Genomic DNA, 144,179 nt, shown 5'->3' on the forward strand with positions numbered 1-144,179 from the left:
TTGGGCCAGGCTGGGCAAATGTGTAGCCAGCATATGCTGCTGGTGCTTCTTTATATCAGGGAAGTTTAAATATTGGAAGCAAATATTTGCAAATGAGTATTGGGCCAGGTTTGACACAAGCAGGGCTGCCTTAGCCTAGATTCTCCCCCACCCCACTAAGATGATGAGCTCTGGTTCTATGATTTTCAAGAGTTACCACGTCAAATGTTGAGCTGGTCTGAAGTTACTTCTGGTCCTTTAGCGGGCCATTATGATGTTTGGACTAATCTGCTTAAGCCAAATTTTTGTCCAACCTGGCCCAATAAGTTCTAGAGTTGGTCATGACCAAGTGGGTGGCTGCTTTACCATTGGCAATGATCGTCAAATTTTGGGGGCTGGAAATTATTGGAAGGCTGGTTGTGAAGTGAAAGACCAGGTCCTTCCAGCCTCCAACCTAAGTCAAAAGAGTCACCTTCTTTCCTGATCTTCTAATCCATCTGGCCAGAAGTTGGTGAAAGAATGCAAACAGTGCACACACACATTAGAGGGTTCTTGAAGCAATTATTTGCCAATTAACATTAGGCTAACCTGTGTATCCAGCCTATGCTGCTGGTGCTTCATTGCGGGAAACATATTTACAAATGACTGGCCAGGCTGCATACGAGAGTAGCAACAGCTTTAAGTGCGTGGGATGAATCCGAAAGAGAGCGAAACGGCATTAAATTACCCATTGTGATGATAGACGGGGGTGGGGGCAATACCTCCTATATTCTTACAAAGGAACTGAAGAGTATAAGGGATAATGACCCGTTGAAGATAGACTTGAAAGTCTGGGCGGGGGGGACGATGATGTTATGTATATACATTACATCACTCGGTCAGTGCGTCTTAACGCATGGGCCCATCCGGGCACCTCTCAAAAATGAGATCCTGTTGAAATTTTCTAGAATTTACCAAGTAGGGCCTCAGAAAACCACTTGGCCCGGAGGGCCCTATATGATGCTCTTGAGACGGCCCTGCTGTCGGCTCCACCTTTGACGCTGGAGGTGGGAACAAAAAAATGCTCCCCCCCCCTTCCTGTGTCTGCCGCGAGTAACCGAATTTCGGCCAATTTTCGAAGAGGCTCGCCATTGCACGGAGTGATCGGACTTTGGCCGTAACGGATATTATAATCGATAAAGAAATATATATATTTTTTTCAGAAATGAGACTTCGCAGATTAAAAAAAAAAACGAAATTTTCATCAAAATGTCGAAAAATTATGAAACTGAAGCTGCCACCTTTAGAACGGCACTTATGGTTATGATATATATTACAAGGGTGGAAAGACCACGACATCGAAAGCAAACAAATCGAAAATTTTGGAAATGGCTCATAGTTGTTTACAAAATAGCACAACATAGTGAACTGTTGAAGTGTAAACAAGGCCGCATAAATCTCTATTGCCTGTAACATCCCAAGGTGAATTCAATGTATTCTTTTAATCGGTCCATTTTCGCTGACTCGTTCAATTTTAGCCAAATTATTGCATAAATTCTTTCTGTTATAAGATATTATCGATATACAGTGAAACCTCGCCACAGCGATACTCTATATATATAAAAAATGATAAATCCCTCTACAACGATATTTTTGAAAAGCTTTAAGCAATTGCCTATAGTCTAATGTTAAACTTTTCTCGATGCAATGATATCCCTTACTAAAATAGTACGATATTTTATTTAGGATATTTCGAAACCGCTATAACGATATTTTTTTTTTGCGCTCAAAATCACCTTCAATATACAGTAACGACAGTTCATAATCACGGGAAAAGTTGTCGTTGTAACGTACTTCTCGTTATAAAAGCGAATGTTTTTGTAATATTAGCTCTTTGACAATCACCAGCAAATCACTCGTTGTGTCGAGATTCCCGTTATAACGAACTTTTACTGTATTTCGGTATTTTTCGCAACGTGCCGCGATAGTGTTAATGAAGTTGCTGTGAAGCTACTTTCTGTGTAGCACATTGTTTTTTCAGTAAACTACGTTATGAGGTGAAACAACTAAATTGAATTTTATTCATCGAGTAATCAAAACTGAAAAAATTTGAATTAATTACCGTTTAGTTAAAGTGCACATAATTAATGCTTGTCATTTGACCTCATTGGTTATGAAATGATATCAGATATGTTTTAAAAACAATATTTTTTCAACATTTAATTATAAATATCTCACCAAGATGTGCAATATTTAATTTTCCAATAAAGCACATATTAAAACAAATTATTTCTCAACTAGCTATAATACCCGGCGCTGCCCGCATTTTCTTCAATGAGGCTTTTTGGATCATGCGATATCTCCCTCTTTTTTTCAGGGACATGTAAACCCTATCTAAGTTAACCAATATGGCGACTCATGAAAAAAAAAACAAATTATGATTATATTTTTGTTAATTGCATTTTTAATTGGGTTGCTATATATTTTTTGGAAATATATGACATCCATATTTTTATGGGCATCTTTTTCTCAGCCACCTCGGTAGGCATTTTGCCTGTTGTGGTGTTGTATTTGTATAAATCTAGATTTAATGAAACGTAGAAATGAATATATATTTTTCCTTTTTTAAGGGTTTAAGTATTTTGATCCCCCCCCCCCCCTCCTTTTGAACTTCAAGTTATCCATCTGCCTGTTTCAGCTTTCAAAAGTCCTTAATTAAAGCTGTGGAATTTCTTCGATGTACTTTATCCTAAACTATATGAATTTATGCTGTTGAATATTAAAAGACACAATACGGAGACATTAATTTGTAAATAAAAAGTTGAAATCAATGTTATTGCATGAATATTCATCTCAAAAGTAGGTCTGGCTAATTACTTCATATTTAATCTCCTGGGCTTCGTATATCTCTAAGCGAACTCAGTATTTCAAAAACTGTTAATTCAATAAAATTTTAAAATTATTGATGTGGCAGAAAACCCCACCAAATTTGTGCAGTAAAATCGGCAATTTTAACACTGATTTTTATGAGGATCATCCTTTTCCTGACCCTCAAAGCGATGCTGATGATGATTATGGCATCTATTCAAAAAGTCTCATTAGTGGGAGGATTAAAAATGTGGCAAACCATTATAAAGGCATAAACTATTATACATATACTAACAGCATTAGAAAAGTGACAAACCGTTGTAAAGGCATATACACGTCTGAAGCGCATTGCTAGGGAACCACGGTAACCAAAGTAAACGTTCAGAAAGTGATTGTTGAGGCCCAAAAACCATTGTTGCCCGACAGTTTTTTGCCCATTTGGGGCATTTGCCTTGCTCTGACAAAATTTTAAAATAGCCTATTGTTCAAGATGGGTCCCATTTGGTATATATGCAAAATTTGGTGACAATCGATCTAAAATTGTAGATTTGTATAGAGAACACACACACAGAAAATCAATTTTATATATATATAGATTACAGCTCAAAATGTTAATCCGAGTATAAAAAATATACAATTTAAAGTATAATTAATACACGGTGGGCAGAAAGTCTGTAGAAACTTTAAAAATGAATAAAAACCAGAAAAATAACCAAAATAAAAAACGGTTTGCAGGGTTAGCATCGCTAGGTCATAGGAATTTTTTTTAAGAGGAAAAAAAATCACTTAAAAACAGCTGATAGGTGGCGCTGGTATGAGCAAATGATGAATACGAAAGGAAAACTGGTTTCTTCCACTTAGAAAAAGCATTGTCCGCAGTTTTTTCCAATTGGGAAAAACTCTTCAAAAGACTGATGCAGTTATTAATGTGCATACATAATTAAATTAGTGAAATTAAATTTAATTAATGTTATAAAAAATATTCATTTTCGTTATATTTAAACAAATTCTAACTTGTATGACAAATTATTGAAGGAAAACTAGTTTCTTCTGGCCAGTTTTTTCTGCTTCGGAAGAAACTGCTCTACCCTGCTGTCTTGTATATAATACAATAGTGAGGGGAAAAAAATCTCTCTGGGTTTGGTCAAAAAAAGTCTCTGAGTTTAATAAAAACATGATTGCAGGATTTAAATTATAATGGTTAGTATGTAGAAAATTAATTAAAATAGAAATATGAAGTATATGTATTACCTGAGAGTCCCATATGTAATCTTGAGAACAAATTGCAATTGATATACAGTAGAGTCTCGAAAATCTCAGCCCAGAAAGTTCGAATTTCCGGATAATCAGAGGCAGGGCCGTAACTAGGCAGGTGCACCCATACGGGGCCTACTTGGAAGGGGCCTAAATTCAAATTCTTGCACAAGAGTGGCTAGCTACGGCCCGATCAGAGGCACTGAAGATTTTGGAAGCCTCTTCCTTTTTTTTGTCCTCCAAGAACCCGACTTTGTTATTCCCCCCCCCCCCCCCCAGGAATGCTATGTAGTTTAGGTGTATTGTACAGTAAGAACAGTGAAGTTTGAAAGGGACTAGGCAGCCCCCAGCTCTATAATGGGTATAATTGCTGTGATAAAATATTAGACTCTCCCTTGAAGGGACATAGACCATTTCAACTTTCAGGAGGGCACTGAGAAAGAGGAGCAAGTTTGACCATTTTCTTCATAATGGTGAACAGTGGCATCATTTGGAAGGCAGTTGAAAGCTGTCAGCATCATTCACCATCAATCCCTCCCCCCCAACTCTTCTCAATCACTCTCTCATCTAAGCATCCTTTTCACATTCTTCACTTTTTTTAAACACGTCATAGTGAAAATTCTCATCTACATCTTATTCAAGTATAAAATGCTAATTAAATGCTAATACAGTAAGTATGCTAGAACTGCTTTTGCTTGTCTTTTTTTCTCAAGTAAAACAAACATTTAAAGCATTTTTTATTGATTTTCGGGTAATTAAAGTTTTTTTTGGTAATTCCTAGGTGGCCTCTGTCCCATCCACGTCGGATTATCGAGAAAGTACTTTATTGGAAGAATGGTATGTATGATACGACATACAGTAGAGCCTTGATAATCAGAGGTGGATGGGACGGAGGCCACACACACACACACACCTCGGATTATCAAAAAACTTGAATTATCCGAAAAACAATGAAAAATGCTTCCCAAAAAAGTTGAAATGGGATCTACGTTCATTCAAAAGAGCCTAATATTTTATTACACCAATTATACTCATTATAGGGAGAGGGGGGGATTGCCTAGTCTCTTTCAAACTGCAATAACTGTATGATAGGGTACATACTATGGGGGGGGGGGGACAGAAAAGAGGGTCTCTTCTCACGCACAAAAAAGAAGAAAATTTGAAAATTTTCCATGTCTCAAATCATCTGGAAGCTTGAACTTTCAGGGCTCTATTTTATAACCAAAAATCTCCAAAATGTGTGTGCGTGTGCTAATGGACTCAATAAATTCAAATGCTGTTGTGAAGCCTATTATAACTTCCAAAGGTGGTGTTGTTACCTTCAGATGACAACCAATAGCAAAAAATTAAGTAGCAACCCAGAAGCTGAAGAGATAATAACGATAATAATAGTAGCTGGCAGGGAAAAAAATGCCAATGGAAGAAAATGGCCAACCAGGAAGAAAAGTGCGAACAGGCTAGAAAGGGAATAAGGGAGGGAGGAAGGAAAAGAGAGAAATAAGGGATCATATTATAGCTGTTTCGAAACGAATCTTCCACTATCAATATCAGTAGCAATTGCTCATCAAATGAGGGAAAGTTAAAAGTTCCCACATGCAAAGCCCAATTTTGTCATGGGAGGGAGGAGCCTGGGCTGTGGAAGCATTTGAAACACAGGGCTATCTTGAAAGCATCATGGGACCCAGGCCCATAGCCAGAAATTTTGTTCGGAGGGAGACCAAAGTGTTAAAACAATAGATTTGGACATTTTTCCCCTTTTTTCGGTCGTTTTCTCACATTTTGGAGGCAGACCCCCCAATACCGAATTGATGGAGCCCTCATGCAAAGTAATTTTTCTGAGGTTTTAATCCGGCTAGAAATATTTGTCCACAGACCTACATGAAAATTTCACCCAGATCTAATTTTTATGAGACCGCTAGGTCGTGTGTGGGTGGGCCCATGCATTTAGATGACATTGCAGGAGCAGGGCCGACTTGAGGGGATTCATTGCAGAGCAGAAATAATAGTCCCCCCCCCCCCTGCAAGTGGGGGTCAAAGATTAGTCAGTGAGTTATATTTTATACAAAGGTTTTAACAATTAGCTGATGTGAAGGTAAATTCAGGAAAAAAAATTTAACTTCCTCTATGGGGAATCAAACCAGCATCCTCTTGTATGCTGGATTGGATGAGTGCACTAGACCACTACACTACAGAAACAACGAACTCCTTTCCTCAGAGCTTATATGCACTGAATAGGACAGACAGACCCAACTCAGCCAGCTCATATATAATGACATTTTCGCCACTAGATAGCAACTTATCTGAAGATTATATCTCTGCTATTCATACAAAAGTTTTAACAGATGGCTGATGCAGAGGTGAATTCAGGGGTAAAAATTGTCTGCTTCTACGGGGAATAGAACCCATTCAGTGCATACGTTATTGGCAAAGCCCGAAGAGTGGCCATTTTGCGAATCTGTCAATATTTTTGGCTGATTTGCAGAAATGATTCAGGCTTGGTCATTTTGTGAAGTAGTAGCTACATTGGAATAGCTCCATGTGACAACAGAAAAATAGAGAAATATAAGAGGAAAACAATTTACACTCATTGCCATAAAAATTTGCGCACCAAGAAAGTTGTCAGAATGGAACAAAATTTTATATATGTAATTACATAATTTAAGCAAAAGAATCATTTGTTACAGGAAAAACTACAAATGAATGGAGGTTCTGTACCCTGTGCGCCACTTCCAGCTTGAATATACGATGCGATATGGGTGGGCATCGAGACAAGCATGTCCCGATGGTGTCCTGCGTCATCTCATTCCACAATTGCTGTAAGCGCCACTAGTTCGATCGAATTCCTATGTTGCCCAACTTGCCATCCCAAGTGATCCCAGATGTGTCACGAACGTACCGGTGGGCTGTCATACTGTGGATGAATATTGGAGGTGACTGGGTGTCTTATGCGATGGCATCCCATACCATCACACCAGTTGTGTGAGTGGTATGTCGCTGTATAGTGAAGGCAGGGTTGAGGCGTTTTATATGCCAAGGAGAACAAAGTTCAATGCCCTCTGGTGGCATTACACATTGTGCAGTCACACTGTGCATCTAATCATATTCATGCCAAGTTTTGTTACCATCCGATAATTACTACTTGGTGCTCAAATTTTTATGGCAATGAGTGTATATAATAATATAGACAGTTTTTGTAGAATTTTGAAGGGGGAAAAAAGATTACTGCACATGATGATTGTTATATGATGGAGTGCCATAGCTAACATGGACATAATTATCACAAAAAAATACACCAAATGGCAATTTGTAGGCTTAGTTTTTTTTATTTTTTAGATTCTGATTTACATATATTTATCGTGTTTCAGACAAAAAGTTTCTCACAAAATGAAAAATTATCATTTTAAATGTTTCTGAATGTCATTTCTTTGTATTTTTATAGAAGCAAGAAGAGTGAACAATTTGATATGTTGTGAATATGACATTTAAAGTGCAGATTGTATGAAAATGAGACATTTGTTTGAGTTAGCAGTCTTTTCCGTTTGCTGTAAACTCTCAGGTACTTTTTTGTTTTTTTTTATGTATTTAAAATTTTACAACCTAATGCTATGAGAAGAGTTGAGTAAAATGTTATCAGTACAGTGATACTTCAACTAACAAAGATAATTAGTTCTGGAATCATGTTCGTTAGCCAAAAGGGGATTTTTTTATAGATTTTTATTAGAAATGGTTTAATTTGTATTCCAGGTACTGCCCAAAAATTAAAGGTACATTTTTTTTAAACACCTAGGAGTGCTATAAAAAAGGATAAAACTGACCAATAGCTTCAAAATTGAATAAATGAGAATTTACAGAAAGAGGAGAGATACTCAGATCTTTTTATTTTACACTAATGTACCCAACCAACACCAGCCTTAAAAGACTAAAGCTTTTATAATTAACATTTTTAACTAGACTGGGTTGACACAACTCAGTCTAGTTCATAGGTGTCCCCATCCATTTGTGGTTTTGATCAGCTCATTTCTGTGTCTGATACATGCAGAATGTCCAGACTATTTACTTTGATGCAGAGAGCTTTGCACTGAAAGAACGCATGCTCTGACAATATAGGCTCATTTTTTTCAATGCATTTTATTATTTGCTGAATGGCTCAAAAGCTTTCAGAACGAGAATCGGAGGTACATCTGGCAAAAGATTCTAAAGTTGATTTAAGTTAATCAGGCTCACACATGTGACAATTATTCTTTCTCTCTGATGATGATGATTGGCACGAAAATTCAGCTCACAATGCAGCTGTTTTATATTAGTGCATGCATCCATCTAAACCGAAATGTTCACTAGCGGAAGCAGAAACATCATGAAAAAAATCTTCATAAGCTGAGGCAATTTCTTCATATTATTCATACCCAATAATTATTTTAATTAGTTATGAAGTGAAACACAAAAAAGAAGAAACAAAAATTTTACACGATACTCAGCACATACACAGTACACAACCTACTCTCAGCGAGTACAAATACCGACTGGTGACGAACAAACCGATTTGGTGAACTATATTTTTCGGTCGCCAAGGTTGGCGAGATATCGTAATGCAACAATATATACTTTTTATGCTTGAATAAATGAATAATAAATAAGATTATAAAAATATGTATCGTCACGAGTTTGCATTTAAGACTTCTACCCCCAAACACAACTTGTCCCCATGCATAATAAATATTCTTCCTAACTTAAAAATTAGGTTTAGCATTATTTATTAAATTTAGGTTATGTTTTGACATAATTATATTTCTCCTACTAACAAAATGCAACATCTTTTAACGACACAATCAAAATTCAACTGTTTTTTTTATGAAGTTATAGAGTGTAACCCATTATTGTTTCTGATGCTCAGTGATTTTTGTTAAATATATTTTTTCAGTTGCACAGTTGAAGTTGTCCATTATTCCATCTGTGAGAAATATTTTTGTCAAAGAGAACGAAGACCTTAATTTAACTTGCAAAGTTTCCTATGTGGGGCCAAAAAGCGACAGGTAACTGTTACATTCATTTCCTTGTGTATTTCTAGTGAAACTCTGCCCAAAGTTCATGTAATATTTGAGTATAGATAAAATTCAAAATACTGTGATCTCACATATGCATTGATGCAAAGGAACAAGGAAAAATATTTATAAGTGGAAATGAGGATAAAATGCACATTGAAATTATTATACAGCATGTCCTGTAAGTGCATTTATCTCATCAAGCATCGGTCGTAGGGGGTATGATTCCAATTTAAAAAATGCCCAAAAGGCGTTAAAAAATTACCCTGTACCATAAGTGAGAGTGAAAATACAGTGTGTCACAAAATAAAAAAATCTAAATTTTTAAAACTCAAATTTTTAAATGCCCCCCCCCCCCTTCCCCCTCTCTAACTTCCAATTAGAAAGTATTTGCTCTTGTTTCTGCTGAGGCCAAAAAAAAATTCAATGTTTCTAAGTGTAATATTCGTTGAGATATTTGAATTCAAAAAACAGAGAAGGGGGGGATAGCGTAAATGAGGGAAATGACGTATTTTCCATTAGTTTATGCTATTCTTTCATAACTTTTCTCCGATTTTTGAATTCAAATGTCTTAGTGAATATTGCACTCAGAAACATGGATTTTTAATTGGCCTTCAGAGATGCATGTCAACAACTTTCCAATTGGAAGTTAGGAGACCGTATAAAAATTTAGATTTTTTATTTCATGATGCACTGTTTTCCCTCTCAAAACTGGTACAGGGTAATTTTTGAACACCCCATGTCATACCTCTATGATGAGCAGTTGATGAGATTAAAGCTGCATTAGCGTTTACAGGACACTCTGTATAAAAGTACCAAACTAAAACATAAGCATTGGCTTTATTCTTGAAATGTAAGAAAGTAGCATTTCTTTATGGAAATCTACATGCCCTGTGATTGAAATATTACTTTGTTGCATTTTAATTTTTTAAAGTAACTTTTTGAAATGGAAGACTGCTTAAATGATTGGAAGCAAATCGCATTGGTTTCTAGTTCTATGAAATCACGAAAATAGTGTTCCTGAGTCTTTTGCAAAGGCTGTGGGAATTTTTTTTAAGTTATCTTCCACATCGATTACTTCATCTGTCATTGTGCATTTTCTTCAGTGTAGTTTTCGTAACTCAGTTATCATCAAACTTTCAATCTCTCATTTACCCATTCTAGCAAAACTAAACAAGCTGAAATGACTAGGTAAACTTGGCATGCAGTCTCTCATAAACACAAAAATGTGTCACTTTTCTAAAACACTTTCTAGGCTGTAACTTCTTATCCCTATCACGATTATCTCATGCAGCGGTATGGTTTATTGGTACCAATAAGCCTCATAAGACAGAGTGACAATAGTTACCAGAATCTCACCTTCAGTTGTACAGAGTGCAAAGGAATTGCCAAAAAAAAAAAAATTCTAAAGATCTGATGTCAGGCATAAACAGCGATAAAAGGAAGAGAATAAGCCACCTTCTTTAGCAAAAATATAGTTAACCATAATAGCTTTTTCACTCAAAATTGTTTTACTCTTTGTAAAAGCCTTTTTTTAGAAGAAAAATAAAATAAAATTTTCTGACTCCTAACTGAGAGATGCATCACAAAATGAGTTGCATAAATGAAATAAGTCCTATAAATGAATAATAAATATCATTATTCTCTCCTATATCTTCTGCTGGGAGTAGAAAATTGTCTAATAACTGAGCAAAACGTATTAATGAGAGGTTGTATAAGTTAGAGATTACTGTTGTCTGATCAAGGCATTGATAATATTGTCAAAATTGAACATTCGTTCTTAACCACTTACAAAGTTTTGGCAAGAAATTTGGATTATCTCTATTTAACAAATCTGTAATAAATATTTTAACCTTGGGGTGACATGATACTATAAGGGGCATGCAAGGGTTTACCATTGAAAGAAAAAAAGTGAAAATTCACATTTAATTAAAATATTTGCGACACTTGAAAGATTTTTTTAAATAAAATTATTATTTTAATAAAATTATTATTTTAATAAAATTATTATTTTAATAAAATTATTATTTTAAATAAATATGTTTTTCATTTAGCATTTTGAGCGTATAAATTTCTTATGCATGTTTAATTTGTTTGTAATTTATCTTGAGAATAAAGTTATGTTTTTCACTCCCTTAGTTTTGAAATATCATGGAATCTTCCTATAAAGCATGGCAATATTGGTAACCGTGTTAATTCCGTTAAAAGACACAATGAATTATCTATTACTATCCGTAAATTACAAGAAGAAGACAAGGGGCGTTATGTATGCGAAGTCAAAGACAGTGATACTCATTGGCGGGAAAAAATTGATGTGTTTGTGAATACAGGTAAGATAATTTTTTTTTTTGGTCATTGATTTTGATTTGAATTGCATTCTAATTTATTGTTACTTTTTGAATGTACACATTTTTAATAATTTGTTGTGTATTAGGAATTATTCCTTCTTAAAATCTTTTTTTACTAGAACGAAGTAACTACAATATATGGAGGTGTGAGTGAAACACCTATACACTCAGGACCATACAAACACTCACTCAAAATACATGTTCCGGCATGTACAGTTGAGTAGCAGTAGCCAAATGCCTTCATAATGATACTCAAGGGACCAGCGAAATTTATTGTTATAAAGGAATTATTGTGTTAGATGGAATATACTTGTATTAACACAATATTAAATTGTTTCTGGACTAGAGAGTAATATTGCTATGTAGACTATTATCATTATGTAAGATTTTCACTGTATTTGACTAATAATGTCTTTCCTTTAACCCTTGTTTTATTATTAATTCCAGATATGTTAGCTTCAATTTATTCAGTATGGTATATTAAAAAACTGTCAAGTCTTGTTATCAAAGTTGAATAAGCTGATATAGAAATATACAATTCTGATGCATTATGTGTGTTCTGAATAATTTCCAACAATTTTATTTATTGCTTCGTTAATTATTTTCCAGGTAATGAAAAATGCGCTCGTCCATTTTTTGACTGTGGCGATGCATTGTGCATCCCTAATTATTATGTCTGTGATGGTTTTGAAGACTGCCATGGGGGAGTTGATGAATCCTTCCAACACTGTGGTGAGTGTTTCATCATAAAAGTTGTCAATTATAATCCCCTCCCATAATGTAATCTCTCGCGATTTTCAGTTCATGTTCATTTTTTTCAAGATGAAGAAATAGGTGAGAATTAACTTGAAGTTTAATTTATAATCATGTGATCATGCTTCTGTTTGTATTTCCTTTTATGAGTTTCAATCCACTTGAATTTATTTCACTTCAACATTTGTCTTGAAGTTGTTTAATTTTTTTCCACAATTCAATGTTTTTGTGTTCATTGTATGCTAAATATTATGAGATCATATTTCTTTACCTATATTTGTATGCAGCACTTGCATTTTTTTAAACAATTATATTATAGACTTGCATCACCAACATTATTTTTTGTTTAGGAAACCACATTCTCTCTCTCTCTCTCAGAGGAATTAGCACATAACATTGAAATATCAATATTATCATTAATTAATTAAATGTCATCTGTCTGGAAGTGGTTGTTATTATTTAGCAACCATTTTTTTACAAATATTCGTTTTTAGAATTCTCAGAAAATTGCAATTGTGCAAAAGTTTAATATTTTCCTGAAAAAGTTATACTGATGTGGCGTAAATATGGTAATGAAAAAATTTTTGCCTGTTTTTTTTAAAACTGCTCCACTTACCCTGTGTGATCATTTGTGCGGCAGATGTGGCACTTGTTGAACATTTTTTCCTTTTGTTCTTTTTTTGACTGATCACAACCTACCTAAAAAAATATGATACATAGAAGTTTTATATTTCGAGGCAAAGGTATCTAAAAAATAAAAGTTAAAAAAAAATTTACCACATTTTTTTCATTTGCCACTAAGAAATCAATAATTATTGATGTATGTTATTTTTGATAAAAAATTAGAACAAATGTGCCCTCTACTTGAAAAAATTGGCTGATGCCACTGCACGGTCCAATTTTTTTTTTTATTCATATTTTTTGCTCTTAATACTTGTGAGCAAAGGCATTTGTAGGTCAAAAGATAGTTATATTTTATAAATCAGAAATGTCTGTGGTACTTCTCAACAAAAGAGTGCTTATAATTCATTTCTTTTTAATCACACATGTAATTTTTATAGGTATAGATGCATGTGAAGGAAAATTCCAATGTGATGGTCGCTGCATACCAAAACATTGTTGCGAACGCACCACTGATATAAATTGTTCTATCAATTATTTTATGCCTTGTTGTCAACGTCACGTGAATGCTATTATTCCTGTTGATATTTGTAAGTTTGTCTTCATAGAACTATTATTATTATTATTTTAAGCATATTGCTTTGTCTAAGGAATTATTGTTTGCACTACTGACTTACCTATACAGTCAAACCTCATTAAAACAAAATTAAAGAAACACTGAAAATATTCTGTATTAACCAAATTTTGAAAAATTGTATCAACTGAAAAAACAAATTTCATCATGTCCAACATGAAAAATATTTAAAAAATTCATACTTAGTCCGTCCGAGTATTAACGAAGTCCTGATGTATGTTTGATGTCACAGTTATGCATGTTTTGTGTTTGAAAAATGTTGCCATCTTATCTTCCATATTAGAATTAAAAATGGCAGATTCCTGAATTTTCATGCTTTTTTTAAGTATTGTATTAAAGGGTCTGCTTGCACTATGTAGAGAGACAGATACAGTGATACTGGTACGACTGTTGTGATGTTGTATTTACTCAGGTTGTGCACAAATTTAGAAGAATGATATTTTTGATTTCACGTACTTAATTTATTCCAATTAATAATATTTATATTTACACAAGACACTTTGTACAAATTGCATTCAAGAATTGAAATCATCCCGATTTCATTCATTCATATTTCAAACTTGCTGTGAGGGCGCTCTTTTCATAATGGGTACAGGCAGTGCTTACGACAAGAAAAAGGTTGAATACCTCTGAGAGTTAGGGAGAGCCGAACCATACTTGTTTTTCCGTAGCGAAAGCTTGGGTCTATGTCTTTTTGTGTGTCTGGTCTTGGTGATCTTGATGACTGCCACACTGGGAAGCAAGGGGCTGGCTGTAATTTTCATAGAGTTTCTCTAGTTTTCCCCCATACTTTGCAATGCATTTTCATTGTGCTTACAATTGTCAAGCTATGGCTGGGTTCACACTGGACCAATACAATACGATCTATGATTTTGACATGTATTGGTAAAGAACCTGAAATTTAGGTTTTAAACCAATCTGTGTCAATGTCACAGTTGTATCGCTTATCATATTGGTCCAGTGTGAACCCTGCTTGAGACTATTTTTTCTAAAATAGCCATAATTGATGTATGCATCAGATGTAATTTATAGGAATCATTGGATGTTGTTTTAACACAGTTTTTTGGTTTGGCAGTGAAAATGGATGGGTCGGATGCATCTGCACAGTACAAATATCACAATATAGGTTTTTACCAGTCAACTGTATATACTATGATAAGCTGTGCAGTAGCATTCATCTTTATGTCCACTATCATGTTAATTGCTGTTTGCCGTATCCGTATGAGAAACTCTTGGTATACAAGGTCTTCCACATCAGTCCAAAGACACAGGTTTTGGCAGCTTTTTCCGCTTGACAGCAGAAGAGTAAGTATACATTGAATGGTTTTTTTTTCTGTGAGATGAAGAATATTTTTTCTCTACAGTCAAACCTCACTTTCTCAAAACTCTATGTCTTGAAGAAAAAAAAATCGTACATTTAACTGTTCAAAATCAATTCATTTTCACCTCTCTGTATTGAAGTATTTTTTGAAAAAAACTATTTTTTTGAAGGCAAAGTGACAATAATGGAAAAAAACGGAATTCCTGTTTCTCTCTAACAATTCTGGCTTTTTTCCCAGAGGTGAAAGAAACTGATAAGAAAGGATATTTGTGATGGTATTACAACCGATTTTGATGATAGATCTTGTCAATCATAGGTGAACAATGTGATTGATGGGTGGGGTTCAGTTAAAAAGTATAGTGGCGTAGGTGAATTGTCAGGGATTGGATTATCGCCCCTCCCCCAATTCAAAGACCCTGTATCTGCTTATGCTTATAGCACAGCTGTGTAAAACCAAGATATTGAAGTTAACAATGAACAAAATGAATGGGTTGGGTCACGGACAGAGCCCAAGGATCGCAATGCGACAGCGATAGATCAGATGTAGTGGTTCACTCGAAATCCAATGATTCTCAAAATAGTGTTAAAGAAAGATGTAATTTCAGATCATTGGGGGGAACATAACCATCACTTAAAAACAATTGAATGTCAAAATTTCAGTTTAAAAATTTTGTGGAAATGGACACTTCACGACAAATTTGTGACATTTTGACTGATATCTCGGGTAACAGAAGAGATGATTAAGAGGAATTAAGAAAAAAATTAAATATATTAAAGGAAGGCTAAACATGCTGTAAAAACACTATCATTTTCTGAAGCAAATTGAAAGATAGAGTCTGAATTATTTGCAGCGCTAGTGAGCAATTGCGTTTTTTGCTTACTGTAAGGACTCAAAGAGTAAAAAATAACATAAAAACGCAAATTACTTGGACGAGCCGGGTTATCTAGAGTTTACTATACTTTTTTTTAATCAGACTTATTAGTAGATGAGTTCTATTTTCCAACACAAGACAAACATTATTTTAAAATCAACTAAACCTTTCTGTCTTTTTTTTACAAATATGTAAATATATGTCTAAAACATATAAACTAGGGCAGGTTTGATTTATCGTGGTGATTAATTGATCAGTTGTTAATCAAAGTTGAAATTCTTAGTTGAGTTAACCAACTCAATCCATCTGATTAAAATTTGCATAAAAAGTTTAACTCAACTTCATTTGTTTAACGAAACCGACATATAGTTGATTAAATTGTGTATCTATATACAGTGTAACATTTTAGATTAGGGACCTTATTTAAAAATATTTGAATAGATATCTTGATCGCATTTTTTGGCATGGTGAATTACAAGTCGATTCAGCAAAAAATGGTGATGATTTCAGTTTCAAATTAAGTCTGGTGGGAGTTTCAGAAGACAAGACCTAAATTTATTGTCTCCACTATGAACTGTAGCTTTTTGTACCCTTGAAAGAATCGGCTTCTCTCCTCACATGTGCCGTTTGGGAGGAGTTTCTATGAAAACAAGCAATAGTATGATCGCAAATAGTTTCAAATCAGTGACTGATTTAAAATAACTGATTTTTTAAAAAAACGATAAGATCCAAGTGAAGAAATTCTAGGTTTTGACAAAATAAGTTTAGCATATTAAATAGCTTCAAGCAGGTTGCCTTAATTTCTTAATCTATCCCTATATTTGTTTACATCTGCCAAACGTGTGTGTGTGAAACAAGTAAAATTTATTTTTATGGCATCAATTAATATTATATAGTTATGAAAAATATTTTATTAACCAGTTAAAAGATTTTATCGATTTCAAACCCTAGTATATTATAAACACATGTCTAATAATTTAAATCTGTATAAAACACAATACTTAATTAAATGCATTTCTCTTGAATTTCATAATCTAATTGCATTAAATTTCATTTCATTTATATCATTCACTGGCTTACAATAAACTTTTTTTTTCATTTCTCTTCAAATTCCTTGTTTCATTATTTTTATCTTCTGATTTTATTTTCAAGTAGCAGTAAAATCAGCCATCGGAATTAAAATAAATTAAACGTTTCATTTTAACTACAAGGCAGGGGCTGGCAACTCCAAACTTGAATGCAAACTACTTTATGATGTGTATATATATATATATATATATATGTGTGTGTGTGTGTGTCTTTTTATATATTGTCACAACATTTACTCAAAAATTTCTTTGTGTTTCTCTCTTTTATGAGATTATAACACTTTTTCAGTGCATTTGCAAATATCATGAAAATTTATGTTTTTATATTGTGTATTATAAGCATTTCAAAGAAAAAATTTCAGAAAACATTACACTCACAATCTACTGGTTGATCACTGCTTTAAGTGATTAATTAAGCATTAGCTGGAAAACACTGTACTATCAATTAGTAAAGGCCTTTGAAAATACTAATTCTTATTCTTATTAAAGTCACACTGATATTTTAGTGGGCTGCAAAATGACTCTGCCCAGTCCAGTACTTGTATTTTTGAACACTCACTGCCATTGGAAATTCATTGAAGTGATCAAATTTATACATATTTCAAAGATTGATGCTACATGTTTTTCTCCCTTCAGACTAATTCTTCAGATCTGGATAGCAGAGCTGCTGCTGCTTCTTCAGGACATAATTTGCCTGAGCATTGGTGCCAAAGTAATGTCATCGATCCTTTAGAGAATTATGTTCTTCTCGCTTTCGACAACAGCACTGGCTATCAAGTAGCAGAATATGGTCCCAAACCTCCACCCTATACAGAAACAAATATTGGCATTCCACCACCACCGTATTCCAGCATGATCGATGTCACTGCCAATGATGCCAGTGACTCGCAGGGCACTGTGAGCTGTGAGCCAAACGAGGTACCGCCTCCCATTAATGCAGAGGAAACTGAACAAGTACCCCAACAATGACTCTTGAGTTATACATAATATAGTTTTGATTGAAATGTGTGTGACTGTGCCTTAAGTGCCTGCGAAGTGTAGGCAGTGACTCATGATTGACGAGAGAAGATATTGTTTCTTTTTCCCCACCTATTAGTTGTGTGGGATATTGTTTGTTGTAATTTAATTGTTAACCATGGCATTCATATGGTGACAGCTGTTCTGAAAACATCAAATGATTGGTTATTAGTCTTTTTGAGTGGAAAATTGATGTTACTGTATTTACTAAAGTCTTACAGGCATCCCCTATTATTTTCCTGCTAAAATGTGTATTTGTTTCTAGTATCCAGATAAACAAATTTCATTTTGAAGGAAAATATTCATGTAAAATTTAAGTAAATACAGTATTTTGTTCATGTGTGAGGTTAACGTGTTTTTCTCTATCAAATTTTCTTTTATTGCATTTGTTATGTTTTTGTGAGGGAGGATCAAAATCTCTTTCAAATGTCTTTTTTTGTATGTGTATATATATATATTTTTTTTAGAATCAAACAATTTTCAGTTGATTGAAATAATGATTTTTTTAAAATAAGTGACTCAAAATTATTTTTAAATTCAATTATAAAGCATTGAGATAGTTTCCTTGTCCTAGGTAATTTGGGTTTTTGCTAGTCTAACGTTATTACAATTCTTAAAAGTGAGTCATTTTGTTTTACATGAGATAGTTCCAAATGTTCACTTGAATTATACAGTAGAGGCCCAATAATCCGAGGTGACTAAGAATGTTCATGGTTTTTTTTTCTTCTGCTGATAGAATGATTCTCAAAGTTTTTGCTGGAATTAGCCAGCTGCGGTGGGTCGATCTATTGGGGCATTGCACAAATTAGTGCGATTCTGGGAATTTTTCTCTTCCCAGCCACTTTGGATTACTCCACTTTGTGTCAGATGGGGATATGTTTGTTTGTAGAAATTTCAATTTTTTTTTATGTGCAAGAGAAACTATAGTGATGAAATCTTTGTGGTTTTGCCGGATTCTGAACTGGTTTCATCTTAAATTCTGTTACATATCTTGATGTATTGATTCTAGGATGAGTAGGTCAGGGTTTTTGGTAATCTTATTATGTAATTGGTTGTGGTCCGAAAAACTTGAGTTGCCAGGGCTCTACTGTTGTTCTATTTTATCAGATCATCTTTCTCAAGTAAGTGATTGAGGACTTTGAGTTGCATTTGGTCACCTCTGTGTGTCTCAAATATGTATGAATTTTTAAAATTTATGTAATTTTTTTTTTCTATCAATGGAAAGGGGTAACCAAAAAGTAACTGAAATCACATTTTCAAGGGATTGAATTCAACTTTATAACTGCATACATTAAATTTACTTTCACTGCATTCATATTATGGAATTAATTTTCACTGGAAAGCCTTCTTTGTCCTAGGGAACAGGAAAAAAAAAATCATTCAGATGTAGCGAGTAGGTGAATTGGAGACAGGCAATGTCTCATTCCAAAACATTTGATAAAATCAGTTATCAGGTACTCCATGTCAAATTATTTGTTTAAAAAATTTTGTAGTCGTTTTTGATTATTGTTAAATATTCTGCTGAAATTTTCCAAATGTTTTCCTAATTGTCAAAAGAGAGCCAGATCATGCAAGATCTTCCACTCATGTTTCGCCATTTTCAAAATGGGAAAAAAACCCATGCATAAGCTTGGGATTTACTCAAAGCACCATCTTTCAAGAGTTTTCTAAAGCATATCAATGTTTATTAACAGAGGATGCCACTTGAGAATTAGTGGCAGGAAACCTCTCCCTTACAATACCTTGTGGCACTATTTATAACTGAAACATGCTTGTGCAACATTGCCATTCTGATTATTTTTTTGAGTATCCCTACATTATAATGAAGTGCCTTCATGATGTATTAACTTTTTATATTAGAAATGAATTTTAAATCAAATATTTTATTAATTGTATGACTATATATTTTTCTAATAAAAAAGAAATACAGTAATTAAAAAAAATCAAGCTCGTGACTTTGCTGTATCTGATAAAAATAAGCTTTTTCTAGTCATGTAAGTATTAGTTAATAGTGATGAAAAAGCTCATCAAGTTATTAGCGATGTGTGAGTATTAGATCATTTAGAGCACTGTTTCATTATTATGGTATGTTACTGTGTTTTTTTAATCGTCTTGATATGATTGTATATCTGAAAAGGGATGTTTGCTTTTTTTTAAACTAATATTCTTGTTGGCGTCTATACATCTCTTAACTCAGAATAAACCAATAATCCCAATAACAAGTACATAGCAAGCTGCCATGAGAATTATGTGAGACAACCAGAGATTTCTTGTCATTTTTTTGATCGTCAGGAACAAAAAGGTTGTTCTGCACCTTAAGTACAATTAGTCCTCAAAGCAATCTCCATTGGGAACCCTGCACCCGAATGCAGATCCAGGATGATGTGATGGGAGGGGCGAATTGTGTAAGTTTGTTTGATTATACAGTATTTTACAGAAAAGATAAATTTTCCCATTTTATTCTGCCCTTGGGGGTGACAGTCATTCCCATCCTCTCCTCTGGATTCGCACCTGGGCAAAATTAGACATCTTCAGATATGAAAAGTGGAGGCATCCATCTGCGAATGAAGCAGGTATCTTTAACTGCAAATGAAGCAGAGGCAGGTATCTTAAGCTGCAAATATGAAGCAGAGGCAGACATCTTCAGCTTCAAATGGAACAGAGACAGACATCTGCAGCCTTGAACAGAGTGTAAGCAGCCATCTTCAGCTGCGAATGAGTTTAGGCAGGTATCTTCAGCTGTAAATGAAGCCAAGGCAGGAGAAACTAATCTTTATGACTGTTAGGATGCATGTGGCACCACCTGTAACCAAGGATTCTATTTACTTAACTGTAACATACATCTCGTACATTCCTCTTGCTAAATTTCTACAACTAATCATCGGATCAGACCAAGAATTCCATAAAACTTGACTGGGAAACACTGTCAGTTCCACTATACTCCCAGACGTTGTGCCAATAGATTGTCATCATTTCTCTTCCCTTGGACAACCATGGTCAGTCGTGGAAAATAGTTTGCAAATGACTGCTGCCTGGCAGTTAAGTAGTGGAGCTAGTTTCTGACTGCACAGGTCTGGGTTCAAATCCTGGTTCAGGCATGGATTTTTACTAACAAATTCCCTGGACAGATCGCAAAGATCTCTTGGGAATAGGTGATGATCACGTTATTATTAAAAAATAAATAAAGAACTCAGGCACCTACAGACATCTTTGAGTCTAAGATCCCCGCTTTTTACTGCTAGGATATTGTGTAGTTGGAGGCATTTTTTGGTAAAAGGTGCTGGATGCAGATGAAAATTACTTTTAAGACGAACAGTATGTGACATTTGCCGTAATACTTGTCTGTTCCTGATGAAAAATGTCAAGAACTTTTTTGGATTACCCTGTAGTCAAACTAAAGTAAGGAGAGTGGAGCACACACAAAACAGAGTTGGCGGATCAAACCGGTAGGGCATTATTTCCGAGTCTACCTGAAAACACTGTAAATTACTTTAAAAACCATGTAAATTTTCAATTATTGACCATAATTTATGAGGATCAGCATCGATAGTCCAAAAATAGGTAAATTTGACCCTGAATTTAATGTGGGGGGGGGGGGGATAAGGAAAAACAAATAAGAGTGGGAAACCCTGCTGGTTTTCATCATATCAACAGTCACTGTAATGATAAGGCAGATTCAGATATCCAGATAATAATTTAAAATTTGTGCTTTGATTATGATTTTTTTTAATGATTTTTTCAATGAAATGAGTAAATCCAGTTATATAATATTTAGTTCTATTTTTCGAGCATGCAAAGTATTGATTTGGGTATGTATTATTTTAAGTCACATGCCCGACAGGGTATGTTAATTTTTAGAGATTTGTCCAGCCCTGATGTAGCTCTTGATATGCTGTTTCAAAATAAGTGATTGAAAACCCTCTTTTTGAAAACATCAATATTTATTATTCTCACGTAGGAACATCTTATCCTCAAATCACTTGGGGACACATTAAAAAGACACTCTGTTGAAATATTGTTGTTGCCATTTCTGTTAGTCTACGCTAGTGATGAGCAAACTGGCCCGCTTAGAAGATCCATCTGGCCTGCTGGGGATTTAAAAATAATAATATGGAAATTTTTAATCTGAGTGTTGTTTTTTTTAAAATAATCATTTGAGGGGTGTTCCATTTTTTCCATATGTAAAATATAGCTGTGAGAATTTAAATATAAATTGATTTGAAAACTTCTGCATGTATGCAAAAGATTGAACACGCAATAACAAATAAACATGAAGTTATTAAAATATAGTTATTTATTTTATTTATTTACATTGGCAAATGCAGTGGGGAGGTGTAGAGGTTATAAATACCACCAACCCAGCTTAGATTATAGATATTTTACAGGAAAATCTGTACCCCTTCCCAGAGAAAATCCTACGTATGTCTATGCTTGTATATCTTTCACAAAAAGGGTGAAGGATAAATCATCGTGTCCCATTTGCCATGAAACTGGGAACCTTCAAATTATGAAACACAACTCACCACTTCACTTCTAAGCATAAAAAATCAATGTCAAATGTTAGAATTTGTCTGGCCTGCCAAATTTTTTATTTTTATTTTTTTGGCCTGCTCGTAAAAAGTTTGCCCATCACTGGTCTCTCTACACAATGAGAAAAAAAGAATAGATGTAAATATCTTTGATTTCTGTATTGTTAGTATTTTTGTTTGCATATTAAATCAATTGTTTGCCAGTATTTGCAATTGTTAGTAATAAAATGTGTTATGAAAATCCAGTTTTTTTTCCTTCTCATTAGTAGTTATAAGTTTTACACACATTCACAAAATAATGAGATCTATACAGGGTACACAGGTAACAAGGCGTATAGTATTTTACTGAGGAATTGTTGATCCTAGAGGAATACTTCTAATTTTAAAAAAATATCCAAATAACGTGTAGTACTTGGATAAGTCATTCGTGTTGCATGGGGTTGTGTAGTTATTAAAATTAAAATATTAACTTTTTATACAGTTCATGTGTGCCCCAAAATCATATTAGAAAGTTATTACCGTCTCTCTGATGCCAAAAGAAAAAGCAAAAAAGCCCATTTCTGATTGCAATATTGCTTTCGAATGTCTCAGCAAATACTGCAATTAGAAACGTGGAGTTTTTTTTTGGCGTCGAGAGAGACAAGGCAATAACTTTTCATTTGATTTTAAACCACACAGGGACTGTATAAAAAGTTGACATTTTTATTTTTATAACTACACAACCCCATGCAACATGAATGACGCATCCGAGTGCTACACGTTATTTGGATTAGAAGTATGCCTCTAGGATCAATTATTCGCCAGTAAAATACCATATTTAGCTGCGAATGAAGCCGAGGCAGAAGAAACTAACCAGCTCTGTTACCTATGCCAACACCATCTATAGCAGAAGGCCACCGCGCGAAGCTCGTGACGTTTCTGAAGGTGGTCATCTCACCTATAGCCATCGGATATACTACAAAAAAGGATAAAGATGGCGCATACGTTGGCCTGCTATAAGCTATAGGTGAGATGACCTTCAGTGATGTCACGAGCTTCGTGCGCATTCCTTCTGCTATAGATGGTATCCCTGGAGGGACAGAGCCTGGGTCGTGACTGGTCTGTCAGAGCACCCCAGCTCCAACGCCGTTGTACAAAAGTAATGTCTGAGAGGGATAGGTCATGTTGTTTTACAGGCCTGTCATTTTTATTTACTCCAAAGCGGAAAAAAAAAAAAAATACTCTCTCAAAATATTTCTCTGTCATTAACCTCGAGTCTAATTACATCATCACGGAGGGGAAAAAATAATGCGCAGAGATGATGTCAATGGAGTTCCAATAATCATCTAATAGTCATTATAGTACTTTTCAAGATTATTTGTACGTTTTGATCAACAGATTCTATATAAAAAAATTCTTTTTTTTAATTTTATTTTCCCTGTTTACACAAGACGATACCAAAATATGTTTTCTACGTTTTTTACAGAACGAAATTCTGACGATCCTCTTCGAGGGGCTTTTTTTGGGTCACTTGACCTGATCTCACTTCTTTCATCAAAGAAAAAATAAAATTCCATGATAGTTTACTTATATTGCATTTGTATTTTACAAATCTATTTATATTAAGGAAAGGAAATATATCAACATTTTTAAACTCAGTCGATCCCACTTAAATGGGCCCACTATAAAAGTTTTGTAAAAGCTCTTTGATAGAACTTGAAATATACAACCAATAAGCCTGTTGGTTACATTCGCTCGAATGCAACCTATAGGCTACGTTTATTGGCTGCATTTTTCAAGTTTTATAAAATAACTTTTATATTGTAATCCCAGCCTTAGGACGTTTTCCCAGCATAGCACGACTTATTTTCGTGGTCCAAAGCCCAACTCCAGCTAATTCTCATAAAGATTTCCCGTTTGACGCGTTTTTCCCGCTTACAACGTTTTTCATGACGGTTTTTTGAAAACGCCACAAGTGGTATCCACTACATAATTATGCAGTTTGACTCACATAATCCGTTAAATGCAATGTAGGACCTTGCTTTATAAGAAAGGAGGTTTAGTAGGCCCAAACATTTTTTGCCTTATTCCCCTTTGTCACTTAATAAAAATTATTGACGATTAGTATTCAATCACGAGGAATTCAGGCATCCAATGATTCCAAAATCAATAAAAATTCAGAATTTATGAAAGGATACTTTCAATTTCAGAAATTTGAAAATTTTCATCCCATTTTTAGTTGATATATAAACTGAAGAGCCAAAAAAACTGGTATAGGCATGCGTATGCAAATAAAGGAGATATGGAACCAATCAGAGTACGGCGCTGCGGTCGGCAACGCCTATATAACACAACAAGTGTCTGGCATAGTTGTTAGATCGGTTACTGCTGCTACAATGGCAGGTTATCGAGATTTAAGGGAGTTTGAACGTGGTGTTATAGTCGGCGCACGAGAGATGGGACATAGCATCTCCGAGGTAGATGAATTAGTAGCGATGAAATTTGGATTTTTACGTACGACCATTTCACGAGTGTACCGTGAATATCGGGAATCCGGTAAAAAATTAAATCTACGACATCGCTGCGGCCGGAAAAAAGATCATGCAAGAACGGGACCAACGACGACTGACGAGAATCATTAAACGTGACAGACGTGCAACCCTTCCGCAAATTGCTGCAGATTTCAATGCTGGGCCATCAACAAGTGTCAGCGTGCGAACTATTCAGCGAAACATCATCGATATGGGCTTTCGGAGTCGAAGGCCCACTCGTGTACCCTTGATGACTGCACAACACAAAGCTTTACGCCTCGCCTGGGCCCGACAACACCGACATTGGACTGTTGAGGACTGGAAACACGTTGCCTGGTCTGACCAATTGCTTCGAGCTGATGGACGTGTACGGGTATGTAGACAACCTCACGAATCCATATGGACCCTACATGTCAACAGGGGACTGTTCAAGCTGGTGGAGGCTCTGTGATGGTATGGGGCATGTGCAGTTGGCGTGAAATGGGACCCCTGATACGTCTAGATACGACTGTGACAGGTGACAGGTACGTAAGCATCCTGTCTGATCACCTGCACCCATTCATGACCATTGTGCATTCCGACGGACTTGGACAATTTCAGCAGAACAATGCGACACCCCACACGTCCAGAATTACTACAAAGTGGCCCCAGGAACACTCTTCTGACTTTAGACACTTCCGCTGGCCACCAAAATCCCCAGACATGAACATTATTGAACATATCTGGAATGCCTTGCAACGTGCTGTTCAGAAGAGATCTCCACCCCCTCTTACTCCTCTTAATATATATATATATGTATAAAATTTCGCGGAAAATAAAGACGTCAGTAAGCCCGCATCTGAACCCGAAAGATAAATCTTTGGGGGCGTTCATATCAGTAAGATTTGCAGCTGCTGAGGTCGAGTGGTCATTGTGACGGATTCGCATCACGAGAGGACCCGGGTTCGAACCCCACCGGTGACACAGTTGCGGTTGGCTGAAGTTGGTTTTCTGTGATTTCGAATGCGGCTGATCTCCCAGTTTTAAAAAGACTTGCCGCAGAAAGCAACAGACCTACAACGGTACAGATAATCAATCATTACACTTCACACACAATTTGAAGTACAGATCGCAGCACTAAAAAAATTACTATAGGGCTACTATTCCGCTCTTCCCCCCCCCCCCTTTTCAAGTTTCCGGAATTATTTTTCCTTTCTTTTTCCCCCCACTTTAAAACATATAACTATATGAGCGTTTTGTGGTCTTATTTTCCCCCATTTTGACCAATAGACGTCAAACCAATAGACGTTTTTTTTCCTGTCTTTGCGTTTTATATAGCTGTTCTGTTTTAGAGTTGGGGAAAACATATTGTTGTGGCAAAGAGGTTTTATTGGTCAGAATAGTAGCGTTATTTGTTATGAAAATTAGAAGTGACGTCACTAAGGGTGCGTGCGCAAGCGTCCTTCTTTCTCAGTTTTCGAAACTCGTAACCCTACACTACTAGATACCCGCACTCAACTGTTAGATACACACACTCTTACACTTTCGGCACAGCTCAATCGGTAATAAATAGCCCATGGCCATAAATCGGAATTGTGGTTGGTTTGAAAGAAAGTGTGAGAACTAGAGTAATAGGTCGAGTAAATGACAACAGAAAGTAATAGGGCGCGGTAGCTTAGGTCGATAAGATACTCGCATTAAGTACCAAAGGATGTTTAGGGGTGTCGCGAGTTTGATATACCCGGTTCATTCTTGGCAGAAACTTTCTTGACACGGGCACAACAGATACGGCGACATGACCACAGAAAAAGATTGCTACCGCAGGGAGTCCCACACCGAGGGGTTAGCGCACCAACCTCTCGGTGAGTATAAAAGATACCGTTAGGAATCTGCCCTAAATTTTAGGCCCCGGTCTAATTGGCCCTCGTGTGCAGAAAATGACCGTGGTGCGACTTTAATGATCGGAAATATGATTTTTTCGATCAGCGGTTCTCAACCGGTGCCCCAAAGCAGGGCCGGAACTAGAGGGGAGGGGAGGACAACTGTCCCGGGTGGAAAAATTTAGTAGGCGGAAGTTTTTAGGTGGGAACACCGTTATAAAATTATCGCGGATTTTAAAGTTGGGGAGCGGCAAAAATCCTAGTTACGGCCCTGCCCCAAAGGCTTCGCGGTCACTCAAGGAAAATAAAATCAGTAAATTTGATGAAAAAAAATACAGGGTCTTATAGGGCTCCCCTTATAGAAATGATGTACTAAAATGGGCTTTGAGAGTCTATAAAGGTTGGGAACCTCTGCTCTATATACTGTATATATAGACTCTAGAGCAGTGTTTCCCAAAGTGGGCAATTTCGCTCCCTGGTGGGCGATGGAAGTTAAGGATTTAACATAGGATCCTATGGGTTTCGTTGAGTTGGGGGGCGATGAGTAAAAAAAATTTCTGAAGAAGGGGGCGATGGAACGAAAAGTTTTGGAAACTATGCTCTAGAGCAGCGGTTCTCAACCGGTGCTCCCCGGAGCCCTTGGGGCTCCTTGTGCACTTTTCAGGGGCTCCGCGGCCGCTCTGGGAAAATAAAAGAAAACATTAAAATTTAAAAAAATAATTATAAATATTTTTAAATATTAAAAATAAATCAGTAACGTTAATGAATAATTAAAAATGGGCCTACGGGGCTCCGTCATAGAATTTTTTTACTAAAAAGGGTTCCGCGAGTCAAAAAAGGTTGAGAACCGCTGCTCTTGAGCATAGTCTCTCAAACTTTTTGTTCCATCGCCCATTTCATCAGAAATTTTTTCCTCTCATCGCCCCCCAACTCAAGTAAACCCATAAGATCCCATGTTAAATCAGTAGGTTCTATCGCCCCCTTGGAGCATTCCATCGCCCACCAGGGGGCGATATTGCCCACTTTGGGAAACACTGCTCTAGAGCTTCAAATTGCTATCGAGGATGTTTGGCATTCCTGGCAGTCGGGATGTTTTTAAAAACTCTATTTCTGTGACCGGAAACACATTTCTTTCAAATGATATAGCGCGAAGGAAATATTATTTATATTAAATTTTTTTGATTATTACATGAATTCTACTTGGAATTTTTAGTGTTATGCTTAACCTTTTGAGACAGATTGAAATGTACAATTTTTTAGTTTGAATTATTATAATCATCGAAATATTACATTTTTCAAGTAAATTATAGACATGGTATCGAATCACCTCTAATTAGCAAGAATGTTAAACATTCACTTGCTACTAATTTTTCTTCATATTTGTAGAAGAAATGTGTGAAGAAATAAAGCTTTTGTATTAGTGACTATACACTTACAGAATCCAACAAAACCACCCATAAAACCAGGGCCGTCTTAGGGCATGGACCCACTCGGGCCTCGCCTACATTTTGCAACGAGTTCCCTAAGGATGGGGTTTTTCGCAGGTCCCCGGCTAGATTTTTCACAGACCCCTTCTCTATATTAAATGTATAGTGTGAAAAACAAAAAATAATGAAAACCCTATCAGGCCCCGGGTTGCAGCTGTGTCAGTCCCACTCTGGTGAGGGGTCATGCCCGGGGGCCTCATGTCCATAAGTGACCCCACCTTATGATATTTTATATAGTACAATTAATTTTGAAAATAAGTAGGAAATATGTAGGCTGTTTATTTCCAGATAAGTATGGGACTACCATAGCATCACTTTGCCTGGTGGGGGACCATGATGTTGAGACGGTCCTGATAGAACTCGGACTAGCGGGAAGATCAATAAATTCTAGGCCAGTAGTCTGGAGGCCAATTTTCTTTGCAAAATTTTCGTTCAGTATAAATTCACTGAAAAAATCATTTCAATATGTATAAAGGATCTTGCTTCTAGATGAGAGTTGAAAACTATGGGTAAGACAGGGGAGCCACGGTTCCCCAAAATATGGTTCAAAGGGGGCCACGAGCAAAAAAAGGTTAAGAAACACTGCACTAGACTACGGAGGTAACGAGCATCTTAATCTTCCCTTGGAGCTATTGTGCACTGAACGGGAAGTTATGAGTGCACGAGCTCCAAGGAAAGATTAAGGTATTCGTTGCCTCTGTAGTCTAGTGGTCTAGGGTGTTTACCCGGAAAGTGGAAGGACGTGGGTTCGATTCCCCGACGGGGCTGTTGAATTTTCTCTCTTTCTAAACTATATCTTTGCACAGCCAGCTGTTAAAAACCTTTGTATGGATAGCGGAGAGTGACGTCATCCACGGAGAAAGTCCCTTGGCCGCATTTTGTTGTCGAACCGTTGATCCTAGAGGTATAGGTATACTTCTGATTAGAAAAAGTTCCTAAATAACGTGTAGAACTTAGATAAGTCATTCATACTAAAGGGGTTATATAGTTATTAAAATAAAAAAATTAGCTTTTTTTACGAACAGCCCGTCTTCAGAAACCCAATCAAAAAGCTGTCCGTTGTGCCTCTGAGGCGAAAAAATAATCCATGTTTTTAAATACGGTATTCATTGAGATATTTGAATTCAAAATCAGAGAAAAGTTGGGGAGAAAAACAGCGTAAAGTAACGGACACGAGCTTATTATGCTGTTTTTATGGTAACTTTTCTCAGATTTTTCGAATTCAAATATCTCTGCGGACATTGCCACTTAGAAAGTGAACTATTTTTTTTTCTTTTAGGAGAGACACTGTGGTGGTCGAGTGTTTATAGTGACAGACTCGCGGCGCGAGGATCCAGGTTCGAACCCCACAGTCGGCTGAAGTTGGTTTTCTGTGGTTCCCAACTTCAAGGCGCAAATGCGAGCCGACCTCTCCGTTAAAAAGTCTTGCCACAGAGAGCAACAGTCCTACAACGATAAATCATTCAATCATAACACTTCACTCATAGTTAGAAATACCGGTGGCAGATGGCAGCACTACACATAACAAGCATTACAGAGAAACAAAAAAAACTTCACGTCAGGTTTCATTACACGTACACGCACATTCCCGCATGGGTTCCGATTCGTTGGGGGTTCCGCGGGGGGTGGGGGGGGGTGCGTGTGTGGTGTAGCAGTAGTAGGTAGGGCCTCCAAAAAATGGCTCGGGGATCCATGATGTTCTTAAGTCAGCCACCTCGTTGGGCAATTTGCCTGTTGTGGCGATGTATTTGTAATTGACAGGGCAACAACTTTCTTATTGGGTTTTTGAGAACAGAGTGCTCATATAAAAAGTTAATTTTTATATTTTAATAATTACACGTACCCTTGCAATATGAATGGCGTATCTGAGGTCTACACGTTATTTGGATACTTTAATAACGGATACTTTACCCGTTATACTTATGGATACTTTAATTGGAAGTATACCTGTAGGATCAACGGTTCGCTAGTAAAATGCGGCCAATGGACTTTCCTTACTATGTTGTATATAGGTAGTAAACCAGTTTACACTACCATGCAGTAGGTTAAGTTCATTGTCCAGTTCATAGTCACCGACTCATCGCTTCGCTCATTATGTCTAATTGACTGAATTATTTCTTCCTCCATCACAAACCGAACATTGACATTCAGAGACACGAAATCTTCGAAAGTAATCTCATAAATTACCGAAGTTGTTTTTTTAACCTTATCCATGCTGATTTCATTTTTAAGGAGGGTGCGTAGCCCAGTTCGAAAAGATGCTTTCCTAAAAGGATGTTCAGATGAGGTGTCGCAAGTTCGATATACCCGGTTCATCCTTGTCAGAAACTTTCCTGACGCGGAGGTACACTAGAAACGTCGACATGACCACAGAAAAAGATTGTTAACAATCAGAAGAAGGATTTCTTCTTCTATTCCGGTAATTTCTTTCAGCACATCCCAACAATTTGCGTCGGTTTTCTCCGGCTTGCCTGCTTCCCGCTAGAAATATTTTTTTGGTAGTCCATTTTCCTCGTTTCTTCCTTTTCGAATTCGAAAAGAAAGCAGCGATTTAAGGTATTGGGATTTCACAACATAATGCGGGTGGGATCCAAAGAAAGACGATGGTCGCAATCGCCACTCCCAAGAACCGGATAATATGGAGAAAATTTGTCTCCTCTGTGAAATACGGGACGATTCTACGAACCTATCCAATTAGTCTGCCACCCCCTCCGCCTCGTTACATCGTTCTAGATTCGTGCTTTGGATAACGCCTTGATGAATGGATACCGTCGAGACCGAAAGCACGATAACCACTAAACCCATTATGCAAAATAAAAACACACTGAAATTGCTTGATCAAATTTATTTACAATGTATTCAATTAAAAAATTAATATTTTTGATTTCCATTGAAAAATAATTATCTTTTTAAGTTGATAAGATATTTGAGATAAATTAAAATCAATCATGACTAATCATTTTCTTGTGTTATAGTCCGCAGAAACATATGTTAAATTACAAGTTAAAACTTAAAAGCAAGTAGCTAAATGACCTGCCCTTAGGGCGTACATAAGTCTGAAGGTCGTTAGTACGAGAAATTACCCCCATGGGAAAAACAAGTTAAACATAGTAAATTTCAAATTACAAAACAAAAATCTATGCATTAGAGCAGTGTTTCGCAACTTTTTTGATGACACGGACCCCCCCCCCCCCCTGTTGGGGCAGAAGGTCAATTTCGACACCAACCTCCCATAAAATGCAAAATTAATTTTTTTATATAATTTGCATATCATAAAAATTGAATAAACTACAATTTCACGGTACAAAACGTGCCATTGCAATGGTAGTAAATGAAAATGATACCGCGGACCTCTTAAAAAGCACTCACGGACCACCAGCGGTCCACAGACCACAGGTTGGGAAACACTGCATTACAGGGCCATTTCAAATATACCGTGTGTAGTATCCATGACTACTAAACCATGCATGCACCTCGTCCACATTCCTCCATGGACTAACTCTGTCCACTTCTAACGAATTATTTGCATGTTGGAATGGTGTTGTGAACTTAGCGTGAAGTTTGTTACTGTGTAACGCTTCTTATGTGTAGTACTGCCATCTGCCATAAATTTTTCCAACTATGAGTGAAGTGCAGTGATTGAATAATTATATTGTTGTAAGCTTTGCTCTCTGTGGCGAGACTTTCAAAGAGGAGATCGGCTCGTATACGCGCCTCGAAGTATCCACTACTACTACTACTAAACCATACATGCACCTCGCCCATATTCCTCTGCGGAACTTCTAACGAATTGGTACATGTTGGAACGTGCGTGTTTGTGTTTTGAACCTGATGTGAAACTTGTTTTTGTGTAATGCTTGTTGTACTGCTGCCATCTGCCTCCTATTTTTCGAACTATGAGTGAAGTGTAATGATTGAAGATTTTATTGTTGTAAGCCTGTTGCTCTCTGCGACAAGACTTTTTAACGGGGAGATCGGCTTGCATTCGCACCTCGAAGTTGGGAATCACAGGAAACCAACTTCAGCCGACCACCACAGTGGTGACGGTGGGGGTTGAACCCGGGCCCTCGCGATGAGAGTCCGTCACTATGACCACCCGACCACCACAGCGGCAGTATCCGTGCAGGCGCGGATATTGACAGGAAGGAACCCTGGTCAAAGCCGGAATTACGGGCCCCTTGTGATTATAGGGTGAAAGATGTTTATTGGCCAGTGATTATATGTGTTTTTCGCTTTGGCGGACCTCCACATTCTGGAGCTGGGAACCAAGACGGAGATCTTCGACAGGCTCCAGGCCAAGATTCTTCATGACCCCACGACTGGTCATTCTATTTCTTATGGGGGGGGGGGGGGCGAAAAATACATCACTTGTCATTACGGCAATTAGTCGAATCCGCATCATCCGAATCATCGCATACAGCGAATGCCAACCGTTTATGTGAAATTTCGCGCGATTCCCTCATCCCTAAATTTTCCGCAAGACATTTGACTGATACCATTTATTTTCAACAACAATTTGATTTCCGAAAGACTTTCTCAAATCCTTAGATTTTGGTGATTCGACTTGACGGCATCTTTTATCAGCTCGTTGCGCCTGTTTTTTTTTAATTTCAGGAAGAGTCTGAAGAAGAGAGACTTTGCGTGTGCAGCAGAGCATCGATTATCCGAATATCGATCAACCGAAACATCGGTTAACCTAAAGCGTTCCAGTCGGCCAATTCAAATTTGCGCGCTACGTAGAAGTTTCCCTAGCGGCCGCTAGTGCTTTTAGTGAAGCAAAATTTTGGACTTCTTTTCCTAAACTGCAAGTCTATTTTAAAGGCCATTTTGAACTTGTCAAACTTGGCTGGTCAGTTCTCTGTGTTATTTGTAAGGCATGTGATACAAAATATAGTTTTATGTTTAATATCACTGTTTTATATTACTCCTACGACATTGGTACAATTTCTTTCTGAATGATCGGTTATCCGAACACCCCCAGTCCCCAATTGTCGGATAATCGATGCTCTATTGTAGTAGGCCAGTATTTGTTAACTTTTTTAGCCCATGACCCCCCCCCCCCCCTTTGGATCATATTTTTTCTCGTGCCCTCCCCCTTCCATGTCTTACCCAGGAATCCATCCGCATCTAGGAGAGAAGTCTTTACTTACTAAATTGAATTTAGTTAAAACTATTTTTTTTTTATGATAACAAAAATTTTACACTCCATTCTTCCCAAGAGTCGAATTGTATGGAAAAAATATGTCTGTGTAAAGTACAGGATGATTCAATAAACCTACTATACACAATGAATCGCTCCTCCCCACACATCATCATAGATCCGGGCTTACCCTGGGATTATGTTTGCGTGTGTTAGTGAAGATTCTCATGCATGGCAGTCTCACCATCATGGTTCCCTGGGAAAAGTGATGTTCTGTGGGGCCCCATGCTTATTTAAAAGCAATAGCTTACACATTTACATACTAATACCCGAATATCATCATGTATAGGCTCCCTATAAACATGAGCAGGGCCGCAAACACGGGAGGGCAGGGGGCCTGCTGCACCTGGCGCTGGACCAGGAAGGGTGCTGGTACAACTATTTTCCCAATTGAAATTACGATGAAGAGGGCGCCAAAATATATATTGCCCGCGAACGACAGAGTGTTTTCGTTTCTGGTTGAGGCCCTGGGCACGAGTTACAATGAGCATTCGTCTTCCTGTTTCGATTTGATGGGCCAATACACACTACGATTTGGTCTTGTTATACCTTATTTAGCTCATTGATGAGCAGTTGCGTATTATCGCTCGAACGTTACACAATATAAATAAAGATTGAGAAGTAAAAAAAAAACAACCCCAACCATTAATGACCCCACTCCCAGTGAGTAACTCCACTGAGATGAAAACAGGAGTTCGTTGTTCGAAGAATTTCCTCGAATAACTTGAGGATGATGTTTAAGAAAAATAAATAAGTAAAAACTGTCTAATCGCACATGTCATTTTATGTGTATTAAAAAATCACCGTGAGTATGTACGATCGAGGGGAGGTAGTGTATTAGAGAAGGAGGAGGAGGAGAGGAAGAAAATTCATATTTAATGGTGAGGAAATTAGTCGTTTTCGTCATTTTTCCTATAGTCATTCACCTTCATGTTTCATTGCCAAGGTTATAAAGCTATCCAAACGAGCGATTTTAGACAAAAGCTTATATCCAACGACTTTTTTTGTACGGAAGAAGACAACAAATATCCTCCTGCGTCGTAAAGGTAAGAGAAAATAATATTCCTCACAACCTCTGTAGTTATAGTTTTCTGCATGTGTTTCTATAGCCATGATTTTCGACATCAGACTTGACGTTTTCATGCAAAAGAAAAGAATACACAAACCTTCTAAATAAGATCGTCTTGGGCATTTAATCGGCTTCGAAATGGTTCAGAATTTTGTATTCATTCATTAACCTTCTGTTAAATCAAAATTTTTTTGTCTTTTCCTGGCTGATAACGTGGCAATTTTCAAAATGAAAATACGTTGCGTTGCATGCCTGCATCTATTTATTGACCAAGAAGTTACTAGCAACTGGATGAATCACATGAATGCGATGAATTCGTTGGTATTGATATTATGGGGGTCATGAAAATGCTAAAATGCGTAACCAAAAAAACTACTACTGCACCTCGTAAACATTCCTTTACGGAATTTCTAAGAAATTGGTACATGCCGGAACGTATTGTGCGTGTATATTCGTGGCCCTAACGTATTTATATTCTCAGAGTTATTCTTGTTTCGTGTCATACCGGTACTGCTATCTGTTTTCTGTATTTTGAAGTGAAAATGACAGGTGCAAAGGTTTTAACAACTGGGGGTTGAACGACTTTGACCGAGGGGGTTCCACATCCGACACCATGATTATTTATGTCGAAAACAGAGAAGCACTCATCTCTAAATTTCGACATGCAGGTTGGTGGCATTCTACTTTTTTCAAACCGAAAAATCGATATTCATTTTAAACAAGGTAGCTCATGTAATAAGAATACATGTATCTCAAATCTGGCTCCGTGTAATCATATGGACATACAGGAAGTTGCGCGTCCTTCCATATCTACAAGAAGTCTGCCTGTTGCATGCAAAGCTGAACCATCCTATCTTGATACCATCACGTGTTTACCCATTCAGAATAGTCAATACTATCCCCGCAATAGACAATTGGCATGTTTTCCATCCCAATAATGAAACTCCTCTTGAAGTCTACCGGTGCGTGGACTGACTCCTTGAATGTCTATCCGACCTGTGTGGCCCCACGGTTTGCCAAATCAAGAGTAAGAAAAAAAATAATAATTGCAGAAAAGTAAGAGAAAAAATATTTTGTCTTTAAAAAATTCAAACTATGAATGTAATTGGATGGAATAATTTGCTAACGAAACAGTAACTTTTAATGCATTCACGTTGCTGGGAAAACAACCAGATAGAGAAAATGAATATGTATCGATTTATGAAGATATGGAGCGCAGGGTAAAATTTTAACGACTAAATTGCTCGTATTTTTCACCACATTACTTAAATCGAAGGCAAATCCGAGGTTCCCCGGATCATTTTACTGATGCGGCCCACGACGCAGCTGACCATTCGAACCGTGAGAAGTTTGTCACCCCTGCTCTAAGGAAATATGTTCGTTGCTTCTTCAGCGTAGTGGTTGGTCTAGCACACTCGCCTGGATCACGAGGAGATGTTGGCTCGATTCGTGGAGGCTGTTGAACTTTCTTTCCTGAATTTATCTGCGCATCAGCCAGTTGCAGAAACCCTTGAAAACCTTTGAACAGCAAAGAGTGACATCACACACACACGTCTTCAGATAAAACGGCAAGTGCCTGATTTTTTCATGAAATGTAAGTATTGTGTTGAAGGTTACCAAAAAAACTAAAAAACGTATAAAAGCATTGGAAAACAAAATGAAACGGTCTATAGCTGCACCTGAAACAATTACGCCAACTTCAATGAAAACAGGACTAATATCATTACTAAGAACCACGAATCCTAGTATGTACTCGTAGCTTCTACCCATGAGAGCCGATCGATTTGATGATATGCATATATATGAAATGGCATCATCATCATCATGGCCCCACCCCCTGACCTTTACATAATCGCCATCATCGTGTCCCCACCCCCAGCCTTTTAAGTCTACCTCCACCTATGCTTCTACTGCGCTCTACTCCGTGGTACGTTTCAACTCGTCCTAGGGGCGATATGCCCTCCAGAAAAATGATTAGACCCCCCCCCCCCCCTCCCAAGAGCTGAGTATTTGAGCCAGGACCCCAACTTCGTAAACGTTAATCTCTCGGATCACGAAATCGAAAAAAATTAGCGAAATTATATCTCTGTGTTTCCCATCCTTTCAATTCATTATATCAATTCAGTTCATATCCCGGAAATGCGTGTGACTTATGCGCCCTCCTTGTATCTTGGGCAGCAATTACAGTCGACGCCACTTATTAGCATCATGGACAATATCATCATTCGGATATTGTTATCACTTTTGTGAAGAATGGAACGGACCAATATCATAACATAGGGAAAACTTAGGACAGTTACCAATTTTTTTTTCGTCTTAAGTTTTTTTTCGCACGTTCTGAAGTTAAGGTTAAACTAAAGTTATTTTTTTTCCTGTGAAGTTATTGTTATCAGGCTGCAAGAGTTATATAAGAGGCTAGAAGACGTTCTTTCCCCCCCTTCCCCGTTGACATTTTCATTTCATTTCATTTCATTCCGTGCACCGCCCAGGCTCTATCGACCATTGTCAATTTATTTTTTCATATTATTAATTTCTAATTTATGTTTTATTCTGAAATATAAGTGCAAAAAAAAAAAAACCCGGCACACTCACATAATTTTTATGTACAATTTTGAAATACAGCTTGAATTTTTTTTTAATGAATTTTATTCTTATTTTCTTAATTATGCACTGTAACTTATAGAAATTTCTGGAAAAAATTATGTATCTCACAGGTATTTAAGAAAAGTGTCTCATTTCTTTTCGAGAAGATATGAGGAACCAAATGGGTAGTTCCGACGGAGGGCCGTGTCATCGTGTAGAGCCCATATATTGCTGTGATGGATCTGAACCTGACGATATCGTTATCACCGGCATAGCTGGTCGGTTTCCCATGTCGGAAGATGTAGACGAATTCAGGGACCATCTTTACAATAAAGACGAACTCATCCATCCAACTGAAGAACGTTGGAAAAATGGTGAAATTATTTATGCTTTTCTTCAATCTGTTGCATGTAATTATTTTCAATAATGGTAGTGAGTGATGATCAAAAATAGCGTTAAAGGGCTATCTACTACATAGTAGTCACGCATACTTTTTTAGCGAGTTCGTGATTTAACTATAAATTTGATCATTCCAATGAATTTGATAAATATGAGCCCTTACAGTACTTTTGAGCTGGTGCATAAGTAGAGATACGTAAATTTAACAAAAAAAAAAAAAAAAATCCAAATTGAAAATTTTGCATTTATTCGCAAAAATAAAAATTTTTAAGTTAAGAGAATTTTCAATTTACTCCCTAAAAATTTTTTTTCCCCAAAAATTTTGCATTCATCCATAAAAATATTTCTCAAATCAAAAACTGCATTCACTCGCTGAAAAAAAAATTCAAATGAAAAATTTTGCATTCATTCGCAAAAGCGAACGAAACAATTTTTTTATAGTTCCATTACGAGGCCAAGTACTGTACTTAGTAGAAAGTTCTAGAATTCCAGATTCTCACAAGGAAACGATCCCGAGCTAAACTCATAGAATTCGACGAAAATTTTACAGTACATATTTTCAGTCATCTACTAAGATGGCTCAAAATATGTACTGTTATAAAAGTATTTAGAGGGCGTTGATATTTGAAAAATAGCTTCTTAAAAGTACCACTCGAAAACCAGCATATGCAGATTAGATACATCAGCACTATCTTGCATAGTTTACAACAGATATAACTGATTACAATTGATTCAGGTCGAACGAAAGGGTTAATTACTTCAAGGCCGGAATCGGGGGGGGGGAAGGGGGCAAATAGGCAGGGCCGTCTCAAGAGCATCGTGAGCCCTGGACCAAGTCATTTTACCGAGGCCCCACATGGCAAATTTTTGAAAATTTCAATCCGATCTCATTATTGTGACTGCCCCCGCCCCCCCGGATCCATGCGTTAAGAGAGCAACTGCCCCGGGCGGCAAAATTTAAGGGGATGCATATTTTAGGTGGTAACAAAAATACCGTTATAAAATCATTGAATTTAACAGCGGTAAGAACGGAAAAATCACGTTTGCTTCCCCCCCCCCCCCCACAAAATCCTAGTTCCATTTATTTATTTCACAAACACAAACATATAATACACGAATAAAAACATATAATACACGAATAAAAACATATAATACGCGAATAAAAACATATAATACACGAATAAAAACATATAATACACAAACGCCAATATATAATACACAAACACCAATATATAATACACAAACACCAATATATAATACACAAATATATACACAATATATTAGATTTTTTTTAATGGTCTGGGGAGAATCAAGAAAAGGACACGTGTTCAAGCAAATTTTAAAAAATCTATTTTTGAAAAAGTTATGAACAGATTGGGGACTCATCCGAAACGAATGTAAATGGGCAAGCATGGAGGAAAGAATGATGTGCATCATGGAGGAAAGAATGATGGGCACCATGGAGGAAAGAATAACAGGAGGTGACATCAGGCACAAAAATTGAAGCCGTTGTGGCAGCCCTATGGGCTGACAAGTAAGCCCAAACAAACCGCTCTTTTCCCCATACTTAACATGTGTTTTGCCGGATTCAATTCTCTTAAAATATTAATAACTAAATAAATTTAAGCACCATGACTGTTTAATGCGTCTTCAGGTAATCTACATGATCCGATAAAGGGGAAAGATAAAAGCTTATCCTTGTATAAGGGGTTTTTATATTTTTAATTTATTTTTGAAAGGGGAAGATCATTTTTCACTCTCAACTCGGCATACGTTTTTAGTTCAGTGCCTTCAATTGATTTTAAAAATTCGATGTATCACATTAATGTCTATGGGAATATGATTAATTAAAATAATATGAAGCTCCAATAAAATGCAATTTTCATAATTTTTTTCTTTTAACTGTTTATTTTGCCTTTTTGCTTCGTTCATCATTATGATAGATCCGGGACATTTCGAAAGTGTTTGAGGCCCGTGGGCGCTCGTCTTAAGCTTTACATGAGGAATTTTGATTTCTGAATCAATCCTGAGGTGCTCGAGCATTCTTACAGGATCGTAGCTAGGATTTTTGCCACCCGGGGAAAACAGCATTTTGCCGCCCCCGTGCCTCAAAGTACTGGAAGTGCTCGAGCGTCCTCCGCCACTGTGCATTTATGGTTTTGCTGCCTGTAGGCTGTACAAATTTCGCCACCCTCTTCTTCCGTTCCACTCTCATATTCTTGAATACGTATGATTGAAATATATGCCGCCCATCCGAACCTTCCGCTATGTAGATGTAGTATTGAGAAAAAAAATATTAAAAATAAAAAACTTTTTTTACGAGCCGCGATAAGTCATCTTTCTGGCCTATAGTATTTAGGAAAATAGTCACTTGGGCTGTTGTTTCCCCCCTCGTGGTATGCTTACGAAAATTTGACAAAAAACAGTTTCGAATTGAATTTGAAATCTAAAATTGTCTGTGCTCGAGTTTTTGTTGTTCTACCTGGACTGGAAGTATTTCTACAATATTTTAATATAAACAGCTGAAAGAATATGCCAATGTTTTGCATATATAATGTTTTTCGCCAAAAAAAAAAGTCAGATTTTTTCAAACACCGCTTGTTCAAGTGTCTTTAAACATTGTGTCTCTCTCAGCACTGAGGCATAGCTGCCAACTTTTGAAAATGAAAATTCGGGAGATTTTCGCGCAAACCCGTATTTTATGCTAAAACCACTCCCTATAGGGATTTTTCCAAATAAAATAGGGATTTTCCAAACATAAAAGTTAAAGCGTAGGGAATAAAATCCCTACTCAAAAACTGAAGTCAAATTAAAATAAGGATTTTACACACATGGAAGTTAAACCCTTGGGAATAAAATTCCTACGCAAAAAACAAGTGAAATTGGAGGCCTAAACTTCAATGATGTAAAAATAAATATTATGTTCAATCAGAAACGCTGTGACCAAACATTCTGCGCGAATGACCCCAAAATCATCGGAAGATGAAGGAAAACACCGTCAATTTTTGAAGAACACTGACTTTTTGTGACACTGATGTTTTTTTTTCACTTCACGACTGATGATGGCAGTCTTTCCATGACCGATGTTTATGTCCGTAACACAACTTGTACAAAAAGGAAAAGTCAGCCCTCTTCTGGAACGTTTGATGAAAGGAAATTCATCGGAATAAGTATCTTTAAAATTGATTAAATATGGTTTTGCTTATCATTATTCATGCTTTGTTATATCGCACGTACGTAACTTCAACAAAAGAAATTTTGACCACATGTGCATCACCATAATCTTCAATTATTATCCAGGACTATTGGCTGCTAAGCCATTTCCCTGCACGATAAGACAAACAACTTTCTTGTTACCATCAGAGGGTTTGTAAAACTTCCTTAAAAAGGGAATTTCCCCATTTACGACGTGTGACGTCATTTCGAAAGGGAAAAAAAAGAGGCTTCATGCCCCACAAGAAATTCCTTAGGGATTGTTTTCATAAGCGGGGATTTTTTTTAATAAAGTAGGGAATGTTTAGGGACAATTAGGGATTTTTGTGATTTTCGTAAAAATTCGGGAGATTTAAGAACTTTTCGGGAGATCGAGCGATGAAGATAAAATTCGGGAGATTCCCGAAAAATTCGGGAGACTTGGCAGCTATGCTGAGGTATTACATGCTTTGGCATAATTTTTTTTAAATTAAAATGCGGAGAAGGAATTTTGGGGCACAAGATATGGGTAAATTTCGGTTATTTTTGCAAAAGGTTCCATGTTGTTGAAGTTAATATTCGAAAACAAATAGCAACTAAAATTGTAAAAGCTCTCGTTCAATTGTGTAAATACGTATATCCAAAGAATTTGAGGGAAAAAATCGAGTTCCTAAAGTGAATAGCAAATGTTTAAATGATTTTTAAAAACGGGGATGTTTCTCATAGGAAAGCATGGGAAGCCATGGTTTGTTTGGGCTTACTTTGTTCTTTAGTAGAGCGATCACTGGCTTCATCTAGCAATCCAGATTCCCCATGCTTTCTCAACGGACGCGCTGGTCGTGTCACCTCCCTCCATGGAGGGGCACGCGCGCTCAATGGGTTTCAGTTTCCCGCTGAAATAATCTGGACGGCTTTGACTTTGAATGTTCAAACTGTTGTGGAACAAAACTGTTATTTGGAAATAATACTAACATATTGAAAACTTCAAATGATAAAAAAACATTGATTTTTAAAAGATATTCATTTGCAGTTTATTATTTTTCGAGGCTGAACAATTTCTTTTAACATAGTTTTTGTGTTGTCTCTATCAGGAAGTCAAAGACGTCCGGATCATTCGAAAACAAAGAGCGGGATTTGACTTTTGTTGTTATTGTGATTGGCAAGCATGAAATTGTTGTTTATTTACCTTATTGTTGTCATTCAGCTAAGCTCGTGATTCAGTTTGCAAGCTAAACATGTCTTTATTTTGAATTAGTAGGTATGGATGCGTGGAATGGGTAAATTTAACACTATGATATTGTGGATGAGAGTTTTACACGTGGATGTATGCTGTATATAAAATGATAATAACCCGATGATATGTGCGCAGACCAGTACCGTCTTAATGCATGGGGCCCACCCGGGTCTCAAAAAAAGGGTGGGGGGGGGGCGATACAAAAAATGGATACCGGTTCAAATTTTCGAGAATTTGCCAGGTAGAGGGCCTTAGAAAAATCACTTGGCACAGGCAGGATCTGTTCAGGCTTTGGGCGAACATGACTTCTTTTAGGGGCCTAATATAGATATATACAGTATTCTTTGAGGCAGAGGAATATGCAAGCTAGGGCATGGAGGGCCTGCCCTCCTCCCTCACAAGATGATCAAAAATCGGCATTTGTTAATATTTTGTAAAAAATTAAAATATTGAAAGGAAATACCAATTTTGGGGCCCCAAAAATTTGTAGGCCCTGGGCGAGTGACCAGAGGTAAATTTATGGTTTTACTTTCTGTGGAAGCTACACAAATTTCGCCGCCCTTCTCCTATTTTAGTCTTATTTGTTTGACCACTCATTCCTCGAATTTCTTGTCCTGACTTCCCTCTGTAAATAGCCAAGTCCCCTCATTTTGTCACTCCCATGCCCACACACGTGCGCTAGGTCACACTTTTTATCTCTCACTAACCTGGTTCCTCGTTCTTGGGTCAATTTTTCTCATTCACATGCTTTCACACTGTCTAGGCCACTCCCATGCTTGCACTCTCTCTCCAGCAGGGCTTAACAAATTGGGAAAAAATTTCAGGCACCAGCAAAATTTCTAAGGAGCTGAGAATGATTTTAAGCTCAAGAAAAACGGTCTTAAATAGAGTCAAACCTCTCTATCTCGAAACTGACAGGATGGAAAAAAATTTTGAGATAGAGAGTTTTCAAGAAGTAAAGTTTTTCTGGTAAAAAAGAACAAACATGGCAAAAAATTCAGTTGATAAAACTAAAAAAAACCGTAATATATTTTACTACATATCAATGAAATTATTGGTTACAGAATCAATTACACATTGAATGTCAATCACACTATGCAAACACACTAAAATATGTTCGAATCTTTTGTGTTCAATTCAATTTATTTAACATACCTTATTTAAAGTAATCTGTAATCTTAGATTAATACATATTTTTCGCTTTTTAAGCCTTCACAATCTCATCTGTACTAGTGAGAGCTGCAAATATTTCAGGCACTATCTTCTCAGTTTGCTTCAGAAAATGATGAAGCATTTTTGCAGAATGTTCGGCAGTTTTCACTGTTACTTTTCTAGTTCCTCTGAATCATCTTCAACCGTATTTTTTGTTACCCGAGTCGAATATACATTCGTCAATAATTTCAGTTTCTGTCAAGGTGCTGCAAGTTTGTAGTGACCTTGGTTCATTTCCACAAAGTCGAAAGATGAATGAGATTTCTAGCTTCAAGTGTGTTTTAGTAATGTTCCAGTGTTTTGAAATTCAAGTGAACCACCAGATCTGATCCTTGATATCTGAGATGACTGATTACAAACCTGCAGATTTCTTGAAGCCATTTTGAATTGTCTGTTGGCTGACTTTTTGCCATGCTGAGCAAGCTATTCACATGGCATCCATCCCCTGTCAATTATAGTATTAGCCCATGTGATTGACAAGATCCATTAACGCAGTGGGCTATAAAACGAATAATCCTTTCTTATCTGTATTTTTGAGATAGAGAGTTTTCGAGAAAGAGAGGTTTGACTGTAATGGTTTTTTTTTTTCTGAACCCCCCCCCCCTCTCTCTCTCTCTCACACGCACACACACACACTGTTTTCCCATGACATGTTAAAAGACACTGTCATGAAATCAGAAAATTTTATGTTGTTATCAAACTGATGTTTATTAGCTTTGGTTTCAACAATATGAGTATTAAGAGAAAGAAGATTGGTAACTGCAGATCTATTTATAACAAAACCATGCTGATTTGTTATCATTAAGATATTATTATCAGTATATTTCTATAAAAGTTTTATGCGTAAATACTATTTTATTTTCTGTAAGTATGCTATTTGAAGTTGCAGCAATGAGAATGACGTGTTTCCAATATATCAATGTTTGCTTCATGCAGGTGTTTTATGTTTGCCATACTCACAAGCTGGTACCTTGAAGACTATAGACAAATTTGATAATGAGTTCTTTGGTGTACCTTCTTGTATCGCCCAGAATCTTGAGCCTGAGCAAAGGATTTTACTTGAAGTTTGTTATGAGGCTATGGCAGATGCCGGTAATTAATTTGTTTGTGTTTTTTTTTTATTTAATCACAAATCATGTCAATGAGCGTTAGAGAAGTTGTAAAATGTTGAGCTCTAAAAAAAAACTGTTAAACAAAATTCTCTGTAATGATGAAAAAACTTTTTATTTGAATAGGTGAAAAAATATTGCGGTGGTTCTCAAACTTTTTTCACCCACAGCTCCCCAAAGCAGTCACAAAGAAAGATATGGCACAGAGAAATGTAGCTCTGAAAATAGTTAGCAATGCCCCTAGGAGCCGCGGCACATACTTTGAGAACTACTGGTTTATTAAGTGGTTTTATTATCACTTCGCTGATATGTTGATGTGTGTTTCTATCTTTTCATCTATCTCTTATTACATTTATTCTAGGATATGATCCCGAAAGTCTACGAGGCCAAAATATATCACTTTATAATGCTAGCTCAAACAGAGATGGGAAAGAAATTTTCTTTCGTTTTGGTGATTTTGATGTTTATACCGGAATCGGTTACCTTAGCTGCTTGCGTGCTAATAGGTGCACTTATGCATTCGATTTTACTGGTAAGTGATATTACGAGTTCTATGTAAAAACTTTTTTTTCATCATTTTGTATGAATGTGATATAATCTTAAAGCAGCCAGTCTTTCGATGTATCTGTTCTATGTGGGAAGCAATATAATAAACTTCAATGTATGCTCAAATCTTTCTAGTTGGATTGGGACTGAAATTACAATATCCATTTTGAAGCAGTTTGTCATGAAAACATTTTCCTACAAGGACTTCCAATTCTTTTTAGTGAACTATATTATGATCAAGCACTTCTTTTTTTCTTTCGCCAATCCAAGGCCTGCCTTTAGTTCTTATCATCGGTGGAAGTCAAACGTCAGAAACTTTTTTTTCTTGGTCACAATAACTCTAATGCTCATTGGTGCCTACTAAATATCTTCTCAAGGTTGGACTAGTTGTCACATGATCAATTTTACCAATTTACAAACAGCATCCCAAAGTGCCTGAAATCTAGGTGTGTTGCACGTTTGTTAACAAGAACAATTAGGGTTGGGAGGTCTGGCTGCTCTTTTCTGCTGGATGATCCGATTTTCTTTGAAATTCATTTTAAAATTAATATAATAATGTAATATATTACAATGTTTCCTGCCATTAGTCCTCCTAAGGGCAGAGGATGATTGGTGAGTGAGTGTTTCACTTTTTGAGTGGCTTTTAGTTAGGTTATCTTTTTGTTTCGTTATGCCAACTTCAATTATAACTATATTTTAAGTGGTTTGTAAGTTAAAATTTTTTTGTAATGTTAATGTGAATATTCCTTTACCATGGTCAAAGTTGTAGTTTAGTTGTTTAAATGGTTTGATTGAAGTTTTTCTAATGATAGTTTTAAGTATGTTTGAATGCTTAATATAGCCTGTCGCAAAAGTATGTAGAAAATCTATGAAACACATATTTTCTGGATGTTATGCCGAGGTGAACGCAGAAAGAAAAGTCACCTGGTCTCCACCGGGACTCAAACCCAGGCCCTCTTGTAAACCGGGCAAGCATACTACCATCTACACTACTGTGGACACGGCCCTGCTTCCTTATTTTGCACACTGTGGCATGAGGCGCTGAAATAGAGGCATTAGTAGCCGCTCTTAACTTCAGCAAATGGCCTCTATGTGAGACGGTAGAGAGAGAGATGGATGGTTTTTTTTTCACTTTTGACACAGTATTTTGAGTATGCTGTACATACTTTTGAGACAGGCTTTTTTGTTTTTTTAATTTCCATTAATTTAGTTCTTGAGCGAAATTCTGTTAAAAAATCGTGAAAGGGATTTACCAACCTGAGGTTTATGTGTGAAAAATTTGAGATCAAAATGTGAAAGGTCTGATTTGTTATTTGAGAAAAATGATTGTCTATATACTTTTGCCAGTGGCGCTGGAGCCAGGGATTGTGTGGGTACTTGAGCACCCATGGAAATTGGTAGCAAGGGTCCAAGCACCTCCAGAATTTATTCAGAAATCAAAATTTCCCATTAAACTTAAGATAAGTACCCACACGGTTGAAACATTTTGACGCCTATGACTTTTGCGACAGACTGTTTGTGTGATTAAAGTAAATTGTGGTTGCCAACGTAATGTCTTTCAAAGTTTTTCAGTGAGTGTGTTTGACTTGATTTAATTTATATATGTTCCTGTTCTGATGACACAAGTTTATCCAGTTACACAAAACAAAGTGATATTGTTTCATCAAATTTGCTTACTATGTACAGTAGATCCTGTGCTTATAACCTTTTTAAAAAAAAATTGTATAAGCTGGAAAACGCTTGAAAAAGAATTGTGTGGGATCACGAAAATAAGTTGTACTATGTGAGAAAATGTTCTAAGTGGGATCGTTATAAGCAGATCGACGGTACTCTATTGCAAATGTCTGAAATTGTAGATTTTTTTATATTTAATTTTTTTACTGCAAAGGCATTTTTTGCAAATCAGTTGATGGGAAATTGAATAGAAAATTTGCTATAACAAATTAAGGAATGTTATTTTAATAGCGTTATCAAATTTTACACTAAGAATAAATATTCAGTTAATTGGTTTTATCCATTAAAATAGTATTTCAGTTCATCCAATTTTTCTTATTTTAATATATAGAAATGAGGTGAGGCTAGGAAAGATTACAACAGAACTGCTTTTAACCAGATCTCTCCCTACACAGGTCTTGGAAAATTTAGATTTTAATGTTACTTATTTGATGTTTTAGTGATCATATTTATATTACTACAGTATGTGTGTACAATCATTCACAGTATGTAATTATTCAATACTTGCTCTGTAAAGCATAATCCTTTAATTTTTAACTGCAATGCATCAGCTCAATCTTCAATAGTATTTCCGCCAATGCATACCTTTTTTGGGGCGCGAGTGACACAGTGGTAAGATGCTCGTCTACCGCTGTGGTGCCCTACATTATATTATCGCAGGAAGTCCCCTGTCCACAGAAAGTACGATAGACAGTTTGGTCATGTGGGACGAGTACTACTTAGCATGTAAACCCTTTTCACTCCATCTGGTCTGCTGAAGTTGTTTTCTGCTGGTCCCAACTCCGAGTTGCAAATGTGAGCTGACTTCCTATTCAAATTGTGATTTTACCAGCATCAATACCACATAAGTGGCATACAGTGAGCATCAGACCCACAACACATGTATACATTCAATATTCACTATGTGTAGATTTTGGAAGACAGATGACTAACATGCATATCTCTACATACACAATGATATAGGTACACCAAAAATAATTCAGATACAATTTACCTCTTTTGGTTAAAATGGTAGTAAATTGCTTGAATAGTGAAGAACTGAGGTTGTGGATGGTTTGAAAGAAAGTACTTCTGCAATTCTATCCATCAGTTATCTACCATATGCCTAATACATTCAAGGTACCATTCACGCACTTTCAGACAGTTGGAAAGTCTACAAGCAGTCAGACGTGTTTCTCTCAACAAATGTGTTTAATCTTCAATATCCGAGGTATTGGCTGCAGACCAATTTGTTATACAGTAAATATTTTAAAATAAATGTTAAAAAATTCTGATCAGAATTTTAGAATTAAAGAAACATCAATGTTTCTGAATTGTGTTTCTGATTTGTTTTGCGCTTGTTTTAATCTTCTCTTGTTTAAAGTGAATTCTCTCTAAACTGACTCGTCTTTTATAACAGTCAAGAGTGGTTTGACTTAACTGGTTTATGTTCTTATCTGGTATCTACTTTCCAATATCCAATCATATTGCATTTAAATTGTTTGCTTGAGTTGGTGTCTGTGTTGTGTATCATGATATTATATTTATCTTAATTAACTTTTGAAAAAAGAAAAAGAGAAAAAAAAACCAACCAAAAAATATATTATTAATGTTTTTTTACCATCACAGGTCCCAGCTTTGTTGTGGATTCTGCATGCTCTTCTTCAGCTTGTGCTTTGGACATTGCTATCAGGGACTTGAAATATGGGCGTTGTGAGGCTGCGGTCGTCAGTGGCTCCCAAGTAACTTTGAACCCTGAAATGAATGCTGGTTATCTTATGTCAGGAATACTTTCTAAAACTGGTTTTTGCAGACCATTTGACCATAAAGGTAAGTAAATTATTATCTTTGAAAGGGTTATTAGGAGAGCAAATGATGATGGGAAAATATGAAATTAGATAGGTACTTGAGGTATATACAGTCGAACTTGGTTAATTCAAAGCTCAAGAGGACAGCAAAACGTTTGAATCATCCAAAATTTGAGTTATCCAATTAGTCTACACAGGATCCATAAAATGACTACAAATTGTTACTTAAGCATCAATATTCACATAGGATTAATAATTGATATTAGTTGCTTCATTATTTCCCCATTTTCTGTAATTGGTATCACTGTAGAATTTCTTAACTATATGCTGAAAGCCTGATTTACAGAAACAGCTACTGATCATCAGTTATGAAAATGTTTCCCAAATTTTGCTAATCATTTGTATGGTATTAGGGAAATATATTTTCATTAGAATTTATTAGAATAAACTGTTCTGAAGATGTCTGTTTTTCCAGAGGTTTAATAACACAATTCATATCAAGTGGTACAAAATTTGATGCATTCTAGTTGAACAATGCTAAAAATAAGCATCAAATTATCGAACCTCCCCCCCCTAAAAATTTACAAATTATCATTTGGAATTCTTTCTATACAGATAGCGATTTCTGAATTACTCGCTTGTCATCCAAATAATTTTGGTCGATCAATTCAGCATGGATAATCTTTTCACAAATTTAGATTATGTGGTTTTGCTTACTTCCAATCATCAGAAATAGTAATTTTTTTAACTGAGTTGCTAAACATAAATATAAATCTAGTGCAAAAAAGAAAATCAAATTCTGACATGCATTTTGACATACAAAGGGTACCGTTTTCAAAGAAGGTTTGTTCCTTACTGGTCAGACAATTTCTTACATGTTGCTAAGTGTGGACAGAATGTTAGCATGGACCAAAAGTTAAAGTGAAAAAAAGGCATCTGTTGTGCACCTAAATTCAGAAACATTGATGTTTCTTTAAAAAATTCTGATCAATTTATTTTCAAAGATTTACCGTATAACAAATTGGTCAGCAGTCAATACCTCGGATATTGAAAATTAAACACATTTGTTGAGAGAAGCAACGTCTGACTGCTTGTGGACTTCCCCAACTGTGCATTTGCTCATATCAAAATTTTTTCCCCTCTAACTTCAAATCCTCTAAAATACTTGAAAAAAAAATCGAATTCAACAATAAATTTGATCATTCGATTAAATAGAAAACTCGAACGGAGTTAAGTAAGAGTTTGAATTATGTGAAATTCGAATTAACCAAGTTCCACTGTATATATGTTTTGGTACATGCGATAAATTGAAGATTACACATAATCATCAGATTTATCACATTTACCATAACATATATATATGTATGAAAATTTACTTTCCAATAATTTATAAATACATGAGTGATCATTATGGCATTATGGTTGTTTGTCTATGAGAAAGTGTCATCTTTAAAAAAATTCACTTTTTTGAAATAAAGTTTATTTATATAAAAGATGTTCATTTTAAATTAAAGATTTTATTGTTTTTAATTTGAAATTTTCCTTATGAGTTATTTATTGAAATAAAACAATGATCAGAATCTCAAAACTTTCCATTTATTTTTAATTTATGCAGTTTCATGAAAGGAAAAAATTGTAAAATTAAAATCAGGTAAATTTAATATTTTTTATATTTTTATGTATGTGTGTGCGCTAATAAATAACTATACTCACTTGTAGCTGATGGGATGGTTCGTTCTGAGGCTGTTGTAGCATTGTTCTTACAAAAAGCTTCATCTGCTCGTAGAATGTATGCCAAAATTATAAGTGAGGAGCTAATTTCAGCTGGATATGTTCCTGGAGGTAAATTTTTTTTTTTTCAATTACATTTGTACAATACTGCAAGTACGATAATTTTCTGTGGTAATTCTTGGTGTTTCCTTTCAAATGGTATATAATTTGAGCAACAATAATTATAAAACATGAAAAGAAATATTAAAAAATTATGCAGTTTGTGAGGAAAAATATTTCATTTACATTAGCTGGAAATTGCCCATATCAAAAGTGTGTTTTTAATTTATAAAATGATGGTTCTTTGATGATATCTCTAGATTTTTGAAAAAATTACGACAACCTTTGACAACAAGTAAACTAGATACAGTCAATTCGCGATAAGTTGAACTCTGATAACTCAAATATCTGTTTAAGTCAAAGGTTTCACTAGGCCCCAGAACTTTTACCATACTTATTGTCCATACTTACAGCATTAAAATTTTCCCTTATAACTCAAAGTTTTCTTCCTTCCAGTTGAAGTTTTCGGTAATGAGAGAAATTTAAAAAGCCATAGAAATTAGCATTTACCAATAGAATTCAGCATTTAGCAAAATAATTTAGCAGATTCCTTTGTCTGTTTACAAAAAGTTCTTTCAAAAGAATTTCTCGCATGGAAGAAGGGAATAAAAAATAAAAATAAATAAAAGAGAGAAGAAAGACAGTCAGACATCACTATTTTTTTGACAAAAAATAATTTTGTATACGCTTTATTTATAATTTGTTCCATTTGTACAAGTATCATGTGTGACGTTTGTTTTTATAATACAGTAAGTATGCTAGTTCATTTCTAAATGTTATCGTTCAATAATTAAAATAACTTATCTTTTTTGAATTTCTTCATCTACAATAGTTTGATGATATACTAATAATACTAATACAATATTCTTGAATAGCGCTATTATATTTTAACAAATCTTTCTTTTTCCCCACTCTTGAAATTGGAATTTCCAATGTATCAAACTAACGATAACTTGGTTTTTTGTACTGCACATTGGACTTATCAAGATTTGAGTGTAAATCACAAAAAAACATATTTTGCTGAGCTGCAAACCTGTTATTATGATTGAATTATATCATCAATAGTCTCGCTAGTGAGCATTGAAAGTAAAATGGTAAAAACAGCGATTTTATTTTCCAAACGAATGAATAAACATAAAAAGGGAAGTTTTAAGTCATACATGATCAATCCATAGTCCACAGGACAAATATGGCCATCTGAGTCATCTGATGTGGCCCATGACAAATAACCTAACCACTCAAGTTAAGATTATAAGAAAGATTATAATCTTTCGTGGGCCACTTGAGTGGTTAGGTTATTTGTAATTTATTAGGTTTATTAAATAACTTAAGTGGCACATTTCCAAACTATTTCAGTGGATTGTGGCACATTTTTAGATTATTTAAGCTGCCAACAGCCCATATCCAGATCACCTAAGCGAACCCAAGCATATATCCAAATCATTTGAGCAGCCCACAGCATACTTTCAGATCACCTGAGTGGCTCTTGGCACATTTCCAGATCTTTTAAATTGCCTGCAACATATTTTCAGATCACTCAATTGGCCACAGTCACATTTTGAGATCACTTGAGTGTCTTGCAGCAAGCTTGCTGATCACTTAAGGGGCTGGTGTCATTTTTATAGATCACTTAAGTGACTCTTAATGTATTTACAGATCACTTAAGTGACTCTTAATGTATTTACAGATCACTTAAGTGACTCTTAATGTATTTACAGATCACTTAAGTGACTCTTAATGTATTTACAGATCACTTAAGTGACTTTTGGTATATTTACAGATCACTTTAATTGCCTGCAACTCATTTCCAGACGGCTCAAGTGCCATACATCACTCTTTCATATCATGTGATTTCCCCACAGCCCACTTTCACATCACATGGGTGACCCGAGCACATTTTCAGATGACCTGAGTTGCATTTCCAGATCACTTAAATTGCTTGCGATACATTTTCAGATCACTCGACTGGCCACAGTAGCATTTTGAGAGCACTTGAGTGGTTCACAGCAAGCTTTCAGAACTTACAAGCTTAATTGAAACAATTTTGCTGCTTCTAGTTTTTATCTTATAAGTTTAGTAGAACCTCTAACCACCATAGGATCAAAGTTTTGATTGTTAAAAAGGTTGAAACGAATGCAAAATTAATTATACATGTATTCTGTATTAAATTAATAATAAAGAATTGAAAATGTTCAGGTTTTTTTTAAATTTTTGTGTAGTTTTTGCTGATACAATTATTTTGGTTGGCTCAGCATGACCTTGTGGGTTTCTCCACCATTAAAAGCCAAAATCCAACCAATGTTTTAATTAATCAAGAGGAAATTATTGAAGTTGAATTCGTAATAAAATGAATACACTAGAATCTATAATCCGAAGTGAACGAGACCGAGACAACTTTGGAGGTGTGCTCGATATGAGTGTTATATTTTTTTACACTTTGAACTATAGAGCAGGGGTCTTCAACCTTTCATACCCAAGTGAGCCAAAATCAAATTTCTCATGAAAGCCGTGGGTGACCAACTAATGTAATTTAGTGACATCTTAATAGAAGGCTAAGATCTAATCTTAGGCCTCGAGTTAAACAAGGACAAAAATAATTGAAGACTTTTATTCATTCTGAAATTATTTCTTTTATTAATTATCAGTTTAGATTATTTCTTAAATAATTTTTTTTCACTGATTCTGAAAATCTTTTTTATTGATTTACGATTAAATTAATTAATTCTGAGATTAATTTTAATTTGTAATCACTTTAAATGATTCTATAATTATTTATTGTGATAATTGTGAAGTTATTTTCTTTCTCAATATACCTTGAAATAATTTCTTTCAATAATTATGCAATTATTCTTTTATTGATTATAAATAATTTCTACAAGAAATTATGAAATAATTTCTCTCATTGATTTGTAAGTTATTTTTTTCACTAATTCTGAAATTACTTGTTTCGAAAATTCTGAAGTTATTTCTTTTAGTAATTCTTAGTTGTCATCAATTTGTTCTGGAATTTCTTTCATTTATTCCAGAATTATTTCTTCCATTTATTCTGGAATTATTTCTTTCAATTATTCCAAAACTATTTCTTTCATTAATTCCAGAATTAATCCTTTTTTGATGATTTTAACCATTTTCTGAAAATAATCAGCAGGCCACCACAAAAAAGCTCAAAAGGCCATGCGTTGAGTACCCCTGCTGTAGAGGGGCCTGTGGAAAATTCAGGTTCGGAGACCCCAGTTTAAGTATCAAGACCTCTTTCTAACTGGAATTACTCTTGTTCATGGGGAAAATGAAACAAAACTCGTTCTGTGTGAAAAACAGGGTTTGAAAAGAAATTTTTAAAAATTTCCTGCATCTCGGATTATCTGAAATCTCTAGAGTTTCGAGACTCTGCTATATAATTATATGGGTAAAAAAACAAGATTGAACTAATTTTATAGCTGTAATCACAGTAAATTTTTCGGGATGATAAAAAATTATATTTTTTTCATTCACAGATTCTGTCATTAGTGTATAATTCGGAATTGATAAAAGAAATAATTCTGAATTAATGAAATGTATAATTCCAGAAAAAAAACCTTTTTTTAAAACACATAACTTTAAAAGGGAAATTACAATTTATTTGGTTGCAGTGATTCTAGAACATTATGTGTTTCTCGCTGACTAATGTGTCATAGTATTGCTTAATCAGTACCATGTACATCTTACTGATGACTTAGTAAGTAGTGAAATTATTGATTATGTCGGTGTAATTTCTATAGGTGTCTATGTTCCTTCAGCTGATGCAGAAGTTGAATTATTTAAAAAAACTTTGAAAAAGGGTAAAATCAGTCCCATGGATATCGGATATGTAGAGGCCCATGGCACTGGTACTCTGGCTGGCGATCCAATTGAAGCAAAAGCAATAGACACTGTGTTTTGTAAAAACAGGAAGGAACCACTACTGATAGGGACTGTAAAAAGCAACATGGGACATCCAGAAGCTCCAGCTGGTAGGTGAAAATTACCTTAACGAATCGTACGGAATACAATATATTGTATACTCTCTATGCTTGCTCATCATAAGTTTTTCACATTCATGACGATATATACTATGTTTCCAAAAGTCTGTCCTTTTTAGAGTTTAGGCATTTTTTCAAATTTCTAAAAAAATACTAGATGAATCGTTCTGAAATTTCAGTCATATATACCCTATATTAATACTCGTACCTATTTCCAGTGAATATTTAGTCACGAGTGCATTCAGGGGACTGACAAAAATTAAATAAATAAATAAAAGTTTTTGATCAACCCTGTAACAAAAAAGCTGCAAATGACTTGCAATTAAAAAAAAAATATTTTACTGACTTTGTGTGCATTACTTTGCATGCATTGTGGATTTTCTGGAGAATAGCATGTATATTCACAAAAATATAAATGTTTTCCATAAAAATTTCAATTTTCATCTCTTGATTTTTGCTCATAACATGCTGAGTTTTCAACCAATTTTTACCAAATTTCTAAAAAACTTGACACTATACATGAGATATACTGTACAGAAATTTTTTTAAAATGCAACAAATCATCATACAATGAGATATGAGTATTTTTAGTACACAATTATAAATTGTTCATGCATAAGGAATAAATGTTTTTTCTTCATAATTTGATGGCCAGATATATAGTGCAACTTATATGAAAATTCCAGCTGAATGTCGTGAAAATTCAGAAATATATACACAGTATTGTGAGCTGTAATTTTGAAACTTGCTGAAAGTAACTGAATAATAGGGGATTTTCCACAAAATGGTATTTTGATTATTTGCTGCTATTTCATTTTTGACTTCAAGTTTGTTTTGACATCATAAATGTGTGTTATGCTAAAGCACTTCTCTTACATAGCATATATCAGACATGCGTCTTGATTTATTCATATACAAATACCAATACAACGCCACAACAGGCAAAATGCCCAACGAGGTGGCTGAGAAAAAGATGCCCATAAAAATATGGATGTCATATATTTCCAAAAAATATATAGCAACCCAATTAAAAATGTTATTAACAAAAATTATAAACAATATATACACGTGATAAATATTATACAATGCCCATAAAGAATACTTATGGTTGTCTTATTCTAAGAATGGATAGCTTCTCGATTTACCCCAACATGTTTATCGTATTTCTTTTTAAATGTGTCAACTGTGTTACAATTTACTACTTCCGGGGGTAAGCTATTCCATTTATTAACAACCCTATTAGAGAAAAATTTCCTGCGACACCATAACCTTGCATTGTCCCTCACCAATCGATACTGGTGTCCCCTTGTAAAAGCAGTCGATTGGCAGTGTACTAAAATGCTGTTATAATGCTGTTGGCTTATTATCAAGATAATCAAATAACAGAAAATAATTGTATGCTAATTTGTGGAAAACCCCTTATCATTTAGTTACTTTCAACAAGTGTCAAAATTTCAGCTCGCAATGTCACATATCTTTCTCAATTTTCATGACATTCAGTTGAAATTTTCATATTAGTTGCACTATACATCTGGCATTCAAATTATGAAAAATAAAATTTATATCTTTTGTGCATGCACATTTAATGAGCATTTGCTAAAAATACTCATATCTCATTGAATAATGAATTGTCATATTTTAAATTTCTACACAGTATGTCTCATAAATAGTGTCATGTTTTATGTAAATTTCGTAAAAATAGGTTGAACAAAACTTGGCATGTTATAACAAAAAAAAGCATGAGAGGAAAATTGGAATTTTTATAGAAAACAGTATATTATATTTATATATAATATTTTTGCTAATATATATGCTATTCTCATGAAATGCACAGAAGTATTGCACAAAGTTTGTTCGATATTATTATAAAGTTCCAAGTCATTTGCAGCTTTTTCTGATACAGGGTTGACCAAATACTTTTTTTTGAATTTAATTTTTTTGTCAGTACCCTAAATGCACTTTGGACTAAATTTTCACTGAGAATGATGAGTACCAATATATGGTATATTGGTATATATGGTATATATATGTTAAAAAGTTCAGAATGCCCAGTATATTTCTAGAAATTCGAGAAAATGTCAAAAAACTCTGAAAATGACACTGACTTTTGGAAACACAGTACAAGTAAAGTGTGAAAATCTTTTTAAAAAATTTATATACACTCTCCCGATTAAGTAACTACATATCTAACTATTGTGCTTACTTATTTGATTAGGTTTTAAAAAGTTTATTTTTATCTGTGAGTTTTATTTCGATTCATAAGTGATGACATAAATGAATTACAGATACAAACTGATATGTATCATATATTACAAAATACAAATTCATATGTATCAAGCTAGCATTGAGTAAAACTACTTTTTTTCTATTCAGGTATTTGTGGAATAATAAAGTCGATATTAGCCTTAGAAAGTGGAATGATTGCCCCCAATTTATACTATAACGAGCCTAACAGAATGTGCGACTCTCTCATAGACGGTCGAATCAAAATTGTCGTTGAACCAACTCCTCTACCTACCCCATTGATTGCAGTGAACTGCTTTGGATTTGGTGGAGCTATATCTCAGATGATTCTTAAAAGAAACGAGCAAGTAAAGCAAGAAGACTATTCTTCTCCAGTGCCTTCCTTGGCTTTATATTCTGCTACTTCTGAAGAAGGTGTTCGATATACTTTAGAAAAGTTATCAAGAGTCAGACCAAACAGAGAATTTTTCTCCCTTTTCCATGGTCTTGCTAATTCATTGCCTAAAAATAAACCTTACAGAGGATTTGTACTATTAGATAAAGAGCCAGTATCAGAAGTGAAGGTATTATTGAAATTAACTTGTATTCTATCATTAGTTTCTGATAAAAACTGCATATTATGTACTGGAAACATTCACTTTTCTCCCACGCATTATTTACAGTTATGATTACTTTTTGTGTCACAATTTTTTTTTTTTGAATTTCTTAGTTTTTACTCAAACTATTGTTTTTGTGTAAACGGTAGATTAGATGCCTTCATAATACTGAAATCTCATACAATAGGCAGGCCAGGGGTTCTTAAACTGTGCACCGCCAATCTTTGTCAGGGGCACCGCAGAGAGGTGGCACTAAAAAAAGGTTTTTCGAAGAGTTTCTTTGTTAAACTGCTCTGGACAGCTGCAGATAAGTATTGATTATGGAAAAAAGGTGTTTTAGGTGGAAAAAATTTGAGAACCCCTGCAGTAGACATTACTTTCATTTGAACTCACATTAGTATATTTAAACTCATTTGGATTGTGAAAAAAAGTTATCCATTTGGCTGAAGCATATCATTTTTCTTTTTACATTTGCAGCCTAAAAGTGGTGAATTTTATAAGTGCTAAAAGTGAAGATGTTACTAGATCACAAAAAAGAAAACCTGTTTCCCATAGAAACGTTCACACTTGCGACCTCTTTACTCGCTATTTTGAACCATTTGTAGACAATACCTACAACTTTTTGTAGGTAATACCTACTAAACCACCCATGCACCTTGTCCATATTCTTCTGTGCATCTTCTAATGAATTGGTGCATGTTCGAATGTGCATGTATGTGTTGTAAACTTAATGTGAAGTTTGTGTCTGTGTAATGTTTGTTATAGTGCTACCATCTATTTTCCGAACTGTGAGTGAAGTGTAGTGATCAAAAATTTGTACTGTTGTAGACCTGTCACTCTTTGTGACAAGACTTTTTAATGGGGAATTAGCTCACATTTGCGCTACTTAGATGACTACCAGGCACTTTCCACATTGATAACATTATAAAAAACATTATTCATTTGTCACTTACATCATTTACCACTTTTACTCCCCCCTTTCATATTAGCTGTAATTGATTTATTGCTCAGAATTCTCATTACAGCTTACTAATTTAGTTTTAATTTCTTTCATGTAAAAAAGCAGCCACCACATAATTGTCATAATGCCAAATACCAGTGTTGAGGTAAAACTCAAACAATATTGCTCAAGTCCATTTTAACCCGATGAACTCTGATTTAAATACCCTATGTGTAAACACTGAACTCAGATTTTACCCAATCAACTTGTATGGCGTGATGTTCACATTGTTTCGTAACTGGGTCTTTAATTCTGTTGATGTGAGCATTACGTGCCGTGTATGAAGTTTTATATCTTCATGTGTGTAACTTCCAAGATAGCTGACACAAAAGGGTATGAATGTCATGTCATATGATTTGATTCAGTTAACAAGTCGGAGGATGGGGAGAAGCATTTTCTGAAATTTTTTTCAACTTCTTTAAAAGATGCCTTTTAGGGGTGAAGCACTAGACAAAAAGTATAGCGAAATTGCGCAGGATAAAATAAAACATGGACATTAACAAAAATCGCAATGTAAACACATTTTCAGATTCAGATGTGTGTGTGTTTGATTGATACCATTAGCTCAGATCTTGTTGTCCCGTCCTTTAAAACTTCACTCCTTAGAGTTTATTGGTTTAGCCCGTTCTCTTTCACAGATCTGTTTTGGTAATGATTCAACATGTTTTAAATTAATGTATAGCCTTAGTGTTATTGCTATATATCAGACTATTCAAATTTATTTTTGCCATTGAAATTTTTTATTTATCATTTATATAAATCAGGGTTTGAGAGATCACAAAAAATATTCTTAGAAGCTGAGCACATTTTTTTTTCAAGATAAATAGTCCACGACTTTGACTTCTTTCCATGCTAGTACACACACTTAAAAAAAAACTTGAAAAAAGTGTCCTCAGACTCCAATTTAGTAATTAAAAAAAAATTGGATGGAAATACAGATTATTTTCAGTCATCATGGCCACCTATCTATTGTCAAGTAACGATAAAATGATGAAATGGATTTGATTTCTTTCTTAATACCAAATTTACTTTTCTAGAGCATTGTCGACAACAAGAGAGAGGTGTGGTTCATTCTTACTGGAATGGGCTGCCAGTGGCCAGGTATGGCTTGTGACCTGATGCAGATCAAAGTATTTGCAGATTCCATGAAACGTTCTGCAGATTTGCTGAGGCCATTTGACATAGATTTATTGGAACTCATAAAGCCGAACAAGGATTATCTTTTACAAAACAGAAAGATTTTACCTGCTTTTGTCACTATATGTGCTATACAAGTGAGTTTTTACGTGTATTTTACTTAATAAAAAAAATTCTCTTTAAAAATGATTTATTTTGATAAAATTTCTATAAAGTTTCATAATTTCCTGATGGGTGTCTAATTAAAGTTAGACAGCTCAAAATATGCTATCTTTAATTAGACACTCTGTACATTAGATAGAATTTTTTTTTTTGAGAATGATATGAACATTGAATATGAATGATCATTGATATGAATGATTGGTCTTAACTTCTTGATAAGTCTAGTTTTCTATTTTTTAATGTATGAAATATATTGGTTAGGAATCGAGTTTGTAGTTCAACTTAATTTTCTCCCCCCCCACACATATTTCTTAAAAATATTTTTTCACATCAATTTTTTAAAAAAATTAGAAATGTTTTGCTTCTTGCTTTCTTCAAATGGGGAGTTAGAAAGGAAAAAAAATTGAAATTAAAAAAAAGAAGGCATAAGTATTTGGTGTATTTTTTTGAAAATTTTTTGCAAGTACTTTGGCAATTTTATTGAGATGAAGCTCATTACCTAGATTAAGACAATTTACTTCATTAGAAACTCGAAATTAATAGTCTGTCATTGATTGCATTCATTATAAACTTTATGTGATAATCCCAAGTAGTTATCCCTTTCAGACCTACGCATTCATTTTTTTGAAATTTTCAAAATGCTTTTTGAACTTTTGATACTTAAAAAATGCATTAAAAACATAAATGTCAGCATATCTTTATTTTTCAATTTTTTTCCTCAAATTTTCAAATTTTGTTTTTGTGAAGAAATAAGTCACTTCGTTCAAATTTTTTCTGCCAAGATGATATGTTCATCTTCACGTAAAATGTTTTCTAGAATTGCTAAATTTTATCATGTTATAAAATTCTTAAGTGAAAAAAAGCAATCCACACGTTTGTAGAACCAGGGTCTGAAAGGGTTAAGGTAGACAGTTTTTTTTTTTTTTCAGAAATATTTATTTCTAAAATAAAAAATTTTAATGTTTATATTCAGAAATATAAACACAAAATTCACATTTGGAAAAACTTCTGTGTAAATTTATTTATTCCAGACTCTGCCACGAATCTGGGCTGGAAGAGATCTCCAGTGGCAAAGTTCTGGCATTCATTCATTCATTGTGTAAATTTATACTCTGAATTTTATATGCAAGCTCACACACTGTGATTAAGTGCAATAATTTGTTACAATGAAAACTTTTGAACTGAAATTTTACTTTAGATTGCATTGATTGATGTTTTGAATGAACTTGGAATCGTTCCTGATGGAATAATTGGTCACAGTACTGGAGAACTTGCTTGTGCTTATGCTGATGGCTGTTGCACTGCTGAACAGGTAATGCTGTCTGCATATTGGCGGGGACGAGCTGTTGAAGCTGCTAATCTACCAGCTGGCGAAATGGCTGCTGTAGGTGAGGTGAAATAACTTTTGTCATTTCCACATGTTTCCATTTTTATTATATTTTTAAAAATGTTTTTGGTAATTAAATTGAAGATTGGACATCCATCATTTTTACTTCATTTGTTTTATACAAAAGCATAATTTAATAAATACAGAAAATATTAAATCATAACTTAAATAAATACAGAATTAACAGTCACTATCCAGGCTTTGCTATGTATTTAATAGCAAAATACAGACACACATATGAGAAGGATCTGGTTAGCTATTGCATTATAACTTTCATCTTATAATTGCTTACTAACCCACTGACTCTATGGGCCAGATAAAAATTATAAATGTCTGAAAAAAATATACTTAAAAAAGGTTCAGAGTGTTGTAACAGAACTGCTTCAAAAGTACTTTATCTCTTGATTAAAGACGAAATGGTTGTGGTCATTTTTTATTTTTTGCAAGACCATCTGGAAGAAGAAAAGTGAAATCATAGGACATGCAAGATTGTCGTGGGTTAAAGAGGGTTTGTCTGAGATTTTTCAGGTACTCCAAGTGAAGGCATATGTAAATATTCTGATCTCATACAACAATACAACTTGCCTTATTCAAGAGATGGGGCAACATTAACTGCTCACTCATCAGAGTTCCTGGTGAGAGTCACATTTTTTCTGTCTCATCAGTATCATTGTGTAACACGAGCAGTTGAAAGCTGTCTGTCAGATATTTTAATAAAGTTCAATAGTTAATGATCTCTGTGCAACTAAGCTTGCTTTTTTATTTTATTTTGTCAATATTTCCATTCAAATATAAGAACTGTGTTTTTTTCTGCCTATAATCCGTGTATTGTGAATAAAAAAATTATCTCAATTTCTTAGTGCAGATTATAGACTGCAGTGTATAATCTGCTGCTTTTTTCTGAAAAACATTGCAAAAAATAATAATTCTAAAAAATAATTTTATTTAACAGTTAAAAATGACATAAACACGAGTAGAACCACAGACACCTTTTTTAAAAAACGGTGCCAACAACCCCTTCTATTCCTGAAGATTTAATTAGTTGTGCGGTACAGGCAAACTAATAAAATTGAATGTGTAAATTATATGTCGCTGCTGCAGATTATAGGTAGGATAGATTAAGCAGATTTTTGTATCAATACTTTATATTTTCCCTAATATGAATTGTGTGAGAGTCATGATACAAGTTTGTGAACAGAGATTTGGACTAGTTTTCCATAACTTCTGTTCTAAACTTTCCTCTTGTTATGAAATTCTATTGATTGAGAGATTGTTCGAGTTAATTCTGGTTCACACACGTTACATCAGAAAATTATGTATCTTACACTAGTTTAACTAATTCAGTTCATATTTCAAATTTATTCATTAGAAGCTAGATGTCAGTAATGACTGAATTAAAATTTTATCATTAAAATATAAATACAAGGCCACAACGGGCAAAATGTCCAATGAGGTGTCTGAGAAAAAACTACCTCACACATGAACTTCTCGATTAGAACTTTGTTTGCAACTAAATCTTGTTGCCCTCTTTTTTCTTTCTTTCTATAGTTTGAATCAGAAAGAAGGTAGTTATAATACTTGGAAAGTAATAATACTTTAATATGTTTATTTTATATGAAAATTTACATCCTCTGTATGTCCCCTTTAAGACGCTGTATAAGCTGTACAATTCAGAATAGATTTTTAAAAAATATTTTCCCCGTGTTTCTATATACATTTCATTAACTATGGAAGAAATGATCAGCTCAAAAAAAAAAAAAAATCATGCACTGTAGGGTTAAAAAATGCTTTTTTGGTAAAACATTTTATGATATAGAAACATTTGTTGCATATGTGTAGTTTTACTGTTGCATAATTAAGTTGAACATTTGTGCATTTGTGTTTGCTTTGTTCATGTCTGGATCACAGGCCTCTCATGGGAAGATGCCAAAAAGAGGTGTCCAGAAAATGTGTACGCTGCTTGCCATAATGCACAAGACTCAGTAACAATATCAGGTTTAACAGAACCATTAGAAAAATTTGTATCCCAGCTGAAAAAAGAAAACGTATTTGCTCGAGTTGTGAATGCTTATGGTTATTCCTTCCACTCTGTTCTCGTTCAACCTGCTGCACCAGCTCTTAAGTCTGGTGTGGAAAAGGTAATTTAAGGCATTTTTTTAAATTTGAATTCTTATCAGAAATTATGTGAATTTTTTTTTATAATAAAATGTATATTTCTGGGCTACAGCAATATTTGTTATTTTCTTCTAGCTCATACCTCAACCGAAGTTGAGAACAAAGCGATGGTGCAGCACATCATATCCACCTGAGGAATGGGAAAAACCAGAAGCCCGAATTGCTGATGCAAATTACTTTACCCATAATTTGATATCAAATGTTCACTTTGCTGAGGCTTTGGCGCACATCCCATCAGATGCTATCACTATTGAAATCGGCCCTCATTTTCTTTTGCAAGCTATCCTAAAACGAGTTATTGGGAAAAACGCTGAATTTATTGGTCTTATGAAGCGCCATGAAGACAATGTGAGCTTTTTCTTGTCAACTATTGGAAAGTAAGTAAATCTGATTAAGGCTAATATTAATTGCCTTAAATTATTGTGTTATGATACAATTTTTTTTATGAACTGAACTGCGTTTAACTCTAAGGATCAAGAATTTCATTTTGAAATCAGTCAAATTTCCTTGATAGATACTCCACACTTCTGAACACATTGTTGACTGGTCAACAATGTATTAATAGTCAGCATTTGTTTTAATCCTGACTTGAAATACAGTCAAACCTTGTTAAGACAGACTCATTTGATAGGAGCTGAATATTTTTTGACATTAGAATATAATAAAATCACTGTTTTGTTGGTCAATTCAGTTAGTGTAAAATATTTTCAGTGTTTTTATTTCATTTAAATGATGCTTGACTGTAGAATTTCAGTATATTTCTCTGAAACAAATGTTATTGTATTTTTAAATTTACTATTTGCCGATTTTTGTCTATTTTTTTGTCTTCGCTAGTTATTGAAATTCTTGTGGAAGATTTTGACTCATAAATGTGGCTGGTTATCTGGATAATTTGTCTTTGTAAAATCCACAATTTTTGCATTAAACTAGCATTCCTTTTGTTGATTCAACTTTTAATTCATCAAATGAAGGCCAGATTACATCTTTTTTTTTCCACCTGTATTTGGTATATTTCTTTTATACATATGTGGTATTTAATGAGCAGTATTTTAATTAAGATAATAACACTAATAATTTTATACTCAGCAACAATTCTATGATATGAAGAAAATTGAGAATTTATTTGAATTGGTGAGGAGCAGATAAGAGCTGCTGCTACCCTTTGCAAAAAAAAGAAACCTTAACTGAAGCGAGTATATGAGTTTCTTTTATGCACTCACATGCACAGACAGCATGATTTATATTTGCACTACCATTTCCAAGCATATTCCAAAAATGGGAAAACAAGGTGGTGCATCAGGGAACTTTTCTTTATACGTATAATATATAACACATATATATTCAAATGTGAATGTTCAATACATAAGAATGGCTTCATTTAATGAAATAAAATTTTTGATATTAAAAAAATAAAACCCTCAATCCAACACATGAAATCATAAAAAAGCAACCACCTACTATTACTGGTTGCCGCTGAGGTCAATCAAAGAAAGTAGAACAAAGCACTAATGTATATCAAAGCTGGTGGTGATATATCTGATATACTGCTTCTCATGGAAAGAAAATGAAAATATCTGTGAGATAATGAGCTACCCTACACTTTCCTATTCTATCTTAGTTTATCTGAAAGTATATGTGGACATACACTTCAAGGTGGTTATTACCTGATGTGGCTACACCTGCTGCACACACACATTAGGGTATTTCTGGTCAATTCAGTTGAATACTAAGATCATAAAACAACTTGCCATGGTAATTTGCAGTGCATTTGTGGTGAAAAAAAAAAATTGCTCCAATACAATATGGGCCCCAACTCCTGCATGACCTGGGTGAGTCAATACATCAACTGATGACCTCTTGGAAGAGTGATCGGTCAGCTATACATAGTTATACAATGCCCATTGCATGGGCAAGATATGTTATAAGGAGAAACAAACTTCTAATTTTTCTCAAACAGGGGCTATGTTTGTCTGTAACAAAAACATTCGTGTCTAACACCATCCAGTCAAGCAAAGTTAATGCCAGGCAACTCTAAGTATTCTATCAGTCAGGCACTTGCACCTATTTTAAATGTGGCTGGAAGGGGATAGGGTACTTTCTGATAATGATTAATACTAAGAGTCAGAGATTTTAAAAAGATTAGTTCTTCTGAAGTTCCCCCATTCAAAATATCGAAGTTCTACAGAATATTGCCTCTGAAATTCATAAACAAACTTAAAAAAAAAAATTAAAAAAAGGACATTTTTACAAGAAAGGTTCGAAAATAGCAAAAATAAGTATTTTTCTCGAACTTCCAGGCTCTACTAATTATAATAGATAATATCAATCAGATATTTAGCTCCTGGGGAGGGGGAGGGGGAACAAATTTTGATGAAAAGCCACTTTTGGTAGAAAATATTTCATCAGTACAATCATTTCTATTCAATTTCATGAATACATGCTTATTTATACCATGATTTTACTGTTCAAAACTGCATGAAGAAATTGTGTTAAAATATGGGACATTAAATATAAGTTAGCCTGTGTTTTTGCATCTTTATGTGTATCATAAGCAATTAATTTGTACATCAATGATTAACACAATTGTTCCCTTGTTTTTCTTTCCAGATTGTATAACCTTGGGTTAAATCCAAAAGTAGAGAAGCTTTATCCAATTGTTAATTATCCTGTTCCTAGGGGCACACCATCTGTATCTAGTTTTATCAAATGGAATCACTCGGTATCATGGAAAGTTCCCAAGTACTTGAAAGAGACTGGAGGAGCAATTCGTCTGTTTATTAGACCTGCTGAAAACGATGCTTACCTTTTGGACCATTGCATTGAAGGAAGAGCTTTGTTTCCAGCCACTGGTTATTTGTATCTCGCATGGGAAGCACTTGCAAGATTTTTAGATAAGTTCCTCAAAGACCTTCCAATTATTGTAGAAGATTTCAAAATACACAGGGCCACTATCCTTGGATCTGGTTAGTTATGATATTAAGTATAACTAAAGTTCTCAAACTAGTTCATTTTAAAACTAGTTTGAAAATGATAGTTGCAGTATGCATTTTTTTTTAATTGCTACTACAGAAAATTTGAATTTTTTACATGAGAGATAGGGTTTATAGAGATCGTGACAGGGTATACAAAAATCACGATTAAAAAATAATAATATATATATTTTTTAAATTAAAATTTGACTGAAATTTAACTGACTGCTCATTAATTAAAACAAATCTTGTTAATCATTAAGAATGCATATTTTCATGTCACCTACCTATCTTTTTTCACCTAATCTCTCAAATTTAATTCAGCATTAATGAATAAACTACAAACTAAACGATAAACAAATGAACTATAAGCAAAAAATATGAACTCCAAAATTCTGTGTTCATGTAACATGAAAGGTCGTTGAGTCTTCATGGATTAACATTTTTCTTGCAGAAGTGCTTTTATTCATGACGGCTTCCAGTCCCACCCCTAAAGTAAATTCCAAGTGGCAATTCAATATCATATGTAGTGCAAGGTTTCTCGATTCACTTGATGTACAACCAAAGGGTCATTCAGCATCAACTAAATGAAAAACATATTCTATTGACAGGATTGTTTCTTTTGCAAACAGTGGATGCATTTATTATTATGTGCTTCTGATTGCATGATGTTGCTTGATAATTTGCGCATTTTATTCTTTCATAGATTTAATGGGTTTTGATTTAAAAAATACAAACAAACTTTAGACCTTTTCACATTAAAATTTCAAGTTCAACAGTACTTATGTTGGTACAGTGTGTATTAGCTTAAATTGGCAATCAGTGGCACAGAAATCAAGGCTTTATACAAAAAACATTTTCTGTTTTTTTCATCGGGGATCCTAGTGCCCTATTGTAATGCTTTGTTCCCTATATTTTTCCATGCACAAAATCTAGAACCTAATATGTAATCACTTAACCACGAATTGGCCCTGATGAGAATCCCCTTTTCAGAAACAAGACATCAACAATAGGAATTCAGTTTTCTTGGGTGAAACATATGATGGTATAAGACTGAATGATAATGGTTTATTTCAATTTCTCACGTAAAATTTGCAATGGGGAGAAGTAAATTGTGATTTAAAAATTTGAGATGAGTGAAAATCACTGAAAAATGAAATGTTAGATGATAGACATAATATGTGACATTTTTCGAAGTTTGGGAAAGGCATGAAACCCGTAACTTCAGGGCTATCTTAGTGCACTATATTTTTTATGGTCCCCGGGGGTGCAAGCTTACATAAAGAAAGCAAAATTAATTAATCTACATAAAATTCGTGGCTTAAGGGAAATTTGCATCAGTAGATGGTGAAACTAGATAGGGAGGGTATGTAATGTGAAAACTGCATTGTGGCACTTCAGAAAACAAAGGATTGTTCAAGAAAATCTAGAAATAGAACAGCTATCTTTCTGCACTGTATCTAAAGATTAGGTTCAAGTCTATATATTTACCAGATCTTCTATATTTCTTTAAATTGACAACTTTACAGCATTTCAATAACATGGATTAACACATTAGGTTATTTTTACTTTGATATCATTGAAGTTAATACAAAGGAAAAATGAAATTTAAATCAATGATTTTTAAAAAAAAATCAAGCTGATTTAAATCAGCTGACCCTGGATCATGATGTGAAATTTTCATTCCTGCAGATGTAGCTTATCAAATTTTTAATTTTTAAAAAAAATTACATATCTGATTGTAAAAAGAAAAACATTTAAAAGAGATTTTTAAAACTTTTAGTAAATATGTACAATTTACATTTTGTTCTGATATGAGAAATAGAGCTGTAACAGTGTTTTCCAAAAAACTGGGAAAGAGACCAAAAATACAAAAACCATGAATACTGAGAGTCGACTGTAGTGATGTTATGAAACAAACTGATTCAACAATTAGTTCTTCACATTTTCAGTATACAGTAAAATTTCAGTGTATCACAGAATCAAATACATTGCGTCTCCTCTATCATGTTTTCTGTTTTTTGTATCCAATCAATAAAACTTTTTTTCATACATCCCATTTTATTAGTTGCTCTATAATGTGAAGTTAAACCATGAGTCCTATAATTTTTATCGTCTTATGCTCCTTTACCTACCATCTCTTTCATATCTGCCATCATCAACATTTAGTAAAATAAGTAATGAAGATTCAGAAGCTGCCCATTCTTAAATGACTGAGAAGCATATTTATGCATGGGCAGTTTATTTTACACAAATTTTAAAATACCATTCAGCATTTTTTAGTTAAAAAAGAATATCTCAATTTCATTTCTTTTGATTTTATGTCATTACTTTTCAGATACAAAAATATTTATTATTTCCATTTCAACTGTTGGAGGTGAATTTGAAATAGTTGAGAATGAAACAATTGTAGCTACTGGTAAAATCAATGCTGATCCAAAACTCTCAATCAACGTACCAGAGACCAAAGCTGAAAATATGGTGGATGGAGCTGATGTTTACAGTGAAGTGAAAATTCATGGATATGAATATGGTCCATCATTCCGATGTCTAGATGCGATCAGTATAGATGGTATATGATTTAATAAATGATATATTCAGATATTATGTACTAACTTTGCTGTCAGGAAAACAATTATATAGTTTTCCAGTGAAGCCAAATTTAATAATTTTTTTAAAGTTTACCAAAATTATGTGAGAGGAATTGCAAAGATGCATTAATTTTTGAGGCTTTCCTTCTGAAAACCAACTTTTACACCACTTTTAATTTAAAAGAGATATTTTCTTTACTCTTTCCCCAAAAAATTCTATTTAATTTTAAAATTTTTTGAATTACATTATAGTTTATTTTGCATCTACTTATACAACTGTATCACAATCTAGTTTGATTCAGCTGGGGTATGTACAATGGTGGGATTCATGCAGTTCCATCAATTGGGTAGAAAATGTTAGTCAATATGCATCCAGATGCATATTTCACACATCAAAACTCATTTTTACTCCTCCAAGTTTCTTTAAGGAGTGAAAATATTCCTTAAATTTTTGATTGCAAAAAAAAAAATTAAATATTTGCATATTGTGTGGGTGTTTGCCAGCTTCCCTTACCCTTTTATAAACAATCGTGTATGACTAAGGTGATTATATTCCATCAATAAAAATATGGGAAATTCTGATTGCAAATGTGAGACAAATGATGCTAAAAAGCCACCAGTTTTAGAAAAAATGGGCAATTATCCTTGAAATTGCTTAAAAATTGCTTTTGGGCAGGAAAGAAAAGCCTACAGCAAATCTGCAGTGAAAAATTTGTTTCATTTGTTTCAACATCACAAAAACGTGCACTGGATACAGTCATAATCATCATAATCTGTCATAAATTATGAAAATTACCTTCATGAAAAATTTCTGTAAAAATTACAAATTTAAGTAAGCTTTGTCAAAAAAAGGATATTTCAATATGATAAATGCGATTTTAATCATATGGTGTGATAGAAATCCCCTCGTTATTTACCCAGTAGATGGTTAATTCTGAAAAAAATGTTAAAATATCATGTTAATTTGTTTGCTTAATGAATTAAAAACTGAATTCTGTATCCTCTTCATTCCAGAGGTGCACATATGTGTACCTAACTGAAATGGTCCTAGTAAAGATATTGACCAAATTAACTAATTAAAAAAAAATTTTTAACTCTCAGTTATGGCTAGATTTGAAGATGATTTATGTTGTGCAGAAAAAGAAACTTATGTTGTGCGTAGAATATCATAATTTAAGTTTTTAATGTAGGTTTTTAATTCTGATTGTATTCTTTTCTTTTGTAATTTATGATATGAACTCCACAGGGTCTAGTGGATTTGTGAAATGGAACCAGAAATGGATATCTTACTTGGATGCTCATTTGTTATTCTTTGGCTTAGTGGACAAATGCCAACAGTTTTGCTTGCCCACAGGAGCTCTTTCAATCAAAATAAATCCAGTCCAGGTGATGGGGTATATCAAAGAACTTACAGACAGACAATGTAATTTTTTTAAACATTAATTTTAGTTTTTTATCTGGTGTATGGCGTAGCATGATTGAACAGATTCTTATGGCAAACATTGGCATAGAAAATATTGCTCAGAAATTTTGTGTTTGCTTTTTTCAACCAGCCCTAGTAGTAAAATTCAGCTTCTTTTTTACATTATGGATTATTGTGTGCTTGTCTTAGCATGAATGCTGCATACTCTAAAACCACACATCGGCAATCTGTCAGGCCAGACAAGGCCTGGGCTCTTTCTCTAAGGCTAGGGATTTTAGTCCTTTGCCCAGTTGAGTTGAATGCTGGAGAAAACTCCATGGAGGCGCTGGGTGACACACTAGCAATCTGGCAATTGCTGTTGATTTAAATTTTATCAGAAACTAAGCCAATTTTGTGAAATAATTTATTATGACTTCATATGCAACAGAAGCTTGAGTAAAATACATCCAAGCCCTATTCTGATAGACCAGGGGTGGCCAAGTTCTCACTGTTCAAGGGCCAAACATAAAGAATGGCTGCAGTATCAGGTGCCACAAGAGTGACAACACTCCAGTGTATAGGCCGCACCAGTAAAATGACACAGAAAACTTTCAGATTTGTGCCCAACACAAGTAATATGGTGTAAAATGGGAAATTTAGGCATTAACATTTTGCCCTGGGCTCCACTTCATAAACTGATACATATCCTTTTTTTTTTCTATTTTCCAGCTAGTAGATGCAATACATCAAAAATTAGTTTCTTTTCCAAATTATTACATTCAATTATATTCATAATTTGAATGTTGCAGACAAAACGTTTTTTCAACATTTTTCTGCAGTTAATTTTATTCCTTACTCCTTGGCAACCAGTAGGGACGCACGGGTCGAATAGACTCTAGGAATTGATTCATGCACCGGTAAACTTCAAGAGGGGCTTTATTATTGGGATGGAAAATGTGCCAAAAGTCACTCATAGGGACCCATTACAGATATTGACTATCCGGAATGGGTAAACCCATGATGGTACTAAGATAAAATGGACTAGCTTCACATAGACCAGACAGATTACCTGTAGATGTGAAAGGATGTGCATGCACACACTATTACCTGGTTCATGCCCATGAGATTACACAGAACCAGAGATTTGCGATGATGTCATTGTGAGTTGGCATCCACTTTGAAAAAGTTTGTCACTGTGAGCACAGCACAAAGTATGCATTCAGCTAAAAATAGAGAGGCCACAAAATAGCAACTTGCCCAATGAGGTGGCTGAAAGAAATTGGGTAAAATTCCCATGTAACAATGTAACAAACTTTAAGAACAATATGTGTGTACAAAATAGCAGTGTGATTAGATAATAAGAAATGGTCTGCTAGTCAGGTCTGCTGTGGATGATAGCTTAAATAATGATAAGAAAATCAGTTTATTACACAGTAAGTTTACTTAGTCACGGACCACACAAAATCACCTCGCTGGCCAGCTGTTGGCCACCTCTGTGCTAAAGTCAGTGTCCATTAATAAAAGATATCTGCTGATAGGACCATTCATTATGAGAGGTTTAGTTTTAGTTTATGCATATATTGTGCTCAGCATATTGTGAAAATAGTTTTTCTTTTATTTTTACTTGCTAGGCCTTCCCGTATCCTACAATGCCAGCACAAAAGTCTGCTGTTCACCTGGTATAGAAATAAGAAGCCTCAAGCTAGAAGCGGCACCCCGGAGACAAAGTGCTAGGAACCCTCCTATATTAGAAAAATACACGTTCATTCCATATTGTAGTGCAGATCAGGTATTTCAAGATTCAAAACTTCATACTCAGGAGTATGCATATATATGCAGCGAGATGGCTAAAAAGATTTCACTTTCTTTCGGTAAATCATCAAAACCAATTAATTTGCCGAAAGTTGATATTCCATTAACTGTGAAGCTGGACGAATATCTTCAGAATCCTAATGAAAGTCATATTCTGCTACAAATTCTTCATAAAATTTCAGAGCTGTCGTCCAATAACAATTATTTGAGCAACGTTGATAACCTTTACCAGAGTTACATAGATAACATCGGAAAAGATATTTTATGCAGGACCCTCTTAGATGAGCAACATATAAGAGTTCTGCTCGAAATTATCTTCGAAAATATGACAGGAAGAAAAAGTGTCGTTGAAATATGCACTGGTCATCACCCTGTATTACCATCTATGTTTGATGCTGTAAAAATGTTCAGTCGTGCTAAGGTGACTGGTACACTTATGCATCCAAATCCAGAAAGTCTTGATGCTACAATTTTCTCTCAGAGAAGCATTGAAGTCAAAAAACTTGGTACAAATGATATCAATGAGATGAAAGGAAAGGACATTGTTATTGGTTCGTTCCTATTCGGAAATGATCATTCCCTGAAACAAAATATACATAAGCTAAGCTCATTGGGAAATGGTAAGAGCTTCATCATCTTCTATCACAGAGAGCAAATTTCTCCAGCCGAGGCATTCCTGAGTTCGCTCTGTGATAAGAAATTAGAAACTCAGTCAAATGAATATGTTCAAAAAATCTTCAGAGAAGAAAGCTTGACTGTATTGTCTAAATTATCGGATTCTTTTGGAAGCTATTTGTACCTTTTGCAGCAAGCGAGTGAGAAGAAAATATACAAGGACTCGGTTGTGAAAATTAGCGACGGTTGCTACAGTGAGTGGGTAGATGAATTAAAGAAGGCTTTGATTGCTGCGAATGACGTAGATGATGCACGGATATGGCTAGTGGCTGAAGATAGTTCATCTAATGGAGTTATTGGCATGACAAAATGCTTAAGGCAGGAGCCTGGTGGTGAAAAAATCAGGTGAAGCTTTCGCCAGCATTTCTTTAGCTGAAAATTGTGTAGCATTTCTATAAAAAAACATAATATATTCTTGAAGGTGTATATTGTATTTTACATAAATATAATGAATAATTTTAAGTCTGAATGCCGCTCTTAGACTTAGTGGTTAGTGCATACCAATTTGCAGTTCAACAGGTTTTGAATTCCAGTTAGAAGCACGTGACATAGCTTTTTTGGAATTGGATTAGTTATTCCCAGTATGTATAAAATTATTATAGCGATGACTAAAGATTGTTAACTTTTTTACCCTCTGGCACATTGTTACATGTTTTTTGAATATCTGCCATCTAATAATTGTTATTTTTAATGCATATTTTTATGTGTATGTACAGCACATTGATCAATTTTTTGTTTATTATTACAGGTGTATATTCATTGTAAATGATGACTCATCTCATAATGCACCACCATTTGATTTGAATAATCCTTTTTATGCTGATATTCTTGAGAAAGACCTCTTGTTCAATGTCTACAGAAATGGGTCATGGGGCTCATTCAAGCACATTCCGGTTGAACATGGTAAGATTTTACCAGTATCGCATTAGTTTTGGATAAGAGTACATAGTTATTTCCATGCAATTTTTTTGCTAACTAAATATTCTCTTTTGACCCATTCAATGTTTTTGATGTAATATTATGTCAGTTGTATGGAAGAAATACAAAACACCTTTCTCCACTGCCATTGTTATGCTGTGGATGTGCCAATTTGACAAAATAAAGTTACCCTATAAAACTTTTGCGTGGGTGAATAAAAACACGTTTTCCCCTCTGTTGTCTGTGTCTGAGGGGTCACAATAATTTCAAAGCTAAAGGATTTGAGACTGACCAGTGCATTATCAAATTAGAAATAATATAAAGCATAATATGCAAAAGCACATAAGGTTATTAAAAATATTGGAAGAGCTCAAACTCAATATTTTTATAGTTATTATGATAGTAGAAAATATATTGAGTGGGCTCAAGCTAATGGACCGGATATAAGTTTATGCCTATGATAATTTAGCATTACATAGTTCGCTAGCATTTTATTTGGCATGTAATTATTTTTCCATTATATTATATCAGTAATTCTTTTCAATAAGATATTTTTCTTGAGAATTAATTTCACATTTTGTATTTTTTATTTGATATATGTTTCGTTTCATGTTGTAGATTTATGTATGGTGCTAGAATCTAAAAGCTCAGTTTGAGTGAAAGGAATAAAATTTAGGGGTATCTGAAATGTTTTAGACCTATGAGTGCTGATGCTTGGCCTCAGCTTCATGCAAAGAACTCTGATTTTTGAATAAAATTCTGGTAAATTTCTCAATCTATTTTACATTCCATGTGAAGTACTCGGGAGGCTAGAGCACCCATGGCTCAGAAGCAAGTTTTACCTATAAAGTTACATAAACGATCCCTAATAAAGGAAGCTGTAAAATCTCTTGGTTGGAAAAAACAAGGCTTTTTTTAAACAAAAAATAAATAGTAACACACTTGTTCCTCTGCTGAATATCGCTATCTACTCTAATGATGAATATCAAGACTGGACAAATCCCAGGCGCCAGGTCGCCAAGGCAACTAAAAAATTAGTATTGGTATCTAAAATTTTTTTGTGTTGTTACTAAATTGCGGGCTGAGAGTAGCACAAAATGTTTGGAATTTATAGCAGAATATCTGCCAACATGAAAGAAGGTCGGTATGCTCTGAAAAACTCAAAAGAAGCAGCATTATTTTGGCTCCTGTTCTCCTTGTAAAAAAAATTTTTCCACCTAAAAAATTTTTTGTGCCGCTTAGATTTCTTTGCAACTAGATGGAGATTATCTATCGTTATTGAATCACTAAAACAGGTTTGTGCCAGTAAGCATATAAAAAAAAACAATCTAACTTTTTTTTACAAGAACCTTGTTTCTACTTTTGGCGAATTACATTAAAAGACAAAAGTGGAAAAAAATATTGGATCGGGGTTAAAAACAAACGATATGTGTTTTCATATTATTGGGTGCTGGATCTTTAAACACAAGACCCAGTTCACTAAATATTATCAACTCATTTTCTCGTGAAAGGCCAGGACTACATACTGCATTTCAAAGCCAAGAAATGTAGAAATAAGGAAGAGTTTCTTTTTATGTTAAAAGGGGGGATGATTCCATTCAAGAAGTTTAACTCTTTGACTATGAATTTTTTTACATTCATTCACTATGGAAATGAACAGAATAGGTCACAAAAAAAACTGATACTTTGGCTATAACGAATGCCTCAGCTTACGAATTTTTCAGATAACAAAGATTTTTTTTCATTATTTATTTGCTTTGGCTAATGAAAATTTTTTCATTATTTTTCTGCTTTGGCTAATGAACATTTTCATTGACATCAGAATTACTGTCACTCAAACCTGATTAATTCATGTCCACCTCAGAATCTTTTTCCAGATGTAACACCACTTCTCTTTCTAGAAGTTTTGAATCGTTCCATGTAAAATGAAACATTCAACCAATAGAAAATACATTAAACAAAAAAAGAGCCCATGTTTTCGGAACACACATTCATTTAGTGCAAGTCTCTTAGCATTAAATCGAATAGTGTGGACATTTTAGGAGCTTATCTTTTTCACCTTCATGTATCAGACACAGAAATGAGCCAGTGAAGTAGCAAATGGATAGGGATACCTATGAACTCAACTTGGTTGTGTCGACATCAGTAGGCTAAAGCTGGTAGTGTTTGCGTACATAGTGTGAAGTGAAATTATCTTCTTCAACAGTACCTTAACTTCCTGTTAATTCTACTTTATCAAATTTTGAAACTGTTCATTCTAGCCTTTGATCATTTTTTTGTTTTTTTTTACAGAGCTCCTTTAGTGTTTTATAAACCTTATCTTCTCATTGTATGCCGAATCTAATATGAATCGAATGTGTTTCCATAGAAACCTGTGGGAAATTACATTTTGGCTTATAACAATTTTGGCTGATGAACATGATTCCGGAACAAATTATCTATGTTAGCCGAGGCATGACTGTATAACAAATTAAGAATTTGGACTTTTTTCATCAAGTGCTATTCGAACCAAAGCTAGGACACATGTTCTAGTCATAGTCAATGATGGGATACATATATGTGTGTGTGTCCCACTTGTGGCAAACATTTTACTTCATACACACTTGTTATTTTAGAAAGTTTATTATATGAAAAATATTCAAGTTTTGTATGGTACAAGGTGAAGCATTCCATACGTAAGCCAAAATTGCACATTGGACAACTCATAGTTGTTCTCTTTTCTTTGTTCATTTGTGCGCAGGGGCGATGTGACTTTCCAATTAGTGGAAGGTGATCCCAACATTCAAAAGATGTATAGCAATCGTTGATGGACAACCACAGCCAGGCTTTCTTCGGATATTTGCAATGTATTTCATGTTCATACACGGTTCGGGGTAGAAAAAAAATTCCCCACGGAAAAAAGAAAAATAATTACGGAACCTCAAAAGGAGGGCAGAATGGCAAACTTTCAGAAACATAGGAGGACATCGAAAAGTGAAAAGGAGGACGTCTGGTAACCCTAACTTGAACAGAAATCCATCTGGAATTTTTCCCCATTAACATAAACGTATTTACCTACTCTTTGTTTTCTGTAGGACATCATATTTCAGCAGAATTTTCTTGACTTAAACGATGGTGTAGCCGAAGATGAGACTCCCTGGAGATGGTGATACAAACAGATATTTCAAGCACAAATATATAAGCAATTCAAATAAATAATTAATTAGTTCAGGACAGAAAACCAATGCCCACTGCAGCACCATCTGAGTAACTAATGATAAAGTATGAGCAATTGGTCTTGCTCTATAACTGAGATGCATTACAATTACTTTCCAAACAATTTTTGTCCCAGTAGTAATTTTTGAAATCTCAGTGGGATATATATATGTCACGTTAGTAGTCAAAGAGTTAAAAATATTTTGATGTTGAAAAAAATATGACTGCAGGGACTGTGTGTGTTTCAGAAGATTTTTAATGGGAATTTTTTTAGAACTGTATTGTTATTGTAATGAAATTGAGAATATTGTTCTCCCTCTAGGTGTGAAAGAGAGAAAAATACCACATAGTTTCTTGAATGTCATGAAGTATGGTGATCTTTCTTCCTTCAGATGGATTGAATCTCCTTTTGAGTATGAAAAAGACATCAACGGGAAAACAGAAGCATTTATTCATGTTGTTTACTCTGCCCTTAATTTCAAAGATGTCATGTATGCAACAGCAAAAATGAGTGCTGGGCTAGCAGTCGGTATGATCATTAATAATATTGTTGTAACCTTGCTTATAGATTTCATTATACAAATAAGTGTTATTTTATTCGGATAATTACATAAAATTATACAATGAACACTCGTTGCTGCATCCCCATGTTTTTAAATGTGTGATTACATCTTGTTATTATTGACAGTTATGTTTTCCGTGCCTTTCTTTATGGATCATAAATGCAAAGTACATAGTTTAATGAGCACATTTCATCAGATGATGCTGATAAAATTTCTGAAAAAATGATTTTTCATTAGAAAACACTGGTTTTCTTGCAGTGAAGCATTGACTTAGTAGATTCAAGGAACAGCATGATATTGTTTTCTGTACAATCAGTGGCTTTTCAGGTTCTATTGTTAATCCTATAAACCAGTGTTTTTCAACCTTTCTGAACCCAAGGACCATTAAAATGTCTAAAACAGTTCAACGGACTACTTTGCGTCTTGTATTATGGGACATTTCTGTAATTTTAGTGGTTCTGAATTTCTTTTTATACATTTGTCCCATTTTTTCAATGTTCAAATCCCAAATTTATAATGTTCACTAAAATCATTATTAAACAGTGTTTTTATAACTTATGATAATTTTGGGTATAAATATTCATTTCACATTGTCAAGTTAAACTGTTTTTCCTCAATTTTTCAGCAATTTTCACTGCAATTGGGAATTTTGCTGACTTTATGGCAATGCTTTAAAGACAATTGGTGACATCCCGTATTTTACACAGTAATCGAGTCATTTGAATGTTTTTCCGTCAAAATTTTGTTTACTGTGGTTTATAGCAACCTTTTATATTCCCCACTCTTCACCCCTTTTTGCAGTAATCCCATATTTAGGATCACGACTTCCCGTTTTTTCCTTGACAAGGTATTATGAACCTAATTATGAAGGTACAGTTTTTATTTGTGAATCAGTAATGGATATTACTATAATATCAATTACAACAACTGGTTAATTTTCCATCCAGTCAAAATTGAATTGTCAAGTCTGCCTGTGGACCATAGGTGGAAAAATGCTGCTTCAAACATTATTGACAAGATTTCTTGTCTCCTTAAAAACCTCTTATTTCAGCGTTGATGAGCCCAAATACTTTGTAAAGTTGATTTTTCAATAGAACACTTTCCCCTATTCTCCTTAGCTTGCATCCACTGAAAATCAGAAGAAAGTCTAATTAATTAAAAAAGGTATGACATTTTTTGAAGGAGGTTTAGTGATTTCTGCTGTGCCGCTTAAAGGGTTAAGCAACATTCTCACAAATTTTTTTTTCTACCTGCATGGACCCATTTTTTTCTACATGCTGCAAAGCAGTCTGTCATATGCACCAATGGTAAGTTTTGCAAGCTCGAAAGTACTTTTGTCGTGAGCAAGCTTATAGGGGAAATTTTTTCCCAAGAATGGCATAACCTGATACCTTGTGTTTGTTTTTTCATTCATCTGTAAGTACAATTTTTTTCTTCCAGATGAAATTGGAAATGATCCATGTGTACTGGGCCTGGAATTCTCTGGTGTTACACCTGATGGGCGAAGAGTGATGGGTGCCTGTTCCAATAGAGCTATGGCAACAACAATTCACAGGTCTCCTATGTTCATGCTTGATGTACCCAATCATTGGACTCTGGAAGATGCTGCTACTGTTCCCGTTGTATATAGCACTTGCTACTATGCTTTAATGGTGCGTGGTCAGTTATCTAGGGGTGAATCTGTTCTGATTCACTCTGGTACGGGAGGAATCGGTACTGCTGCCATCAGGATTGCGCAGAGTATGGACTGTGAGATTTTCACTACAGTTGGTAATTAAGTTTATATTACTATTATTTTTTTCACTTAAATCACCGAACAATTTCCTTTATTTTGAATCAATTGTTATTCTCAATTACATTGATGTCATGCTGTTTTATCATCTGTGCAAGCTGTTTTGAATGTATTTTTTTTTTTAAATTTGCAAAAAAGATTAAGTATTAGAGATATGTAAAACTTTATACTGGCATAAGATAGCATATACAATCAAAAGTAAGTGTAAAAAATTTGAAATAAATGGTTAAATAGTACTTTTTTTAGTGATATTTTTTACCAGAGCATAGTCTTTCATGATTTCAAAGGGTATGAGAACCCTTTAGTAATTATTTTGGTGTTGCTCATACTATAATGCAGTTGGATTTTTATTTCTAAACATTATTCATGTCTTTGATTTTTAACTAGTTATGGCACAATCATATTATGTACATATTTGACTTAATGTCTGGTTTCACTTGATACTTGCTTTGTTTCCTTTGGTAAAGTCTATTTCAAATATAAATTCTGTGCTTTGGTGTTTTCAAATACAAATACAGTGGAACATTGATAACTTGAGTTCTCAAGGGGGATTGAAAAACATGTCAACTTAAGAGGATGTCAATTTAGCAAGGTTTCATTTCAGCCTCATCTTTGCAGTCCAAAGGTTTTTCAGCATTTTGGTGGTACTGTTCATACTTTATAGCACCTCCCCGCAATGAGGAAGGCTTCTGGAAATTTGTCCCTTTACAGTTTTTGTATAGCTTATGAGAGTTCTGCTAAAAAGCCAAATTCACTAAAACAAGATTTGTTTATGCATCACTTACATGAAAACGCTATGTTTCATTTGTGTGTGAATCAAAAGGTATACCAAACGGTTCAAATGTAATTCAATCATTACACTTCACTCACTTCACTTCATATGTATGGATGGCAGCACTGAACAATCAGACACAACACTAGATACACATTCAGACTGTTAGGTACACACACTTACACTTCCAGCACAACTCACTAGGTAGTAAATTGCCCATAGATGGTGATAGACATCAGTTGTGCTGAGTTTCAGAGAAAGAAATTCTATCAATAAAGTTTTTTTGTTGCTATAATAACACCTCGTTATATCCCCCATGTTGGGAAGACAAAGAAAAAGCTTGATATATAACTACTTTATGCTGCTTTAATGTTGGTTCAATTTTAACTTGTTCCATCTACGTATGTAAAATTGATTTTCTGTGTGTCTACGTGTGTGTTCTCTATACAAATCAATAATTTCAGCCTGGTCTTTGCTAAGTTTTGCATATGAGTTGTCCAGCTGCAAAACTCGTTAAGCGTCAACCAGATTTTTTTACAGAAAGTGGAAAAGTAACCTTTGTAGAGTGTGTTTTTCGAGCTGACTGCTTCAAATTTAAAATTTTAAAGGAATTAACATTTTAACAAGTGTCAGCTTGAACAATACACTCTATAAAAGTTTCTTTTCACTTTCTGTAAAAAAATCTGGTTGTCGCTTAACGAGTTTTGCAACTGGACGACTCATATATACTAAACAGGACTCGACTTGAACGATAGGCTACTTTGAAAGTTTGTCAGAGCCAGGCAAAAAACTGTCGGGCAACAATAGTTTCTCTGCTTCAACAATGACGTTTGGAATGTTTACTTTGGTTACAATGATTCCCAAACAATGCGTTTCAGACATGTTTATTCCTTTACAATGGTTTGTGACTGTTTTGATGCTCCCAATATAGATGAAAACCCAGGCAGTGCCAAGTATTATAGCTAGTCTATTTTAATAATGCATGTTGAATGTTTTGCTCAGGAATACTTTGTGTTGATTTCCTTCAGTTAATTTGTAACTCCAATTTCAGATCATAATGCAAGCAGTTTTAGGACAGGTTTATCAGTTTGTTTATGATTGATTTTTGTATTAGTGTACATGCCGCTGTGGTGGTCGAGTAGTCATAATGACGGACTCTCATCGCGAGGATCCGGGTTCGAACCCCACCGGCGCCACAGTGGTGGTCGGCTGAAGTTGGTTTTCTGTGGTTTCCAACTTCAAGGCGCGAATGCGAGCCGATCTCCCCGTTAAAAAGTCTCACCACAGAGAGCAACAGGCCTACAACTTAACAAATATTCAATCATTACACTTCACTCACAATTTGAAATATAGATGGCTGCACTGAAATATCAAGCACAACAATAGCTACACACTCAGACTGTTAGGTGCACTCACTTCGTTCCAGACTCTGCCACGAAGCTGGGCTGGAAGAGATCTCGGCAACGGGGTAAGTCTGCTGGCAGAGCCCCTGGTGTTCATGTCATGTATCAGTGTACAGTAGAGTCTATAATCTGAGGTGAATGGGACAGGACCACTTCGGATTACTGCAAACTTGGATTGTCTTGAAAAAAAATAGAAATAGAAATCAGAAAAAGGGGGGGGGGACTTAGACTTACATATTCATAATTATACTTTTATTTATATTACTCTTAATTCAACTGTTTAGCTCATTAAGGTTAGGGGCTGCCAAGATCGATATGATCTCTTCATAACAGAAGGTTGGCAGGGACTCTCATATCCAAATTAGACCCCTATATGAACTTTATCTTTTCTTTTCTTTTTGCACTATAAATTTACTATAGAGGTGCCTTATAAAAAATTCTGGCACAGGAGTCCATTAAAGACTCCAGTCTAGGGATCAAGACCTCTTAAAACTAAAATTATTCTCATTTGATGGAAGAATCAAACAAAATGAAATAATGTGCAGTCTTAGCCAAAAAAATAGAGAGAGGTTGGAGAAGGAATTTTGTGTACGTGTGTGAAGTTCCAGCACCTCAGATTATATCCAGCACCTCGAAACTCCAGGACTCTCAAATTATCAAGACTAATAATTTCTTTAATTTTGTCTCGTGCCAAAAATATTACTTATAAGAGAGTTATTGAATGAATTAAAATATTTTAATTTTTGAAATTATTTCATCAAGATCAATATTTTTGGAAATATTTTCAGGCACACAAGAGAAGAGGGAATATTTAAAAAAACTATTCCCAAATATAAAAGATGAAAACATTGGATGTTCCAGAGATACATCTTTTGAGCTGATGATCAAGCAACAAACAAATGGAAGAGGTTTGTTCTCGTAATTTTAATTAATAGAAATGGAGAAATCTCTGTGAAATGTTTGAATGAAAATCACCATCTTAATTTAGTTTTTTATTCCATTTTGGTGGAAAACGCTGGGGCTAAAAAACATGTTATTTATTGAATTTTTTATACTTTTCATTAAAAATGTCACCATGTACTGCATTGAACTCTCTCCCTCTCTTTTTTTTTTGAACGTACAATGCATTTTTTAAATCATCTGATGATACTGAGTGCATTTGTGAAAAGTTGCAAAATAATTTAAATGCTCGTGTCTCAGGAAGTATTCAGAATATATCAGTGTTTTTTATGTTTGCGGGTAGATCTAATTAACAAAAATTCAATGATACCACTCTGGTTTCAATGCCTCTTCTGGTCTGGGCACGAGGTTCGCAGCCCGTTTTCATAATTTTTTTTTTTTTAATGTTATATCTGAAGAGGTTCACACTATAAACAAAATCTGAAGGTGTTTGATAGCCATTTCTGAGACAAATCCAATGATGTCACTTTGGTTTTCATACCTCTTCTGAGCACAAGGCTTGTGACCCGCTTTTGTAACAAAATTGTTTTATGAATATATATCTCAAGAATTTTGCAATGCAAATAAACGATCTATAAAAGTTAGCTATTGTGAAAAAGGAATCAGATGATATCAATTTCATTATGCCAGTATGTACCAGGCGCAAAGAGCGTATTTATGTCAAAACTTGCGGCTGTGTCAGACACAGCCTATTCCATTTTTTTAAATCAGAAAATATCATTTTAAAACTACTTTTATCATTCATTTTATTTTGCTTTTACAATTAAAATTGTAATAAAAATAGCTGTTAATAATCTCCTATATAATTCCAGGGGTGGATGTGATTTTGAACTCGTTAGCTGATGATAAACTTCAAGCAAGTACACGCTGCTTGACTAAACATGGCCGCTTCATTGAAATTGGAAAGTATGATCTCGCCTTGGATCACAAGATTGGTGTGTGTCTATTTTTTTCCTCCTAGCAGAATTATTTCTTTTTAGTTTCTCTGGACGTTGCTAGACAAATACTGTTCTGTTATTTCATCCACTGTTACCATAACTTATTAATATTATTTTCCTTTTTTTATTATTATTACCATCATGAGGCTTAGGTATTTTATGGACAAATAGTGTATTTTCATCAAAAGTAATCTACAAAATCCTAAATTTTTATAAATTTTCAGGACTGGGTATGTTCTTAGATGGAACAAGTTTTCATGGAGTGTTTCTAGATAAAGTTATCAGTTACTGCAGTTCTCATGGTGCAAAGATCAAGGAGCTTATGGATGAAGGCTTAAAAAAAGGAATAGTCCAACCTTTAGATAGAACTGTGTTTTCCTGTGAGGATGTGGAAAAAGCTTTCCGATTCATGGGAAGTGGGAAGCATATGGGAAAAGTTCTTTTGAAGGTGATCTTGATATTGATATTTATCTCTTTGCAATAAATATTTGTGACATATCCACATGATATTTGATACTATGATTATCTGCAGGATTCTCATAATTCAATGCTACCGCATTTGTATTTGCAATGAAAAATCAAGTTTGATTTCTTCATGGGTATTTAATATGATATATCTAAGGTATTTAATATGAGATTAATTGATGGAAACACACACATTTCAGCCAAGATAATTCTTTTTATTATTATTTTCATTTAGTTTTATTATTCCCATCACAGTAATTTTACACAAGCTCCAGAATTTGTTTTGGTTAAAAGACAGTATCATATTGTTGATCCCTTTCCATTACAGTTGATGCTAATTTTTACAAACCCGTACGAACTTGATATATAGTTCGTAAAATCAAAGTTTGTATATGTGAGAAGTGATGAAAAAAATGCAGAAAATGAGTTAGTTTCGTCACTCACGTTTATGTGATGATTTAAAAAAAAAAGCATTTATTTTTGTTTGCATCTTCACAACATTTTTGTAAATAAATTCTATTCTATTGAATTGATGTAGGATAAAAAATTCAGTTCAATATCGCTCCTCTGAAATATTTCTGAGATAGTGGAACTCTGTTGGAACCACTTACCTTAAAAATTATCTTTTGCTGATATCTTTGATTAGGGAATGTATGTACTTTTTAGAATTCCATACTTTTTGGTAGTTTTTGTTTTTGTAAGAGTCCACACATAAATTTTTTTCAAAATTTTCTCTTTTTTCATATACATGTACTCTCAAGCACAATGTTTTCTGCTTTGTTGACAATGCGAAGAAGAAAATACACGAACAGCAGTTAGCCGAAATAGAGTTAGATTGACTCAGAATTGGCCTTATTAATAAGCTAATGTATCATACCATATCTCAAACCACCAGCCAATCGTAATGCTCAAGGAGTGAAATACGTTGTCAATGTATCTTTACTTCATGGTCACCCCCACCAGCAATTGAATCTCCCTCCCTTCCTGGCACATGTTTGCAAAACATCTGCATGTTGATGAAAAATTGGCGTGAACTCTTTACCCCACCCCCCAACTTCCTATATTTTCCTCTTAAGACACATAGAATGATAAAATAGAAGTTTACCTATGCTTACAACAAACTTGTAGGTGGCTGAAAGAATAAAATAACAGGGGCAAAAAATAAATAAATAGCAGAATAAAAAATGAGTTCGCGAAATATAGAGTGAATCGAAATAAGAGTTCGTAAAATAGAATGAAATTTATCATTAGCTCTATGGCATGCTTTTCAGGACAGACGACCAGTTTGTTTAAAAGAGCGTGTTAATGAGGTCAAGCTTCGTAAAATCGAGCTTTGATTGTATTATTATTATTGAAGATTTCTCTTCCATTTTGGTTTGCATACCAAGAGTTCTATTTTCCCATGTATGTATGAGTTTGATAACCAAGAAATTTCATGTTACTAAAGTTAATTTTTTATTTCATCTGCAATAAAAACTGACTAACTCATTTCTTTACAGATTCGGAATGAACCACCACAGGGATCAGTTCCAGGAATCCTTGGTCATCCCGCAATTCCATGTGCATATTTCTACAAGTACAAAGTTTACATAATTATTGGAGGACTAGGGGGATTCGGTATACAGCTGGCTCAGTGGCTGATTGATAAAGGTGCCAAGAACATCATTCTCACCTCCAGATATGGAATAAGAAACACTTATCATCACTTGTGCATGAACCGCTGGAAGAGATCTGGAGCCAATGTCACTGTATCTTTGCTGAATGCCGGGAGAAAAGAAGAAGCTGAGCAATTACTGCGAGAGGCTTCAAAAACAGGACCTGTTGGAGGAGTTTTTAATTCAGCTGTGGTAATCTTACATGCATGTTAATGCATATATTAATGCACTTGTTACGTTACTATATGAGTGTATGCACAATACTTACGTATACTTGCATATGAATTGGTCTTTGTGTGCATAAAAATAACTGTCAAGTCAAAAATAATCAAATGAGAAATCAGATATTCTTTTATATTCTTAATTCAGATATACTCAGATATTCACAAATTTCTTATATAACAGTAGATGCTGTTCTTCCATAATGGACAGAGAAAGATTCCCTGTTAGTGGAAACGTTCTGTTAACAGACATTTTTGAAGCTGACAACATTTTTGGCCCTATGAGTGTCTCTTATTGAAAAGTTTTACTATATACTTTTTCATAAAATTACAAAAAAGAAATGTTATTTTAACACAAACACGCTTACTATTATAGTTAGTAATCATGCGCTTTTATGGTGTAAAGAGAAATTCATGAAAAAAAAGCATAAAACACAATACAGGGAGCATTTAAGGCAGTGGTTCTCACATTTTTGTCATCTGCAGCTCTCTTACTTAATTCATTGTTCCTTTGTGGTTCCCCAGAATAGTTTGGTGGATGTTTTCCCATATAAAATAACCATTTCAAATCATGGGTAGCCACACAAATCAAAATCTCCATCTTGCTGTAACACTTCTAGGAGCCATGACATGCTTTCAGAAACACTGGTTTAAAAATATTTTGTGCAAAAAATCTTGGTACTATCTGATGATTGAAAAAAAAAATTTGGTTTCTAAATAATGAAAGCTTTTTTGTAGCTTTACAATAAGCACAAATAAATTGACCCTTATTTAAAGCTAATATGTTCTCACATTGCAAAAATGTAATTTTTTTTAATTTAGGTCCTAAAAGATGCATTCATGGAGAACCAGAATGCAGAAAATTTTGATGATGTTTGCTTGCCAAAGGCAGCAGCGACAAAGTACCTTGATGAGCTTAGTAGGAAATTGTGCCCATCTCTTGATTTCTTTGTGTGCTTCTCATCCATCAGTTGTGGAAAAGGAAATGCTGGACAAACTAGTTATGGCTACGCCAACTCTGTTATGGAAAGAGTTTGTGAGAAAAGACATCGGGATGGGTTTCATGGTAGGTGCGACATGTTTTTTTTTTTATCAAGAGTTTTGGTACTGTTATATCGGATCACTGGAAGAATATATATATATATGCAATTATCTAGATTTAACCCAGGTTTCTAGTGGTCCAATACACATTTAGAATAAGAAATAATGACTCACAAAAAAAATATTCATGTTACTTTTAAATTTCAATTATATTTAATCAAACAAAAATAAATCATGAAAACTGTTTCCATTTCAAACATACAAATATCAAATTATTTAAATAATTATTGATGCAAAATTTCAAGTAGCATAGGAAGAAACAATATATTGTATAAATTTAAATTTCAGGTGTAATAAATCTGAATTTGATGTTGGAATTTATTGACGTTAAAGAGGAGAAAAATCTCATTAGATGCTAAATTACCTTATAGCCATAAATAGTTCCCAATTCTATCTGTTTCCCATATCACAATATTACAATTTAAAATGTGGTAAGAGCTTCCTTCCTACCTTTTTCTCCATCCTCATCGTGTCGGATATCCTCAACATCTGATAGTAATTACAATGTCTACAAAAAAACCGCTCAAAAGCTACCTCATTTTTCCTAACTTCATTCTTAGCTTCCACTCGTCAATCTGCCTTGAATTTTTAAAAAATTCCAAAAAATTTTGAGGGGCACCAACCCCCTTTTTCCCATTGGTATTCCAGTTTCAAAAAAAGATCCTTCTATTGGGTGATGAGGATTATGTAGATACAAATTAGTATTAAAATTAATATCATTGGTCAGGTTCACCCCTACGATCTTATATGGAAGGAAGACGTTTTTTCTGTGGGGGGGGGGGGGTTTGTACAAAAAAAAGAAGGAAAGGAAAAGAAGAGAGGGAGCAAAAAAAGAGTCAGAAAAGACACATATTCCCACAGAAGGGATGCGTAAATTGATAAAATAAAACCATAAAGTCAATTGCTTGCAGGTGGCAACACAATGGTCAAGGGATAAGTTTCAGTATTAGGGGGGAGAGAGAGAAAAGAATACAGAGTGGCGCTATTACACAATCTTTGAAGGGGCCCTTTAAGTAAGTGGCCATAAAGTTAAGGAGTGTTGATGATGGAGGCAAAAGAGGTATAGTGCATGTTTTGTACATTTAAATGGCTAAAAGCTCCTTTCCTTTTTCTCTTTATTATTATTATATTGGACAGAAAATTGGAACTCTCTTGCATCTAATATGGTAGCGATGGCTATCGAGGCCATAGCAGTACTCTTCCCTAATTTATTTTTAAATTCCCCATTTTTTAACCCTTAACTGGTATTGTAAAAATTCTGTGTGTAACTGGTGTCATGGGGCCATTTTAACCCCATCAATACATTTAAAAAATCAACAAAAAGAGTTTTCTTAGCAGCAGTGGTTTTTTATATCACTTCATTCATCTATCAATTAAGTCACTAAATAATTTTTCAATTTTCTTTCATTATTTTCTCAAATGGTCCCTTACTAAGGCATGCATCTGAAAAAAGTGGAGAGATACATGACTTTTGTAATTTTTTTTAAATTATTTGTTGAATTTTTTGAATGCAATTTTGATGGTTAAAAAAATGAATAAATATGTTTGAAATATACTCAGAAAATAAAATTAACAACAAATAATATTTACTTTATTTCCACAAGCACCAAATATAGTCTTATTCAAAGTCGGAAAAACAGTCCTTACAAACAACAACACAACATGTTGATCATACAGATCTTGCGTATGATCCACTAACAGCACTGTCCTCATGCTTAACAACGGATATCCAATATAGAATGATTAATTTTAAAAACGTTATAGAGAAAAATGACACTCTTCTGAGGCACCATTCAGATCTCACTCCGCCTTTCAGACAAAAGAGCTTCATTCAAGTGGTGTGGTCATTTGGACCCTGCAGAAACTTTGTTCAATGATATAAAGGGAAGAAAAGTAGAACAAAGCCATAAATTTTTGAAACAAATTTAACAAATTTAAACAGTCAGCTTGAAAGGTACTGAGAATGAGATGGTCTGGATGCATTTCTGAAGGTGGTGGCAAAATGAGCAATGTGTGATGTCAAAATGACCCCACCATGTCAGTTAAGGGTTAATAATTTAGTCTGTGCTGTTTTATGAAATAATAACTTATTAGAATTAAATTCAAAAGATTTAATAAATTTTACTAAAGATTAATAGTCATTAAATAATCTATCATCGTCTGTGGACCAAATAAAACCTCTGATATTCAAAAGAATCAAATAACTTTTTATGCATGCATTTTCGAAGATACAGATAACTAAAAGGATTTACAGTGGATCCTGCTTATAAAGTTCCCTGTTAGGAAGTTTCTTGCTCAGTATGTTTTTGTGGTTCTAAATTTTGTTAATACTAATCAATATTTCTAGTTTAAAGTGTTTTCCCCCTTACTATATTTTTTCATGATAGTTTTTTTGAAAAACATTACAAGTGGGATCCACTGTATGTATTGTCAGTCACCAAATAAATAGTTCAAATATATTGTGTCAATATATGAAGTATTATTTCACATTTACAGATTTAAGTCAAATAGTATAAATGAAAGAAGCAAAGTTCTACACCATATATGCCCAACCCATGGCCCTCAGAGTCATCTGATGCAATGACTCCAATCTTGAACCAAATTTTGTCAAAATCAATCAAGTGGCATATTTACAGATCATTGAGTGATTCGCACCACAGTTCCAGGGGTACTCGCCTAAAGTACCAAAGATTTAGAGGTGTCGCGAGTTTGATACCCGGTTCGTCCTTGTCAGAAACTTCCCTGGCACAGATACATCAGAAATGGTGACATAACTACAGAAAAAAGATTGCTACCACAAGAAGTCCTACACCAAGGGCCAACGCACCGACCTCTCTGTGAGTATATAACAAAGATGCTGTTCTGAATCAGCTGTAAATTACAGGTCCAGGTCTAATTAGCCCATCAGTCATTTAGTGCAGAAAATGACCATGGTGCAACAAAAATGAACAGCTCCAGGGCACTCAAGTAGTCCGCTGCACATTTTTACAGATCACTCAAGTGACCCTCATCATATTTACATATCACGAACACACAGCACAGTTCTGTGGCTCTTTAGTGGCTAGTCATGCAGTTCGCATCACTTAAATTATCCGCGGTACAGTTCCAGATCACTTGAGTGGCCTCAGGCACACTTCCACTTGAATGATGTGGTTATATTCCCAAATGACTCAAGTGACTCATGGCTTATTTACAGATCACTTATGTGGCCCATGACACATTTTCAAATCAATGCAGTGGCCTACGTTTTTAAGGTTTAGCACCATTGTTCTCCACTGTTTAGTCCCTTTTTATAGCTGTACAAAGATATTTACCTGTATCTCTGAAATAGGTTCAGCCTTCTTCATTTTGGATAAAATTTTCTATTGTATTGGGAGTTTTTATTTGAACAATTTTATGAAGCTTGTTTCTAGAACATAAAATCAATATTGGAAATTTTTTTTCTGTTAATATATCAAGATTGGCAATGAAATTGATAATTTATTTTCTTTCTGATGTAGGACTTGCAGTGCAATGGGGCATCATTGGTGATGTTGGTGTCGTTCACAGACAAATGGGAGAAGATGCAATGATAGCTGGAGTCATGGCACAGAGGATCAAATCTTGCTTAGAAACACTGGAACAATTCATGCTTCAAGACAGTCCCGTCGTGACAAGCTATGTCACGGCTGACGCGTTGAAGAAAAAAGTCAGGAAAGATGATATTCTAAATCAGCTTGCTAAAATTCTGGGTGAGTTTGATGGTAGTTCAAAATTAATTCATGACAAAATGTGATTATATCAAAGTCCATGTAATTCCACTGTTGATTATGTTGAAGTTATTTTTATTACACAAATTTTGTACAGTCCTTGAATGCTCTTGGAGGAAAAAAAAGTTCATTTCAAGTCTGAAAGTTCTTGAAAAATCGTTGCAATTCTTAAAAAAAATATTTTTTAAAAGCTTCTAGGTGCTAATTTATCAATTTTTGTCACACCTCATAAACCATGTTTTGCTGAGATGAAAATGAGCAGAGCAACAGTGGCATGTTACAGGACAATATTCAAAACAAGACATGGTCACTAACACTTGAAGTATTGCTACACTTAAAAATTTGGTGCCTAAAATCTGGCAACAAAGAAATGTTCTTAAGATATACAGTAAAGTACCCATACTTGGGGCAATTTTGAAATTTGCACTGAAAAATCAACCCATCAATAAAACGTTAAAATTATAAAAAAAAAAATATCTACATTCTGTGTAGAGTGTCTAGGTTCTTTTCACTAATAATTTGAAAATTTTAGGTGTGCATTTAGCACCAAAAAAAAAAATTATGTTTGTCTGAAGTTTGGCAGTGGTACCCTAACTGGGACAGTATAGTTTTTGTGGGTTGGGTTCATATTTATGTGCCTTAGTTTTAACTTAGGACTGATTAAGTCTTTTTAGAAAGAAGTAAGACAATACCAGACTGAAAACAGTTCAGAAATAATTTTATTCATCAAAAATAACATCACAACCTTTATGACAAAATCACAGAGTAAGTTCTCTGGTATGAAAATATCAAACATCACAGCACACATTCAAAAAAAAAGAACAAATGAACTTAGGAAGTATAAAAAGTTAAAAAACATGAACTACAATAACTTGAACAAACTTGAAAAAAGTTAAGGTGTGTAGTAACTTCTTCTGGCACACTTATAAACAAAGAACAAAACATTGAAATGTTTGAATAGCTAGTGAACAAAGATATATCAATCTTCAATGAACGCTAAGAGGTTTCACACAGTTTTTACCTCATTTATTGAAGCGTCATCAATGTAATCACCATCAGGAAATGAGAAAACATTAATTTTACCCATGTGAGTTCTCATAAAATGGATTGTGAACAGCTGCCTATCTAAACTAGCATCTATGACCATTTCTGTGTAATTAATTTTTAATTCCATGTAATGTGCCTAACATGGGGCAGTGTCCCAAGTTCAGACAAAGTTGACTTTCTTCTACTGAAGCCAGGCAGTAACTATCAATGGTCGCGATAAAAAAAAAGATTCAACCGGTATTTTATAGAAGAGACCTTACTTAACATTGCCCTAAATTATGAAACTCCCATGTCTAAACATAACTGTTACACAAATCATAGTAGTTTATTAAAAAAAACAGATTTTCAGGAAAACACATGAAAAACTTTTTCTCAAACAAAACACATTCTACACTACTGAAACTATCATGAAATGTTAACACAACAACAAACAAATGTGATGACCTGCCTTAACTCTTCCAAGGAGGTATGGGTATGTTTTGGATTTGTGAAGGGTGAAAGAAAATGAAAGTTCTCATTAGTCACAGTAATCTGAAAAAACAAGTCTAAGTTTCATAAGAGGGTTAAAAAAAAAAAATTAGTCAAAACTTGGATGAGTCTACTTGAAAAAAAAACTGTGTGTAAAAGAATTGAACATAATCCGCAACAACCGTTAGCGCTACCAACATATTAAAACAAAAAACCCCAAACCATCTGAAGTCAAGCCGCTGTCCCAAGTATGGGCACTTCATTCTACTTCAAAAAATTTCAAACGAGTAATTAATGAATGCTAGTTGCATACATGAGTATATGTGATTTTTGATTTTTTTCATCAAGTGTAAATTTCAATACTGTTTCAAACATAAAATGATTTCTGCTTAGGTGTCATTTATATGCTAAACTAAAGTCTGAAAGCAAGACTTTAAGAACTTAATATTGATTAAGAGTTAAAATGAGAACTATAACTGTTTTGAAAATCTTTAATAAATTAGCATTTCAAACTTGATAGAATTAAAAATGAGTAAATGTAAATAAAATTGAATTAATTGTTTTTTTTTTAAATCATGATTTTTATCAAGATTTTTAACATCAGATTCATCATGAGCTGATACAAGCTCTTCAAACTAGGGCAGGATTGCAGAAGGTGTGTATATTAAACGTTGAAGGGTGGGGAAATTGCCCACCTCCTCTCTCCTGTCTATGCCTATAATACGCTTTTTCACTTTTTTTTAATGAATATCGAGGTTTTCAAAAAATACTTACACACAGAGAGGTGGAAATGCGTTACAGAGAATTAATACAGGGAATGTTTTCTCTTTGGGGTATGTTTTTCAAGACAGAAAAGTTACATTATTTGTTAATTGAAATGTTTTTGTAATAATTAAATTTTTTTGTATTAATTTTTTTAAGGTCAACAAGGTTTCTTACCCAGGGCAACTAATCTATTTTATTACTTGAATTTTCTTTTTCAGGGCATAAAGATATTTCTGAATTGAACATGTCAAAAAGTTTTCAAGAAATTGGCATGGATTCTATGGTTGGCGTGGAAATCCAGCATGCTCTCGAGATGAATTTTGATATTACTCTTTCTTTGAAAGAACTCAGAGACATGAGTATTTCAGAATTGAAGAACTTGGTCGAGTCGAAGGGGACAAAGAAATCAGAAGAGAAAGCAAAGTTGATTGATGTTGAAGCTGTAATCAATGATTCATTGACGGAAATGATACCAGAGGCTGCAACCATGCCATTGAACTCTAAATCTTCAGGTGAACCTGTTGTTTTTGTTCACTATTCTGCTGGTGCTATGCTGAAGCTTCAAAAAATTGCAGCCTTGTTAGAAAATCCTTGTTTTGGTCTATTGTGCTCAAGAAAAGCACCAATTCAAAGTGTAAAGACTTTGTCCGAGTTTTATTTGCAGGTAAGAATAGTGCTATAAAAATTATGTCTCTTTGCTGTGTTTCAAAATCAGTTTTTACATTAGGCTATCAACTTTGCAGGCCTCATTAGTAGAACTGCAACCTCTACATGAAGAAATTTCACTTTTGGACAGTGCTAAAAACTTTTTGTACATTGTTCTTAATCTTTTAGAAACACATCTATTTTTAATCACACTTACCTTAAATGAAGAGATTCCTGTTTATTTTTATTTTAATTTTTGCTGAAAATTCAATGTAAGTCCATTATAATAACTGATTTTAGATCATGTAATTGTCATTATGACGGAATTTACATTATAAGCAATAGGTATCTTCAATATTAACTCTTTGATAACTTTTGATCACTTGTAATAGCACAATTTTTGTGTGAGGAGATGTCGACATTATATACGATTTTAACTTTATATTATTTCATAAAAGGATGTGGTAAAAAATGGTTTTATTTTTATATAGGAAATATCCCAGCTATCCAAAGAACCGATACATCTTGTTGGATTTGGTGATGCATCAGTTTTGGCTGTGGAAATGGCTTTGTTGTCTGCAAACTCCTCAAGAATAAAGTCGCTGTTGTTCTTGGATGGTTCTCAGGATTTAGCGAATTCGCTCACATTTGAAGCTAGCCATAATCAGTTGCATGAGGGGGATGTGGTATCTTATCTATACGAATTTACAAAGGCCTTTGTTAAGACTGAATCAACAATGGTATGTACATCAAAATGACTATAAACCCTGTTGCTTCTCTGTAACTGTCACTTATTCATAAGAATCTTTTGAGCTTTCACCCTCATAGCCTGGCTTTCACCGACCTTCGGTTTGATGGGTCTGGGTTCAATTAATGGTGAGGGGCATGGAAATGTAGTTATTTTGTTTTAAACGCATCCAGAATTCATTGTAAAATAAATCACGCATTGTTTCTCTTCAATAATTATAATGTACAGTAGACTCTCCGTAATCCAGCTATAGGTTGGTCCGGTGTCATGACAATTCAGTGCAGTGCAGTGCTTGTGTTTTGTAAATAACAATCTCCTTCCTACTTCTTCCAGACTGGCAAATTTCTTTTAAATAATTTTGAAAATAAGGTGAGGATATAATTTTTTTTTTTGACACAAATATGTCATCATAAAAAATGTATCATGATGTCATAAAAAGTAGTTATACTTGCAGCTGAAAATTATGTGCTATTTTTCTTAGAAATTCATCTGATGTTCGATTCTCGTAATTTTGAGCTATTTCAAAAATTATTTTTCCAGTGTCCACAGCTCTTTTATGGCACTTAGCGTTTTCTTGACAGAAGATTTACTGCTCTAATTTAATTAAAATAAAACTGTAAAAACCGTAAACCATAAACACTGCGATAAATGGAAAAGCATCCTCTTTGGTTGCATTGTGGAAATGCTTGCTTCATAGCAGATAGAACCATTTCAAAATCTGTCAAAATTCAGAACATACAATTTCTGATAGCACTGAACTGTCCTTGCTGAATCATTGGTATTGAATTGTCAGATTTGCTGGTCCAACCATCCCAGTAACCCGCCGTTTTTATGGAGGTTTTCTTCGAGCATGGAAAAAGAAAACATGTCAATGCATGTCTGTGTACAGAAGTTGATATTATTTAAACAAAAAAAGCGGGGTTTTTTTTTCAATTGACTTCCAGTAATCTGGTGATTTTGGTATTTCGGTACAACCTGGTCTGATATTTGCTGAATTAACGAGTCTACTGTGTAGTATATAATACGACCAGCTCTACCTATCTGCTGATAATTGCAGTAGCACTTTGGTTAGTGAGCATAATTTGTTCCACAAACATGCTTGAAACCAAATCGCTCATATATCGAATCAAACTTCTCCATAGAAAATAATATAAACCCAGATGATTCATTCCACAAATATTTATGCTCATAAAAGGGCATTTGATCAATGCTCAACCCAATAATGATATAATTAATAATACAGTACAATATATAATAACATTATAAATTAGAAAACAATGCCATAAAGTAGACGTACAATACAATGATATTTTCAAATTAACTTTAAATGGCAAGAGAGAGAGAAGGACTATCGTTTAGGACGACTTACAGACCCACTGTTGCCTGCAAACTTATTTTTTGTGTGACTTTGAGAAAATAACCCATCCTATGACACTTCATTTTGCCTCGTTTCTAGGATTTCTCGGAAATTGGAAATTAGATTTTCCTTAGCCAGATTCATTGCACACACAGCTACAGATTTTATTTGAGTGGCTCTTTTCTACAAAATTTTGCACAGATTCTCTCTCACTTTCTAGGTATTTCCTCTAATCTCATTCGAAGTGAAGGGACTCATTTCTCTCTTCCTCCTCCTCAGATGAGATCCTATGCATAAGCTCTTCTTGCACTCAATAGACATCCATCAGTTTGTCTGTGGTCCACGTTTCTCCACTAGCTCTTGAATGTTGTTCTCATTCATCTCATCTCTTCCCCAAGGACACAATATCTTTGACAACTGGTGGCTTCTGTTCACTAACTAGCCCCTTTAATAATCATTTCAAACCATCCCCTGCTTGCCTGGAAGCCTTCATTTTCTGTTGTCGTACTTGGCAGTTTGGTCACGAGATCAGCATGCAAGGTCTTTGCCTTCGCACAGGGTTCTAACTAGGGGGAAGCAGGTGAGTCTGGGCTGGATTAGAAGGGACGACAAATTCACCCTTTAACTGCTTCTTCTACATGCAAGAGGAGCTGAAATTTCAGCTTGCCCCGAGTGACCAGGTGTCTAGTTGCAGCCCTTCCTGTGAACTGAGAACATTACCTACTCTTAAGTAATGTTCTCAGTTTACAGTATCACCCAGAGGCATCGTAAGTTTTTTACATCTGTGAGTGCTCGACTTGATCAGACCAGTGCTACAAAATGCTGTGGGTACTCGCGCACCTACTGCACCCCCAGCTCCAATGCCACTGGTATTATCAGCTAGTTACTTTTTATTTATCCATGAGAGCAGCAACTTTCTTACATCTTCCAGCACAGGTTGGCGTTGCTTTGATACTCTCATAACTCCTTTTGCCGTATTTAGTTTTCTTATTCTTTAATATTGTGCAAATCATGGATGTAGACTTCTTGTAGAATTTTCCAATGTCAGCTATTCCCATACCCTTGCTAGTGCTGCTCAATGGTTTTCTTAAATTCCAGAGAGTAGTCATCTTCCTACCACTTTTTATCTTGAACCTTCTTCATATTAGAAGCCATTATTACAGCACAGGTAAAAAAACAACAGAGTCATTACGATTAGATACAAAATGTAAAGAAAACTTTAAAATAAGACACAAAATAAAAAAAAGCATATATATGGTTACAATTATCTACTGTACTACATCTAGTTTTGTATCGTAAACAGTCATGCTTGCACGTGTTGTCATTTTACAAATGAGACACACTGACTGGAGACTATAGGGGAGAATATTGCCCACAATTATACAGTGTGCGTGGGCAAAAGCAGAAAACCATCAGCTTGGTTGTGATCATGCAAAAAACAATGCACAAAGCACAAATTTATGCTCATTAATCGAATCAAAATTTTTTCAAAATTTCTGCTCATTAACCGAAGTTCCAGAATAACATCATTTTTGTCTCGTGTTCTGTGGCTTTGCATTTAAATTTATCACATTTAAGACCCAAGACTATTAAGGTGACACATATTTTTTGTAGAACTTGAAAGTTTTATAGATGGTATTCCTACATGCACTTTATTGAACTTTTTTTATGTATGTTTCCTAGATAAAAGATTTCATTATCCTTCAATATCCCCACCATGGGATACATTGCCTTGGAGAGGTATTTTCATCACAGTGGAAAAAAGATGTCAATAAAATAGAATTGGTTGAAAATGCCAAGAGATATTTGGAAATTCGCAACATGTTGAGAATGTATAGACCTTCTGCGAAGTACAATGCTGATATCATAAATATTGAGTCAACTGGGAAGCTTCTTGCCAATGATGTGTCCTTTGTGAAATCAGAAATTTCAAAGGTGTGTTGAGTTTGTTCCACACAAGTGTTAAGGAAGTATTTATATTGATTTGTGTGTGTGTGTGGTTCCTTCATTTAAAATGATAGTGATGTTTAATTCAGATATAATTTCCTCAAGTTAATTTTTCTTTTTTTCAAGTTGCTGTGCATAGACACAAATATACACGGTAGGCCTTCGACACAGTAGGCCTTTACACATAAATTACAAACAAATCAACTAATTGACACAAAAAAATGTGGTTTATACTAAAATATTTATCATGGTCTAGACTCAAGAGTTTTGTTTTTTTTTGTGTAACATGCATGAATAATGACAACAACACAGTACATGATTAATGTTTATGGTAATTTGCATCACATAAAACAATTACATTTCAATATTAGCATCCTTTTTAGCTCAAGCTGCATCTAAACTGGTATAAGGTTGCTTTAATATTGAAATATTTTTTTTATGCAATGCAAATTGTCATAAACATTAATCATGCTCTGTTTGTGTTGCATTTTACGTGTTATGTCGAGTTTTTTGTTTTACATCGCTACCTGTGAATGAAATTTGAATTTTTTTAAATTAAAAAAAACTCTAGGCAGTGAGATAATAATTTTAATGCAAACCCCGCACCTTTTTATGTCCAGGACTTCTCGTCTCCACCCTGTATTATATTTGTGTTTATCTTGATTCAGATTTGATGACTTTCCTTGATTTAGCAAATGAAAATTTCAGTCTTATCTGTCTTTAAATTAGAGTTTGACTGTAATTAATAGTAATTGGGTGTGTTTGTGTACAAGTATTTTTTAAAGTGTTGCGTGACTGCATCTTGCAGTTTTCTGGAAACCAGCTCATATATATGCCATAAGGTTCAAGAAGCACAAAACACACCTCTTAAGTTAAATATTTTGTCGCAAGTTCAAACATTTCAATCACCTATTTCGTAATTTCTGAACTTTCCCCCATTAGTGGCTAGATGTATCCTCCTGTCCTATCATTATTCTATAGCCTTTGTATTGAAAGCCATGAAATGATTGTTTCCCTGAGACTTAAGGCAGTGCATGCAACTTATACTCAGTAGGACACCGCCTTTAAACATAAAAAATATTCACTGCCAATGTTTGAACTTGCAAAAAGATATTCAACTTATAAGGTTAGTTTATGTTTCTGTGAACAGAAAAGAGATTGTTTTGGAGCTAAACATGCTGAATCTATTAAAACACTCCCGAAGTTTGTTCTTCCAACCCATCTCATCTCTTTGATGCTACTACTTCCATCCAGCTTGTGGTTGTCTGAGGCATTTTGCTATTTATGTTTGAACGAAGACATTTTATTACTTTTCTCCACATCATGTGCATACAATAAATCTGTAAGACAGCGCCTTTAAATGTATTGCTTGCTAGTTGAACACTTGTAACTCACGATACTATTATGGCAGACAATGAAAAAGTGTTCACATATATAAATTTTAAATTATACATATTGCTGAGCTATGAAATACTAGTGAGATGGTAAAGATCTACCACAAACATTCATTCACCAATAATTTGTTGTCATCTTTTTATGTTTGATATAGGTTTGCAATGGAAAAGTAATAATACACAGAGTGCCTGGGGGTGAAGATTACCTTTCAGAGAAGCAACCTCTACAGAAAGTTGTTGAGATTCTCAAAGAAACATTGACATCTTAATCTATCCTTTTGCGCAAAACTGAACATTTTTCATTCTAACTCATTATCACTCATATTTTTAGCTTTCTAATGTAAAATACATTTCGTATCACAAGCTTTGTACCCAGTGTGCAGATTAAACACTCTGTATTTCAAACTGGCATTGAAACAATCGCTTATGATGCCTTTATGGTCTCATAATGACAGCTGAAATACTATGAAATAATCCAGTCGCGAAAAAGAAAAAAAATACACTTGTATATTTCTCTGATTCAGAAATGTGAAAAGAAAGCTTTGATAGAGGTTATGTCAATGATATGTTGTGGTTTTAATTACTCTTTTAAAAAAGTAATGATTTGTTTAATGAGACGAGAATGAAATTGATTAGTTTCCGACATTTTCTCTTAGAATGATGATTTTTATGAAATAAATTTGATTTGTCGCAAAACCTTTTCTGTTTCACTTTATATGACATTGATATATGCATTTTACATAAATCTTTTTCCAATGAAATTTAAGAAAAAAAAACCCATTGTGTTATTCATTGTGGTTTTTCTTTCTCGAAAATCTGTTATTATGGAGAAATTTCTAGTTTCACATTGTTTTTAGCCATTGTAGATAGAGTCAATTGTACTTTATTACCACCAATTGTAACATTCTTGTTACGTCTGATCTGGTGGAAGTACAGGCAAACTTGGTTAATTAGAATTTTTTGATAATGTTTGGAATTCCCATTGAGTTTTCTATTTGCCATAATGTTGAAATTATTTGATTTTTCACCCTAATGTCTTGGATAATTTAAAGTTTGATTCAGATATATCATTTGAAAAATGTCGTATTTTTTTCAGATTTCCTAGCTAACTTTTAGTCATCCCTTTCTTTATTTTGTAGATTGTATTTATAGAACTTTTTTTGTTTTGGTTTTAAGAAACAATGACTTAATAGCAATTTCACACACCGGCTTTTTACTGTTTTGTTTTTCTGCTGTAGCTGGAGTTCTACCGAATCTTAGATTACTTCATTAGCACCTGCCAAATTGCAGATGCAAATGCTACTATTCCTAAACCAACACCATGCACCTCATCCATATTCCTCTTTAGACCTTCTAATGAACTGGTTCAAGTTGGAATGTGTGTCCCAGTGTTACGAACCAAACATGGTTTGTTTCTGTATGATGATTGTTATAATGCTACCATCTGTCATCAATTTTCCGAACTATGAGCAAAGTGTAATGATTGAATAATTGTATCATTGTGGACCTGTTGGTCTTGGTGGCGAGGCTCTTCAATGGAGAGATCGGCCTGTATATGCACCTCAAAGTTGGGAACCACTGTAGCAACAGGGGGTTCGAACCCGGATACTCGCGAGGCAAGTCCGTCACTATGACCACTCAACCACCACAGCGGCAGATGCAAATGTTGCTACTACTGAGAAAGTACATTTGTACGAGTGTGTCTGTGGTTATTTTCTCCTCAGATAATTTCTTTTTAAAAGCTGAAGTGCTGAGAAATTGTAGTTACTTTTCTGTTAAAACGTGTTGAAGATTCGTGTCTGTCATTACTCAGCATTATTGTTTGTTTATTTTGGAATATTAGTGTCTATATCTTTCACGATGTCCAGATGAAGTTGCTAGGCTTACTCAACTCTAAAAAAAAATTGTGGTTATCTTATGGATGTAGACATTGGTGAAAAAATATAAATTCACGTTGAATTTTCTCCCGAAGAGGTATGGTCTAAACCAGTGTTTCTCAACGTGGGTGTTAACGCCCCCTGGGGGGCGATGGAATTTTCCGGGGGGGGGCGGTAGAAGCTACGGGTTTAACATAGAATCCTATGGGTTAGATTGCGTTGGGGGGCGATTAGACAAAAAAAAGTTCTGAAGAAATGGCTGATGGAACAAAAAAGGTTGGGAAACTATGGTCTAAACTGATCTATGAAAGCAATGGAGTTCCCTATTTCAGCATTTGCAGGAACTATGGACATATTTGAAAAAAAAAAAAACTGTCAAGGCTCGAAAATTGCATATTTAATTCTCTAAATCAACTTGAAGTTTTGTGCAATGTTTAAGTGCATCCAAAAGAAAATTGCAAATTTATGAATGAAATAATTCTCCTGATCATTCACGTTTCATTTTGTACAAATACTAGATGCAACAAGGAGAAAGTTAGCATAGTAAGTGATCCAATTTTTCCTTATTATTAAGAAGTTTTTGATTTTTTTTAATCAAAGTGTAGTCATCTTAAATTGATGAATTGGATAATTTGAATTTTTGGATGATGCAAACTCTTTTGCTGCCCCCCCCCCCCCTGCAATTCGAATTCAACAAGTAAGACAATATTTGCAGTGGATATTGCTTATAACATTTTTTAAAAGACTTATAAAACCTTGTAAGCAGTAAAATACTTTAAATGGAAAATCTTGAGTATTAGGAAAAGTTTGGACCATGAAAATAAGTCCTACTAAGTAGGAACGTTTGCCCTTTCTTCCAATTAGCACCGAATAAGAGGGCGCCACTGCATTGGGTGCTAATTGGAAGAAAGGGCGGAAATTGGAGGTGATAGGCCTAGATTTCTACAGTGTAGCATGACTACTGTTCGTGCAAGGACAGTAACCTATGTTGGCGAGAGGGGTAATTATTCAGGTTCGAATCCTACCAGTGGCTTAGTGGTGGTCAGCTGAAGTTTATTTTCTGTGTTTCCCAACTTCGGGGAATGAATGCAAGCCAATCTTCTTGTTAAAAAGTTTGGCCATAGAAAACTATACCTACAATGATACAAATGTTCAATCATTAAACTTCACTCACAGTTTGAAAAATGAGATGGCAGCACTAAAAATTCAAGCACTACATTTGATAAACATTTAGAGTGTTAGGTATACAGGCACATTTCCAGCACAACTTGTTCAGTAGCGATGAACTGAAGTTGTGCTCAGTTAAACTGAAAGGTCCAAGTACTGGGTTACAAAACTCAAAATAAATTTCCATGTGTGCAATGTTAGCAAATGGGTTTGCATACAAGTGTATCGATATTTATTCTACTTGTGAATGGATTGTTTTCTGTCACTGTTTTACTTGGATCTCGAGCTGACACAAGCTTTATAGCAGTACAAACACTAGAAGCATTTTCAGAACGCCCCTGTGCAAAGAGGATCCATTTTGATGCAGTATAAAAGGAAGAATTCTCCAAGGTTGCTGATACACTTTCGTTGGCAAGTTATTTCTGTCGTTCCGCCAGTGTAGTTTTGGTGTCGAAACCTTTTGCTTAGAACCTCGTATAAAATAAGTTATTTGTGCATTCCTAAATTTATTTTATTTTGTAATTTTTCAATTACATCATTATAAATTTTTAAATTATTTAATTGAAAAATGTTTTTGTAATTTGAAATATTCCCTCCCCCCTGCTTAATCGAATACGATTCAACCACTATACAGGTTGATTCAAAATTCAAGGTACAAACTTTAAGGGGAGGTGGAAAACACAAAACAGAATCACATAGGAATGTATGACCAGAGAACCCCAACCCGATCACCTGGAGGATAAACGAAGATGCAGAGATGACAAGCCAATATCTGGTGGAAAAACTCCCATCAGCCGGGATGCTTCCCAGCTGAGGGCATCTGAAGTGTTTTATAACTGGGTATTCAGCTTCTCTCAGCTTGGTGCATGAGAAAATCTGATTTTTAAATGAATGCCGGAGTGCTCGACTCCTTCTACAGGACACTGCAAGTGTTTGAGCACCCAAGGTTTTATAGACCAAAAACACTGGTGATGATGTTATTGAGTGTGCTGCCTTGGTGTTCTAGTGGAATTTATAGGAGGCCTACATAGTGCTAAAGATGCCAAACGAGAAAACACAGTTTCTAATGCACAATTCTCAAAGTGCAGTCGCTTTACCTTGAGCCCGCATATTAAGGCATCTCAACTTTACCTAAAAGGAATAGAATTATCTGATGTGACCTCAGTGCTTGGAGGACTATATCTGGTTCTATCGTAAGTATCTTAACCGTTTCTCTCAGCGGCAATCCCAAGATATCTCGTCAAACTTGATCGACTTTATTTCAGCCACCTCGAAATATCTTGTCTTCTAAAAACATGGTGAAGTTGTATTTGCAGTAAAACATGCTTTCCCTTCCCCCCCCCCCTCAAATCAATCAACTGCCAGTGGGCAGAGTCAGCTCTGTTCAAGGTTAGATAAGAGAAGGAGTGGGGAAAAATGATTGTTTTTGCCCTTTCTGTCTGCACTCTAAAGAAATATATGCTCAGTGTTAATAATGCAGGAAGATTTCTAATCCTTGAAACCCCCCTCCTCACACGTCATAGTAGGTGTTTTTATATCATAGTGAGGGGAAACAAAAGCGATGGGCAGAGTCAATTTTCTTGATGGGGGGGGAGGGGGGAAAGCAGTTATCAGCTCGCAATTGGAAGAAGAAAAAAAAATCCTCAAAATGGATGGCAATTTGTGAAGGTTTTGCGATTTCAAATTTTGCAGCTATATAATGCAAATCAGGAAAATTTTAAAAACTGCTTAAAGGGTTAAATCCATAATATGATGAATAGAAACTTTTTTGACATTTATTGATATCGAAAAAATATAATTTGTTTCTTTCTATCATTTAATTTCTTCACAGTATATAATCGTTCACAGCAAATACGGTAAAACCTCTCTTTACATGGACACCAACAGGACAAAACAATTCGTCCATAAAAAGAGGTGACCGTTAACCAGGGGTTTGGAATGCATGGTTTTGTTATACAATGGGAAATTATTATTTGGCCATAAAAGAGGGGTGACCGCATCTGAGAGATGCCCTTTAAGAGGAGGTTTCACTGTATTAACCCTTCGCACGGCATAAGATATTTGACTGATCCACGTGTCAGAACCAGCACATATCTTCTTAATAGGACTTTCTACCAATTTCCATCACGTGTAAGCAGGGGCATAAACAGGATCAACCTTTGGAGGGTTTCGAAAAAGAATTTAAATTAACAGAAATTTGTTAAAATAACAAATAAATGGTATTTCATTTCGATATTTCAATTAAATATTAATTTTTTTCTTCTAATTTTTGGATGGCTTGGGTGTGGCACGGATGGGAGCAGGAGCCACTTACGCCTTTGCATGCAAGTGCTTTCCCCGCTGTCTCAGAAAAGAGAAATACTCTATATTTTTATATTTTGCAATACATACTATATACACTGCTGGCCACCCAAATTGCAACACCAAGAAAGACGAGATATCGCAACAATATTTATTTTGTAGATAACATGTTGACCAAGCATCAAATGATTAAATTTATAGACTTCTGTGAAGTGTTGTTCCTGCCAAAATCAGTAGCCAGAGTAGTCGCCATTGTTGGAGATCGCCGCTGCCACACGACTTTGGATGTGTTCTTGGGGTACAGCAGACCAAGCAGCTTCCACGCGTTGCCAAAGTTGATCTGGTGTGGCAGCTGGGGATGTAATCTGGGTCAATCGTTGAGCAACCATGGACCACATGTTTTCTATCGGCGAAAGATCCGGAGAGCGAGCTGGCCAGGGAAGCAATTCAATCTGGCGATTGACGAAGAACCTTTGGACAATGCGTGCCACGTGTGGTCGCGCATTATCCTGTTGAAATATGGCTGTGGGCAAGCCCTGAAGGTAAGGAAGGACAACTGGCTCCAACACCTCGGAGATGTAGCGCTGGCTTTTTAAAGTACCGGCAATGCGTACTGGAGGAGTGCGAGAGTGATATCCAATACCACCCCATACCATAATACCCGGTGCAGGACCAGTGTGGCGGTGCATAACGCAGCTGTTCGGCATCCACTCTCCACGGTGTCTCCAGACTCGAATCCAAAGCTGCATTAAGAGTCTGCATCTTTCAAGCGGCTTTGCTCGAATCCGACCATCGTGGTGTTGCAGACAGAAGCGTGACTCGTCAGTAAAGACAATTTCATTCCATCGCACCATTGGCGGCGGAGACGTCTGTGGTTCTGCGTCAAGGGTAGACGAAGCAATGGACGTCTTGCGGACAGACCGGCTATATTTCAGTAATCGGGTTTCGTGCCAACTTGGTGAAATCTCTAACAAGTTTGGCGAGTTTCATATTACCCATAATTCCTCAAGAATTATAGCTATGCTAACCCCTTTAATTGTTATAAATAATTACCTTTCATCAATTTTATGACAAATAATCTGTGATTGAAGTGATGAATTTAAACTAAAGGTAATATGAGCGTTTTAATCTGGCTACATATTCTTCCACCGGGGCGCCATGTTTGTTTTTTTGTTGACATCTGGAATTCGGACGCCCTTGACCACCTGTGCGGCTTTGACGAATCAAATACTTGAATTTCGCTGTATTTGATGGTATTTATAACCACGACAGCGATTGGCCAGACTGTGACGTCACTTGATTAATATGAATAACATTAATTTATTACATAATATTAATTATTAATAATTACATAATAATATTAATTATTAATTATTACATAATAATATTAATTATTACATAATAATATTAATTATTACATAATAATATTAATTATTATTTAATGAAATAAATATTCTAAAAAAACAGTATAAAGGTCATTATACTGATTATGAAGATTATTTTCTCCTTTCGTCTGATTTTATCCTAATTGGATTACAGATCTCTTGGTGCTGTTGGAACAAAGTCAATAATTGTAACCAGGGCGACCGAGCGTAGTGAGGGAGCTGTGCCTCGCGACCCCCACGCCCGAAGGGCGAGGGAGCGAGCGGATATAATGGTGCGAAGCGCGCCGCGTTACTTGTTGGTCGATTTTCTTGCTACTGGGGTTTTCTACAGGTATCATGGTCATTTTATCAAGAATGACCATGAATGACCATCTTGCTTGAACCAATCAAGCAAGAAAATCGACCAACAAGTAACGCGGCGCGCTTCGCTTGCGCCGCGGATATATCCGCTTCCCGCTCGCTCCCTCGCCTCAGCAGGCTGCGGCGACCTGCCCTTCGGGCGTGGGGGTCGCGGGTCGCCCTGGTAACTATTGACTTTGTTCCAACAGCACCAAGAGATCTGTAATTCAGTAAGGATAAAACCCGACGAAAGGAATGTGCAGACAGTCCAATGAAGTAATTAATAACTGTAATAACTTATAATTACTGACTATAGATATAACATAGGTTATGTACATCAAAATAATAATTATAATAATATAACTTAGTTTTATTATATTAATTTGTATTTCTTATTATTACAGTATAAATTATTAATTACAATTGTTAATAATAACATTTATAATAAATATAAATTATTATTAATTATCTGACATAATAAATCAATTTCAATTCATTAGTTATCATTTAATTGTAAAATCGACCTTTTCTGCATATTCGTGACGTCACAAGATGCTATGACGTCATATAGAGCTGTTCTAACACAGCTACCACATATAAGCAAGTATTACACATTGGCGAGAGAAAAAATTCGCCAAGTTGCACGAAACCCGATTACGGAAATATAGCACTCGGTAGGCCACTATCCTTCCTCTGTCGAACTCGGATACTTGATCAAAAGATGATCGCTGTTTTCTACGAGGCATAATTGATCGTTTTTTTGAAAAAACCACAAGAAAAACACAATTGCCGTTCTTCAAATCGTCGAAATCTCCAAGCCTTAAATAGCGCTTTGAAGTGGCGCCACAGGCGCGCGTGATGTGCGTCTGCGCTGAAATTCTAATCATTTGCATATCTCACCTCCGCTAATGCATGTTGTAAATTTCATATTATTTGCATGCTTCCTTCAGGGTGTTGCATTTACGGTGGCCAGCAGTGTATATACACACAGTATCCTTCGAAGCAAACAATAAGGGGAGCAAAAAGAAAAACTATTTCGGAGTTATAAGCATGAGCGGCCCATGGGTCTGACAGAGAGGGCTCCCTTCTCTCCAACATTTGCCACCATCTCCAAATAAATATATTAGGTTTGATACAAAGTATGTAAGACTGGATACCAAGCCAAGATGGATGAAGTTTGGAAAGAAAATTCACATGTCTCTGTGCGGAATCGAACCACCAATCTCCTATAATCCGAGCAAGTGCTCTAACATTAAGCTACAGATGTCCCACATTTTCTTATCTTATCTTAGAGCGTATATGTGTGTTGAATGAGACTGTGCATGGAGAGTCCCTCGACTCAGCTAGTAGCTCTTAAGAACAATAGCCCCACATGGGGGCATAGAGAAATGTGATGCGAATGCCCCACTCTACAAAATATGAAAAACTTTCCTTTCTTTAAAACTGAGTCCAACTCCAGTCTATTGCCATGAAATTTACCACAGAGTGAGTTGTGCCGGAAGTGTGTATATAGTGTTATGTCTGATTTTTCTCAGTGCTGGTATCTATATTTCAGAAGTGAAGGGAAGTGTAATGACTGAATATTTGTACCATTGCAGGCCTGTTGCTCTTTGTGGCGAGACTTTTTAACGGGGAGATCGGCTCGAAGTTGGGAACCACTGTGGCAATTGTGGGGTTTGAACCAGGGTCCTCGTGATGCAAGTCTGTCACTATGACCACTCTACCACAACAGCAGCAGTACAAAAGATTGGATACCAAGTGGAGATGGATGAAGTTCAGGAAGAAAAATTCACATTCCTCTGTGGGGAATCAAACCCTGAATCTTGCACAATCCAGCTCAACATCCTCCTAAAATCTGAGTCGAGGCTGTCCATGAGCAGTCTCATTCAGCACACGTATATGCTCTAAGAAAGGAAATGTTGGTCCTCTGTAGCTTAATGCTAGAGCACTTGTCCTATGGGTGGAGTTACAAGAAGGCATGGTGGCATTCCCCTAGGTTTAATGACGGAGCTGATTGATCTAATTGGCATTATCAATCATCATGCCCCAGCCTTTATCTGAACAGCGGAGAGTGATATCGTTTCACCAATATGTCACCATCTGGGGCCTATTGTTTAGAGCTATTAGCTGAGGAGGCTGTCTTCTCGCTTACCCCAGGGCCATCTTAAGAGCATCATGAGCCCCCCGAGCCAAGTGGATTTTACCGAGGCCCTACCTGTTAAATTATCGAAAAATTCATGTACTTCTCATTATTCTGAGGTCCCTGTTCTCTTGAGGTCCCTTACAACAGCACTGCGTACTCCATTTACTATCAAAGGTGGATATGGGGGGACGGACAGCTTTTTCCGTTCCCCAAGAACATTTGTATTATCAGTATAGGTGGCAGTGTGCAGGAAGAAAATTCACCTCCCCCCCTCCCTCGTCTACTTCGAGCCAAGATTATGGTATTTTTTCAATAGGAAACATAACCCCGACCCTTGGAGAAAATCGTGCACACCTACAAGTACAACACACATCTTTGATGTCGTTGGGGGGAGGCAATCCCTCCTGTATTACACCCATGCCAAAAAGGCACAAATAATAGAAAGGCATATGTCGAAGGCGCAATTTTAGGCAAAAAAGGGGCATAATAAATAAATTAAAACATTAAGGCCACTAAATTAAGGGGCTGTGCACCACCAATTAATTTTCGTTCAGGTCTTGAATAAGGTCTAGTAATTTAACGTCTAAACATTGTGGAATTTAGTGCCATCTATCCACAGACTGAAAAAAATCATAGGAAAAATGGAACCTATTATGGAACAGTTACTGCCATCTAATATTAATAAAAAAAAAGAAAAAAGTCAGATCTAGTATCATCCTTCATAACTAGATGGCAGTAAGCTTAGAAGAATTTATTGTAAGTTTGTAAGTCGTGGCCGACTATGGGACCATGAATAACAGAAGGTGACGCCACCAGCGCAACCATGGGGAATCTGGGTTGCCAGATGAAGCCAGTGATCGCTCTATTAAAGGGACCAAGTAAGCCCAAACAAACCGTGGCTTCCCATGCTTTCCTATGAGAAACATCCCCGTTTTTAAAAATCATTTAAAAATTTACTATTCACTTTAGGAACTCGATTTTTTTTTCTCAAATTCTTTGGATATATTTATACAATTGAACGAGAGCTTTTATCATTTTATTTGTTATTTGTTTTCGAATATTAACTTCAACAACATGGAACCTTTTGCAAAAATAACCAAAATTTATCCATATCTTGTGCCACAAAATTTCTTCTCGGCATTTTAATTTTAAAAATATTATGCCAAAACATGTAATACCTCAGTGCTGAGAGAAATACAATGTTTAAAGACACTTGAACAAGCGGTGTTTGAAAAAATCTTACTTGTTTTGCGAAAAACATTATATATGCAAAACATTAGCATATATAATGCCTTTCAGCTGTTTATATTAAAATATTGTAGAAATATTTCTCCATTCCAGGCAAAAACCCGAACACAGACACAATTTTATATTTCAAATTCAATTCGAAACTTTTTTGTGTTAAATTTTCGTACACATACCACTTTAAAAGCAAAGTAATTGGTACAAAATGAAGAGGGAAAAAAACAGCCCAGATTATTTTTACAAACACTATAGGCCAGAGAGATGACTTATCGCGGCTCGTAAAAAAAAAGTTTTTTATTTTTTAATATTTTTTTCTCAATACATCTACATAGCGGAAAGTTCGCATGGGCGGCATATATTTCCAGTAATACGTATTCAAGAATATGAGAGTGGAACGGAAGAAGGGTGGCGAAATTTGTACAGCCTACAGGCAGCAAAACCATAAATACACAGTGGCGGACGACGCTCGAGCACTTCCAGTACTTTGAGGCCATAGGCGGCGATTGACTTGGAAGTCTGGGGGGGCAAGGTCATTATTGTTGGGGGGGAGGCGCGATGATGATGATGATGTCAGCTCATATATACATTAGATCAGTCGACTCCACCTTTGCCCCCCCCCCCGGATCTCCGCCCATGTTTGAGGCACGGGGGCGGCAAAATGCTGTTTGCCCCAGGTGCCAAAAATCCTAGCTACGGCCCTGTCAGAAGGTGCTCGAGCACCTCAGGATTGATTCAGAAATCAAAATTCCTCATGTAAAGCTTAAGACGAGCGCCCACGGGCCTCAAACACTTTCGAAATGTCCCGGATCTATGATAATGATGAACGAAACAAAAAGGCAAGATAAACAGTTAAAAGAAAAAAATTATGAAATTGCATTTTATTGCAATTATTATTATTTTAATTAATCATATTCCCATAGACATTAATGTGATGCATCAAATTTTTGAAATGAATTGAAGGCACTGAACTAAAAACTTATGACGAGTTGAGAGTGAAAAATGATCTTCCCCTTTCAAAAATAAATTAAAAATATAAAAACCCCTTATATAAGGATAAGATTTTATTTCCCCCCTTTATTAGATCATGTAGATTACCTGAAGACGCATTAAATGGTCATGGTGCTTAAATTTATTTAGTTATTAATATTTTAAAAGAATTCGATCCGGCAAAACACATGTTAAGTATAGGGAAAAGAGCGGTTTGTTTGGGCTTACTCGTCAGCCCATAGGGTTGCCACAACGGCTTCAATTTTCGTTCCTGATGTCACCTCCTGTTATTCTTTCCTCCATGGTGGCCGACCGTATTTACATCAGCACCAGTGATGGTAACTCCTGGGGAACACTGAGCTATAAGTAAACTTTACTTATAGCTCAGTGCTGGGGAATTACTCATATTCGTGGGAAAAATTGGCCAAAATTTGCCCAAGTGGGAATTGTCTTAGCACTTGTGGGATATTTTGAGAGTTAATCAAACAAAAGAATTTTTTGAAAAAAAATAAATGAATTAATGCAGTGCAATACTTTCTATTGTAAAATACTTGATTACGTATGTTCCCCGCTAGATGGCAGCACATTTTTGGAATGCATGGGAAAAATTTAGCAAAAACGGAGATTTTTGAGGGAAAGTTTGCTAGAAGAGATTACCATCACTGATCAGCACCGTTTTTTTTAAAGGCTCATTTACATTGGGCGAGTTACTGTGCCAATGGCACTTTTTTTGCCATTGGCACTTTTCCTTCAACTGGCTCTTTTTTGGTAGAGTTTGCCGCATCGATGTATGCCTGTATCCGCAATATCGTCAGGAACATTTCATCAGGATAGTGGCTGGGAATTCAACAACACAAGTAAAGTTTACTTATAGCTCGGTGTTCAACAAGCCAAGCCGCCATGTTTTTTGACATGTAATAATATGGACAGCTTTAACCAGGGCCGTCACTATTCTACCTGAATAGTGATAGAAAACAATGCATTCACAAGTAGATTAAATATCACTACACTTGTATGCAGACCTATTTACTAACATTGCACACATGGAAATTTATTTTGAGTTTCGTAACCCAGTACTTGGACCTTTCTTTTCACCAGTTATTGGCTTGTCATCTCTGCATCTTCGTTTATCCTCCAGCTGATCAGGTTAGGGTTTCTGGTCATACATTCCTATGTGATTCTGTTTTGTTTTCTACCTCCCCTTAAAGTTTGTACTTTGAGTTTTGAATCACCCTGTATAGTGATTGAATCGTATTCGATTAAGCAGGGGGGAGAGAGGAAATATTTAAAATTACAAAAACATTTTTCAATTAAATAATTAAAAAAATTATAATGATGTAATTAAAAAATTACAAAATAAAATAACAAATTTAGAAATGCACAAATAACTTGTTTTATACGAGGTTCTAAGCGAAAGGTTTCGACACCGAAACTACACTGGCGGAACGGCAGAAATAACTTGGCAACGAAAACCAATCCATACCAAGACAGTGTACTAGCAACCTGGGAGAATTCTTCCTTTTATACTGCATCAAAATGGATCCTCTTTGCAGAGGGGCGTTCTGAAAATGCTTCTAGTGTTTGTACTGCTATAAAGCTTGTGTCAGCTCGAGATCCAAGTAAAACAGTGATAGAAAACAATGCATTCACAAGTAGAATAAATATCAATACACTTGTATGCAAACCCATTTACTAACATTGCACACATGGAAATTTATTTTGAGTTTTGTAACCCAGTACTTGGACCTTTCTTTTAAACTGAGCACAACTTCAGTTCATCGCTACTGAACAAGTTGTGCCGGAAATGTGCCTGTATACCTAACACTCTAAATGTTTATCAAATGCAGTGCTTGAATTCTTAGTGCTGCCATCTCATTTTTCAAACTGTGAGTGAAGTTTAATGATTGAACATTTGTATCATTGTAGGTATAGTTTTCTATGGCCAAACTTTTTAACAAGAAGATTGGTTTGCATTCATGCCCCGAAGTAGGGAAACTCAGAAAATCAACTTCAGCTGACCACCACTAAGCCACTGGTAGGATTCGAACCCGAATAATTACTCCTCTCCCCAACATAGGTTACTGCCCTTTCCACGAACAGTAGTCATGCTACACTGCAGAAATCTAGAATAGAGACGGCCTCCTTTAACCATGTCAATAAAAAATGGTTTCAGATCTTGAATTTGCTGTCATCTATGGCTGATAAATAGTACTACTCAAATGGTATAAATTGATAGTTTTTAGTTTAATTTTTAAACAACATATGACAGAACCTTAGAGGAACCTTGGACAGAACCAGTCCTTTTTTTCTTTTTTGTTATTCATTAAAGAAGTTCTGAAATTTATGGATAGATGGCAGGAAGAGCTACATTATTTCGACATGAAATTTCGTAAAGAAATGTGCAGAAGGTGCGTACACTGAGTAGTGGGTGCGTAGTAGTAGTTCGACATGGATTTCAAATTGAAATAGTATTCTGCTGATCACATTTTCCCAGGCAATGTACTGGATTTTGGGGTCTAAAATACGGGAAAACACGTTGTGATCTTGATGTCCCGTTTGAAAAAAAAAATATGGTCTAGTTATTGAAAAGAAGATATCTCCACCATGTTTTTATCTCTTCCTTACACTACCAGACGCCACTGTATCACCAATATTTTATTACAGGGGGGGGGGTATTTACTTCAACCCATCATCATCACTATCAAAACTGACGAAATTGCTAAGTAAGCTCACGGCTTGTTTGCTTATATTATATTGAAGTTTATTTTATTGCTTACTCTCTGTAGTCGATCGATTGATACTTGAGGAGAACAAAATGCCGGTCGAGAATTTAGAGGCTGAGAGCTTGGATAAGAATCCGAACCTGGAATTGGCTCAGCTGAAATTCCTGCTGTCGTCTGTGGAGCACAAAGATGACGAGGGACTGAAGATGAACCTCTTGGCGGAGATCAAGAACTGCAACATGGCTCCGTTCTACGAGGAGGTGTGTAAAGATCTCTCTTGGCCGGTCGACAACGCCTTGCTGGAGGCCATGAAGAAAGCCAACAAAGAGCAGCTGGAGCGTCTCGACGCGGCCATCGAGGACGCCGAGAAGAACCTCGGCGAGATGGAGGTCCGAGAGGCTTACCTCAGCAAAGCCGAGTACCTCAGCAAGATCGGTTCGAAAGACGAAGCCTTGTCGGTGTTTCGCAAGACGCAGGACAAGACCGTCTCCCTGGGACACAGGCTGGACTTGCTGTTTCACATCATCCGCATCGGCTTGTTTTACATGGACCACGACCTGATCAACAGGAACATAGAGAAGGCCAAGAGTCTCATTGAAGAGGGCGGTGACTGGGATAGGCGTAACAGGTTGAAAGTGTACCAGGGCGTCTACTGCATGGCCATCAGGGATTTCAAGAATGCCGCCAACTACTATTTGGACACCGTCTCCACTTTCACCAGCTACGAGCTCATGGACTACAAGACGTTCGTGACCTACACGGTCATTTGTACCATGATAGCTCTGCCAAGAGTCGACCTCAGGGAGAAAGTCGTGAAGGGTTCAGAGATATTGGAGATCCTCCACAGCGCCGATGACATCAAGCAGTATCTTTTCTCGCTGTATAATTGTCAGTATGGGGAGTTCTTCTTGAAGCTGGTTCATATAGAGGGGCTGTTGAAGCGCGATAGGCTCCTGGCACCGCATTTCCGCTATTACGTGCGCGAGATGCGGATCCTTGCCTACACTCAGCTGTTGGAGTCATACCGCAGTCTCACACTGCAGTATATGGCTGATGCCTTTGGCGTGACTGTGAATTTCATCGATAAAGAACTCGCTCGTTTCATTGCTGCCGGGAGGTTGCATTGCAAGATTGATAAGGTGAATGGGATCGTCGAGACCAATAGGCCTGACAACAAGAACTATCAGTACCAGGCTTGCATCAAACAAGGGGACATATTGTTGAATCGTTTGCAGAAATTGAGCAGAGTTATCAATATTTGAGTTTGCTTTTTATTATTTTTTGTATTCGTTTTCTATACGGTGTCCCGATAATTGTATTTTTGGTTTTGCGTTGTCATTAAAACAAGAATTTCTTAGGAACATTCATTTGTGTTGAAATATTTTTTTTTTAAAGTTTTCTCTATTGAAATGAATTTTATATTTCAGTTTATTGTGTGTTTTTTTATGAGATAACGATGCTATAAAATGTTTATAAGTTATGTGCTTTTGGTGAAATAACCCTAGATTGGAATAAACATGGTTTTTATAGGTTTAAACAATTTTGTCATGAATAGAGCCCAGTAGTTTAGGCACTAAAAATAGGAACGGCAGGTAAAAAGTCATTCATAATTAAAGAAAGGAAAAAGGCCTAGATATGACTAAAAATTGTTTGCATTTACTCTATTGTTACAATTATAGCTTATAATTAGAATAAGTTGAAAATTAAATTGATTTTGTGCCAAAAATTAAGTTTTTGTGATCTCAGGATTGGACCGATTCCAGGGCCAGCGTCACCAGATGCGGAGCCCACGAAGAAAATGATTTTCTGGGCTTTGAGTTATGAATGATTCACATTTATCTGTTGCATTATTTGGAATATTTGTTATCATAAGTTGAAACACAGCTATCGTGTTTTATTATTGTAAAAAAATATATATATATATATTTTTTAAATTCCTATCTCCACATATACTTCAAGGGCAGGGCCTGGTGTGGCCGCACACTCCTAAGGGTATCTCTGATCAGTTCAATAGAATATTAAAATAAGTTGCTATGGTTGTTTGCAGTGCATTTGTGGAGCAAAAATTAAAATGGGCACAGAGCCCTTTCAACTCCTGGATGGCCTAGGTGAGCCAAGACGTCGACCAATGACCTCTTGGGACAGCAATTGCCTAGTGATACATATGCAATGCAGTCCAATGCATGAGCAAGATATGTTACAAGGAGAAATATACCTCTAATTTTTCCTTATACGTGGCCTTCATTTTGTTATCTGAAACAAAAACATTCACATCAACACCATCCAGCCTAAGCAAAGCATGGCCGGAGATATGGGGGTCATGCCCCAGCATCAAAGGTGGGAAGTATGCCCCTATAGGATCAAGGTTTGCCAGTAAAATGTGGCAAGGGGAATTGAGCAATTGCCCTGTATAATGCAGCTGCAGTTGATATATACAAGTATTTTCGCCGGATTGGGAGAGATTTCATTGTTCATGGCAGTGGATCACAACCTGTATTCCATGGACCCTCCAGTAAAAAAAAATGCTTGAGGTGTTCCAGAATAGGGATTTTTTTTTATTAAAACAGGTCCTCTAATCAATAAGTTTGTGCATCACTGGTCTGCAAGCGTCAGCCAGAACTAAAATATTACAGAAAAAAAGAGATCACAGAGGTTTGCGACTAATAAAAAAATAGATGCACTAAAACCTCCCATAACAGCCACCTCCGAAATGGTAAACTCTGAAAAATGGCTATATTTTCTTGGAACAGAACACATCCTATTGGGGCCAAACTAACATTACAAAATTATCAAATTTTAAAGCTGCGGGGGTGGAAAAATTTTTTTTTTTTTTTGCTCCGGGCAACAAAAATCCTAGTTACAGCCCTACATTTTATCACAAAATGAAAATAGTCCTCAGGATTTGCTGAGGAGTTTTTCTTCCTTGAGCCCTTCTAATATAAAAACAACAATGGATTCTTTCCTACATCTGATTTTCAAAATGATGTCTGGGAGTTTCTCAAGTAGATGCGAATGAGTGTGCTAGGTGCGTGTCAGAAGGAACAAAGCAGAAATAAGGGTTAGAATTTGGCAAGTGGCTATGGAATAGACTTTAAAGTCGGGTAAGGCTAAAGTAGATGCTAACGAGTGTGCTAGGCACATTTCAGAAGAAATAATGGTTATAATTTGGCAATTGGCTGTGTCATAGACTAAAGAGTCAGGTAAGCACTAATTGAAAATGCTGCCCTAGATGACAAAAAAAAAAATATATAATAATAATGGCTAATTGCATCTGAGGATGAATCTGATCTGAAGAATGCATGTTCCAAGATATACAAGGAATATATACAACGCAGCTGTATTAATTTTTTTTTCAGAAAATTTTTAGGTTAATGCACCAACCTCTCTGTGAGAATAAAAAAAAGCTGCCATTCAGCATTGGCAATAAATTAGGTCCCAATAAATATAGGTCCCGGTCTAATTAACCCTTGTGCAAAGAAAATGACCATGAAATATTGTCTGAGGCTTTCATGGCCGGCGTTAAATGACTTGCAAACGGTTTCCGGGTTATTAGGCCATGGTCTAGGAGATTTTCTTCCTGACGTTTCGCCCACATCTGTGGCAGGCATCATCTGAGGTTAATTCGACGTAAGTCTCCGCGGCAAGCGAGAAAGGCTTCGTACATCTACTGTCATCGACTTGTTCTCTATATGGATTTCAAGTCTCGATCAAGTCTCAGAAATGCATATAGAGAACAAGTCGATGACAGTAGATGTACGAAGCCTTTCTCGCTTGCCGCGGAGACTTACGTCGAATTAACCTCAGATGATGCCTGCCACAGATGTGGGCGAAACGTCAGGAAGAAAATCTCCTAGACCATGGCCTAATAACCCGGAAACCGTTTGCAAGTCAAAATGACCATGATGCGACAAAAATGATCAAATGAAATTAATAATACAAAATCACAAATAAAATTTTCATAAGAAATTCACTTCATTTCAGTACAAAATTAATGCCTTGCGCCAACAAAATGGCTTTTTCTAATTAACTATAGCACGAGTTATAATTTTAGAAGCAATCAAAAAACTTCATCTGCATTTCACATATACTGGACCTCTCAATCAAGGAGATATTTGCTCTGTCCCGTTAGTGGCCGTTGTTGGGAGGTTTCACTTTATTAAATCTTGATTCAGTTTGGTAAATGATAGATTTAAATTTGGGAATCGATTAGTGAGACATTTTGAAATGTTCCAAAACTGATCAACAGTTAGAATCTTTGGAAGAAACCTTAACACTTTTTTTTTTTTAACCGAGCACAACTCAGGTCTATCGCCATAGGCAATTTTCTACCTAGTGAGTTGTGCCGGAAGTGTAATTGTGTGTACCTAACAGTCTGAGTGCGTATCTAGTGTTGTGTATGATTTTTCAGTGCTGCCATCTATATCTCAGAAGTGAAGTGAGTGATGTGTCGTGACTGAATATAACCGTAACACTAGAGCGGCTGGAGCAGTCATTCATTTTGACTGATTTTGAAACTCTGTAATCTTGACAGTATTTGACGTGCATTCTATTTTTGGTGGCCTGCCATTACTTCTGTATTTGTCTCTGTGTAAAAAAATTTTTGACTGGGATTTTCCCAGGAAAAAAAAGACAAAGTTTTTTTCCCAGGAGATGTCAACATTTATATTTAGAACAGCCAAGAGCAGTCATTTTGACTGCTATATGTAAATTGTATAGGTTTCGTCCTTGAGGCAGGAGTTAATCTATCCTTTTGTTTTTAGGTTTATTCCCTACCATTCACTAATAGCACACACAACACACCGCATACCGCTAAGAAAAAATAAAATAGTTATTTGTGTCATCACATGTTATTAGACAATCTAAAAGTCTATTCACAGGGACAGCGGAAGTTCATGTATCCACAGTCAAAACACCATATTTTTTAGGACATGTTTACACTATAAAAGTTTGATAAAAGATCTTACAAAACTCAGAAAAATAATAATAATCCTATTGGTTACATTCACTCGAATGTAACTGATACACTTTTTGGTTGTATTTTTGAAGTTTTATAAATACCTTTTCTAAAACTTTTACACAGTAATGCTAAATTTAGCTTTGATAGCCTCTGGTTATCAAAGTTGAGGAAACTTTTTTTCTGATTGTTCACATAGCAAATTCAGTTATTGTTTTAGTTTGACATTTTATCTCTTCATCCCACCACCTGCTTTGAAAGCTTCCTAGGAAACAGAGATTCATTCACATTGTGTAGAAATGGCTCTTATAGAAGACGTATTGTTCCATCGTCCCCCTTTTCAGAAATGTTTCTCTCATTGACCCCCACAAACTCTACTGATAGGATCCTGCGTTATACCCAGAGCTTCCATCCCCGGACAATTCCATCGCTCGCCAGAGGGCGATATTGCCCACTTTGGGAAACACTGTATATTAGATTAATCCCGATATTTTATCAGTACTAAATGATATTTTAGACAATAAATCTGAGGCTTATGTGAAGTGAAAGTGTTCACCTGTCTTTTTTTCATGGTAAATCTTGTCAAAAGCTGCCCTCTATATTTTCATATTTAAAATTTGAGAGTCATTCTATAGACACACTGTATGCTTAGAAAAAAAAAAGTAAATTTCAAAATCAGAGCACATTAACCATTTAGGATAATGCTTGTTATCTTTTACTGTAAAAATTTAGTGTGATTAAATATATTACACTGAAAAGAAGCAGCAATCAAAATGACTGCCAGTGGCCCTTCCGTCCAAAAAAATAATATTCTACAAATTTGTCAAGCTCAGAATTTTTCATGAATTTCAATTGTATTTTTAATATTACAATTTATAATATAAAAATTATATTAATTTTTATTTTATTTTGTTTTTTATTATCAATAAACTGCTTCGTGATTGATAATTGATGATAATAATTAATTTATGATTCATAATTATTGCTGATAAATAATTAAAAGGGTAATTTTTAAAATCACAATTTAAGTGTGCTGTGGAAGTTCAACTGTACTTTCAAGTGTGCCGCAGGATAGAAAAAAAGTTGAAAAATGATGCTCTAATGGTACATAAGTACAAGATGGGCAGAAAAACCATCAAATAAAATTTGAAAATTCATAGAGGTTTAGAAATTGAAGACCAGGAATGGTAAACACACTAAGTACCAAAATATAGTAAATACCAAGGTTATCAACCTGGGAAACAAAGTGTCCAACTCACTCTTAGTTGAAAAACGTGTTAGTATAGATGCCACTTAACATGTTGGTCTATAGCACCTGAAATTTGTTTTTCAATCTCCTGTAAAATTTGTGATTTGGCATTTACTGCATTTGCCATTTTTGGTCTTCAATTATTTTGATTTGCACTTGCCAGAGTTGGTGTTATCAGCGTGAAATTTTTTTTTATAAGATAATAAAAAAATTTAAAAGATCATTGATTGAAAAAAAACCTCAAGTGTTCCATAAAAAAAGCATTGTTGGGTACGGAGTATGATGGCATAACATTGACTACAATGAACACAGTTGTAACTTTCACTCCATAATAAACACATGCAGAGTCTCTGAGAAATATCATTAAAACAAAATGTTGAAAATGCACCAATAATGAAACAAAACAGTCTTTGCAAACGAATAATTTTTAATAAGTGAGGAAAAAAATAACTAGTAGAATTAAACATTGAAAACAAACACAAATAGTAGTGCAAAATTTGCTGAAAATAAAAACTGAGGAACATGGAAAATAAAATGATATCGAAATGTAAATTTCAGTGGAATGATAAAATGGAATGATAAATTTTTTTCCCCATTACACGAAAGAACCTAGTAGTATTTTTCATTCATTTTAAATATTTTTATGACATATCATGAGCATATATAATAAGGGTGACCAGATATTCCAGGAGAATATAACACAGTTTAATTCAGTCGTAAATAGAAATAGTTTGGTGATATTTTCGTGAAAATTAACTATGTCAGAGGGATCACATTTACAGGACAGCACCAAAAATTCTTTGATTAAACAGGCCTAATAGAGTTAGACTGAGTATTTGCACTTACGTGGTAGAGCCTCAAAAATCCTTCCATTTTGAAACCCTCTCTCTTCCTCCAAGAGCAAAACTCGCTGAGAAAGAGAGGCAAGTTTGACCGCTTTCTTTGGAGGCAGACATTGTTCCTGAAAGATATCAGTGTCATTCACCATCAATCCCATCCCAACTTTTCTCAATCACACTCTCATCTTTGGCCTTTTTCACATTCTTTATTTTTTTGCGTGAAAAACATTGTATGCAATCTAAATCTTATTCAACAATTAAAAATGCTCAAGTATTCTAGTAATTTCTTTCTTTCAACCTGAGCGCAACTCCGGTCTACTACTACTTCACCAAACACCAACTCTGGCCATATCGCTGTATTGCAATTTACTGCCATTAGTGAGATGGGTTGGAAGTGAAGGCGCTGTCTATCGGTGGTCGCCTCGAGTTCGTTAGGGAAAATATCTTATCTATATCCTCCTTTGGGTTCGAACCCGGGACCATGACAACAACCTTCACGATGGTAGACGAGCATCTTACCACCATGCCACTCGGGCACTGACTCCGGTCTACTGTCATGGGTAAATTTTCAACAAGTGAGTTGTACTGGAAATGTGTGTGTGCATAACAGTCTGAGTGCATGTAGTGTTGTGTCTGCTTTTTTAGTGCTTCCATCTATATTTCAGAAGTGTAATAATTGAATATCTGAACCATTGTAGGCCTGTTTCTCTCTGTAGTGAGACTTTTTAACTGAGAGATCAGCTCACATTTGTGCCTCGAAGTTGGGAACCATACAAAACCAACTTCAGCCGATCACCACTGTGACAACGGTAGGGTTTGAAATCGATCCGTCACTATGACCACTCGACCACCACAGCGGCAGTATTCTAGAACTGCTTTTGTTTGTCTGTTGTTTTAAGTCAGGGTCATCATTTCAACTTTTTCCGGGGGAGGGCAAAGAGCATGTACTCAATGTATGCATATATGTGTGTGTGTATATATATATATACCATTTTTAGTGTATTTTCAAAAGTCGGGGACGACGACAACGCCCCCCCCAATGACCCCCCCCCCCCCCAAATGACGGACCTACTTTAAGTAAAAGCATTTAAAACATTTTTATTGTTTTTGGAAAATTCGTTTTTCGATAATTTAAGGCAGCCTTGATCCAATTCACTTCGGATTAGCAAGGCTCTACTGTAGTTTAATGTTGTTTGTGGACTCAAAACCGCAACTGATACTACAGTCAAATCTCAATAACTCGAATTTGTAGCGGCTGACGTAAGACTTGGGGTTATCGGTAGGTTGAATTATCAAATATTATGATTTCGGGGAAGTAAAAAAGGAATTTTTTAAACAATAGTGCAATTTAAGAATACTTTTTAGTAAAATATGTCAAACTACTGGACGTGAAGAAATTGGCAATGATGAATTTTCTAATGCCTAATTTTTGAATGAGAATATTGAAAAAACAAAACACATGGTTGAAATAATTACTCTCTCGTATGAATAAAGAGAAAGCAAAATTATTCTCTATATAAAAATTCAGTACTTTTTGATTGCCTGTTTGAAGAGAACTTCAAACCGATAATGCCCTTGTTTTTTTCAAGATTGTTGATACGATATTCAAAGGAATGTCTTACTTTTTAACAACAAACTTTTTCTTGAGAATTGGATTTTTTTTCAAAATTGAAAATTTGTTTCTCCTTGAAAATCTAAAGCTTTCAACCTTTGCTTTGAAATTTTTGAAAAATCTACGCACAATCAAAATTTGTACTGACGTTTAAATACTGAATTCACTCACAACTGGGCAAAAGTGAAATGGCGATTTTGAAAAGACCAGACCAATTTCATAGTCATTTCTCAGTGTTCATAAAAAAACAACTGAAGTAGAAGAGGAGAAAGAATTTTCTTAAATTATGTGCACCACACCTTTAATTTCTCGCTGGGAAATACAATTTTTTCAAGTTCATCCCATACCCAAAAACTTTGACCTAAAAGGAAGAAAACTTACACTTGAAGAAAAATTTTAACACAAAACTAATACTGAAAGTTCTGGAGTGGCGAGAAAACTTCTATTTAAACAGATATTCAGCTTATCGAAAGTCAAGTTCTCAAGAATTGACTACATATTTCTGGCTATCTGAGGATTTTGATTATTGTACATATCTTAAACTTGTGTATCCAACAATTAGTAATTTATTTCACATATGAATGAAAAAAAAAAAAATACAAAAAAGAAACTTCCGTTAATATCTCATTTTAAACACACTTTTAGGTATTTATCTCTCATTTTCAGAAATGTTACAATGTAGAAAAATAAAATACATTAAACTCATCTATTAGTTTTATTGATGTTTGCATAACTTCATGATCTTCTGGTTTTCTGATATTAAACGAAATCTGTAGCTTGGAGAGAAACCTATTAAACTGTTCCATTTGCTATGCCATCCCCCCCCCTTTTTTTTTCAAACTATTATCAAGTATTCAGAACGATAACAGAAATGATATCAAAATACAATGCTGAGAAAGGAACTTTTTATAATTTCTACAGCAGTGAATTCTGTAATGTGTATTATTCAACTGCTTCTCAGAAAAGAGGAACTTTCATATTCGTATGACTGGAGCTGAATCAGCGTTTCTATCACGAGATACAATAAAATCTCTATCTAATAGAAGTTTTGCCAGAATGCACACGTTTTTTTTTAACTTACTCTACACTGAAAATTATTTCGTTCTGGATAACAGATTTTTTTGCGGATCAGTGTTTGAATCATTATAGAGACCCATAAACTATAACACATAAAGCATTGCAGATACGAAAGTCTAACACAAAAAAGCCTATTTCAAGAAAAATGCTATTGAAATCACAATCCCATCGCTAGTAGGTTCTATTTTAATGTTCACAGTTGATTTTAGAGGAGAAGAAAGGGTGAAATACGTCTGCTTATACTCTGAAGGCAGTAGACCCACTTCAGCAAATTAAAAAAAAACACAACTATAAATCTTGAGTTTGCCTTTCATATCTGGAACGCCTCATTTGTATAATGGCAATGCAGTGATACTGCGACTTATTCAAGTGTGAACTGACAATGTAAGTTGAGGTAAACTTCCCTAGATGCAATGCCCACCCTCCTCAAGAGAAGGGAGGTAAATTTTCAGATTTTCTTCATTCTTTCCTATTTATCTTTCTTTGATACGGCTCTCTGGGGCACATACTTAGAAAATTACGTCAAAAGCCTCCACAAACTTGTTAAAAATGCACCGAATTGAGAAAAAAATAATTTCTATACATATATAGAATGACACAGCTTAAATGCGAGGTGACTTAAGTCGAATTTTTTCTGTACTAGGAATCAAGATACGGCTTTGAATGATACATAAACATTTTCTTCAACAAATGAAAAGAAACATTGAACACATTTTTTTATTTAGTCTACCTTACATGAATACAGGCATCCCTCGCTTTATGCGATAAATTGGTTCCCAAAATAATCACCTACGATGAAATTGTGTAAAGTGATTTAAATTTAGCTCAGGTAAGAGAGGGATGGGGGATTTTTTTCAGAAGGATAGGAAAAAGAAAATCCAACTACCAGCAGCAAAATACAATTTTTCAATGAATCAAATATCCAAACTTATAAATATATTGCATCAATTTAGGCTATATGAATAAATTTGATTAATATTTTTTGCTTCTTTATTCACTACTGCATATTGATTTTAGTGAGTGTGGATGTTTTCTTTCATGAAGATCCTAATATGATAGGCTGATAACATTTTTAATGGAAGCAGTCAAGATTCAGCTGACATGTTGTATTCCTCATTTCTTTATGAAAACTTAAGAAGCAAAGCTACAGAATTCTGAATATTCCTCACAAATATGACAATTCTAGATTCATTGGGATAATTTTTAATTGAAATTCTGATGGCATTGTCGATGTATCACCAAAAAATGTTCACGAGTAAGACCTGGTGAGATGGATTTCAGCATTTCTTCCATATTTGTCTAATCTTTATCAACAAATCCCACAGATTTTGTCATTTTAATTATGTCATATTTTTAATCTGCAAGCACTATTCCAGGATTAAAATTAAATGACAGACCAAATTTTGTGGTCACAATTGCAAAAATTAATTTTTCAAAATCGTTGTATAGCGAAACTGTGTAAAGCGAGGAATACCTGTAAGTACATTTTGAATCAAGAAATACAAAAGTGTAAAAGTCTGTTATAATGAGAACTCACAAACACTGAAGAAACTGTCATTATAAAAAAATTTTAATTTTTTTGCTTTGTCAGGTAAGACTTTGTCATTTTTTACCTACATCATAATTGTGTTTTGGATTATTTCATTCTGATATTGGTGGATGAAAAGGTGTTCCCAGTTGATCAAATTGATTCTCAGTGACAGCAGTGATTCCATCTCCTATGCATATTGGTATTTAGTAATGACTAAAAACAGGGAAAAGAGGTAAAAAATGTGACTTTTCTATGTCCATCCTTTGTTAAAAGTACTTCAAAATAATATTAACAAGAAGAATGAGCAATGGCAAATGAATGGTAACCCATTCTTAGTTCAGTTTTAAACAGAAAGGAAAAGCTGCTCTTTTTGAGAGTTTTTTTTGATGCCTTAATGCAAGTTTTCTAATTTGCAACTAGCTATAAATAAATATTTTTTTGTATCTTCAACATCAGCTCTTTGACAATCACTCATAGATTCTCATTATAAGTCATACTCGTTATAACAGACTTTCACTGCATATTAGAGAGCAGAGAAAAGATTTTTTCATTAGTATGAGACATAAAAACATTATTTCAAAAAATAAAGATTTGACAAAATTAAAATTTTACCATCACTGCACTAAAAACCGTCATAGAATAAAAGCTAATAATTATAACATTAACAATCACAATCTTGAAAAACATTTTTTTTCTGAGAAATACTCCTGGTCACATACTCATTTTGAAACCAAAAGATCACAAACATATTGAAAAAAACAAAACAAATTCACAAACATATTAATATATTGCAATAAGCCTAAATGAAACCATAATAATCACCAGTTAACTAATCAAATACAGTCGGACCCGCTGAAAACAAAGTAGGAAAAAATAGTGAAACTTTTCGTCATATGAAAATGTTATATTTGTACTGGCTAAAAAAATTATGAGTTTGACCAAATGAAACTATTTAATTGCACAATGTGCATTTTTTAATAATCTGAGCATTTTTAAAATAAATAGAGATCAAACTAATCATGATCACTAAAAAAAATTAAAATATAAATCTTACATAATTAAATACATAAACAAAAATATATTTGTTTTTTTCTTCATGATGGATATTAAACGTTTTGTGTAAAAATTATTTTTGCCTAATATAAACATATAAAATATAATGCTTTTTCTTTTACCAAGAGCCTTTTGGTTACTGAAATGATTTTTCTTTCGTCCCTTATTTTCAACCCATTTGAAAAAGCTCCTCCTAGATTTTCGGTTTACCATCTGAAAACATTTTCCTTCAATTCCTTTTTACTCTTCAAAATTGTGGACTGGAAACTTTGAAGAATCCAGGGGCGTTTTGATATTTCATTTTTTTCCCCATTTTGGGCTTTTAAAAAACTGTATTGCTTCAACTTTTGAAGCAGCAGACAACATTTTTATGCTTGAAATTCACAAAAATTAACTCGCACATGATTATATCACCACAATCAATGAACGAGAGAGAGAGAATTCAGATAAAAATTCATAAATGTGCACCAAAGGTGTTTGTAGATTAGATTCTCAGCATCATAACCTCCGTCTTTTTTTACCTGATAAATTTTTCTGCAAACAAAATAGGATTTAACAAAGAAAAGTGTAAAAAAAAGTGAAGCAAAAGATTTCACAGTACTCAAAATGCTCTATTAGAATGTCCTTCAGGGAAATAAAGGGACCATTATTACTTGTACTGCATTGTAGAAAACTAAATTAATTGATAAGAAGATTTTTAGATAAGATTACAAAGAAATTTGTGTTTGAAAACAGTTGAAAATTTGTTATAGGCGTACTTTCCTGAAATCAGTGTTTGCTATAAGCAATACAAAATTCACGGGATATGGGAAAACTTTGCTGTATGTGAAATTTTGTAATATCTATGTTGTAAGCAAGCCCGACTGCAGATCTTAAAGCTTTCATACATGAGTTTGTAATCACTATAGTATTTACAATCATTCATAATAACTAGTAAATAATGTAAAACAGCAAACATACAGAAACCTCTAAAAAATCATCATTAAATAAGCTCACTAGACTATCATAACCTGCTATAAAATAATAATAGTAATAATGATAATTTGATTATCAACTCAATTTCACACAGATTCAAAAAGAGAAATATTTAAGCGATAAGTAAAATACTTCAAAGGTGTACCTATCACGTATTTTCTGGATTTACATACACGTATAAACATCATTAACATGTATAAGCATGAACTACCAGTTCCATAGGAACAACCACAGTAAAGAGTGAGGGATAAGACACAAAACACAGGCACTGCCCATGTGCATGCTTATCCAAACTTATATCTAATCAGCATCCGATAGAAATATATACAAAATAAAAAAAAAATATTGAACATAATCTAAAATCAAAGTAAAAGGAAAAGCCGTTTAGAAGGCACATTAAATTTTTTTCCCACATTAATTTGTTGTAAATTATGATAAGAGACATGGTAAGGTAATCAAAGCCACTGCATGGATGCATCAAGGTATGCGCAAGAGGACCATGAGGACCCCACAACTTGCAACATGGCCTCAAGGCTGGGACTTTTGACTGACCCCTTTATAGTGAATTTATAATGTGAAAAAATAAAAATGACAAGAATCATGCCGGGCTAAAGCCTCGTCAGCCCCGTTTTTGTGGATCAATGAAAAAGACCTCTTATAAAAAATTGCGGCGGGCTGTTAAAGACCCAAGTGCACTGCTGCGCCTGGAAACTCATAATTTTATTAAAGATGGCCCTGTAGAACATATAGTAGACTCTCTATAATCTGTTGTCAGCTAGTCAGGTGTTTTCATGATGGCTTTCCTTGTCTTTGGAAGTGGAAAATATGTTGCTGTGTTTCCAGGGCCAGACTTTGATATGAGGGGGGGGGGGGGGAGGACTGGGCAAAGCAGAAATTAGGGGGATAGGGCCCTGCCACTAAGGTCAAAGATGTTTCATTAGTCAATGAATATATGTTGTTTAAATTTTGGGGCCTGGAAATAAGACTGCGTGTCTACGCACAAAGGTTTACATTATTTGAATGGGATTTATTAATTACCTTAGTAGTCCAGTGATTTTGGTAATCTGGCATAACTGGACTAATACCTGCCAGATTAGTGAGAGTATTTTTATTTCAAAAGCTACTCAAATATCATAGCAAATAAAGACGTTGCTTGATATAATGGCTCCCCATCATTCCATCAAAAATGGACATTATATTGAGTGGTTGTTAAATCGAAAGGAAAACATAGGATTTTCAGTACCAGTCATTGTAACGGATACGTTGCTAAAACGCACGATCATTATAACAAACATCAGCTGTATATAATGAATTTGTATAATAATACAACTGAAAAAATTACACAGAATTACATTGAACATTAAAAAATATATACATTCAACTCATTTCAATCAAAAATGAGGAAATAAAAATATTAAAAGAGAGATCACTTAACATTACATGTACAATAAATATATTTTTGACAAAACTGCATTCAATCAAAACCAAAGTAAAGAAAGATTTTGTATCACACAAAAAAAAATCAATGCAGGTCAAATATCCCTAATGCTAAAATTCCAGAACCAATAAAATTGACAAGAGATAATTTCCTTGACCATCATATATTCTTTAATGTTCTTCACAGTGGTAGGAAAAGTCAGGGGAGTGTTTCACATTCTTAGAATGAGCTCAGTATTGAAACGAAGATAAATCGATTTGGAATACTTGAAATGCAATTTAAGAAAATAATCTTCGGTAAGAATATAATGACATTAACAAACATTCTCTTAATGGTTTCTTTGTCAATCGGCTGTAAAATTTGCTCTATTAAAAAATATCTCGTGTATAAGCAAGTTAAGTGCCAAAAAATAAGCCGCCTGTCAGTCGAGTGGTAAGGTACTAGCTTCTCACTGCGCAGGTCTGGGTTCGAATCCCGGTTCGGGCATGGATGTCTACTAACACTAACAAATTCCCTGGACGGATCATGCTGATCCCTTGGGAATACATGAAGACCACGTTATTTTAAAAAAAAAAGAAGAAAAACCCAAGCTCTGAAAATAGTGGTTTGAGCTTCTCAGTGCAGAAAGCACAAAAACGGACCTCATCTGGACCACAATCAAACAGTTTGAGTGTTGTTTAACAATCACAGCAAAGCAGTACAAGCCCAGTCCCAGTAAAATAACTACATAAATAGTCTTCATCCTCGACTTAGAGTGATTAGTCTCCTGAAGATGATCATGTGAATGAAATGCCCCATTTTACCGCTTTAATGATGGCCAGACAGCCCAAAATCTTTCTGGGTTCCTAGCAAAATCTGCTTGATCATTTCCCTGACATTTCTTGACCAAAACTCTTGAAGAAAAAAATATGATCGAAAATATTGACCCTCCAAATGTATGTGTGTGTGTGAGTGTTTTAAAAGTTTTTTTTTTCTCCCTTCACAGAATTTTTTACTTGCTTTTATCAAAAATTTTCATACGTCCCAGACTTTGGCGGAATGTTTTACAATTTCCCCTGACTTTCTAGGTCACTATAAATCCTGTCCTTTCACCATAGTACAGTGATACTCCAGCTAATGAATGCTTCAACTTATGACTTTTCTGGCTAACGAATGCTTTGGCTTACAAATATTTTGGCTAACAAACGCACAGTGGTTTATGAATTTTACGGCTAACAGATTTGTTTTCGTGATTTTCCTGCTCCGGCTAACAAATATTTTAGTTAATATTGATGTATGCAATAACACAAAACAGTTGAGTTGTGGGCTGAATTTCAGTGCCAATCATAAACAGAATTACTGTCACTGGAGCCAGATTAACTTATGTCCATCTCAGAATCCTTTTTCAGATGCACCTCTATTTCTCCCTCTGAAAGTGTTTGAAACATTTCATGTAAAAATGAAAGATTCAGCTAATAGAAAATGCATTGGGAAGAAAAGGAGCCTATGCTTTCAGAGTATGAGTTCTTTCAGTGCAAGACTCTTAGCATCAAATCTGTTTGTTCTGTACTGTATGGACTAAAGCTTTGGTCTGAACATTCTAGGAGCTTATCTTCTCCATCTGCATGTACATTTTTGTCTTTTTTTATAGTGCTCTATGGTATTTTAAAAAGTTTCTATGGTATATTAAAAACTTATCTTTAAATTTTGGACAGTACTCAAAACAAATTAAACTATTTTCCATAGAAACCTGTGAGAAAATGGGTTTCAGCTAAAGAACATGATTCCAAAATTAATTATCTTCGTTAGCTGAGCTATCAATTTACTAAGGATGCCTGTGAAATGAACTGAATTTTTTTTCACTTAAATGGTGTCTCTGCTTTTTTTTTTTTTTAAACTTCTGGTAACAATAAAATCTAAATATTCAGACTCCAGTACGTACTGTGGATGTATTATATAATTTAAAAAACCACAAAACAAAAGATTTTTTAAATTGAATGTTGCAGTTCTTATTTATTGCACATCTAGCATCATAATAAGCATTTATTTCATTATATATACTCCATTTCATGATATTTTAGATTAAAAAAAAAAATAAGGATTTTACTTTCAAGCATTTCATTCAATCACATTAGAAAATTTATGTGACTCCTCACACTGTTTTTGAAGTACTTGATTACTCCTACCATTAACTAAGAATTAGCCCAATAAGTCAGTGATATCATTTTTTGGACTTCTATGAGGCGACGGAAACATAGGAAGAGATTGTGGTCCAGTTTGTACTGGCGATAAAGGTAAATTTGTAGGCTGGGATGGTCTCTGAGGCCACTGGATCGACTGACTGGATAAATTTAGAGATTGAAATTGTGAAGTTAGTTGCGGTCCACCAGACATTTCGTTCAAAGTACGAGACTGCTTGCCCATCATTGGTAGGAGATCATCGAATGCACTGAAATTCATACTCTTTGTTGAAGAAACAGGCTGAGAATTTTGTCTCGGTGGAGATGCCACATGATTCATACCAGACGAGAAAGCTGCACTTTGGAAAGGTTGAAATTGTTGTGGGCTTTGTAGCGGCAAAGACACATATGAATTGACCAATGGAGGAGCGACTGGATTACATATTGTGCTCGACATTGATTGGTTGAAAGGAAAACTTGACTTGGGGATATCCATACTTAACTTTCTCGCCATAGGTGACGTCGCAGAAGGTAAAGATGAACGGCTCGCATTGTTACTGGATGGTACCAAAGGTGTATTGCTTTTTGACTTGAAATTTAGATTTTGCTCTTGCTCCCAAGCCAACTTCTTCTTCTCTTCCAAGGAAAGAGACAAACGCTGCAATAGAAATAAATAAATTGGGGTTGTGTTGCAAGACCTACTGTAATCATGAAACAACAAATTATCATTATATTTACAAAAAAATAGAAAAAATACTACAAATTAAATAATAGATTTATTTCCACAGGAAAAGTATGTCTATTATGCAGACAGCAATACAGAATAATTAGAATTAAAATTAACCTATCACAAAGAAATTGCTTGATAAGACTGAATAAGTACTTTTTTCAAATGATTAGGAAGAGATCATTAACAAAAATGCATCATCACCTTAGGACTCTCATGATTGCCATTTGATGGGACTGATCTATTCACCAGAAAATCTGACTTGTGCATATCAGACATTTCGGAATTTGGTAGTACATCTGAATTTCCAAACGAAGGCAGGCCAAGATCTTTGAATACATCATTTGTCTGAAGCTGATACAAAAAAAAAGCCAATAAAAAATATGTACACTTGATGCTCACTGACATAATCTAAACATTTTGATCTTAAGCAGAAAAAAATATAGAATATCTCTCATGATACATTACAAAAAAAAAAAAAAACCACTAAAAATATATAATGCATGCACAAATATTCTTAACATGAAAATGGTAAAAATATTTCTTCTAATTTTTTTTTCTCACCACTGTTTTCTTCATGCAGTATGACAATATAGTGAGATGTGACTGCGAGCCTAATTCAAATTGTTCATCCACAAGACTATCTTTACCACCACTGATTTCAAAGTATACTTCCAATAACAAAAAGTTTTTAAATGACACATGGGTTCTTAAAATGTCATATTTTTGAGGGGGTCGACTACATTAAAAAACTAAACTATTTCTACAGACTACACATGCTAAAACTTTCAGTTAGCAAAATGTAAAACCTATTCCGAAAAGTTATTTGCAAAAAATTCCATATTTTTGAATGCAATATTTACAGATATTTCACTTTGAAGGTTTCAGCATTTCTCTCCCAATGATTGAAGGTGTCGTTCATAATGAAAAACATAAATTATATTCAAAGTATAATCATTCTGTAAAAAATGTAATTGTCATTGTGAATAAAAAATAAAATTCAATAATTCCAATGGTAAAGCATTTCCAGCTATTCCAAAGATATTTCACTACTAAACCACTGGAATGGAATTTTTTGTGAGAGTCTTCAAAGCAGGTTTTACATTTCACTGTTGGGAGTTTTAGCACTACAGGACTGTATAAAAAATTAATTTTTATTTTCTTTATGCAAGTTACCCCTAAAAACAATTATGACATTTTAAGAAATAGCATGTCGTCTGAGAACTTTTTATAATTGGAAGTATCTGAAGTTAACGGTTGCAATGATAGTCAAATAATTTGAATCATCATCCTGCATGTCACAATAGGTATATGGTGATTTTGTGTGTGTGTGCATGAATGCGGCCATGCACAAGCATAGTTGAGAAGAAACATTGATAACAACTAACATTGTTCACTGATTGCTCTATTTCTTGATCAAAAATATTGACACAGAAAATAGAGTAAATACACACTCATAATTTTTAGCAATGTGTTTTCCATAAATAAACTATGAAAAGCTTTCAAAAACTTACATTTTGCTTTGAACTTTGCTCGAAAGCACCGAATATATCAGTTGCGGGTGTCATCTGCGACATCCCAAGGGTTGAACTTAAAAAAAAAAATCAACACATTTTTAAAATATCAGAAAGTTAACTAACAAAGAGAGACAAACACAACCTATTAAAAATACCACATGATCATAATACAAGCCGTTTTGTATGAATGCGCACGTTATCAATATATAAGCTGTGTTAACCTTGCATCAGCCAGAATGCTAGAAATAAGCAAAGTAGTATGCTACAAAATGTATATTTTTTTTTACCTCATAGAGAAATTTGAGTAACAGATTCTGAGTAATTTTTAAGTATCTAGACTATAATTAGAGCAAAAGCATAAATGTTAAATTTTAGTCGATTTCTGGGTCAAAGCATGTTCAAAAATTGTATTTCATTTTTTATTTGCTTATTTTATATAAACTAATACTCAATAATTTCGAATGTATTCAGTGATCCTAGATAAACCTTACTTTTCACAGAATACAGGGAGAGGACAACGCTTTAACATAAAAAAATCTGGTATCCCTCAAATTTTACGGCATGCCCAATAATGTGAGACTATATAGTACATATTGCGACTCTCTCTCAAGTCATAAATTGTATCTCTTTAATTAAAAATATTCACAATAATTACAAGCTCAGAGACAAAATGATAATTAAGAAATTAATAAAAAAAATCTGAAAACAACAAAGGACAAGAAAAAATTAGAATGATGAATTTTAAATTAATTTAATGAATAAATTTCTCACTTTTGTTCTTGGCGTATTGAATTCAATTGCTGAAGTTTTGTCTTGTGCTCAGTTTCAACACGAGAAATCATTTCCTTGATGACTAACATTATTGAATTAAACTGAAATGAGACAATTATTCTTTTATTAATGTAATGTTCATCAAACTGTAAAATGAGTAGCCATTCTATCTTAACCTAAATTTGGATGTATTTTTTAAAATTCCTATAGTGTTCCAAGTTTTGAGCAAGTTTATGTTTATTCCAAAAAGTAAAAAAAATTCTCAATGTCTCCACAAAGTATGCAAGAATATACTTTTTTTATGCTTACGGGAAAGCACTCTTTAATATCTTTGCTGTTCTGATTGAAAGATATATTACATAAGGAAAGATGTTTTTGTTAGTTTTACCTCCTCAAAAAGCTTGAACGAAGTTTTGAATCTACCTGTATTGCTTATGAATGCTATAAAAAAAACAATAATTTGGTACAACTTCTAGAAACTTGATATGGTTATTGGCAAATTATCCCACAAAATATTCTGCATTTATCCACAGTAGGAGTTTCGAACTAGTTTAATAGCAATATGGAATATTACTACTAAACCAGCATATACAAGTGACATGCCAAATTTTTTTATGATATTGGAAAAAACTTTAACTGATTATTATTTTATAATTAAAATTACAGAAGTACTAAATACATAAATGATTGAAGTTGGAATGTTTTATTATACAGGCTGAAAAGGGGCAGACTAAGGTCTGTCACTTTTCAGCGACCCTGCATATAACTTGTTTTCAAAGGTCCCTGCAGTTCAATCAGCATACTGACGTTATTCATGATGAAGTCACGCTGCTTGTGAAGTCATTTTTATTCTGTCCCAGAGGCAACATTGAACCGAGTTCTGACTGAACCACTATAAAACAAGGTTTGACTGAACCAAAAATTAAATTATACTACTACAACTTAACCATACATGCACCTTGTAAACATTCATATGGGAATTTCTAACATATTGGTACATTGCAGAACACGTGTTCTAAGTGCTGTGGCCCTAATTTATTTATGTTGTCAGATTTATGCATGTTTTGTGCTCCAGTGGTGCTTGGATGGCATCAAACTTTGGCTTCGATATTTTGATGTGAAAATAGCAGACTTTTGTTTTATGTAAGCACCATGCTTAATGGCTGCCTGCTCATTGTAGAGACTTTTTTTCAAAGAGTAGACCGGCTTGCATTTGTGCCTCAAAAAAAAAATGTGCCCCCTGGAAAATCTACTGAATATACCAAAGTTTGAGAGAAAATAGTTTACCACTAGAAACCACGATAATGTTTCACATCTTTAAAAAATAAAAATCAGGAAAATCAGGTGAAATGTAGTAAATAAAAAATTTGATCATGAAACTGAAAAAAAAAAAATGCATTTTAGAAATAAATGCACATTTCAAATTTTCATAATGAACTGACAAAATGGATAAATGTAGCAAAAATACAAATATCAATAATTATAAAAACTACAGAGAAATTCAATTTTTAATGCACTTCAAAGCAAAATTTTTGTAAGCACAGAATCTACACTTTTCTTCTATTACCTGATTGAGAGTTAAACCATTTTCAATTGAAAGAGGCATTAGAAATGGGATTGTTTTTGTGGCTATAATTTCTTTAGTTATACCAAGTTTCTTATGGGACATCGTCAGTTTTATGATACCTGAAATAATAAACAATAATAATAAAAAATCTATGAAATTAATACTTAATAATTACACTGGAATGAAATAAAATATAAGCAACAGCATACCCAATATTCCCATCAGCACGGCTGGCTCTTTTGATGGTATCTGAGGTAAAAATGGTAAAATTTCATCCAAAACCAGCCATTTATCGAGATGTTCCAGAAGCTTACCAAGACATACTAAACAATTCACTCTGACCTATAGGCCATTAGAATGGGATTTGGGGGAAGGGAAGAGAAAGAGTAATGTGGGTAAAATATTACAGATTAATACTAAAAAACATTATGAAAAACTACTCTATGAATTTCATTTATTTTTTCAAGATAATTAAGAAAGATATGTATGTATGAATCTTTGATATTCATCAATTACATTTTTTGATATCAAATATTTAATGAGAGATTTCATGTTAAATTATTTTGAAAAATTCACAAGTTAGTTACTCTCATTGACAAAGACAATACAGTGAAAATTCTATGTAACGATACCCTCTACAACAACAATCGCCTGTATAACGCTATTACTCTCTAGCCCTGATGCATTTTTCATACTGTTAATACAGTTGATACTCATTGTGATCTTTGCATTATAACAACCAGTGCAATAAGTTCCACATTTTTTCCCGATCATCCCATGTTATTTTTTATCTAATGTAACAACTTACAAAGATTCAATCAAATGCAAAGTCCGAACTCACTGTGTTTTGGTCAGTGTGTATATTCCATCTATAACTCTCTTATAACAATATGTTTCTCTGGTTCCTTGAGTATCATTATATAGATGCTTCACTGTAAATCAAGAAAAGTTTTCCGATTCCCAATATTGATCTAAGTAAAAAAATCTGATTTGAAAACTACCATAATAAAAGGATGATATCTCAACTAATTACAAAAACTAATACAGTCAATACTCATTTTTATGACTCCCCTACGTCCTGTCAAAAAATGATGTTATATTGGGTGGTTCTTTTATCGAAAAGGAAATGTATAGATAGGTCGTTATATAAAAACATTTAGGATTTATCATACCTGTTGCAGTAATGGAGAGGTTGCTATAACATGGGGTCATTATAATGAGTGTTGACTGTAAGTGCAATTATGCATTAGTTCAACCATAATTTTCAAGCATGAAACTAAAAATGAAAAAAAAAAATTAGTACCGATAAATAGCTGGTACTGATGCACAGTTTCTTGATCCGTGGAATCAAAGCATTTTTCATTGCAGAATACTCAATTAGAATTGCAAACCTAGGAATAATGCTCAAACAAAGCTCCTAAGAGAAAAGAAAAAAAAACTTTTCTTTCTACAAATCTGGACATCAACAGACAAATTGTCGTTGCATCATTAAAGTTGAAGAAAAAGGGTGGCCCTTTTGTAGATATATACAAGTATTTTTTCCTTTAAAATTAAATTTAAAGATCACAGCACATAAACCTATTGATTAGCTGGCTTTCTACATCTAAAATGTTATTTTAAAATTGATTTGGGTTCTCTATATAACAAAATATTTCTCAGTAAGATAAAATTGATAGTAATAATAATAAGTATAATTGTGATTTATAGAGAATGTGGAGATAATTAAGAATAAAATAAGGAGAAACCACCTAAAAAAAGTTAAAGATGATAAGATTAAACCTTTAATCTGCTCACATTGTGAATATAATATGATGTGCTTACAGTAGGCTCTGAATCCTTTATTGATGATTTGTGATTTGGAGGTGGGAAAAAAATTAGAGATGGGACGAATATCTGGCTGCTATTCGGTATATTCTACCTCCTTTTTGATGAATATTTGGTTCTGTTGAGTAATGCTTCGGTATTCGGTCGAGTATTTGTGTAAATCTAGGCACAACAAACTAATTTTAAAAATTATATTGATTGGAATTTTTCCCATAAATTAAAAAATTTACTGATTATGTTTTCTTGTGTGGTGTGAGGCCTCTTTCTGTGTGAAAGAGGTTATGTCAGGGTGAATTTCTATGACAACGAAAACATGAAATTGAGAATAGAATCCTTCTGCAATAAGGTGGAAATTAACAAGAATTACACAAGTTCACTAACTGAAGGATGTAATTTGACAAGATAAGTATTGAGCTACTGAAGGAGGTAAAAGGGGCAAAGAACTTTTTGATGCATTACTAGCTGAGAGTAAATAATGGTTGACATTTTCTTAATTAGATGTGAAATTGGTAATAAATGTTGAAAAAAGAATTGATTTTGATTCTGTAAGTAATATTAAAATACAATATATCATCCCTAAATTTGATTGTCAGTATTATGGCAATAAAAGTATTTCAATTAACAGTTTTAAATATTTATTTAAATAATAAATTGCATACTCAAAATTCAACATCAATCATTTGAAAAATTACCAATAATTTTATTTTCAATTAAAAACATTAATTTTATTTGTAATTGTGTGAGGAATTTTAATAAAACTTACACACCAGAAATGGTAAATGCAGTGAGTACCAAAAAAAACCACTTTGACGCAATTTTTTTGTAACAAAGTGTAGTAAATACCAAGATTGTCAACTTGTGAAATGATGTGAGCATCCAATTCACTTTAAGTAGTTGAAAAACGAGTTAGTAGATGTCACTTAACATGTTGGCCTATGGCACCTGAAACATGTTTTTTGCTCTCCTGTAAAATTTGCGATTTGAGTTACTACGTCTACCATTTCTGGTCTTCAATTGATACTGGCCAAAACATTAGCTGAATATTTGGTATTGTTATTTGGCCAAATCACTATTCATAACATTCCTAAAAAAAAAGGAAATTTTTCTCATGTGCATAAAGAATGGTATACAATAGAATATTTGTACAGTTTATGGGTTGAGATACCATGAGCACGGATATACAGATTTTGTGGCAAAAACAAAAATTCCATTTTAAAACTTTCGAGTAATCTGTAAGCTCAATTCTTTAAATTTTTTCTTGTCATTACTTTGTGTTTGTTTTTGTTTTACAATGTGTGATGAAATTTATATTCATATGTTATAGGAAAAACACGTTTTCAACAAACATTATTAACCCTGTGCAGTCGAGGCCGTTTCCGCGCGGACTAATCAGCAACTCGAAGCGTTTCGTAGCGCTTTTGGTGAATTTCTTACCTCTAACTTAAAATGATTACACACACAAATTAACACATAAAACTTTTATATTTTAATATTTAATGTATCTTTACATCTTTACAAAGATAATTTCTTAAACATTAGTCTTTGTAATTTTGCTTTGTATGATATTTCATGTAACAATTGCCGAGATGCATGCCCGGCTTTTCGGGAGGAGGCTCTGTGATGGTATGGGGAGTGTGCAGTTGGCGTGATATGGGACCCCTGATATGTCTAGATACGACTCTGGCAGGTGATAGGTACGTAAGCATCCTGTCTGATCACCTGCACCCATTCATGTCCATTGTGCATTACGACGGACTTGGACAATTTCAGCAGGACAATGCGACACCCTACACGTCCAAAATTGCTACAAAGTGGCTCCAGGAACACTCTTCTGACTTTAGACACTTCCGCTGGCCACCTAAATCCCCAGACATGAACATTATTGAACATATTTGGGATGCCTTGCAACGTGCTGTTCAGAAGAGATCTCCACCCCCCTCTTATTCCTATGGATTTATGGACAGCCCTGCAGGATTCATGGTGTCAATTACCTCCAGCACTACTTCAGACATTAGTCGAGTCCATGCCACGTCGTGTTGCGGCACTTCTGCGTGCTCGCGGAAGCCCTACACGATATTAGGCAGGTGTACCAGTTTTTTTGGCTCTTCAGTGTAGTAATCACAGCGCATCGAATTTCTGCACCAAACAAAGTGGTGAGCGAGAGTCACCTCTCGATTTGCAGCATTAAATCATGTGGTGAGCGAGAGTCACCTCTCGAGTTGCGGCATTAAATCATGTGGTGAGCGAGAGTCACCTCTCGAGTTGCTGCATTAAATCATTTGGTGAGCGAGAGTCACCTCTTGAGTGCAAAGGGTTAAATGGAACAAATGTAGATAATATATCTTGATTATTATAACTTACGAACTGAAAACATTAAGAATTTGTTCTTAATTTATACATATGTAGAGAACAAACTTTGAATAAAAATACAGAATTATGGCCACAAAATAATTTTAGATTAGCAAGGTAGATAATTAAAAGCACACACATATAGTTTTTTTGCTGATTTATCTTACCTGTATCTGCTGAGCATCAGATTCTAAAGCTCGATAAATCATAGGAAGAACATGTGTATTGATAGCAGCTCGTGGGCATTTCTTTAATAGCAGCTCCATCTTTTGCATAAGGATTAACATTATCTGAAAAATAAAGATGGCTTATGTCTTCCATATTTTAAAGTAAAAATGGCAAATGTCTGAATTTTCATGTTATGTAAGTATTGTGTTGAAGGTCTACTTGTTCTTTGTGCACAGACTTTTTTGAATGGAAGACAGGCTTGACGTGCATACTGATTGATGATGAAGAAACATTTGAAAGTCTGAGTAGCTACACAAAAGCCACCATTATATGAACAAGAATTTTAGTCCCAAACCTGTTGAATCATAGACTAGCAAACTAACAAGGAGTTGTAAGTTCTCAACTAATGAAGCAAGATTTGGTGGCATGGCAAGTGGTGAGGATATTATTAGGAAGAAAAAGAGACAAATACAGTGAAATACTTATATAATAATACACAAGGGAACAGAGAAATGTATCGTTATATAGATGTAATATATTAACACCAAGGAAAATGCATCAGGACCAGAGAGTGACATCATTGAACAGGCAATTATTGTTATGTAGGATTTTCGCATGTAATCACTGCACATAGTTATCTATATTACTATTCACACGTTAGCTAAGCAAAAATGAGGTTTCGATTTGTTCATTGTTAAACATATTTTATCTCCTAAGAAAATGTATCATTTATACCTTTTCTAATATATCACTTCTCAACAAAATTTATTTGAATCATGAAAAAAAGAAAAAAAAAAGAAAGAATCACTAACACTTGTTGGTATAATTTCTAATGTGATCAACTTTTAACAGATTCAAAGATATATTAATGAAAAGAAAAACAACACAATTTACCTGAACAGGTTCTTGAAGCCTAAACAAAGGAATCATATCCATCAATATGGATTCTTGAAATTCTTCACTTGATGCTTCTTCTGCAATCAGCAGAACACTTGGCAAAATGAATGGGACCATTTCAGGAACACAGTATTCTTTCACCAAGCATGGTAGGATACGATAAAGATTGACTCGCTTCAGAATAAACAGAACAATATTTACAGAATTTGCTTCATGCTTATAAATTGTGATGGATCAAAAAATAGTCAATGGGCAAAATAAGCTAAAAAACAAATGAAATTATAAATGGGATAGCAACTTTTAATCACTACCAATTGCTAAAAATTTTAGTCAATTCAATTGACTAAACATTTTTGAATATAACAATTTGAAAAGAACCAGACACACACATTTTTAAAAAATTTGTGAAACATTTGTATCATAGGTAATTCACCTTTCAACTTACCTTTGGCATTTTTGAAACTATTTGAGGGAGTCCTTTATAAAAATGAGACTTTTGAAGATTATCCCACTGATACAATGAGTCTAAATACTGCAAAGTTCTAACTCCAACATCTTCGAACATCTGTAACTGAAAATTTGGTAATATTTTTTATTATAAATCATATATTTTGCATCACTTGGTAAAAATATATAGTTTAAAACTACATTTACTTCCTTTAAAAAACGCCTCAAACTTTACCTGCTCGAACTCATTAACATTGAGTCCCATTTCTGATTACATCCTCTAACATTTTGCTTAATTAAATCATATCTTTAAATCACCTTCCATAATCCTGTATAAATTCATATGTTGGCTTCATATTTATTATGTATATCGTTAATATGTGATTCATATTTTTTTTCTTCTTTTGTGTATTTCGGGTCAATATTAAGTCTATATTAAGAACTCATGTTGATATTATTCATATGTAATTTTTATAGCACCTCCGCCGTTGCATGAGAGTATCCTTTATTATTTATATTGCAATTTTTAACATATTTATTTTTTGTTAATCATACTATTTTTATCTGTAACTACTATCTTTTTTGTATTTTTTTTCCCATCGTATATCTGAAACTAATATCACAGTACTGTATTTTTTAAACCTATTCATTGCAACAACCAGTATGGGACATTTGTCTCCTTGGTTGCCAATAATATCATATAACATGTATTCACACAGATTGTAAAATAAATTTGAAATTGAAAAACTGAATAAAAAGTATCTAAATCTATTGACCATTACTAAAAAATAGTTTTATGACAGGTGCAAAATATCTTTTATTACAAAAAAAAAACAACATTAAAACATAATGAAGAAATTCAATTGCAGAGATACCCTGCTACATCAAATTCAAAGAATCAAGAATTTGGTTAAATATATTCTGAGGTTTGTCGTATTCACTCTGATAAGAAAATGGGAATCGTATCACAAAAAAAAAGAAAAAAAAAACCAACAAAAAAAACAACAACCAAGAATAGATGATAATCATATTTATCACCACAGATGTCAATTTTGTAATTTTTATCATTTGATTGGAAAATAACGTTGGAATATGCTGTAGGTAAAGCTATGTCCACACATATACAAATTCGAGCAACAAATCGCTTGAATTGTTGAGTGACAAGTCGCAGAACATGTGTTGCATGATTTTGTATACAAGTGTGGATGTGTTCTGCGAATTAGACTTGAAACTTTTCATAGATAAAAGTTCCAAAAGAACAAATCTGGTGTTCAGAGACTTTGTATATGAGTGTGGACATGGTCATGTGTACATTATAGGACAAAGAAACATGGTGGGTGGGGGGGGGGTATAAAAGAATAGGTTTTTTGTAATATGGAGATATTTGTGTGCCATTGTTTTCATGCCAATATATAGACAATTTTAAGGGTTGACAACTTTTAGTTGGAAAAGTTACAAAAAAATACAAAAAAAAATTTGATCAAAGTAAATCAATAAAATTTGTTTCCCCCCCCCCCCCCCCCCCCATTTGCATGTTTCTTTGAGGTTTCCTATAGCACAGGGCTTGAAAAATTCCAGACACCAGGTGGTCATGGTGACCAAAAAAATTAATATTGGTGCCTAGTTTTTCTTTTATGTATGATAACTGAAGTTCGAAGACAACACAAAATTATCGGAAATTATGTCAGAGGTGTCTGCTATCATGGAAAGGGGGTGCCTAAGTCCCGGACAAGTCAAAGAATACACTATTTTGGACACATTTCGAGGGGAAGGAAATTTTTGGTGACTATCAAATTTTACCGGCACCTAAATTTTTTTTTCGATTTGTCAAGCCTTGCTATAGCAGTATGAAAAAATACCATAAACCCCAAACTCAAACCCAATGACATCACTCATTAACTTTTGAGAAAACAAAGTGGAGAAACAAAGTAAATAACAGATCTTATTCATATAACAAAACTTCTAACAGTCCCCCAAAAACAAAATATACATATTTTTAATTTGGTAATTAAAAACCACATATGCATTCAAATAAGCATTTATTATCATAATGATCAATAAAATGACTTACAGTAAAACCCCCTCTTTTATGGCAAATAATAATTTCCCTATGTTTAATAAAAGTACGCTTTTCAAACAACAGATAAATGGTCACCCTTGTTTTCTGGAAGATTTTTTTTTGACCCACAAACTCCGCAAAACAGAAGTTTTATACTCATCATACTAATAAATATAACAAACAAAATAAAAGCACTATTGAGTCATGAATTTGTTAAAAAATGTCAAAATGCATTGGTTAAAAATATTCAATATGTTTTATTATGTTCCAGTTTCGTAATGTATTATTATGAGTTTTAAATCCTGCTTGGTATATTACTTCTTCAATTAAAAAAAAACATTCTAAGACAAAAAATAAAACTTTTATGCAGGGAAAAAACAAGTTATACTTTAAAAAAGATGAAGAAAACAAACCTTTGATGTCTGAAATGCATCCGGGCGTATTTCTGGTGTGCTATTCAACAGGAGTTTGACATGTTCTTGAAACTCTACTGGTAAACAATTGAATGTAGATGGTGACAGATGTTTCAACTATTAATTGAAAGATGTAAAATTAAAAAAAACAAAAATTTTTTTTATCTTGTGTGTACTGTGTTTATTATTCTTTTAATGATAAATTGGAATTATACTATATATTATTAAATCAGAACTACAGAATTATACTTGAGCATTAAATAGAGGAAAAGAATTATGAATGGAAAAAATTAAAAAGTGTGAGTTTTTTCTGCTTTTCCTTACATCCAACATAAAACAATGAGAATAGTTTTTTTTGTCAGTGTAGTGTTTATAATGTTACTTTACTTCAGAATTTTAGAATTCATAAATATTATTTACTTTAAAACTATTCATTGCATTAAAGTTTGAGAGTTTCAAGTAGAGCTGGAACTAGAGGAGAACAAAGGTAAAAAAAATACTGTCCCATGTAGCAACTTTTAAAACGGAGGAAAAAACGTTACAAAATCATCAAATTTCAGTTGTGGAGGTGGGAAGAAAATCATGTTTGCCCCTCCCCACAAATATCCTAGTTAAAGCCCTGGTTTCAAGTAATATTTATTACAATTTCACCAAGACTTTTTATTGCAATTGTTATATATTTTTTTTGCTCAAAACAATGATTTTTTTCCCCTTAAATTTCAATCATTTCAAATGGCTATAGAACTGAAATACGAGTGTAAAGATCATTGTTTCTCTGCTGATAGCAATCTTACTTGATATAACGTTAACCCTTTCAAGAATTTCCTGAAATATAAAATGATTGTGAAAAGTTACAATAAAATTATAAAATTTTTTAAATGAATTGGAACAAGATATTTTTATTTGGAGAAATAAATTCAGAAATGTATATAGATTATTGCTAATTTATAAGTTTTATTAAAAAATTAAGATTTGTAACTATTTTCATGACAAAAGCAGAGAATGTTTATACAAATGAAAAGTAGAACTCCATAAATATATGCAGTTTGCATTGAGTTTCATAAAGATCTGAATATTTAATGTAACGCAAACAAATCATGAAAAGAAAAATATGATTCATACTTGTTTGTAATTACTCTCCATCGAAGATCCCATATTGCTCATGATCGATTTTCCTTTGTTGTAAACTGCATAAATTAGTGCTCCAAAAGAGAACATGTCACTAGCTGCACTACATGTCATAGCAAGAGCACATTCAGGAGCTAAATAATTCAAATTAGGAAGACTAGGAGGAGGACTATCAAAGTTGATCTCTGGAAATGTGAACTGTTCCTATTATGTAAATGAAATACTGGAATTTAATATGAAAAAAAAAGTCTTCAGAAATAAAAACAATATTAAAAAATTTTGATTAACTCCTTCATCCATTCTAGTTAACATATTTACCAGTGTGTAAGACTAATGTTTTACTCAAAAAATTTCTGATATACCAAGTGTTTGAGTGTACAGAATGTGTATGAAAAAGATTGCATCTAATACGCAGACAAACACAATTATTAATGACTAAAATATTGGCTTTGCAAGAAACAATTTTCTTTTCTGATAAAGTAGTATGAAAATTTATCAACCTAATAATATAATCTTTAATATCAGGACATGAACTTCCTAATTTTCAATGTTCACCATTTGTGTATGCCTTGAAAAGAAGAAATTAATACAGTTATTACCTTGTACATGCACCTTATGAATATTAGTCTGTAGAATTTCAATGAATTTGCGCATGTGCGAATGTATGTGTTATATGGAGTGCTTTGAACATATCTATGATATCAGAATTATGTGTGGTTTGAGTTTAAGTTCTGCTCGACTTCTGTCTTGTAATATTGGTCTTCTTATTTATCAATCTATGATGAATTTCACATGTGCAAACACAACTAACATTGCCAATCAAATTCATCATCTTAGACCAAAGTATATGCATAATCTTCGGTTTTTTAAAAAATAATCTTTCTTACCCGTAAAAGATCTCCCCTCGAATTCCCTTACTCAATTAATAATTTTTTAATCACAGAGGTTTCCCAT

At 34.6% G+C, this 144,179-nt stretch overlaps 4 protein-coding genes across 6 annotated transcripts in view; 3 read left to right on the plus strand and 1 right to left on the minus strand.

Annotated features, from left to right (window-relative positions):
• Positions 1-1,352: 1,352 nt before the first annotated feature.
• On the plus strand, positions 1,353-17,836 carry LOC149063874 (uncharacterized). Of its 2 annotated transcripts, XM_089254721.1 has the most exons (9): positions 1,381-1,440; positions 4,862-4,917; positions 7,520-7,636; positions 8,999-9,110; positions 11,259-11,449; positions 12,077-12,199; positions 13,282-13,431; positions 14,551-14,780; positions 17,393-17,836. In XM_089254721.1, exons 3-9 carry the CDS (start codon positions 7,579-7,581, stop codon positions 17,723-17,725), a joined length of 1,197 nt encoding a protein of 398 aa, XP_089110847.1. In that variant the 5' UTR covers positions 1,381-1,440; positions 4,862-4,917; positions 7,520-7,578; the 3' UTR covers positions 17,726-17,836. The 2 variants fall into 2 exon arrangements, with proteins under 2 accessions (XP_089110846.1, XP_089110847.1); XM_089254720.1 differs by lacking the exon at positions 4,862-4,917 and having other exon boundaries at positions 1,353-1,440.
• A 16,424-nt stretch (positions 17,837-34,260) lies between these two features.
• On the plus strand, positions 34,261-98,997 carry LOC149063875 (fatty acid synthase-like). Its single transcript, XM_089254593.1, has 29 exons — positions 34,261-34,404; positions 37,142-37,384; positions 43,984-44,139; positions 44,518-44,688; positions 48,045-48,245; positions 49,943-50,065; positions 53,812-54,042; positions 56,425-56,858; positions 58,929-59,165; positions 60,389-60,578; positions 62,486-62,715; positions 62,828-63,129; positions 65,360-65,715; positions 68,060-68,293; positions 69,559-69,735; positions 71,346-72,546; positions 72,950-73,104; positions 76,637-76,843; positions 78,318-78,647; positions 81,633-81,752; positions 82,617-82,739; positions 82,967-83,190; positions 84,707-85,054; positions 85,906-86,149; positions 89,685-89,915; positions 92,432-92,877; positions 93,350-93,598; positions 96,647-96,898; positions 98,460-98,997. Exons 2-29 carry the CDS (start codon positions 37,180-37,182, stop codon positions 98,571-98,573), a joined length of 7,491 nt encoding a protein of 2,496 aa, XP_089110719.1. The 5' UTR covers positions 34,261-34,404; positions 37,142-37,179; the 3' UTR covers positions 98,574-98,997.
• Positions 98,998-112,438: 13,441 nt separating this feature from the next.
• On the plus strand, positions 112,439-113,834 carry Rpn7 (regulatory particle non-ATPase 7). The gene has a single exon (XM_089255063.1). The coding sequence runs from the start codon at positions 112,564-112,566 to the stop codon at positions 113,731-113,733; it is 1,170 nt and encodes a 389-aa protein (XP_089111189.1). The 5' UTR covers positions 112,439-112,563; the 3' UTR covers positions 113,734-113,834.
• A 15,238-nt stretch (positions 113,835-129,072) lies between these two features.
• The window catches only part of LOC149063877 (SCY1-like protein 2), a 19,595-nt gene continuing 4,488 nt past the window's right edge, over positions 129,073-144,179 (minus strand). The window contains exons 4-15 of one of the 2 annotated variants that reach the window (XM_089254584.1): positions 143,220-143,429; positions 142,098-142,214; positions 139,624-139,749; positions 139,176-139,352; positions 138,281-138,403; positions 135,244-135,357; positions 134,150-134,282; positions 133,941-134,059; positions 132,374-132,474; positions 131,600-131,675; positions 130,290-130,439; positions 129,073-130,016 (exon numbers count right to left, since the gene is read on the minus strand). In XM_089254584.1, the coding sequence (XP_089110710.1) occupies positions 129,378-130,016; positions 130,290-130,439; positions 131,600-131,675; positions 132,374-132,474; positions 133,941-134,059; positions 134,150-134,282; positions 135,244-135,357; positions 138,281-138,403; positions 139,176-139,352; positions 139,624-139,749; positions 142,098-142,214; positions 143,220-143,429 (2,085 nt within the window). In that variant the 3' untranslated portion in view covers positions 129,073-129,377. The remainder of the gene's footprint in view (positions 130,017-130,289; positions 130,440-131,599; positions 131,676-132,373; positions 132,475-133,940; positions 134,060-134,149; positions 134,283-135,243; positions 135,358-138,280; positions 138,404-139,175; positions 139,353-139,623; positions 139,750-142,097; positions 142,215-143,219; positions 143,430-144,179) is intronic. The other variant, XM_089254585.1, reaches the window with a different exon arrangement.

This window comes from Pholcus phalangioides, unplaced genomic scaffold, assembly GCF_987345545.1.
Source record: "Pholcus phalangioides strain wild (caught in Gottingen) unplaced genomic scaffold, Ppha-v1.0 ptg000042l_1, whole genome shotgun sequence".
NCBI classification, from domain to species: Eukaryota; Metazoa; Arthropoda; class Arachnida; order Araneae; family Pholcidae; genus Pholcus; species Pholcus phalangioides.

What these genes read in the sequence shown, in the direction of transcription:
- LOC149063875 (XM_089254593.1), top strand. Translation starts at nt 37,180, where the DNA reads ATGAGGAACCAAATGGGTAGTTCCGACGGAGGGCCGTGTCATCGTGTA. An exon ending in AGCCAGTATCAGAAGTGAAG is followed by an intron (nt 56,859 to 58,928) that starts GTATTATTGAAA and finishes TTACTTTTCTAG; the next exon opens with AGCATTGTCGACAACAAGAG. An exon ending in GGCCACTATCCTTGGATCTG is followed by an intron (nt 65,716 to 68,059) that starts GTTAGTTATGAT and finishes ATTACTTTTCAG; the next exon opens with ATACAAAAATATTTATTATT.
- LOC149063874 (XM_089254720.1), top strand. Translation starts at nt 7,579, where the DNA reads ATGAAAATGAGACATTTGTTTGAGTTAGCAGTCTTTTCCGTTTGCTGT. An exon ending in TGATGTGTTTGTGAATACAG is followed by an intron (nt 11,450 to 12,076) that starts GTAAGATAATTT and finishes ATTATTTTCCAG; the next exon opens with GTAATGAAAAATGCGCTCGT. An exon ending in TATTATTCCTGTTGATATTT is followed by an intron (nt 13,432 to 14,550) that starts GTAAGTTTGTCT and finishes TTGGTTTGGCAG; the next exon opens with TGAAAATGGATGGGTCGGAT.
- Rpn7 (XM_089255063.1), top strand. Translation starts at nt 112,564, where the DNA reads ATGCCGGTCGAGAATTTAGAGGCTGAGAGCTTGGATAAGAATCCGAAC.